Source organism: Monodelphis domestica, chromosome 1 (genome assembly GCF_027887165.1).
Source record: "Monodelphis domestica isolate mMonDom1 chromosome 1, mMonDom1.pri, whole genome shotgun sequence".
Lineage (NCBI taxonomy): Eukaryota > Metazoa > Chordata > Mammalia > Didelphimorphia > Didelphidae > Monodelphis > Monodelphis domestica.
Genome location: NC_077227.1, coordinates 364,826,539 through 364,970,717, shown reverse-complemented (window position 1 = coordinate 364,970,717; position 144,179 = coordinate 364,826,539). Strand labels below are relative to the sequence as shown.

Below are 144,179 nucleotides of genomic sequence, written 5' to 3'. Positions count from 1 at the left end.
TTGAGTCTCATGTAGAGTGTCTCCTGGAGATAGTCTTCAAGGGAACTTCACTGGAGACTGCAGAGTAGATCATGACTTCAACTTTGACTCCTGGACTACTTGGTTGGGTGAATAAAAAGGCTGACTCCCTTCCTTGTTTCCTAAAAGGCTAACTTCCATCTTGGAGGAGGCCATGTGATTACTCACTCCTGACCATCCTGGCTGAGGACTAGTAGAGGTATTTTCTCTAACCTCTTTCACATTTCTCTGCTTTGTTGTTTCCCCTGTATTTTGGTAAATAAACTTGACTTGACATATGATAATTTCAGCGATCATGTTATTTCATATAATTTAAATCCAACCATTAAATTTAACATATACAGTATGTGAACCTTAATCTCATCGGAATTGGCAAATGAGAGAAGAACATAGAAAAATCAATTTAGTACAGAAATCTATCTTACCCTATAGGAAAGGAGGAAGGGAAGGGGATGAGAGAAGAGAGATGGGTACTAGCTCTATATCTGAGATTAAAAAAATGGGAAATGATGCTTGTATAAAAATACTTATAGCTATGCTTTTTGTGGTGGCAAAGGATTGGAAGCTAAAGAGATGTCCCTCAGTTGGGGAATGAATGAATAATTTGTGATTTATGATGGTGATGGAATACTATTGTTCTATAAAGAAGGATGAACAGGATGATTCCAGAAAGAACTGAAAAGAACTACCTGAACTGATGCAGAGTGAGATAAGCAGAACTGGGAGGACATTGTACAGCAACAGGAATACTGTAAAATGAATAACTGTGGATAACAGCTATTCTCATCAATATACAATGATCCAAAACTATCCCAAAGGACTCATGATAAAAAAAAAATCATGATCTACTTCCAGAGAAAGAGAACTGAGTTTGAATCTACACCAAAACAAACTTTTTTTTCACTTTCTTAACTTTTTATTTTAATTTCCTTCCAAAAAGTATTAATATGAAAAAATGTTTTGTATGATTGTACATGTAAAATCTATATGAGATTGTTTACCGCCTCAAGAGTGGAAGAGGGAGGGTTCCAGAGCAAGGAGGGAGGAAGAAAATCCAAGACTAAATATTCTTTGAAAAATGTTAGAAACTGTTTTTACATATAATTGGGAGAAATAAAATAAAGTTTCATACCTTTAAAAAAGAAAGATGAAGTGACATGCCTAATATTAAGTGGCAGAGTGATCTCTGCAATCTTTTCTGGCACAGTAGATGCTTAATAAATGCTGTTTTGTTGACTGACTGATTGACATTCTATGACTAAAGCCCTTCCCTGTGTGAAAGGGAATTTCTTTATCTTAACTTAATCTACTACTTTGGAGTGCCCCATGCTTTTAAGTCAATCAGCCAGGAACTTGTGAATTCCTTTGATAAGAGTTCACAACCTTAGAAACCCAATGAGTCAAGAACTTGTGAATTGCTTTGATAAGATTTCACACCTTCAGACACACAATCAGTCAGGAACTTGTGAATCCATTTGATAAGAGTTCACACCCTCAGAAACCTAATCAGTCAAGAACTTGTGAATTCCTTTGATCAGAGTTCACACCTTCAGACACACAATCATTCAGGAACTTGTGAATCTATTTGATAAGAGTTCACACCCTCAGAGGACAGGTGTTGGATCCCACAGCATTTTGGAAGCTGTGATTGGTTCCTCTGAAGTGGGAGACAGGAAGTGACATGGAAAAGGGACTATAAAAGGTGAAACCAAGGAGAAGAGTCGTTCCTTCCTTCCTTGCCTCTTCCAAAAGGAGACTCTCCTGGGTGAGGAAGATTCTGCATGATTCTCTGCTGGAGGCTTTCTGGGTGGATGCCTGGAACTGAAGGAAGAGGCTTACACTGGTGAGACTCATACTGAAGAGGTAATCACACTTCTACTTGGACATTGGGACCTGAGGGAGCTTTTGTCCAAGTTGAGTTGAATTTCTTTGGATCTGCAATTATAGAGTAATTAGTTAGGGAATCATTTCTACTTCCCTCTCACATTTCTCTTTTTTTGCTGAATTTATATTATATTAAATTATTAAGAGCTACTAACAGATTTTTTGACTCAGGAAGTTAATTGTTTTTATAAACAGAAACAGCAACTCTTTAAGATTCTTATAGTTTTTCTAACCTAATTTTAAATATTACATTTGAATATTTCATTCAAAATATGGTGTAATAGAGTGTTGGACCTGGAATTTGGAAGTGTGGGCCTGAAACATAGCCATGACACAAAGCAACTGCGTGAACATAGCAAGTTAGATTGTCTCTCAGAGCCTCAGTTTTGTCACATGTGAAATGGGGATTATAATACTTTTACTATCCACTTCATGAGATTGTGAGAAATGTTCTGAAAACCTTAAGGGCCTACAAAAACATGAGTTGTTAATCCTAGAGATTCCGTGAAACATTTACTGAAGCAATTACTAGCCAGCACAGTAGTAGGATGAATGAGAGAAAAGGGTTTCTAACCCATTCACCTATAAGATAATCGTCAAAAGACATGAGCAGGAAGTTCTCAAAAGAATAAAACAACCTATCAACAACAGGTAATCAGGATATCTTTGAAAGTTACAGGTTGAGGGGGCACCTGGGTGGCTCAGTGGATAGAGAGCCAGGGTTAGAGACAGGAGGCCCTGGGTTCAAATCTGGCCTCAGACATTTCCTACCTGAGTGACCCTGGGCAACTCACTAAACTCCCCATGCCTATCCCTTACCACTCTTCTGCCTTGGAACCATAAATAAAAGATGTTAGGTAAGGGTTTAAAAAAAAAAGAAAGTTATAGGTTGAGCAGACTATAAAATTTGAAAGAAAAGTAAGATGTACAGAATGGTTAGCGGTAATCTCATTTATAATTCTTTTTTGTTCCATTACGTATATGGGAATATCCATTTAGTTTATTTATTTATTCAATACTGTGTGTTGGTTCCAAGGTAGAAGAACAGTAAGGGCTAGACAGTGGGGATTAAGTGACTTGCCCAGGGTCACACAGAAGTGGCTGAGGTCAGATCTGAACCCCAGAACATCCCATCTCTAGGCCTGGTTCTCAATCCACTGAGCCTCCCAGCTGTTCCCTAGGTGTTTATTTGTTGGAAAAGGATTCGGGACTCTTAGATTTGATTTTGAATTGGTCATTTGTTGGAAAACTTCAATGGACCCTCATTAGTTTAGTGATCCTATACAGAGACTCTTTGGAGACAAAGACAGAATCAGGGAATGAAGTGAACAACACGTATTTGACCCCTGCTATGTGCTAGACATCTTAGATATGTCTGTTTGATCGTCACAACAACCTTGAGATGTAGGTGCTATTACTCTCCCCACTTTACAGATGAGAAAACTGAGGCAAAGAGTAGTGAAAAGACTTATCCAGGGTCATATAGCTATGGAGTATTTGAAACTGGACTGGGAATCAGTTCCTTCTGACTCTGGGTCCAATGGTATGTCCAGGGTGCTGCCTGGCTGCTTCTGTGAGATCACAGAACAGGGAGATTGGAAGGGGGCTCAGTGGCTCTCTGGTGAAACCTAAACCCAAAAGGAATCTTTCCTTTCTTAGCACAAAGGAAACATGCCCCGCAAGTGGTAGTTTAGCCCTGAAATGAATTTCCAATTCCTCCAAGAATGAAGGGCTTGAGGGATCAGAGCAGGGAGAGATGCTAGGGGTTATGAGGTCTGACCCTCTTCATTTCATTTTTAGCTGTGCCCTCTCGTTGCTGGGTCATTTTGAGCTTGTGGTCTTCTAAAACCTTCAGATCCTTTTTAAACAAACTGGTATCTAATCAAGAAACTGCCTCCCCCGTGTTGTACTTATATGGTGGTTGTTTGTTTGGGCAAGCATAAGACTTTACATTTGTTCCTACTTAAAATGATCTCATTTGGACTTTAGACTGCCATTTGGGGACCTTTCTGGACTCCAACTTGGTGGCTTTCCTTTCAGTTCTGAGTCAGGCACAGATCTGCAAAGTGTGTCCATTGAGGCCTCTTTCCCAGACAGTAATCAAAAATGTTCATTAGCCAGGGCTCAAACAGATCCCTGTGGCACTCTATTGTAAACCTCTTTTCAGATTGCTTTGGAGCATCTCACTAACTGCTACTCTGCTTTTAGAAATCTAAGATTGTTGATAATTCTTCTAATTATATTATTTAGTCATGGTTGAAGAGTCAGCTTTACCACCTCTGACCCTCACTGTCATTGGCTCTCAGGTTTCCTGCCCTGCCCCCAGTGCTGCAGAGGCAGCTCATTTGCTGGACTAGACTATTGAGTTTTGATGCCACCTTCTGGGAAGTAGTGAGCCCTGCAGAAGAACCTGCTCAGGAAGAGACAGAGAGAGAGAGAGAGAGAGAGAGAGAGAGAGAGAGAGAGAGAGAGAGAGAGAGAGAGAGAGAGGGAGAGAGAGAGAGAGAGCTCAATTTTGGACGGTGCTGCTGGGGTAAGTACCATTCCAGGCCCTATTAAGTGGGACTGAATTGGGAAGTTGGGGCGGGGGAGGACTGTATTGTGGGAGGGCTCTGAAAACCCCCCAGATTCCTTTTCTGATTTTTGCTTTGCCTTCTTGTTTTTGAATTAGATTCCAGATCTTCCAGATCGAGAGCTGCAGACAGCTGGGTAGAGTCTTCCCAAGCAGGAAGTCGCAGCTACTGGCAATGGAGGGCGGACAGATCCCACTTCAGGCTTGGGTACCAGTCCAGAATAAGAGGCAGAAAAAGAGAGTCAAGGGCAACCCTCAGGCTCAGGCCCAGAATGAGCAAGAGAAACCTGTGCAGAACCCCAGGAAAGTGCAGCAGGGCATGATCCAGGATCCCAAGGCCCTAGTATGGAAGAGCAAACATCAGAAAGCTCAGCCCTATGTAAAAAGGACTCCCACCATAGAAGTCAGCACCCCTGAAGAAGTGGAAAGCATACCCAAGAGCCTCAGTGGAAATGAAGACAAAAAGCTGGCCAGAGCTGTAGCAGATAAGCCCCCAAAAGCACAGGCCCTAAATAATCCCAAGACATCAGGAGATACACTCAACCAAGTCAAAGCCAAGCCTTTTGGCTCTCCTGCTAATGGCCAGGAGGACAGAGAGGCAGATAAGCATGACAGTGACTGGGACAGCAGCTATTCAGGGCATAAACAACAGAAGCCCAGATTCAGTCTCCCCAATGTTGGGGAGAATTTCCACTTAACAAAGGCCAGCATGAAGTCCCAAGAGCCCAGGTGCCCCGTGTCACAGCAGAGGCCTGACAACCTTAAGCTCACTGGCAGTAACCACAGGGGCATCAGAGTAGGTACCCCGAGGCCTCCAGTTTGCAACCCTAGGAGCACTGGGGCAAGCCCAGGCCACAGAAATAACCAGAAGCCCTTGCCCACCAAACCTGATCTGAGCAGCCCAAATCTGGACACATGGTCCCAAAGCAAGCCCACGCCCCCCACTGTCCCTAAAGAGGAGAACCAGGGCCTTTGCAAACAGCCAGCTATTTTTCCAGGGAGCAACTATACTGTCCCTGAAGTCAGTTATGCCAGCAAGGTTAAACAAAACCTATGCAAGGTCCCCAAATCCTTCATTTCCTCAGGGTTGGCTTCAGAACCATTACTGTTTCAGCCTCAGACATCTGCCTTGGTGGAGTCTCCCATCCTACCACCTGGCTAAAGGCTGAGCCAAGTCCCTGGGTCTCCCCTGGGGCCAGTTAATCCACTGGGCTCTCTTAACAGGCCTGAACAGAACATGCCTATGGATGCTTGCCTAATGAAGTGTCCCATGCCTAACCTTAAGTCCAAAGTGAGTCCAAGGTGCCCAGGCATAGAACAGAGCTTCACCTGCCCCTCCATGCTGATAACCACAACCAAGGACCTGATGCCAAACTGTAGGTCCTCCCAGATAGAAGCCCAAATGCTGAGGGACATCGTCAAAAACAAATGGGGTTTATCATTTATTAGTGAGATCGACATCGAACCTGAGACTGCGCAAGAGATGGCATCAGAGGCTCAAGTCAAACAGCCTACACTGCCACACAAGTGTCCCACCCCCAGCCCCCTGGCTGCCCAGGAGACTGCAGGAAACCCCACTGGGGCTGAGCACCTAAAGCACTCCCCCCACGTTTGTGATGTGAACAAATGGCTTAACCCACAAGGATCAGAGGGCATCATCAAACTAGCCATTCTGAAGAGCAAGAGTGATGAAGCCTTCATTCCGGTGCCCAGTATTAGAGATGACCTGCAGGAGGCAGACCAGAGGAGCACAGGGTCATTCATGCTCCTCTGTAATGAAAACCAGCTGGACTCTTCTGAGCCCTTTACCTTGAGTCTTGACCCCATCTTGAAAGAAGCAGAAAAGAAAGATGAATGGAAACCATTTGATTTCAGGGCCGCTGTGGAATACCACATGGCTGAAATGAAATCTGTCTGGGATTTGCAGAAGAAAGACCCCCTAAAAGTGATCATTTATGATGAGTCTTTGGACTTATAAAGAAAGCACTAGAGAGGCCCCTACATATATTTCTTGATCAGACTCTGTTTGCAGCATTCATAGATTTTGGAGGATTCAGAGACAAGTTTTTTCAACTTAGTTGCTCCAAGAAAAAGAACCTGTGAAAACAATTGGGCTTTAATCAATAAATTCATTTCAAAAACGACAGCCTCAGAGTTTTGCCTCCAATACAGAGAAGTTTTTTGGTTTTTTAAGAGGGGGAAGTTTGCTTGGTTTTCTTTTTTGTTGTTGTTTTTGTTTTCCCTTGCATTTTGTCCACAGGTGGAGGCTTTTTGACTTTCTGTTTTTCAACTTGCACATCATATTTTGGTTTTACCAATGATTTGCCAAAATGAACTTGAGTCCTTAGTGACTGCTCTGAAGGTACTGCTATGAACAATTTGGACCCTAACTTCTTCTCCAAGCTGACCCTATGGGAAGAGTCTTGTTAAGCCCAGAGTGTTTGGACATTTTTCTTTTCCAATTACCCTCTCAATTCCTACAAGGTTTTTCTTTGTTTTTTTTCCTCTTCCCTTCCCTTTTCTTCCCTTCTCTTCCCTTCCCTTCTCTTCCCTTCCCTTCTCTTCCCTTCCCTTCTCTTCTCTTCTTTTTTTCTTGAGAACCCCTGTCACTCTCCCAAGCCCTCTTCCCCCACCAACTGTCATCGTTTTCAATGTCTTCACTCCAACATTCCAACTGCTGTCTTTCCCCCCTCAGTGGCAGAAAGGCCCAAAGCTTGATTCCACTTTCCTTTCCACGTGCCCAAAGGGCTTTAAAAGAATGCCCTTTGATCTTGTCATATAAGTTTGTATCCCATAGCGATAATAAGAAAAAATACTTATTCAAACATATTTATAACCTTGCTCTTTGTGGTGGTGAAACATTGGAAAAATGAGGGGATATCCATCAATTGGGGAATAGCTTAACAAATTATGGTATCTGATGGTGATGGAATATTACTGTGCTGAAAGGAATAGTGAAATGGAGGAATTTCATGTGAACTGGTAAAATCGCTAAGAATTGATGCAGAGTGATATGAGCAGAGCCAGGAGAACACTATATGAAAAAACTGAAACAGTTTGGCACAATCAAATGTAACAGACTTTGCTACTAGTAGCAATACAATGATCTAGAACAAATTCAAGGACCCCATGAGAAAGAAAGCTATCTACATCCAGAGAAAAAACTGTGGGAATAGAAATGCAAAAGAAAAGCATATTATCAATCACATGGTTTCATCAGGATATGATTAGGTTTTTGGTATTAAAAGATAAGTCTTTTACAAATATGAATAATAGGTAAATAGATTTTGAACAATGATATATGTATAATCCAGTGGAATTGCTTGTCAGCTCAAAAGAAAGGTGGGAAAACCATGAGCCATGTAACCAGGGAGAAATAATCTAAATAAATAAATAAATGGGAAAAAAGTCTTAAAGTTTAACAATGGAGACCTGTATACAAATATATATATAATTTATATTCATATATTATATATAACATAGACACTATAGATGTAATATTGTAATAGGGAAAAAAAGGATGAAGAAAAATGCTTGACCAATGCACATTCCTCTCAATTTAAAATATTAGAAGGGGTGGAGCCAAGAGAGTGGAGTAGCAGCACAGAAAACTAGAATCACTCTGATAATCCTCTGAAACAAAGTGGAAAACACTGTCTCAAAATGAATAGTGGAGTCATAAAACCAACATGAGCATGGAGTGAAGTAACTCTCATGTAAAAAGGAACATGAAAGGTGGTTGGAAAGGTTCTATTTGATAGGTGAGAGGAGAATAGGAAATACAAATTTGAAGAGAGGATTACTCACATCCCTCCTAATGCATCAGGTAATGAACCTGGACTGAAGCCAACATCAAGAGCACAGGACCCTGCCTAAGCCAACAACAGAGTAGCTCAAAACCGTACTTTAAACTCCCAAGGCAAAAACTTTCAGTGAGACCCCAAGTCCTTGGTGCTTGACCCATTCAAGCCTGTGGTAAAACTCCTAGGCCCAAGGCAAAGTAGCTCTGCAAACCATAAGCACCCCCTAGAAGAGACTGAATCAGCAGTGGGAGGTGGCTTCTAGAGCTCTCAAACCTCAGGTCCTCATATCAGGATGGAAGAACTGAAAGTTATAAAAAACAAGAACCAGAATTGAGTGTAGAAGTAAGGAAAAATTGACATTTAAGGGAGTGCACTCTCTGCTCTGGAAACAATCCATATTTAAGATATATTTTTTTCAAAATGGCTGGGAAAATGAGCAAACAGAAGAAGAAATACCTAACCATAGAGAAATTTTGTGGACACTATAATGGGGAAAATGGGTTAACTTATAAAAAAGGTTGAACTGGATTATTTAAGAATAGGGTCACCAAGAATTTAGTTTACTCCAAAGAGATTTATTTACAATTTATTTACAAAATATAGAAAGAATGAAGTAGGAAATCAGAGAGAGGATAGGGTAAGATATCTAGCTAAGCACCATGGAAGAGAGAAATACTGAAGGAAATGCAAGGACTGGATTTGCAGTGTTATCTCATGAAAAAAAGGAGATAGAACTCTAGCTGCCAATGGGGGAATGGGGATGGAACATCCAGGTAAGAAAAGCAGGAGAGGAGCCCTTGAGGATTCAGCTTCTTCCCTTTTGAACTTAAAAGAAGAAGGAGCTATTTCCACTGACCATATCTAGTTACCAATCCCTCATTTCAACAGGAAAGATTCAGATTAACCATCTGTCTCATAATGATTGGATAGAGACTTTTTTTTCCCTTTTGGAAGGAAATAGCCAATCCTTCAGAAGACTCCTTCAAAGCTATATATATATATATATATATATATATATATATATATATATATATATATATATATATATATATATCTGTGACAAGAAATACAATCATCTTGAACCTAAAAAGATACTAAGATCATCTGGGACTTAGTCCCTAGTCTTGAGCTTCAAACCCCTGAACAAACTATAGGAGGAAAATAGTTCAGGGAACTTCATGCCCTCTCTTTCCTAACTTAGTATACCAAACCCCTTATCTAATAATTAGATATTTCAACTTACTGAGAACTCAGACATCTTCAATGTACTAAAAGGGGATCATAGATACAACCAGATAAAGAAATAAATAGGAACAGAGACTGAAGGGGAATTTCTCTTACCCTTCAGTTCTGGTCAGATCCAACTCCATTTTTCTAGACAGGTCTGTCTGGGATGGGGATAAGTGGTTTTCTTCTTTATCTGTTCCCTCCATCTCAGTTACATATTTCCTGATGCCCTGCTAATACAGCACTAAGTAATTTACTCCCAGCCTCTGGCTAAACCCAGGAAGGGAGAATTAGTCCTTAGGTGAAGAGGCCTAAGCAAAGCAGAGGGATTTCTTTCTCTAGAGGTAGCTCTCTCCTAAGTCTAGTCTCTTCAGAAAATCCAAGAAAGGAGTTCCTCACCATGTGTCAATTCACTCATCACGTGTCAATCCAGGGGAGAGAGATTCAATGACAGTCTTACCATATACAGAGTCTGAGGTCCAGTCAGCCGATTCTTCACCAACCTCCAACTCTGTATAATTGAAAAACTGTTACCCTAAAAAAGAACTAGGGGCAGCTGGGTAGCTCAGTGGATTGATAACCAGGCCTAGAGATGGGAGGTCTTAGGTTCAAATCTGGCCTCAGACATTTTGCAGCTGTGTGATCCTGGACAAGTCACTTGACCCCCATTGCCTAGCCATTACCACTCTTCTGCCTTTGAGCCAATACACAATATTGACTCCAAGACAGAAGGTAAGGGTTTTAAAAAAAAACAAACAAACTATATTTCCTTGGAGTCCACTGAATTCCTGTCATTATGAACTTCCTATAGACAGAGGATATTTGGAGGGGAAATGGAAGATCCTGCCTTCTTTTTGACTTGCAGCACTGAGTGACTGCTGATCCAAATCCAAGTGACTGAAAGATGATCCCCTGTGTGTCTCTGTTTCCACTATTTAAAGACCTTTTCCTCTTGTGTCACCTCCCCTACGTTTTATGTCTACCAATCACAGCATACACTTTTCTCAAGGACTTCCCACTCTTTCACATGTGGGTCACAGACCTCCCATTCAATGTGTGAAATGGGAGTTCACTCCTTTTGTGATTAGTTCACACCTTTTTGTAGTTCATACATTTTTGTGATTGTTTTATACCTTTTTGTGGTTAAAATTGGTAGAACTACTTTAAATACTGGATTTACAATATTGGGATTAAAATCTAAAAATAGAAAGAGGATCATAATTTAATCTTCACATTAAGGGAAGAGCCAAGTACATTCATTGTTAAAATCAGAGGAGAGTCAAATCCAACCTTCACATATTGCAAGCCTTGTGATTCGTTTGTGTGGATGCTGCCAAATGTTGTGTAATACTGACTGGGGCTCCTTGCTATATGTATTATCATTTTTTGGCTGCTTGTGATATTTCCTCCTTAGTTGGGAAGCTCTTGAATTTGGTAATTACCTTCCTGAGGGCAGTATTTTAAGGATTCAGTGTAGAGGTTGGTCTATTTCAATATTTATTTTGCCCTCTTGTTCATGGATATCAGGGCAGTTTTCTTGGCTAATTTATTGTAATAGGATGTCAAGGCTTTTATTTTGTTCCAGGCTTTCAGGGAGACATATGATTCTCAAATTGTCTTTCCCAGATCATTTTTTCCATGTCAGTTGACTTTTCAGTGAAATATTTAATCTTTCAGTCTATTTTTTAAAACATTATTTTATTTGGTCATTTCCAAACATTATTCACTGGAAACAAAGATGATATTCTTCCCCCCCCCCCCCACCACCTTTCCCTCTCTCATAGATGACACACGATTCAACTGGTTATCACATGTGTTCCTGTTTCTAACCCATTTCCATGTTTTTGGTATTTGCATTAGAGTGTTCATTTAGAGTCTCTCCTGAGCACTATCACCTCCACTCCTGTAGTCAGGCAGTTGCTTTATCTCATTGTTTTTACTCCCACAGTTTGTCCTCTGCTTGTGGATAGTATTTTTTATATCCCTGCAGATTTTTCAGGGACATTGCATTGACACTAATGGAGAAGTCCATTACCTTCGATTGTACCACAGTGTATCAGTCTCTGTGTACAATGATTTCCTGGTTCTGCTCCTTTCTCTCTGCATCACTTCTTGGAGGTTGTTCCAGTCTCCATGGAATTCCTCCACTTTATTATTCCCGTTAGACCAATATTATTCCATCACCAACATATACCACAATTTCTTCAGCCATTCCCCAATTGATGGGCATCCCCTCGTTTTCCAATTTTTGGCCACCACAAAGAGTGCAGCTATGAATATTCTTGTACAAGTCTTTTTCCTTATTATCTCTTTGGGGTACAAACCCAGCAGTGCTATGGCTGGATCAAAGGGCAGACAGTCTTTTATAACTCTTTGGGCATAGTTCCAAATTGCCCTCCAGAATGGTTGGATCAATTCACAACTCCACCAGCAATGAATTAATGTCCCTACTTTGCCACATCTCCTCCACTATTCATTACTTTCCTTTACTATCTTGTTAGCCAATCTGCTAGGTGTGAGGTGATACCTCAGAGTTGTTTTGATTTGCATCTCTCTGATTATAAGAGATGTAGAACACTTTTTCATGTGCTTATTAATAGTTTTGATTTCTTTGGCTGAGAACTGCCTGTTCATATCCCTTGCCCATTTATCAATTGGAGAATGGCTTGATTTTTTGTACAATTGATTTAGCTCTTTGTAAATTTGAATGCAGAAAATGCATTCTCAAATGCAGAAAAGCAGTAAAAATAAATGCAGCATTTTCAGATCAGAAGGCAATAAAAATATTGATCAGTAAGGGTACATGTAGAGTCAAATCAAAAATTAATTGGAAATTAAATAATATGATACTCCAAAATCTGTTTGTTAGAGATGAAATCATAGAAACAATTAATGATTCCATTGAGGAAAATGACAACAGTGAGACAGCCTTTCAAACCTCATGGGATGCAGCCAAGGCAGTACTTAGAGGAAAATTCCTATCCCTAAGTGCATATGTTAACAAATTAGGGAGGACAGAGATCAAGGATTTGGAAATGCAAATCAAAAAACTTGAGAATGAACCAATTAAAAACCCCCAGAAGCAAACCATACTAGAGATCCTAAAAATTAAGGGAGAAATTAATAAAATCAAAAGTGACAAAACTATTGAACAAGACTAGAAGCTGGTACTTTGAAAAAAACAGAAAAATAGACAAAGTACTGGTCAATCTAATTAATAAAAGGAAAGAAGAATGGCAAATTAACAGCATCAAGGATAAAAAGAGGGATCTCACCTCCAACGAAGAGCAAATTAAGGCAATCATTAAAATCTACTTTGTCCAACTATATGGCAATAAAAATACCAACCTAGGTGATATGGATGAATATTTACAAAAACATAAATTGCCTAGACTAACAGAAGAAGAAATAGATTTCTTAAATAATCCCATATCAGAAAAAGAAATCCAACAGGCCAGCAAAGAACTTCCTAAGAAAAAATCCACATGGCCTGACAGATCCACCAGTGAATTCTATCAAACATTCAAAGAACAGCTAACTCAAATACTATACAAACTATTTGACATAAAAAGCAAAGAGGGAATTCTACCAAACTCCTTTTATGACACAAATATGGTACTGATTCCACCACCAGGCAGGTCAAAAACAGAGAACGAAAATTATAGACCCATCTCCCTAATGAATATAGATGCAAAAATCTTAAATAGGATACAAGCAAAAAGAGTCCAGCAAGTGATCAGAAGGGTCATCTACCATGATCAAGTAGGATTTATACCAGGGATGCAGGGCTGGTTCAATATTAAGAAAACTATCCACATAATTGACGACATCAACAAGCAAACCAACAAGAACCACATGATTATCTCAATAGATGCAGACAAAGCCTTTGATAAAATACAACACCCATTCCTACTAAAAACACTAGAAAGCATAGGAATAGAAGGGTCGTTCCTAAAAATAATAAACAGTATATATCTAAAGCCATCAACTAATATCATCTGCAATGGGGATAAACTAAATCCATTCCCATTAAGATCAGGAGTGAAACAAGGATGCCCATTATCACCTCTATTATTTAACATTGTATTAGAAACACTAGCAGTAGCAATTAGAAAAGAAAATGAAATTGAAGGCATTAAAATAGGCAAGGAGGAGGCCAAATTACTGCTCTTTGCAAATGACATTATGGTCTACTTAAAGAATCCTAGAGATTCAACCAAAAAGCTAATCAAAATAATCAACAACTTTAGCAAAGTTGCAGGATACAAAATGAACCCACATAAGTCATCAGCTTTTCTATATATCTCCAACACAGCTCAGCAGCAAGAACTAGAAAGAGAAATCCCAATCAAAATTACCTTAGAGAAAATAAAATACTTAGGAATCTATCTCCCGAGACAAACACAGGAACTATATGAACACAACTACAAAACACTTTCCACACAACTAAAACTAGACTTGAACAATTGGAAGAACATTAACTGCTCATGGGTAGGACGAGCCAATATAATAAAAATGACCATCCTACCCAAACTCATCTATCTATTTAGTGCCATACCAATGGAACTTCCAAATTTTTTTTTTTACTGATTTAGAAAAAAACATAACAAAGTTCATTTGGAAGAACAAAAGATCAAGGATATCCAGGGAAATAATGAAAAAAATACAAAGGAAGGGGGCCTTGCAGTTCCAGATCTCAGACTATATTATAAAGCAGCAGTCATCAAAACAATTTGGTCCTGGCTAAGAGACAGAAAGGAGGATCAGTGGAATAGACTGGGGGCAAGTGACCTCAGCAAGACAGTATATCATAAACCCAAAGATCCAAGCTTCTGGGACAAAAATCCACTATTTCATAAATAACTGCTGGGAAAAATTAGAGAACAGTGTCGGAAAGATTAGGTTTAGACCAACATCTTACACCCTACACCAAGATAAATTCAAAATGGGTGAATGACTTGAACATAAAGAAGGAAAATATAAGAAAATTAGGCGAACACAGAATAGTATACATGTCAGACTTTTGGGAAGGGAAAGACTTCAAAACCAAGCAAGAATTAGAAAGAGTTAAAAATGCAAAATAAATAATCTGGAATACATCAAATTAAAAGGTTTTGTACAAACAAATCCAATGTAACCAAAATCAGAAGGGAAGCAACAAATTGGGAAACAATCTTCATAAAAACCTCTGACAAAGTTTAATTACTCAAATTTACAAAGAACTAAATCAATTGTACAAAAAAATCAAGCCATTCTCCAATTGATAATTGGGCAAGGGACATGAACAGGCAGTTCTCAGCCAAAGAAATCAAAACTATTAATAAGCACATGAAAGTGCTCTACATCCCTTATAATCAGAGATATACCAATCAAAACAACTCTGAGGTATCACCTCACACCTAGCAGATTGGCTAACATGACAGCTATGGAAATTAATGAATGCTGGAAGGGATGTGGGGACACTAATTAATTGCTGGTGGAGTTGTGAATTGATCCAACCATTCTGGAGGGCAATTTGGAACTATGCCCAAAGGGGGGTCATAAAAGAATGTCTGCCCTTTGATCCAGCCATAGCACTGCTGGGATTTCACCCGGCAACCAAATAACTCAAAATCTTTAAGTCACAACCCTAAATTTATCTTTTTTTTTTAATTTTTAAAAATTATTTTATTTGGTCGTTTCCATACATTATTCACTTGAAACAAAGATAATTTTCTTTTCCTCCTCTCCCCCTCACCCACCTTTCCCTCTCCCATAGTGACGCACGATTCCACTGGTTCTCACATGTGTTTTTGACTCGAACCCATTTCCCTGGTGTTGTAATTTGCACTATAGTGTTCATTTAGAGTCTCTCCTCAGTCTTATCCCCTCCAACCCTGTAGTCAAGCAGTTGCTTTTCATTGGTGTTTTTACTCCCAGTGTTTATCCTCTGCTTATGGGTAGTATTTTTTTTAGATCCCTGAAGATTGTTCAGGAAAATTGCATTGATACTAATGGAGAAGTCCATCACCTTCGATTGTACCACAATGTATCAGTCTCTGTGTACAATGTTTTTTTTTGGTTCTGCTCCTTTCTCTCTGCATCACTTCTTGGAGGTTGTTCAAGTCTCCATGGAATTCCTCCACTTTATTATTCCTGTTAGACCAATATTATTCCATCACCAACATATACCACAATTTCTTCAGCCATTCCCCAATTGATGGGCATCCCCGCGTTTTCCAATTTTTGGCCACCACAAAGAGTGCAGCTATGAATATTCTTGTACAAGTCTTTTTCCTTATTATCTCTTTGGGGTACAAACCCAGCAGTGCTATAGCTGGATCAAAGGGCAGACAGTCTTTTATAACTCTTTGGGCATAGTTCCAAATTGCCCTCCAGAATGGTTGGATCAATTCACAACTCCACCAGCAATGAATTAATGTCCCAACTTTGCCACATCCCCTCCAGCATTCATTACTTTCCATAGCTGTCATGTTAGCCAATCTGCTAGGTGTGAGGTGACACCTCAGAGTTGTTTTGATTTGCATCTCTCTGATTATAAGAGATGTAGAACACTTTTTCATGAGCTTATTAATAGTTTCGATTTCTTTGGCTGCGAACTGCATGTTCATGTCCCTTGCCCATTTGTCAGTTGGAGAATGGCTTGATTTTTTGTACAATTGATTTAGTTCTTTATAAATTTGAGTAATAAACCTTTGTCAGAGGTTTTTATGAAGATTGTTTCCCAATTTGTTGCTACTCTTCTGATTTTGGTTACATTGGTTTTGTTTATACAAAAACTTTTTAATTTGATGTATTCCAGATTATTTATTTTGCATTTTTAACTCTTTCTAATTCATGCTTGGTTTTGAAGTCTTTCCCTTCACAAAGGTCTGACATGTATACTATTCTGTGTTCGCCTAATTTTCTTATATTTTCCTTCTTTATGTTCAAGTCATTCACCCATTTTGAATTTATCTTGGTGTAGGGTGTGAGGTGGTGATCTGCACCTAATTTTTCCCACACTGTCCTCCAATTTTCCCAGCAGTTTTTATGAAATAATGGATTTTTGTCCCAGAAGCTGGGATCTTTGGGTTTGTCTTATGCTGTCTTGCTGAGGTTGCTTGCCCCCAGTCTATTCCACTGATCCTCCTTTCTGTCTCTTAGACAGTACCAAATTGTTTTGATGACTGCTGCTTTATAATATAACCTGAGATCTGGGACTTCAAGACCCCCTTCCTTTGTATTTTTTTTTTCATTATTTCCCTGGATATCCTTGATCTTTTGTTCTTCCAAATGAACTTTGATATGGTTTTTTCTAAATCAGTAAAAAAAAATTTTGGAAGTTCCATGGGTATGCACTAAATAGATAGATGAGTTTGGGTAGGATGGTCATTTTTATTATATTGGCTCGTCCTACCCATGAGCAGTTAATGTTCTTCCAATTGTTCAAGTCTAGTTTTAGTTGTGTGGAAAGTGTTTTGTAGTTGTGTTCATATAGATCCTGTGTTTATATCGGGAGATACATTCCTAAGTATTTTATTTTGTCTAAGGTAATTTTGAATGGGATTTCTCTTTCTAGTTCTTGCTGCTGAGCTGTGTTGGAATTATATAGAAATGCTGATGACTTATGTGGGTTTATTTTGTATCCTGCAACTTTGCTAAAGTTGTTGATTATTTTGATTAGCTTTTTGGTTGAATCTCTGGGATTCTTTATGTAGACCATCATGTCATCTGCAAAGAGTGATAATTTGGTCTCCTCCTTGCATATTTTAATGCCTTCAATTTCTTTTTCTTTTCTAATTGCTACTGCTAGTGTTTCTAATACAATGTTAAATAATAGAGGTGATAATGGGCATCCTTGTTTCACTCCTGATCTTAATGGGAATGGATTTAGTTTATCCCCATAGCAGATGATATTAGTTGATGGTTTTAGATATATACTGTTTATTATTTTTAGAAATAACCCTTCTATTCCTATGCTTTCTAGTGTTTTTAGTAGGAATGGGTGTTGTATTTTATCAAAGGCTTTGTCTGCATCTATTGAGATAATCATGTGGTTCTTGTTGGTTTGTTTGTTGATGTGGTCAATTATGTGGATGATTTTCCTAATATTGAACCAGCCCTGCATCCCTGGTATAAATCCTACTTGATCATGGTGGATGACCCTTCTGATCACTTGCTGGAGTCTTTTTGCTTGTATCCTATTTAAGATTTTTGCATCTATATTCATTAGGGAGATGGGTCTATAATTTTCGTTCTCTGTTTTTGGCCTGCCTGGCTTTGGGATTAGTACCATGTTTGTGTCATAAAAGGAGTTTGATAGAACTCCCTCTTTGCTTATTATGTCAAATAGTTTGTATAGTATTCGGATTAACTGTTCCCTGAATGTTTGATAGAATTCACTGGTGAATCCATCAGGCCCTGGGGATTTTTTCTTAGGAAGTTCTTTGATGGCCTGTTAGATTTCTTTATCTGATATGGGCTTATTTAAGAAAACTATTTCTTCTTCTTTTAGTCTAGGTAATTTATATTTTTGTAAATATTCATCCAGATCACATAGGTTGGTATATTTATTGCTATATAGTTGGGCAAAGTAGTTTTTAATGATTGCCTTAATTTCCTCTTCATTGGAGGTGAGATCCCCCTTTTCATTCTTGATGCTATTAATTTGCCTTTCTTCTTTCCTTTTTTTAATTAGATTAACCAGTACTTTGTCTATTTTGTCTGTTTTTTCAAGGTACCAGCTTCTAGTCTTGTTTATTAGCTCAATAGTTTTGTCACTTTTGATTTTATTAATTTCTCCCTTAATGTTTAGGATCTCGAATATGGTTTTCTTCTGGGGGTTTTTAATTTTTTTGTTCTCAAGTTTTTTGATTTGCATTTCCAATTCCTTGATCTCTGTCCTCCCTAATTTGTTAATATATGCATTCAGGGATATGAATTTTCCTCTAAGTACTGCCTTGGCTGCATTCCATAAGGTTTGAAAGGATATTTTGCCATTGTCATTTTCTTCAACGAAATTATTAATTGTTTCTATGATTTCTTCTCTAACTATCCGATTTTGGAGTATCATGTTATTTAATTTCCAATTAATTTTTGATTTGGCTCTCCATGTACCCTTGCTGATCAATATTTTTATTGCCTTCTGATCTGAAAATACTGCAGTTATTATTTCTGCTTTTCTGCATTTGAGTGCCATATTTCTATGACCTAGTGTATGATCTATTTTTGTGAATGTGCCATGTGGTGCTGAAAAGAAGGTGTATTCTTTTTTGTCCCTATTTATTTTTCTCCATATGTCTATTAACTCTAATTTTTCTAAGATTTCATTCACTTCTTTTACCTCTTTCTTGTTTATTTTTTGGTTTGATTTATCTAAATTTGATAGTGGTTGGTTCAAGTCTCCCACTAATATGGTTTTACTGTCTATTTCCTCCTTCAATTCTCCTAGTTTCTCTATTAAAAATTTGGATGCTATACCATTTGGTGCATACATGTTGATTAGTTATATTTCCTCATTGTCTATACTCCCTTTTAGCAGAATATATTTACCTTCCCTATCACTTTTGATCAGGTGTATTTGTGCTTTGGCTTTGTGAGATATCATGATTGCAACTCCTGCCTTCTTTCTATCAGTTGAGGCACAAAAGGTCTTACTCCAACCTTTAATTCTAACCTTGTGAGTGTCAACCTGTCTCATATGTGTTTCTTGAAGACAACATATGTTAGGGTTTTGGGTTCTAATCCACTCTACTATTTGTCTACGTTTTATGAGTGAGTTCATCCCATTCACGTTCAAAGTTATGATTGTCATTTGTGGATTCACTGGCATTTTGATCTTCCCCTAGTTCTGACCTTTCTTCTTTAGCTATCTCCTTTTGAACCAGTGATTTACTTTAGGTCAGTCCCCCTAGTCCCCTCCCTTGAGATGCTTCCCTTTCTAGCCCCTCCCTTTTTATGCTCCCTTCCCCTCCCCCCTCTCCTTCCCTCCCTTTTTATACTCCCTCCCCCAACCCCTCCTTAATTTTCCTTTCTTTCTTGCCCTAATGGTTAACATAGAATTCAGGATCCCACTACATCTAGATATTCTTCCCTCTCATATTTGATTTCACTGAGAGTAAGGTTTAAGTAATTCCACTTCATGCTCTCTTCCTCTCCTTCTCATATGAGAGTTCTTCACCTCCCCTTCCCATGTGAATCTTTATATGGGAAAGATTATTCTATTGAGTCCCCCCCTATTTCTTCAAGTTAAACTTAGTATTATCGATGGTTCCCCACTCCCTTTTCCTTTCTTTGTCCCAACTTTCCCCAAATCTTCTTAATGCCCCAATCTTTCCCTATGAATGTTTCTTCTAACTACTCTTATCATGCTACAATTTATGAGAGTTACACAAAGCATTTTCCCCACATATTAATATATATATAATTTGATATAAATGTAGTCCTTATAGAAGAGAGTTTGACTTAAAAAAGATAAGATTTATCTCCTTTTCCCTTTCTTTCATATTTACCTATTCATGTTTCTCTTGCTTTCTGTGCTTGGATATCGAACTTTCCACAGATATCTGGTCTTTTCTTAGCAAATGTTTGGAAATCTTCTATTTTGTTGAATGCCCATACTTTCCCCTGGAAGTATATAGTCAGTTTTGCTGGGTAGTTGATTCTTGGTTGGAGACCCAGATCTCTTACCCTTCTAAATATTGTGTTCCATGCTTTGCTGTCTCTTAGTGTTTTAGCCGCTAAGTCGTGTGTGATCCCTATGGGAGCCCCCTTATATCTGAAGCTCCTCTTTTTGGCTTCTTGTAGGATTTTCTCCTTTTCTTGGAAGCTCTTAAATTTGGCAATTACATTTCTAGGGGTTTTCTTTTGGGGATTTAGTATAGAAGGTGTTCTATGAATCCTTTCTATTTCTATTTTGCCCCCTTGCTCCAGAACGTGGGGGCAATTTTCTTTTATAATCTCCTGTAGAATAATATCGAGGTTATTTTTTATCTCTGGTTTTTCTGGGAGACTGATAATTCAGAGGTTTTCTCTTCTCCCTCCATTTTCGAGATTGGTGACCTTCTCAGTGAGATATTTTGTGTTTTCTTCTAATTCATTAATTTTTGGGGTTTGCTTTATTGATTCTTGGTGTTTTTTTCATTTGGCTTTCTTCGAGTTGCTTGATTCTGGTCGTTAGGGACTGGTTTTGCTTTTCAGCTTTGTCTGCCCTTCTATTGGATGCTTCGAGTTCTTTTTTCCAATTGAGCAGTCTTACTGTCAGACTGATGATCTCTTTCTCCCATTTTTCTTTCCAGGTTTCCATCTTTTGGATAAGTTCCAGTTTGAGATCTCCCAGAGCTTGTTGATAGTTTCCATTTTGGGAGGCATGTTCTGATATTTTTCGGATTTCCTCCTCATTCTCCTCTTTTCCTTTGGTACTTCCACCATAAAAGTTTTCAATAGTCACTTCTTTCCCTTTCTTCCTGGAGGCTTGATTTTGGGCCATGTGAGCCATCCCTTTGGTGGTTTTATTCCCCTTTCCTTTTTGGTCTGGGGTCTCGGTTATATGGGCAGGTTTTCTGTGAATTTAGGTTTCCTCATACTAGTTCTTCCCAGTCACCGAGGTTTCATAGAGCACTGGGTCCCTGATCACAGCCACACTGCCCAGGTGTTCAGCTCCGCCCAGATAATCAGTGCGTGATCTGCCCCTGGTGTTTAGCTCTGCGGAGATGTTCAGAGCAGCTGCCCCAAGTACAGCCCTTAATCAGAGCTGGGTTCTCCAGTGAAACTGCCCTAGACGTTTTTTCCTGGCAGTCCCCAGATCCCAAGGACCCTGGAGTGCCCCCCTCCCGACAGAGACGTTCCCCTCTCACTCGCTGTCCCGGTGAACGCTCAGATAGCTCACTCTGGTTTGGTGGGGGAGGTTTGGTGGGGGAAGGGCGGCTCAGTTCACTTTTCTGTGCAAGCTTTACCTCCTTCTTATTATAGTGTGGAAATATTCAAGCCCCACATACCTTCGCCTCTGTGGAGTACTGGGAGTCCTTGGGTGTCCTTCTGTTCCTCCAAAGGTAATATTTATGCTCCTTTGATGTAGTCTATTTAGTTTGGTGCCGGGGAGAGGAAGCGTGTGGCGTCTAGATTGCAGCCATGAATACCCGGAAGTCCTAAAAATTATCTTTACAGTTGTAATAATCAGTTTTCAGATAAATGAATCAAAGCTATCAGTAATCAAATGAAATAATGTTCTAAATCACTATTGATTATAGAAATTCAAATTAAAACAATGCTGAAGTATTACCTCACACTTTTCAGATTGGCCAACATAGCAGCAAAGTAAAGTGGTGAATGTAGATGGGATGTGGCAAAATTGAAACATTAATGTATTGCTGGTGTGGTGGTGAACTGATTCAAAAATTCTGTAGGGTAATTTGTAACTATGCCCAAAGGATTATAAAACTGTGCATTCCTTTTGATCTGGTAATATTACTACTAGGTCTATATCCCCAAAAAATAAAATATGAAAAGAAGACCTACTTGGTCAAAAATACTTACAAAAGCTCTTTTTATAGTTCAAATATTTTGGAAATTGAAAGGATAGCCATTATTTGGGGGATGGCTGAACTAATTGTGGTACATGTGGTTATGGGATATAATTATGCTATAAGAAATGATAAGTAAGATGATTTCAGGGGGGGAAAGGAGGATCAAAAGAGTAGAAGAAAATCATTTTTTAAACAATTGAATTGGGCAAATAGAAGCTAATAATTTCATAAAATATAAAAAATGAAAATAATATTTAAAAATGAAGAAAATGTGAAACATCTCATTAAAAAACAATAGCCCTGGAAAATAGATTCCTGAGAGACAATTTATGAACTACCTGAAAGTCATGGTGAAAAAAAGATAATGTTAGACATCATATTAGAGGACATTATCAAAGAAAAGTGCTGTAATATTTCTGAAAAGTGGATAATAAAGAAATTGAAAGAATCCACCAATTATCTCCTTCAATAAAACCCCAAATGACAACTTACAAGAATATTATAACCAAAATAAAGATATACCAGGTAATGAAGAAAATACTTCAATAAGACAGAAGGAAGTAGTTCAATTATCATTGAATGAAAGACAAGATTATACATGATTTGGTAGCTTAGAATATAATATTCTGAAAGGCAAGGGAACTTGGTTTACAACCAAGAATCGCCTACCTATCAAAACTAACTATGCTATTTTAGTGGGGAAAATGGTGATTTAATAAAAATTTGTTTCCATGCATTCCTCATGAGCAGACTGTAAGGACAGGTTGCAAAAGGAAAGATGGAACTTTGACTTAATAAGTGACTGACAGCAAAGACGGTTGAGAGCAGAGGATGCTGGGAGAGAAGAGGGTACTTAGCAAAGCTCCATGAAGAACTCTGGAGGCTTTTGAGGGGAGACATCAAACAGGAAATAAGCATTTCCTTGCTGAGAACCTTTGCTAAGAACCATAAAAGAATTCATCTGTAAATAGCCCAGAAATTACTCCCACAAAGTTATTTCATCAATTTGATGCCTCAAGAAACATCATAACTGAGTGTCAAAACTCTTCAGATTCTGGAGGGTTGTGGACTCTCTGCTACAGAGCCCAGTTCTCTCCCTTTGCCCTGTGTACCTGATCTCAATTTTCCTTAGCCCAATAGTGTTATAGATAGGTTTGAAAGAATTAGTGGGTAAGGGTTGGTGAAACTCAGTTTGGCTGGATGGCAACCTGAGTGAAGGACCAATTAGAGTCCCTGACTTCCTCATTCCAATTCTGCAATTTCCTTACAGTTATTGTCCATAAAAACCTTACACACAGTCAGATTTATTTCTTGTGGCTTATTGCTTGTAGCTAAAGGAAGGGTACCAGTTGTGGCTAGATTTGCTATGACAGAGAGCTAACAAAGACCCCTCCCCTGTTGAGTGAAAGACACAAGGAGGCTTGTCTCTGTAACATCCTCATTCCAGGGAAATCTGGGGAACCAATTATATCACCTGAGAGGGGAGACCTTCCTTCATCTTCCTGTCACCCTCACATGACAGGGCAACCCCAATTTCCCAAGCAGCACCTCTCAACAGCATTATCCATAAGGAGTGAATGAGAGAAAGTAGGGGTAATCTTATCTAGGCTCCTACATTTCAGCACTCTTACTTTGTCCATCATCAACCAGACTTTAAGGAACACCAGGATTAAGATCACTTACAATTATTACAGGACCAACTCTAAACAGAAAATTTGATGTTTAAATATAAATTCAAGTGAAATATAAAAGGTTACATAAGAAAGAGAAAATTTAAGGGACTTAATAAGGTTGAATTGTATATATTCCTACATGGAAAATAAATTTTAACTCTTAAAATTTTTATCACAATCATAGTAGTTAGAATAAATATACTTTGACAGAGGGTGTGGGAATAAGCTGTTTAAGATGGCATGAAGAAAAGTATTCTGGAGTGAAAATGAGTATGATATTGAGAGAAAAGGAAGAGAGATGCAAAATAGGGACAATTGTATTACCTTAAGAGTTGTGGAAAAAAATAAAATGGAGTCAGGCAATGCTTAAAACTTATTCTGATCAGAACTGGCTCATAAAGTGAATAATGGCCAGTCTCATTTGAGTATAGAATCCTATCTTACCCTACAAACAAGTAGAAGGGAAATAAGAAGAAATTTGGTGGTAAGGAAAAGAATAATATGAGGAAGAAGGAATTGTAGGGGATGAATAAAACAAATTCTTGTGAGGAGGGAAAGGGTTAAAGCTGAAAGTGGAGGATTAAAAGAAAAAAATAAGATGGAGTGGAATATACAGATAATAATCATACTTGTGGGTGTAAATGGAATGAACTCAGCCTTAAAATGAATGGATTAAAAGTCAGAATCCTGTGATGTATTATTTACAAGAAAAACATTTAAGGTAAGTGAACACATATGGAATAAAAATAGGGGGATGGAGCAGAATCTTTTGGACTTCAACTGAGATAAAAAAAACAGGAGTAGTAATTATGATCTCAGAAAAAGGCAAAAATTGATATAATTAAAAGAGTTAAGGAAGGTTATTTTATCTTGAAATACCCCCACATCACCTTCTGCATAAAAGATAAAGAGAGGGCTGGGGTAAGTTCTCAGGGGCTGTCTGAGAGTCCCACAGTATTAACACTGAGGACAGTGCAAGACCTTGGCAGTGAGACTCGAGGTTGAAGAGCACAGAGTTGGGAAGCAGAGTTCAGTGCTTGGGCAGAAACAAGGCTTGGACACAGTCAAGTCAGCAGGGGTGGAAATATAGCCTCAGGGCAAGATGCTTTAAAGCATGTACTACACAAAGAACATCACATATCTACATGTCCTCACTCAGGCTTCTGACAGGGAAGGAAAGATACTACAAAAGCAAAGCTCTTCAACACAGAAGTTAAGAAAGCAACAGCCACCAACATGTAGGAACCCCAATCCAATAGTGGCAAAAGAAATAAGCAAAAGCAAGACAAACAAACAAAAATTTTGACCTTGGAAAATTTCTATGGAGAAAAAGATCAAAATACAGAAACAATAGCAGAGAGTGACAAACAGCAAATTCATCCAAAGTTTCCAAAAACAATGGAAATTCATCATAAGTTTTCTAGGAACTCAAAAAGAAGTTCAAGAACCTTGACTATAGACTGAAAGAGAATTTAACCACTTTTTGTATATTTTAAGTTAACCAATCAAGAACTTGGAGCTGCAGGAGAGACTACTTCCTGTGAGAGAGACTGACTTTCTGAATCTTCATAAAGTTAGATCCTGCCTCTTTATGATTCCTCATTTTCATTCATTTTATTTACATTAAGAGATTTATCCACTGGAGATCATCTATTCCTGACAGCTGTGTTCCTGATTGTTGAAGTCCTAAATATATCAAATTTATTGAGAAGAGCTAATCTGAGAAGCTAAGATCTATCTATTGTCAGCCTGCAGCCTCTTGTCTGGACACTGTGGAAAACTTTTCCAGTTCCTCCTTATTATCTGAGTTACCTGAACTATATATTTCCTTTACAAAATATTATTTTGGTAGGGGGCAATAGACAGGTTAGCTAGGTAGATTTTGGGGTTCAGAGATAGAATAGTTCAAGAAACATCAAGTGCCAGAAGAGAACCCTGTGAAGGGCCATAGTTTTGGGGGACATATATAGCTAAGAGAAATTTCCTTTGACCCTCCTTCCCTTTACCTCTTTCAATCTTTATAAATAAAACTTTTGTTCATATGAAAAAACAGTCAGACTGTGCTTTATCTCAGAGTTAGGTCTGAGGCATTCCAGTCTGACTTTCCAGCCTTGTCCAGACTGGGAACTTTAGATTACTCCATCCTACTTAGTCTAACAAAATCAGGAATGTCTACACCCAAACTTAAGGATTAAGTATCTAGGAGGATAGCCTATGACAGACATGTGCTACCAAATGACAAATCAGAAACAAGTGACAGACCCTGGGCTTTCCTAAGTCAAACCTAAGATATTATTGGTACATGTGAGACACAGGAAAGTGATGTAAAACCATCTATATATTTCATGTCACTTCTTCTCTCCAGCTTCTTTGATGGCAGAAAGGTGGCTGGCAGCAGCTTGCTGAGCGAGTCAACATCTTGACGTGGTGGCTGCTATTGTCTAGGTTTAGGGGTGAGTTTTTCTTTATACAGTACTGGAGGAAGTCTAACAACCTAGTTCGGTGAGGCATCTTCTCTGAGATCTCTGGGAGTTTTAATCTGATTTCTTTCTCTTTTACCTTCCCAACAGTATCCACTTAGAAGCCTCTAATCTTCTTCAGAAACCTTATGGCAGAGGATTTTGAACTCCCCCTGGCACAGGTCAGGCGGGAAAAATCCTATACCTTCTCCCTCTCTCTTCTCCTTGATTTCTTCCCTATATATCGATTAAACCACCATATATTTCCAAATTGACTTGGGTATTTTTATTTGGGATATCCCCTTGTGACCAAAAATTAAATTTAGATTAGGTCATGACCCTAAATTATTCTTACAAGGCAGAGACACTAGAGTTATCAAATTAAGATATTAAAAAGTGGTACAACTAGAGGCAGAGTCAAGATGGTGGCTTAGAGGGAGAAAAAGTTCAGACCTCCACAAACCCTTTCTCATTTATAAAAACACAATGCTTCGAGGGTACTGAAAACCAAATCTAACAATAGGACACAGCCTGGGAACTCTCCTGCTAGATACAACTTAAAAGGTACACCCCCCCCCAAAAAAAAAAACCCTGAATTCAATAACACGAGTTTAAGGGGAGGGAAGAAGGAAGGTTCCAGGACACCTTTCCCACCTACACTGCTGAGCCTTCAGTGGTGGGTAAAATCTCTGTGTGGGCATGGGCACTAGTCTGGAGGGAGTATCTTGCTGGCACAGCTGTGCCAAGCTTGGACTATTGAACACAGATAGTGAGGAGGCAAGTGTAGGAGAAGCATAGAGAAGGCCTTCTAGTTGCAACCATGACAATTCATCTTACCCACCATCCCTTCCTTCTTGAGGTTTTGGCCTCAGGACACATCCAGCTTTGCATATCAACTCCTCTCTGGCTCAATCTTATCAATACAGCAGATAAGTATTCAGAGGACAGGCAAGCTCAAGCTCCAAGATCCATCCCACACAGACTGCTCTGAAAGCCTTGCTGACTAAGCTCCAAGGCCAAAGACTATTACTTTGATAACATGGTGGGAAGCCAGCTCCTTTTCTGCTTCTGTTGACATCTGGGGGAGATCTGACATCAGTTTTCAACCTGACCAATTAGTAGATCAGAGAAGAAGCCCCTGCAGGACAGAATAGCTCAAATGCAGAGATAAGCACATAATCAAAGGAGCAAGATTATAGACAATTGCAGTGGGAAAGAAGGGAAAAATATGAGTAAACCAGAGAAAAAGAAGAAAAAATTACAATCAACAGCTTCTATTCAGGCAATGAACAAAGATTAAATGGAACTGAGGAAGACCAAGGAACACAAAACAAAAACACAGAAAATCCAGTGAATTTGACACAGACTTTGGAAGAACTCAAAATACAATTTAAAACACAATTAAGAGAGGCTGAAGACAACTGGGAAAAGAAATCAAAAAGCAAAATAAATCATCTGGAAACAGAAAATAGTATCTTGAAAGCCAAAATAAATAAGTTGGAAAATGAGGCAAAAAATATTACCAACAAGTGCAAAAGAGCAGAAATAATAAATGAAAAGTTTTCAAATCATAATGCAATAAAAATAATAATTAGTATGGGTACATGAAGAGATAGAGCAAAAATTAATTTGAAATTAAAGAATATGATTTTCCAAAATTAGTTAAAGAACAAACCATAGAAACAATAATTTCATTGAAGAAAATGATAATGATGAAACATCCTTTCAAAACCTATGGGATAGAGCCAAAGCAATACTTAGGGGAAAATTTATTATTCTTGAGTTCATTTATTAACAAATTTGGGAGGGCAGAGGTTAATGAATTGGGCATGCAAATTAAAAAACTAGAAAGAGAAAAAAATTAAAAATCCTCAGATGAAAACTAAATTTGAGATACTAAAAATTAAAGGAGAAATTAATAAAATTGAAAGTCAGGGAACTGTTGATGATTTAATAAATAAGACAAGAAGCTGGTACTTAAAAAAAAAACAAATAAAATAGACAAAATACTGGTCAATCTGATTTAAAAAAAAATAAGAAAACCAAATTGACAGTATCCAAGATGAAAAGGGAGACCTCTCCTCTAATGAAGAAGAAATTAAGGCAATAATTAAAAACTATTATACCCAATTATTTGGCAATAAATATGACAATCTAGGTGATATAGATGAATATTTACAAAAATATAAATTGGTTAGATTAACAGAAGAAGAAATAGAATACCTAAATAATCCCATATCAGAAAAAGAAATTGAACAAGCCATCAAAGAACTCCCTGAGAAAAAATCCCCAGGACCAGATGGATTCACAAATGAATTCTATCAAACATTATGACACAAGTATGGTGCCAGGGGCAAAGTCCACCCCAGGGTTTCCCAACAGGTGGTTAATGATTAGTCAAAATAAATAACAAATGAAAGAAAGCTTAATCATTATGGCCATGGGACTGCTTTGCATATGAAATTTTCTCCACCATCCCCAGGTTTGGTTTTTATTTTTATACCCATTTTCTTGGCACACAAACACATTACCCAACACACATGTTTAAAGAGAGATAATTGGAAAAGTGATACATTAACTTTTAACAAATCACTTGATTAACATTCTATATTATTATATTGTGGTTACAGACAGCATACAAGATAAATGATTTTGTCACAGGTGGCTTAATTGTCTCATTGCCCTGTGAGAAGTTTTGAGCTTACAAACAATCAAGGAAAATTACTTATTACTTTTATTAAAATGGAACAATTAATCAATTGTTCTTAAAAGAATTCAACAAGCATATCATTGAGGTTGAGGGGTACTTGGAACACAATTCAAATTTAGTATTAGACTGGTCATTTCTCAGGTTTTCTACTAGGGAGTTTCTGAGTTACTGATTTGTGTAATCAAGTCACTGAGGCATATTGAAGCTTTATGTACTTGTACTTATTGTATGGGCCTCTATGATTGATTTATGTGTTAATTTCATGAGAATAAATTTCTGTAAGTGAGAAAGTTTTGGGCTTGGCTTGTAGCTAAGGATTCACTAGCAATTAATTACCAAAGTAAAAGTTAACCCATGATAGTCCTTTGGGATAGGGTTTGAGGGTCTGATCTTTTGGAGATCTTTTATAGAATTAGGGTACAGGTATTTTGCTCTTGCATTATTCCTTTTGAAACTAGAAGGAATAGTAATCATGTCAATTCATAGGTAAGGGGTATTGATGAGAAAAGACATGTAAGGGGGATTGAGTGGGCAAATACATCTTGCCAAGGACCACTCTGTGGCCTCCTTAGCTACCACACATGACTCTGTCAAGGTGTCATGGCCTGATGGCTCCTAGAAGTATGGTATTAATTCTAAAGCAAAACAGGTCAAAAACAAAGAAAGGAAATTACAGACCATTCTCCTTATGAACATAAATGCAAAAATAGAAAGAACAACTAATCCCATTATTATATAAACTATTTGACAGAATAAGCAAAGAAGGAGTTCTACCAAATTCCTTTAATTACACAAGTATGGTACTGACTCTAAAGCCAAGCAGGTCAAAAACAGAGAAAGAAAACTATAGACTAATCTCCCTAATGAACATAGATGCAAAAATCTTAAATAGAATACTAGCAAAAAGACTACAGCAAGTGATCATGTAGGTTATTCATTATGACCAGGTGACATTTATACCAGGAATGCAAAGATGGTTCAATATTGAGAAAACCATCCATATGACTGACCACAATAACAAGTAGACCAACAGAAATTATATGATGGTCTCAATAGATGCAGAAAAAGCCTTTGACAAAATACAACTCTCATTCCTATTGAGAACACTAGAAAGTATAGGAAAAGAAGTGTCTTTCCTAAAAATAATAGACAGTATAATTTAAAACCATCAGCAAACATCATCTGCAATGGGGATAAACTAGAAACATTCCCAATAATATCAGGAATGAAACAAGAATGCCCATTATCACCTATATTATTTAACATGGTACTAGAAACACTGGCAGTAGCAATTAGAGAAGAAAAAGAAATTGAGAATATGAAAATAGGCAATGAGGAGACTAACCTATCACTCTTTGCAGATGTTTTGGTGGTCTACTTAAATAATTCTAGAGAATCAACTAAAAAACTAGTGGAAATAACAACATCACCAAATTTTCAGGATACAAAATAAATTCACATAAGTTATCAGCATTTCTATTTATTTCCAACACACCTCATCAGCAAGAATCAGAAAGTGAAATTCCATTTAAAATCACCCTGGACAGTAAAATACTTAGGAATCTATCTGCCCATACAAACACTGGAACTCTATGAACACAACTACAAAACACTTTCCACACAACTAAAAATAATAATTGAAAAAACTTAGCTGATTTCTGAAACCTAGCTTGACTCAATCAAGACAGTCTCTGATAAATACTCAAATCCCCTCTTTTGGGACAAAAATCCACTATTTGACAAAAACTGCTGGGGAAATTGGAAAACAGTATGGGAGAGATTGGGTTTAGAACTATATCTCTCACCCTACACCAAGATATACTCAGAATGGGTAAATGACTTGAATATAAAGAAAACTATAAGTAAATTAGGTGAGCACAGAATAGTATACTTGGCAGATCTTTGGGAAAGGAAAGATTTCAAGACCAAGAAGAGTTAGAAAAAATTAAAAATGTAAAATAAATAATTTTGACTATATTAAATTGAAAAGTTTTTATGCAAACAAAACCAATGCAACCAAAATTAGAAGGGAAGCAACAAGTTGGGGAAAAAACTTCATAACAAAAAACTCTGACAAAGGTCTAATTATTCAAATATATAAGGAGCTAAATCAATTATGCAAAAAATCAAACCATTCCCCAGTTGAAAAATGTGCAAGGGACAGGAATAGGCAATTTTCAGATAAAGAAATCAAAATTATCAATAAGCACATGAAAAAGTGTTCTAAACCTCTTATAATTAGAGAAATGAAAATCAAAACAACTCTGAGGTATCTCCTCACATCTAGCAGATTGACTAATATAACAGTAAAGAAAAGTAATAAATGTTGGAAGGAATGTGGCAAAATTGGGACATTAATGTATTGTAGGTGGAGTTGTGAATTGATCCAACTATTCTGGATGACAATTTTGAACTAAGTCCAAAGGATGCTAAAAGACTGTCTGCCCTTTGACCCAGACATAACACTTCTGGGTTTGTACACCAAAGAGATAATAAGAAAAAAGACATGTACAAGAATATTCATAACTATGCTCTTTGTGGTGGCAACAAATTGGAAAATGAGGCGATGCCCTTCATTTGGGGAATAGCTGAACAAATTTTGGTATCTTTTGGGGATGGAATACTATTGTACTCAAAGTAATAATTAACTGGAGGAATTCCATGTGAACTGGAATGAACTCCAGGAATTGATGCAGAATGAAAGGAGCAGAACAAGGAGAACATAGTACACAGAGACTGATATACTGTGGTATAATTGAATGTAATGAACATCTTTACTAGCAACAATGCAATGATCTAGGACAATACTAAGTGACTCATGGAAAGAACACTATCCACATTCAGAGGAAGAACTGTGGGAGTAGAAATACAGAAGAAAAACAACTGCTTCATCACATGGGTTGATGGGGATATGATTGGGAATATACACTGTAAACAATCACTCTAGTGCAAATATCAATAATATGGAAATAGATATTGATCAATGACACATGTAAGACCCAGCAGAATTGTGTGTCTGCTATGGGAGGGGGTTGGGAGAAATGAGGGAAAGAACAAGTATCTTGTAACCATAGAAACATATTTTAAATTAATTAATTAAATAAAAATTTTCAAATATAAATAAAAACAGAAATGAAAAGGAAAATAACTTCCTAAGAAAGAGTATCAAATTAAATTAAAAATCAACTTCCAAATGGAAAAAGTAAATATAAAAAGTAGTTTCAATGACTGAAATGAACATAAAAACATATTCAAAGTCTGTCCACTGCAATTTTATCTCTTTATTTTTTACTTCTACTTCTTCTTTATTAAATAAAATGCCAAAACAATCTTTAATCATCCCAAATGACATTTTTTGTTAATTATGCAAAAAAAGGTTTTTTTGAATAAGACAGTGCTATATTCAAATAAGAACTTTATGTTGATCTAAATGTCAGAATAGAGAGAGTCCTGAAACTGGAGTCAACTTTCATATGTCTCAGTTGGTTCATATATAAAATAGGAATTATAGTAACAACTCCTCTCAAGGTTACTGTGAAGATAAAAATGGACAATATATGTAAAACACTTTTCAAACCTTGAAGTACTATATAAGTTCTAGTTGTTATTATCATTGTTGTTCTTTCTGCTTATTAGTTCTAAGACTATTTTTTTATTTTCAATGATGTATTCAAATAGCAATCACCTTTATATATTCTAGAGGCATTTAAAATTAAAATATATCATTTCATTAAGCATTTGTTTCTCAGGATTTTGAGAGGAAATGTCACTTTAGAAGTTATCTCCAAATGGGATATTTTGAAAGACAACTTCATTTTCTATATTTCATTATATCTATATATCTAGTGTGAAATAAGTAGATGTATTTGACAGCTTCAAAATAGCTTTATTCAATTCGATTTAGAATGTAATTATAAACTACCTGCTATATGTTAATATCTCTGCTAGGCACCTAGGAAAATAAGACAAACCAAATCATTCCTTTCCCTCAAAAAGCTTACTATATTCTGGTTCATATAGATCAGCAAAAGACAGGGCTAATAAGTACAGAGATGAGAGTTGAACTACGACTCTAAGACTCACAATCCAAGCATTCTTAACCTGGAAATCCCCTAATGTTTCCTGTGCATTCCACTTTCACATATAATAAGGTTAGAAAAGTTGTGATATGAGATTCAGATTTTAAGGTTTTTAAAAGGCATACAGAAGAATGTATATATTATCCTAGATTCAAGACAGGATTAATTAGTGCTTCAATTCCTGAATAGACTGGTTAGTTTCTCATATTAAAAAATTTGTTCTAATATTATGTATTGCATTGGAGATAATTTTCAGTGAATCATTTCCCAAATGTACTCAAGGAAGGTTGTACAGAGTCATTGTCACTATAGAGAAGGAAAAAACCTGAAAACCTTTTATGTTGAGAGTAAGTACAATATGTCAAAGAAAATGCATTTGAATATAGTATCATTTTATATCTCATCTCATCACATCTCACCATACCATATTATATCACATCAATCACACCATATTTCACCAAATCATGCTATGTTGTATATCAAATGATGACTTATCACAGCATGTCATATGATGCAATGTACTATCAGATTATATTATCATATACTACATGTTAACATGCTATCATATTGTACATTATTCTATTCTTCCCTGCATTTATCATACTCTGTCTTATCTATCTTATCTTATTATATAATGTTATATACTTATTGTACCTTGCTGCATAGGATTATTTTGTTTTGCATTAGACCATGTTGTACTAAATTATACTATGCCATACTATGCCCTATGATATTATATGTCATATTATTTTTTGCTGAATTATCCTATGCCATATTGGATTATATTGAATTATGTTATATATATATATATATATATATATATATATATATATATACTATGTTATGATAAAATTATGGCATATTATAATATTCTATTCTATGCTACCCAATACAATACCTGATTATTTCATGACATTTTATTGTACTAAATTACATTTTATTTTATATTACATTTTATAATATGTTAAATTTTATTCTACTTCACTCTCTTTTCTACTCTTTTCTTAAAGATCTTCTTTCTATGCATGCAAAAGATTTAATTTGATAAATCATTAAATCATCTTTCTTTATTATATTCATTTACTGAGAGGCAGAGTAGAATTGTAACTAGAAACATACATATAGAATCAGGATAAGTGGAGATTAAAGTCTACCCCTGGATTATCTGATGAACATGGAAAAGTTATATAAATTCTCACATGCAACTTCCTGTTCTATAAAATGAATGTGATGATATTTGATATTGCCTTACTTCATTGGGTATATGTGAGCACCAAATGAAAATGAGAGAACACACACATACATACACATACACACTGTGGGTATGCACACATATACATAGAGATTTTGCACGTGTAAAAAGTGATTTTGGATGGGTATTGAATATGATGATTAAATGCATCAATCATGAACAATTTCTAAAAGTTATCAAGTGATGTTTTGATTGGATACAGAATCACTAATTTTGGAGATCATCAAAAATTTTTGTAATCTTGTACTATAATGCCAAAATTATAATTTTAAAAATTTGACTTAATTTTTTTCCTTGTTTGATACATTAGAAAATAAATTGACTTGGTAGCCAAAGTAGTTCTAATTTTGGCTCTGTGACTTATAACATACATCACAATCTCTTAGACACTCTTAAATTCCTTATAGCCATACCAAGGGAACTGAATTTGGTGACTTTAAAAGTCCTCTCTTCATATAATCTTATAATCCTGTGAACTTATGTACTTTTGTGATTTTAATTATTGCAGGATTGAAACATATGCTTTCTAAGGACAGCAGTCTCTTGATTTTCTCTTTGAATTCCCAAACCTATAATATAATATCCCTTTAATAAATATTTGTTGAACTATGATGAGTCACATCAATTTTTATTGTCCATTCCCTAAAGTCATTGCTTTTATTCATATTTGGTAGTTGTGTCACAAGCTAGTTATGAAATAACATTACCAAAAGAAAGCAGAAGTTCTAAATGTACCAAAGAGACATACATCTACATGTTAAAAATTGCCTACTAATAAATTAATTAAAAATTTCCTACTAATAAAAAATAAATATACTTGATTTATTGCTACATAAATATGGCACAATTGGACTTACTTTTGATTTTTTAATTAAGAATATTATTTTATGTAATTTAGAGACAATCTGGTTTAGAGAATTTAATGGACCAATAAAGGAATATATTGTCTTTATATGTCTAATGCTAAAAAGATGACCCCTATTTAGTACCATTTCCTCATTTAGATTCCATCTTATTTTTCTTCACAATATATCCCTAATTCAAAGCTCTTAAAGTAGACAGTGTGGTGTAATTGGTAGAGAAATAGATTTGGAGTTAGAAAGAACCTATGACCTACTTTTGACACATTCTGACTGTGTGACCTTAGGCAAGTCATGTAATTTCTTAAATCTCCATATTTTCTGAGACTATAAATTCCATAGGAAATATTATTTTTCACTTAGGGAGTTTATTCACTTTCATAATAAAGACAAACAATAGGTTCATCCCTTCCCTTCTCCTATGCATACACAGGCATGCAAATACACACAAATACATACATACATACATACTTTTTTTTCAGAAGTATTAGGATTTCATTTCTAATTTTTGATGGTAACTTAGAGAAATTGTGTTGATGATGTGAGTTGTTATAAACAATGACTCTGTGGCAATGCCCTATGTACCTAGTATTCTAAAAGTTACTTGAAACATCCAGTCTTTACAAAAACTGGGGATACTCTAATAGAAAGAAATTAGAATCTTGTCAACACTACAGAGTAGGAAGTGACCAAAAAATAAACAAAATAAACAATTTATTTTGTTATTGAATAGTTTCAGCTTTATTATTATAATAGAATTACAGCCTGACATAAAATAAAGAGCTTTTGCTAAACTTTGTAAAGCAGTGCATGCGTCTGCCATAAACAACCTCTTTTAGTTTTAGGTTTTATTGCCACATCACTGCACTGAAGTGCAATAAACATTCAATGTCATTTTTAAAATTATCCCAGGAGTAAACAGAAACTGTCCTCTATAAGAGTGTACCATTATTTTCAAGGAAGACTTACTAGTATTACATGGTTGATTTAGCAAAGCACTGTAGAAAAACTACATAGAGTATCTGGTCTTTGATAAACTGTGCAATCAATTCATACAATAAACTACTATCCACATATACTAACAAAATAAGAGGTCATATAATGCCATCATTGCATAGCAAAAGCAGACTACTTAAGTAATAACCATTTCTATTTTGCAAAATGCAGACCAAAAGTAAGCTATGAGTAACTTGGAGCATAAAACGCTCTAAATGAACACACTGGTTTTTAACACTAAAAAAAGAGAACAAGATAAACAGGTACAGAGAAGTTAAAGAGCCATATTTTATTGTTTTCTTGTTTTTTATACATATATCTACACATGACAGCAGAAGGTGAGACATCCTTAGGTCAACTTCAGATATACCCATCAAGTTTAGGCAGTACCAAATATGCATGTTTGAGTTTCTGTGTATGGTAGTAATTTGTTTTTTATTATTGACCAAATGTTGCTCTTTATTTATGACAGAAATTTAATTGTCTCACTGAACAATGCTGCTGAAGTTCCATGTGGTGGTGTTTTAAATGCCTTCAGAACATGGCCCATGGGTTCTGGATTACTGAATTTAAATATCTTCAAAACTCTTTTCAATCAAAGCACTGCAAAAATACCCTCTACTTAAATGTTTATCTCTAAAACTTGTCAGCAGTAATGAAACAGACTACAATTACTTCCTAGGGAATAATAAATAGTTTACCTGCAAAATGGACATTGTATATTTAAAGCCCTTACATAGTGTTCCTACAAAGATATTGCTACAGTAAAAATGAAATGTAGTAAGTTTAATCAATAAAATCTATTTTCTGTACATTCTTTTGCGTATGATGTTTGTTTCATAATGAATGCTACATATCTTACATCACTTATTTTAACAGTTATGTATCAGCAAATATAGCAGTAATATACAGATGATTTTCTAGCTGGAACAATTAAAAAAAAGTATTTTCACTACCACACAGTAGCCTAAATTTGAATATTTCTTTATTACTGGAACAGAGAGTAATTTACTTACTGCTCCATATCAGATATTTTTTTTAATTGCCAGCTTTACTTCCAATCTGTATAATTCCAACCAATATCTTTGTATTTTATGCTCTTAAAGTTTCCTATAGTTTTTTATGCAGACTCTAAATATGTTTCCACAGCATATAACAACATATTGATACCTAACAGAGGTGAGCCCTGAACAGTATTTTAAGAACACAACTTTTAAAAAAGTAAAAAAAAAATGTACAATCTCATGCCATTTATTTACATATATTAAATATTCTATTTTTGTCTGCTATTCATAAATTTCAATCTAAAGCTTTTAATGTAGTGTTATAGAAAATAATACATTCAACATATCTAGAGCTTGAAAAATACTTTTTTGCCCCTTCTTAGAACATTTTCAAGACAAGAACCAACCTCTTTTAGGACTTAGGTTCTATTGGGATTAGCTTTTTTTCACTGGGGAAGATTTTTTTTTTTATTCTATTGAGTATGGTATTCAAATGATGTCTCATCTAGACAGTTCATTAAAAACAACAATGACAATAAATGACAGATTGAAGCATTCATCAATGCACCTTAAAATATGAAATTTCCATAGATTTTTAAAATAGCATTTACCTCTATAACAATAAGCCTGGGGATTTAAAAATAGAATTAGCATAAATGTTATCCAGAACTTGTAACACTCAAAAATCAAATCCGTACATTATTTTAATTAACAGAAGAATAAATATATAATCTACACAACAACGAAGTAAGATTTATTTTTACTGTTAAACAAGTTATATTTCTCTTAAATATTTTGCATAAAAATATTTTCATATATATTATCTTTGTTAGGGAATTTGACAATATGATATCTATACAAAATTTGGTGATATTATTGAGTATTTTTAATACTCTTCTCATTTTTCCTACCTCTTTTGTTCTCTCTCTCTCTCTCTCTCTCTTTCTCTCTCTCTCTCTCTCTTTCTCTCTCTCTCTCTCTCTCTCTCTTTCTCCCCCTCCCTCCTTCTTCTTTTCCATGATCTTGTTTTTTTTTCTCATTTCCTCTCTTAAATCCAGTTTCCCAAGTATATTTACCATAGAACCTTGGATTTACCATATAGGGTTTCTTGTCCTAATATATTTTATTTTTAAATTAAGGAAACCTTCAGTTTCTTTAAGACGGAGGCAATGAAGTAAACGGGAATTACTGGGTTGAATACAGAAAGCAATTCCCGGCGTGGAAAGACTGAACAAGACTATGAAAGTTAAAGTGACTATTGATGTGGGTTTGGGGCTTTAAGCTGAGGCTCTCTGTTTAAATATGTGGCCCAGTAAACTAGGTTAAAGATTCCAAAAAGCAATGGGAACGCTATTCTTGAAAGTCGGTCAATTTTGCTGACACTATTAAAAGTTTTCTTGGGCTCTGGTGGTTTTGTTTCAGGTTTGACTTCTTTGGGTTCAATTGTTGCACTTTTAGCAATGGTGGCTAACCCAGGATCCCCCCGAGCGATGTTAGGGGTGTAGCTTGTTGCTGTGGCAGCATAGGTATTGTTTTTCTTAATGAGTGGATCCTTTACTTTCTTTGGCTAGAGAAAAGAGAAAAACAATAAATGTGTTTATTGACTTTTTTTGGTTGCAAAAATATTTAAAGTAGGCCAACAATATAATCCTCTTCCTGGAATTTATTAACCATTTCAGAAAAAAATGTTCCAAATTTATTTTAGGAAAACATTCATATATGACCTCTTAATTTCCTCTATTAAGCAACTGTCCAATGCCTACATGACACTTGTTATCTGGACATGAGATTGTCTCCAGCCACAGTCTAGGCATGTCTATAGACTTCTGACTTCTGTATTTCATACACATAAAATACAGTCAGATTCTTGGCTCAGGATGGTAACTTAATTATTTTTTATTTCTTTCTTTCACCAAGGCTGTTGTTAGAGCAAATGAAATAATATTTATAAAATGGCTATCACAGTTCATGGCACATAGTAAATACTTAAATAATTTTAATTCTCTTTCCTCAAGATTTTAGAATTCATATATGCTGAATGCAAATCCTAATTTGAATAGAGTTTTTTGCTATTAATTGCAAAACAATTATTCTATTAACAAAATGTCATCTCTTCAATAAAATGTAACTAACTGTTCAAAGTGGAATCAATGAAGAATAGATTTTAGAGATTCTTTAAACTTTTATAAGCAGTATCAAGTGGTCAATTTATTTTTTCCTGAAAATGTTTTTATTTAAAGCATTTTAAAAAGTAATAAAAGGAAATAATATGAACCTCTGATAAATGATGTAACCTATTTACATTGCAGATTATGTTAGATAAGATTGTAAACCATCTCTCACAAAACTCACTGAGACAAGTTGGCATCAGACCTAAGAAGCCTATGGGCAAGTTCAAACAGGGGCTGGATGAATCATCTCTCAAGTATATTGTAGGCATAACCCTTCATGAAAACCTCAAGATAGATTCTAAAGTTTTAAAAATCCCAAACATTATAGAACCTATGCTCACTCACATTCAATATTTGAAAGAGGTGGATTTTTCTTGGTCTTAAAGTAAAATGTTGGTCATATTACTTGAACTCAGAAGAGAAGGAAGGGAAATCAATTCTTGACTTAGGACAATACAATGAAGGAAGTTGGGATTTTGTTTGAAATGACATATCTGTGTAAAAGAGGAATATTACCTACTTAACTATTTAAAAAAAATATTATGGGGAGCAGCTGGGAAGCTTAGTGGATTGAGAACCAGTCCCAGAGACATAAGGTCCTGGTTTCAAATCTGATACATCCTAGCTGTGTGATCCTGGGCAAGTGACTTAACCCCCATTACCTAGCCCTTACCAGTCTTCTGCCTTAGAACCAAAATGCAGCATTGATTCCAAGATAAAAGGTAAGGGTTTTATATATATATATACATATTATGGAAGCTTTTAAGACATCTAAACATTATAAAACTTAAAACATTTTAGCATAATTGAACTCAGTATACAAATAAGTTATACGTTAATTCATTCATTAGTAATGTGAGGACTTTTACACAATGCTCTGATATTCAACATTATGTCCAGCACAAATATTTGCTCAGTGGACTTTGTTTTTCTCTTAAAATCTCAGTAGTTCTCTATTATCTAAGAGTATAATGGCAGAAATCATTCCAATATTTTTTTCTGACCCTTGAAATTCTACTGAATCTTTAACATCAAGGTCTATGTAACTTCCTCCCTGAAGCCATCTCTGATTTACAATTCTTTCTTCCCGAAGACAATTTCTCTCTATCTTCTGAACTCACACCCCTATTATGTACTTTTCCAATTCTAAGTTATATTACCCATATTTAACAGAATCATGTAATTCATACAAGTCTCAGAAGTTTACATTTAGGAATTATTTTGTGAATTTCCTATAAATTGTACCAATCTCTTCTTCTGAAAACTCATTTTGGTCGGTATGAATCCCACTCTTGGATTGGGTGTGCATACACACTATGGGAAGACCCCAAAGGCCTTGTGGCTTCCCACCTTGAAGAAACCTGCCTCTTGTCCCAAGTTATTCCTGTTACTGAGATCAAGTCTGTCTATCTAGAGAGACCCAGAAGTAATTATATCACTAGGGGTTTTAAGAGAGGGACTGGAGGAAGGAGAGTGCTCAGTCTGGATACTTTTTCAGGTACGTGGGCTTTTGGCTAGCTAGTGGAGACAAGTGCAAAAAACTCATATTAGTTAGGCATGGCCAGGTATGTGATTGTCTTTCACTCCAATCTTTACTACCTAATAAATAATTATTAATTAATATACACTCTCCAGAGAATTTTAAACATAATAATATTTTAATGGCCTTCCAATGTAACAAATACAATCTATAATGTTGTATCCCCATTTTAACATACTGTGTATGTGGTTATGCAATCTTTACTTGAAGGGGCCTGAGAAGTAGGATAGCCTACTCCCTTTTAGAGACAATTCATTTTATGTTTTGACAGCTCTCATTTTTAAGGCTTTTTTTTACTGATATCAAGCCTGAATTTAATTCTTTATAACTAAACTCCTAATTTTGACTTCCTGATTTTGTTCCTGATTTTGACTTCTGAGACAAAGACAATGTAAAAAAAAGTTGAATTCCTCTTCAATATAATTACCTTTAAAATATTTGATAATATTTATGTCCTCCCCCACCCTTCTCCAGGCTAAATATCAGTTGAAGTTCTTTCAATTGATCTTCAGATGAAATATTTTACATGTGCCATATATTATTTTATATATTATATCTTACCTATGGTATTCATAGAATCCTAGATTTAGAACAGCAAGATATTTAAAAGATCATCTATTACAAATTACCTGTTTTACAAATGAAAAATCTGTGACTCATTAAATTAAGACTTTCCTAGGGACAAATAAAGACTGTAAAGTCCTAAAAGAGACAATACAAATTATTTTGGTATCTTACTTTAGTACCTTATTAAATTTTTGTAGTCCACTGCATCTAATACAGTATCTATACATAATAGATATAGTAAAATGTATTGATTAAATGAATGAATCTACCTGGCCAGTACCTACCATAAAGCTAGCACATATAATGTATTTAAATAAATGCCTCTTTACCTGACTAATTGACTTGGTCACTTCAATAAGGCTAAAGATATTATCATTCGATTTGTTAAAATTCCTTCTGACTAACTTTCAGAGACTCAAATAAATTAAATGCTTAATAGTAACTGTTAAAGATTTTACCTTTTCTGGAACAACACTTTTGCCATCCCAAGCATAACCCCTTTTTGTGAAATAATTTACGGTGGCAAATTCAATCAATGCTGAAAATACAAAGGCATAACACACTGCAATAAACCAATCCATGGCTGTGGCATAGGCCACTTTGGGAAGAGAATTTCTGGCGCTGATACTCAGGGTGGTCATAGTAAGGACAGTTGTCACCCCTAGGAAAAAAAAAGAAAACATACACAAAAATACAAAAAAATTAGAAAAGTAATCTATCAGCAAAGGGAGATGATATAGGATTAAAAAGTGAGAATGTGGTTTCTCACTGATCCTATTTTGGGGAAGATAAATTTCAGTCTGGGTGAAGATTTATCTAATCCTGTTCACACATCTGTAATAAGAACAACTACATTTATATCCTAGATCAGATATTTAGTTTCTGTGCAATTTCAAATAAATCACTTATCTTCTTTGGCCTCAAAATCATCATGGAAAACTCTAGATATACAGAGAGAAATATTTAATACAGACTATGATTTTAAAATGTTTGATCACAATTCTTTTACAGTTATATTGAAAAAATCATTCTAATGTTAATTTTCAAAATATTTTGAGGTCCAGGTTCTCTCCTTGTATCCTGCCCTTCCCTCACCCCTTCAGAAGGAAAGCAATGCAATAGAAATTATATATGTGAAGTTATGCAAAACATTTTGGTTTAGTCTATTGCAAACGAAAACATTAAAAAAACTTTAAGAAAAATAAAGAAAATGCATGCATGTATATGTACTTTAAAAAGTATGTTTCAATCTATACTGAGTTCATTATTTTTTTCCTCTGAAGATAGATAGCAATTTTCATTGTGGGTCCTTTGAAATTATCTTAGATCACTGTCTTGATTAGAATATCTAAATCTTTCACAAGTGATTACAATATTATGAAAACTAAGTTTAAAAATATATCCAAATTTAAGATTTTTTTTCTTCCTCACAATTTTAAACTCTCTATAACCCTTCAGGCAGGGCACAGTTTAAAATAATATACTGAATTCAAGGTAAAAATATCAAAAACATATTTGCTAAGTAAATGTTAAAGGCATACATGTCTCAGAAAGAAAAAAATATATATATAGGGGAATCTGGTGAAGGTAAAACATTTGAAAAAGTGCATGTTGATGTTCAGAAAATCTTGACCACAGCTGTGTTTGTTATGTAGTTATAATGATCAAAAGGACAATTATTAGTCAGAGAAACAAGCCTTTGGAAAGCATTATGTCCAATATTCCTTACTTGTGAAACACTGAAAAGCTGAAGGGAAATCTCTCCAAAGGGAAAAAAAAAATCTTTGCAGGCATTTTCCCTCAACTTGCCTTTGCAATTTCACTCTTTTAAAAAAGAAAATACTTAGTAATTTGTTTCCATTTACATGTAGAAACAATTTTTGACAAATGTTTACCAATATTTTAGGATTCAGATTTTTAGTTTCATTCTTTAAACACAGACACAGTCATGCGTACACACACTGAGTAAATGTGCTTGATGTTTTGGCTTTTGAAATAATTAATGAGCCAATGTTCCAATTTGATATACCTTTTAGGGGTTTTTCTTCAACTCTGATATATATCAAAAATGCTAGTTATGTAACAGAAGGTAATAAAGACTATGGGTTGAAAGAATCGCTTAAAGAGTTGAGTAACAAACATATCAATAATAACACCTAGCATTTATTTATAAGGTTTGCATAGTTTTTAGAAAATATTTTATCCTTGCTCCAACCCTTGAGGTATATGCTCTTATTATTTCCCTTTTTCAAATGAGGAAATGGAGAAATATAGAAGTTGGTGACTTGCTGAGAGTCACAAAGCTAGTAAATGTGAAATTGTGTTAGAACACAGGTCGTTTTGATTTCAGTTCCATTGCTTTGTCCATTGTATTTGTTATTATTAGGGTACAGATTCTTCATAACAAAGAGAAACTGGCACTATAAACAGCAATGATGGGATCCTAAAAAGGAAATATTTTCTTCTGATTAAAATTTATGATATTGTAGAGGAGTCATGCATATCTTAACAGGCTTCCAATTTCTATGGCATATGAATGTAAACATTTGAAATGGAATGTTTTGGCTTTTGTCTACATTTTTGAAATTTGAAACAATCTTGTGTTTTCATTTAGATTTGTACTAAGGCCATTATTCTAGATGATCACCTGGATTCAAATTTTCTGGACCCTCAAACACAATTTCAGTGTCTTTGGACAGCTTGTGGGGTCAAATTCCTGTTTTTTTCATACTTTTTTTTTAACTAAAGGGATTAGCATATACTCTTTAAATAAAATCCTTATCATCCATCTTAGAATCAATACTATGTATTAGTTCCAAGGCAGAAGAATGGCAAAGTGTAGGGAATGGGGGTTAAGTGACTTGCCCAGGGTCAGATAGCTACAAAATGTTTGAGACCAGATTTGTTTCCAGGCATGGTTCTCTATCCACTGAACCACCTACCTGCCCCCTTGCATATACTCCCCCATGCATAGGTATTTGTGAATGAGATTTAGATACTTATCTTGCACTTACCAAAGACAGTTCTTGCTGGCACAGACTCTCTGTTGAGCCAAAAAGAAACTTGGGAGAGGATAACAGTCATTATACAGGGTAAGTATGTTTGAATAACAAAGTAGCCAATTTTTCTCTTCAAGTGGAAATGGGTGGTCATGACAACATATTCCCCTAGAAACCAATAAAAAAGGAAATGATGAGATATGACTTACCCTTGGATTCATTTTTTTTTTTGAGAATCACCAATAGTAGATATGATAGTATTAACACACTATAAAAAAACCTTGGTCACCATGGAAGAAAGCCTCTTTTGTGGGACAGAACAAGATTTCTAATGCCAATACACCAAGATGTATGATATAAATAATGCCATGAAATTCTCTCACATTGCTTTATTCAACCCAAGAACCACTGTTTTTGAGTTTTGTTTTGTTTTTAATGACATCCTACCATGTATTTGGATTTAGAGCTGGGAGAGATATTGTCCCTTGTTTAAAATGAGGTAACTAAGTTCTAGAACTGATAGACTGATTTGCTGTAGGTCAGAAGGTAAAAATATCAGAAGCAAGATTTAATCTATTTTCTATAATTCCAGATCCAGTGCTCTACCCACTATAGCATTTTTGGCAAGGGGTTATATGTAATCACCAAAATTCTTTCAGAGGTTTAAAATTCATCATTCAATAGCTCCTATAAGTTGACAAATCTACTGGTTTGTATTGTAGTGTTGACTGCTCTTTTAGATAAAATTTTCACTTTTGCTTACAAAAAAAATTAATTTTGTCACCTAAAGTATATTTTATCTTCTGTGTTAAAGTGAATTTAATTAAATAAGCACTTACCACATGTCAGCAACTCTCAAAGTTGCTGGGGCTACAAATAAAGGGGAAAAAATCAAGATGGCCCCTGCCCACAAGAATCTTGCATTCTACAAAAGTAGCACAATACACATAATACTACTAAAAATAAACTACAGGTATTAAAAAAAAATTTTTAGTTTTCTATATTTGATTTAATGCCTAAAGGCTAGTTGTTTAATTAAGTAGTACTTTATCAGGATGCTGTTAGGCCAATCTACTTAATATCTGCTTTATTTTGTATATTTGGTATGACATGTGAACTCAAGGAATTTAAATATATTTGAGAAATATTTACAATCTTATTTATTTATTACTTCTTTGGTGAAGGGGACCTTCAATGAAAGAAGAATCTTTGCCTAACAAAAGTTCAGCACTTTTTTAGGAAGTTTAAATCAGGCTAGGACAAGCATTGGCCTGAGAAGGACAAAGTCTGCCTTCATCAGTAGTTAATTTTTTTTTTACCATGAAGAATCAATGTAAACTCTCTGAGTCTCACTGCCCATATTTGCATGAGATATTTTGGCTAAATAATCTCTGTAATTACTTTCAGCACTAACTAATATTTGTTTCTAATTAAGTTTCTAATTTTGTTTGTCTAATCTGTTTGTTTGCCTGATGAATATATTACATAGGAGATACCTATTCAATGTCTAATGACTAGAGTTGATAAATATGATGCAGCTTTAGATAAAAATTCAAGAAATCCCATCCTTCAATTCTTGTCCTTTGCCATATATGGCATAGGTCATAGTTCCACCTATTTATAATTTCACAGTTAGATAAATGATATTACATATACATATGTGTATTATGTATATATAAACATATACATATATTAAGAGAGAAAGAAAGAGATGCAATTATAGATCAAATATAGATAACATAAAAGTATAGATATAGCTACAGATATATTGCTAAATATTTCCTTGACTGCTGCCTGGAAAATGCCACTATCCTGAAGAATAAATCACATGCTTCATACAATGTTAGAAATCTGCATAGCCTCTATTTTCATCCTTTGGTGTTGTAAGTGTGACATTTTAGGAAATATTTCCAAAGAATATGGCTTTTGAAAGATCTGAGAATTCATTATTTGGCATTATGCCCTCCTTACAAATGATTGCCTGTCAAACAGAAGTTGTTTGGAAGAAGGAACAGGAAGCTACACAACATTTCAGAGTCATCAGGCTGAATTATAGATGATTCAGGGAGTTTTAGGAGCATTTAGAAAAATAAAGGAATGTAACAACACATATCACACACACACACAAACGAACACATGTACATACACACAAAATCCTAAATTGAAGTGTTGAAAAGTGTCTTGACATTAAGTGCTTATACAAGTATAGCAAATGTTCTTTCCTCTAATTCAATATTTAAGACAAAATTTTCATCAAATATATAATACCAATCCATGAGGAAATTTATAAACAAGTGATGATATAGTTGATGTTACAATAAGTAGTCAAAGATAGTTACTGAGAAAAAGTGGGAGCAAAATTTTATTGAAAAATAGTCATTGAGGATAGAGTTCTAATGTTCACTGTAGAAGTAACTATTAATGTGATCTTAACATGATCCTCCCTTAGTTTCTACATCAATCAATCATGGATAGTAGTCCCAGAAGAAGCAGAAAAGAAGCAGAAAAGAAGAAGAAGAAGAAGAAGAAGAAGAAGAAGAAGAAGAAGAAGAAGAAGAAGAAGAAGAAGAAGAAGAAGAAGAAGAAGCAGAAGCAGAAAAGAAGAAGAAGAAGAAGAAGAAGAAGAAGAAGAAGAAGAAGAAGAAGAAGAAGAAGAAGAAGAAGAAGAAGAAGAAGAAGAAGAAGAAGAAGAAGAAGAAGAAGAAGAAGAAGAAGAAGAAGAAGAAGAAGAAGAAGAAGAAGAAGAAGAAGAAGAAGAAGAAGAAGAAGAAGAAGAAGAAGAAGAAGAAGAAGAAGAAGAAGAAGAAGAAGAAGAAGAAGAAGAAGAAGAAGAAGAAGAAGAAGAAGAAGAAGAAGAAGAAGAAGAAGAAGAAGAACTCAGCAGCAATGCAGTGCCTATCATGAATGCTTACTACAGTGTGTAGTACAGTGGTCAGAAAAGAAGAGCCCCAAAGATAAGAATTCTGTGGAACTTAGAATGAGGTACACAAATCATAAATACACATTTGAGCATACACAAAATAAATTTTTCTTTTTGTTCCCCATATAGTATATGTAATTATGTGGCATAACTGCAAATCATGGAACATTACAATCTCTAAAGAAATTAATTTGAAAATGAAAATCAGATAATATGCTCAAGAAGGCTACAAAATATTCCAAATAAGGAATGTATAGGAGTTGATCACAAATCTGTAAAGTATGAAAAAAGATGGGCTCTATTATTTGGAGAATAGTTAAACATTGAAGTATATGACTAAAATATAAGTAGGAGGTTATATGTGTCAAGTGAAACAAAATGAAGACAGTAGGTCATGGAAAACAATACACATAGTGGCTACAAAAATGTAAAAGTAAACAGCAACAATAAGAAAACAAATGTAAAATCTCTGAAATCGAATACTGAATGTGGCTCCGAAAGAAGAACTATGGGAAGGCATCATCTTCTTTATAGAAAAGGATAAAACAAGTATGCAATGATGACTATTTCTGACATTTTTCAATAATGATTAATTTTTTTGAACTGCTCCACCTGCTAACTTCATTATTGTTTTTTCTCAATTATAAGGAAGAACAATCTGGGTGTATTGAGGAAAGAATACAATGGAAAATAAAAGTGATATAAAAACTGACTAAAGCAATAAATGTATTTTGAATATTCATTTACATTTTGCGTGGGAAAACAGATGAATTTATAAGAGAGTGCAGGGAATAACTGCTGGACAGTCTGTGTGCTTCACTGGTATGTGTGCAATGTTAAAAGGATGCCAAGAAAACATACAGAATATTCAATGAACATCTGTTAATCTCATGGAAGGATGTGAACAAAGGTTTCTCAAGAAGTAAAGGCATAAATGACTTGTTTACCTTTGGTAGAAGGACCCACATTACTGAGATCATATTTCCATTGGATAATTTTATTGATACACTTCCCCAGGTCAATCCATAGTATTTGGCACAAAGTAGACAGGTGATAAATTCTTGTAGAATAGAATCAGGTTGTGTGTTAGTTTTTTAAAGCCTTAGGAAGAACTTTCCCCTTAAAGTTTTATTTATTTATGGCTTAAAAAAAACAAGAACCTTAGTCAGAAGTATTTAAGCAACCTGAATAGTAGTTAATAATATAAATCAACATGGAAGAATTTTTTACTCAAAAAGTCTGGGGTATATGAAAAAGCATGACTATTTTAACAGAATTAATCTCAAAAGGACTTCCAGGAAATCATGGCTGCAATCTATATGCCACACACTTCCTCTCCCTGGCACCGAATGAAATAGACTACATCAAAGGAGCATAAAAATCAACTGTGGAGGAACAGAAGGACTCCACAGTACTCACCAGTACCCCACAGAGGCGAAGGTACATGGGGTTTGAACATTTCCACACTATAATAAGAAGGAGGTAAAGTTTGCACAGAAAAGAGAACTGAGCCTCCTTCCCCCCCCTCCCCCACCAAACCAGGGTGAGCTACCGGAGCACTCACTGGGATGGCGAGTGAGTGGGGAACGTCTCTGTCTGAGGGGGGCACTCTGGGGTCCTTGGGATCTGGGGACTGCCAGGAAGAAGCGTCTCAGGGCTGTTTCATGGGAGAGTCCTGCTCTGAGTACAGGGGTACCAGGGAGCCATACTCGGGGCGGTTGAGGTGAGCATCTGGGCAGAGCTAAAAACCTAGGCAGTTTGGTTGTGATCAGGGGTCCAGTGCACTAAGAAACATTGGAGGCTGGGAAGAACTAGTCTGAGGCAACTTAAATTCACAGAAAACCCACCCATATCACCCAGACCCCAGACCAAAAAGGAAAGGGGAATAAAACCACTAAAGGGATTGCTCACATGGCCCAAAATCAAGCCTCCAGGAAGAAAGGGAAAAAGATGACTATTGAAAATTTTTATGGTGGAAGTACCCAAGGAAAAGAAAAGAATGAGGAGGAAACCCCCCCAAAAAAATCAGAATATGCCTCCCAAAATGGAAACTATCAACAAGCACTGGAAGATCTCAAACTGGAACTTATCGAAAAGATGGAAACCTGGAAAGAAACATGGGAGAAAGAGATCAGCAGTCTGACAAATAAGACTGCACAATTGGAGAAAGGGCTGGAAGAATCCAATAGAAGGGCAGACAAATCTGAAAAGCAAAACCAGGCCCTAATGACCAGAATTAAGCAACTCGAAGAAAGTGAGATGATAAAACAGCAAGAATCAATAAAGCAAACCCAAAAAATTAAGGAATTAGAAGAAAACATAAAATATCTCACTGAAAAGGTCACAGACTTGGAAAACAGAGGAAGAAGAGACAACCCCCGAATTATAGGTCTCCCAGAAAAACCAGGGATAAACAATAAACTCAATGTTATTCTACAGGAGATTATAGAAGAAAATTGCCCAAATGTTCTGGAGCAAGGGGGTAAAATTGAAATAAAAAGGGTTCCTAGAACACCCTCTATACTAAATCCCCAAAAGAAAACACCCAGAAATGTAATTGCCAAATTCAAGAGCTTCCAAGAAAAGGAGAAAAACCTACAAGAAGCCAAGAAGAGGAGCTTCAGATATGGGGGGGGGGGGCTTCCATAAGGATCACACTTAGTGGCTAACACACTAAGAGACCACAAAGCTTGGAACACAATATTTAGTAAGGCAAGAGAGCTGGGACTCCAACCAAGAATCAACTACCCAGCAAACCTGACTATATACTTCCAGGGGAAAGTATGGGCATTCAACAAAATAGAAGATTTCCAAGCATTTGCTAAGAAAAGACCAGAGCTCTGTGGAACGTTCGATATCCAAGCACAGAAAGCAAGAGAAACATGAAGAGGTAAATATAAAAGAAAGGGAAAAGGAGATAAATCTTATCTTTTTCTTTAAGTCACACTCTCTTCTATAAGGACTATATGTACATTAAATTATATATATATATTAGTAAGTGGGGAAAATGTTTTGTGTAACTCTCAAAAATTGTAGCATCATAAGAGTAGTTAGAAGAAACATGCATAGAGAAAGTTTGGGGCATTAAGAAGATTTGGGGAAAGTGGGGGCAAAGAAAGGAAAAGGGAGGGGGGAATCATCGATAACACTAAGATTTACTTCAAGAAATGTGGGGGAGGGCTCTTAATAGAATAATCTTACCCATATAAAGATACACATAGGAAGGGGAGGGGAAGAACTCTTATATGAGAAGGAGAGGAAGAGAGCGTGAAGTGGAATTACTTAAACCTTACTCTCAGTGAAATCAACTCTGAGAGGAAAGAACATCTAGATCGAGTGGGATAATGAATTCTATCTTATACATTAGGGCAAGAAAGAAAGGAAAATTAAGGAGGGAGAGGGGAGGGGGAGTATCAAAAGGCATGGAAGGAGAGGGGGAGGGGATGGGAGCATAAAAATGGAGAGGCTAGAAAGGGAAGCATCTCAAGGGAGGGCAATAGGGGGATTGACCTAAAGTAAAACACTGGTTAAAAAGGAGATAGCTAAAGAAGAAAAGTCAGAAATAGGGGAAGATATCAAAATGGCAGCGAATCCACAAATAACAATCATAACTTTGAACATGAATGGGATATACTCACCCATAAAATGGAGAGAAATAGCAGATTGGATTAGAACCCCAAACCCTAACATTTGTTGTGTTCATGAAACACATATGAGGTGGGTTGACATTCTTAAGGTTAGAATTAAAGGTTGGAGTAAGACCTTTTGGGCCTCAACTGATAGAAAGAAGGCAGGAGTTGCAATCATGATATCTGACAAAGCCAAAGCAAAAGTAGACCTGATCAAAAGGGATAGGGAAGGTAAATATATTCTGTTAAAAGAGAGTATAGACAATGAGGAAATATCACTAATCAACATGTATGCACCAAATGGTATAGTATCCAGATTTTTAATAGAGAAACTAGGAGAATTGAAGGAGGAAATAGATAGTAAAACCATATTAGTGGGAGACTTGAACCAAACACTATCAAATTTAGATAAATCAGACCAAAAAATAAACAAGAAAGAGGTAAAAGAGGTGAATGAAATCTTAGAAAAATTAGAGTTAATAGACATTTGGAGAAAAATAAATAGGGACAAAAAAATACACCTTCTTTTTAGCACCACATGGCACATTCACAAAACTAGATCATACACTATGCCACAGAAACATGGCAGTCAAATGCAGAAAAGCAGAAATAATAAATGCAGTCTTTTCAGATCACAAGGCAATGAAAATATTGATTGGTTAAGGGTACATGGAGAGCCAAATAAAAATTAATTGGAAATTAAATAATATAATACTCCAAAATCAGTTAGTTAGAGAAGAAATCATAGAACCAATTAATAATTTCATTGAGGAAAATGACAAATGTGAGACATCCTTTCTAACATTATGAGATGAAGCCAAGTTAGTGCTTAGAGGAAAATTCATATCCCTGAGTGCATATATTAACAAATTAAGGAGGACAGAGGTCATGGAAATGGAAATGCAAATCAAAAAACTTGAGAACGAACAAATTAAAAACTCCCAGAAGAAAAACAAACTAGAGATCCTAAAAATTAAGGGAGAAATTAATAAAATCGAAAGTGACAGAACTATTGAGCTAATAAACAAGACTAGTAGATGGTACTTTGAAAAAACAGACAAAATAGACAAAGTATCGGTCAATCTAATTTAAAAAAAAGAAAGAAGAAAGGCAAATTAACAGCATCAAGGAGGAAAAGGGGGATCTCACCTCTAATGAAGAGGAAATTAAGGCAATCATTAAAAACTACTTTGCCCAACTATACGGCAATAAATATACCAACATAGGTGATATGGATGAATATTTACAAAAATATAAATTGCACAGACTAACAGGAGAAGAAATAGATTTCTTAAATAATCCCATATCAGAAAAAGGAATCCAACAGGCCAGCAAAGAACTTCCTAAGAAAAATCCCCAGGGCCTGATGGATTCACCAGTGAATTCTATCAAACATTCAAAGAACAGCTAACTCCAATACTATACAAACTATTTGACATAAAAAGCAAAGAGGGAGTTCTTCCAAACTCCTTTTATGACACAAACATGTTACTAATTCCAAAGCCAGGCAGGCCAAAAACAGAGAAAGAAAATTATAGACCCATCTCCCTAATGAATATAGATGCAAAAATCTTAAATAGGATACAAGCAAAAAGAGTCCAGCAAGTGATCAGAAGGGTCATCCACCATGATCAAGTAGGATTTATACCAGGGATGCAGGGCTGGTTCAACATTAGAAAAACTATCCACATAATTGACCACATCAACAAGCAAACCAAAAAGAACCACATGATTATCTCAATAGATGCAGACAAAGCCTTTGATAAAATACAACACCCATTCCTACTAAAAACACTAGAAAGCATAGGAATAGAAGGGTCATTCCTAAAAATAATAAACAGAATATATATAAAACCATCAACTAATATCATCTGCAATGGGGATACTTCCCATTAAGATCAGGAGTGAAACAAGGATGCCCGTTATCACCTCTATTATTTGACATTTTATTAGAAACACTAGCAGTAGCAATTAGAGAAGAAAAAGAAATTGAAGGCATCAAAATAGGCAAGGAGGAGACCAAATTATCACTCTTTGCAGATGACATGATGGTCTAATTAAAGAATCCTAGAGATTCAACCAAAAAACTAATCAAAATAATCAACAACTTTAGCAAAGTTGCAGGATACAAAATAAACCCACACAAGTCTTCAGCATTTCTATATATCTCCAACACAGCTCAGCAGCAAAAACTAGAAAGAGAAATCCCATTCAAAATCACCTTAGACAAAATAAAATACCTAGGAAACTATCTCCCAAGACAAACACAGGATCTATATGAACACAACTACAAAACACTTTCCACACAACTAAAACTAGACTTGAACAACTGGAAGAACATTAACTGCTCATGGGTAGGATGAGCCAATATAATAAAAATGACCATCCTACCCAAACTCATCTATATATTTAGTGCCATACCCATGGAACTTCCAAAAATTTTTTTTTACTGATTTAGAAAAAACCATAACAAAGTTCATTTGGAAGAACAAAAGATCAAGGATATCCAGGGGAATAATGAAAAAAAAAACCCACAAATAATGGGGGCCTTGCAGTCCCAGACCTTAAACTATATTACAAAGCAGCATTCATCAAAACAATTTGGTACTGGCTAAGAGAGAGAAAGGAGGATCATTGTAATAGACTGGGGGCAAGCAATCTCAGCAAGACAGTATATGACAAACCCAAAGATCCCAGCTTTTGGGACAAAAATCCACTATTTCATAAACACTGCTGGGAAAATTGGAGGACAGTGTGGGAAAGATTAAGTTTAGATCAACACCTCACACCCTATACCAAGATAAATTCAAAATGGGTGAATGACTTGAACATAAAGAAGGAAAATATAAGAAAATTAGGCGAACATAGAATAACATACTTGTCAGACCTCTGGGAAGGGAAAGACTTCAAAAACAAACAAGAATTAGAAAGAGTTACAAAATGCCAAATAAATAATCTGGAATACATCAATTTAAAAAGTTTTTGTACAAACAAAACCAATGTAACCAAAATCAGAAGGGTAGCAACAAATTGGGAAACAATCTTCATAAAAACTTCTGACAAAGGTTTAATTACTCAAATTTACAAAGAACTAAATCAATTGTACAAAAAATCAAGCCATTCTCCGATTGATAAATGGGCAAGGGACATGAACAGGCAGTACTCAGCCAAAAAAATCAAAACTATTAATAAGCACATGAAAAAGTGCTCTACATCTCTTATATTCAGAGAGATGCAAATCAAAAGAACTCTGAGTTATCACTTCACACCTAGCAGATTGGCTAACATGACAGCTATGGAAAGTAATGAATGCTGGAGGGTATGTGGCAAAGTGGGGACACTAATTAATTGCTGGTGGAGTTGTGAATTGATCCAGCCATTCTGGAGGGCAATTTGGAACTATGCCCAAAGGGTGATAAAACACTGTCTGCCCTTTGATTCAGCTATAGCACTGCTGGGTTTGTACCCCAAAGAGATAATAAGAAAAAGACTTGTACAAGAATATTCATAGCTGCACTCTTTGTGGTGGCCAAAAATTGGAAAACTAGGGGATGCCCATTAATTGGGGAATGGCTGAACAATTTGTGGTATATGTTGGTGATTGAATACTATTGTGGTAAATGGAATAATAAAGTGGAGGAATTCCACGGAGACTGGAACAACCTCCAAGAAGTGATGCAGAGCAAAAGGAGCAGAACCAGGAAAACATTTTACACAGATATTGATATATTGTGGTACAATCGAAGGTGATGGACTCCTCCATTAGTGTCAATGCAATGTCCTTGAACAATATACAGGGATCTAAAAAACACTATCCACAAGCAGAGGATAAACTGTGGGAGTAAAAACACCGATGAAAAGCAACTGCTTGACTACAGGGAGGAAAGGGATACGACTGAGGAGAGACTCTAAATGAACACTCTAATGCAAATACCAACAACAGGGAAATGGGTTCGAGTCAAGAACACATGTGATAACCAGTGGAATTGTGAGTTGGCTATGGGAGAGGGAAAGGTGGTTGGAGGGGTAGCGGGGAGGAAATGAAAATCATCTTTGTTTCCAGTGAATAATTTTTGGAATTGACCAAATAAAATAATGTTTAAAATTAAAAAAAAAGAATTAATCTCAAAAGGAGTAGTGGAATGTAGAGAACCTAGATTCTAGACCAGATTTTCACTAACACATAAATAGCTAAATCTTTAAGTTCCTTCTTTTCCTCATCAACAAAACGAATACACTAAGCTGGAGTATGTTTCTTTCCCAGAAAGAGGAGTCTTTAACTATGAATAACTCATAAATGTATGAATAGAGAATGGAATTAGTTACATGATAGTTACATGATAGTTCTTTTTGGCTACTAAAATTAGCCATAGATTTTCAGTGTGAGAAACAGGAAAGAGAATTCAATGCCTGCCTTTATCTTTCAACTTTCTGTTCTCCTTCAAATATATATATATATATATATATATATATATATATATATATATATATATATATACATTTATATATATATATATATATTAGCCTTTATTCATCTTTTATTTAATGACAATGTCCACATTAATTTTCTGAATTTATATAATCCAAATTGTCTCCTTCCTCCCTTCTTCACTCCACCTTCCTGCAGATTACAAGCAATTCCGTCTATATTATACATGTTTTCTTATTATTCTTTTTTGTAAGTGAATAATCTTGTAAAAACAAAACCCAAATAAATAAACAATAAATCATATGCTTCCATCTGCACTCTTACTCTAACTTTTCTGTCTTTGGAGGTGTATAGCATTCTTTTTCATAAGTGCCTCAGAATTGTTCTGGATCATTGTATTGCTGTTAGTAGCAAAGTATATCACATTAGGATTTCCTAAAATATTTCTGTTACTCTGTACAATGTTTCCCTGGTTCTGTTTAATTCATTCTGCAACAGTTTATATAATTCTTTAAAACTTTTTTTCTGAAATCATCCTCTTTATAATTCCTTAAAGCACAATAGTATTCCATCACCACCAGGTACCAAAATTTGTTCAATCATTTCCCAATTGAGGGACATTCTTTTAGTTTCCAATTTGTTGCCATCACAAAAAGAGTAGATAAAATATTTTTGTACAAATAGGTTTTTTCCTATTTTTTATTTCTTTGGAATACATACCTAAGAGTTGTATTACTGATTCAAAAGGTATACATTCTGCTGAATCCCTTATGACATAATTCCTAATTGTCCACCAGAATGGTTGGATCAGTTCACCATTTTACCAGCAATGCATTAGGGTCCCAATTTTGCCATATCCTCTCCAACTTTTATCATTTTCCTTTACTATCATATTGCCCAATCTGATAAGTGTGAGGTAATACCTCAGATTTGTTTTAATTTACATTTCTCTAAACAAAAGGCATTTAGAACTTTTTTTCATATGATTATTGATAGTGTTGAATTCTTCATCTGAAAACTTCTTATTGATATCCTTTGACCGTTTTCAATTGGGGAGTGCCTTGAATTCTTATAAATTTGCTAGACCACCATCCTTCACATTTTTTCATTAGTTTTCTTGATATTCTTTTTTTTTCCCAGATGAATTTTACTACTTTAATAGTATATAATATTATAATTATATTTATATATAATTATAATATAATAATAATAATAATAATAATATAATAGTATATAATAATAATAATAAAAAAATCTAATAGAATTTTTTGGTAGTTTGATTAGCATGACACAGAATACATAAATTTAGGTAGGATTGTAATTTTTATTATATCAGCTCGGTCTACCCATGAACAATGAATGTTTTTCCAATTATTTATATCTAACTTTATTTGTGTTTAAAGTGTTTTGTAACTGTATTCATATAATTCATTCATTTATCTTGGCAAATAGATTCTCAGTTATTTTATATTGTCACAGTGATTTTAAAAGAAGTTACTCTTTCTAACTTTCGTTACTGAACTTTGTTGAGAATATCTAGAAATGTTAATGAACTATGTGGGTTTATTTTGTGTCCTGAAACTGCAAAAGTTATGAATTATTTTGACTAGTTTTTCAGTTGATTTTCTTGGATTTTCTAAGTATACCTTCATATCATATACAAAGTGTGATCGTTTAGTTTCTTTATTGCCTACTTTAAACCTTTTGATTTCTTTTTCTTCTTTAATTGCTAAAGCTAGCAATCCTAGTACAATATTAAATAATAATGATGATAATGGACATCCTCGCTTCAATCCTGATCTTTTTGGGAAAGTATCTAACTTTATTCCCATTGCAGAGTATTCTTGCTAATGGTTTCGAATAAATACTGCTCATTTTTATTCCTATGCTTTCTAGTGTTTTTTTTAATAAGAATGGGTTTTGCATTTTGTCAAAGGCTTTGTTCTGCATATTGAGATCATCTTGTGATTTCTATTAGTTTGATAATTGATATGGTCAATTATGAAAATGGCTTTCCTAATATCAAAGCAGATTTGCATTTCTGTAAATCCCACCTGTTCATAATGAAAAGTCCTTGTAATAATTTCCTGTTATTTCTTTGCTATTCTTCAAATAATTTTATTGCTATAATAATATTGCCATTATCTTACATAGTCCTTTGACATTTTAAATGTGTTTTAGTACATTTTTTCATTTGATCTTGACTATATTATTTAAGTTAGATGCTATTATTATGCCCATTTTGTAGCTGAATGATTGAGAATCAGAGAGACAAAAGGAGACATTGATAGATATCAAGGTATGTGTCTCTCTACATATATCATGGGACATTTCAAGACCTTAAAATCTACATTAAAAGTATATTCATCTACTTTGTTAGATTAGAGATAATATGCCATTGTGGATAAATTTTTTTGGAACCAGAGCTAGGAAAACTTGGTTTTAAATACCGTCTTACTCAATTCCAGCCATGTGTCATTGGATATGTCATTTAACCACTAAGCTTAGGTTAATGTGACTGGAAATAATAATAATAGCAACAACATGGAATGGTTATTGTAAGGATCTAATGAGGTAATATAAGTGTTGTGGTTGGCAAACCTTATCTAAGTATAATATGAGTTATCATTGTCATCATCAATGTTGTCTCCATTATTATCATTAAACAGGGTACAAAACTTCATATTTTACTGCTGGTTAATTATTATGACTTCTGAGACCCACAATGCTTTGGTTGTAGATCATGAATGTAAAAATTCTGAAAGATAAAATTTTAAAACAGTAATTCTTGGAGTCTCACCATATTATACAACTGTCTGCAGGGATATCTGGTACTCATTTGTGCAATTGTGCTAATTGTAAATATAAATATGACTTCAGAGTTTGAAAATTGTGATTAACTCTGATGCATTCCTCATAGTTCAGAATAGGACTTAAACAACCTTTGAAAGAGAACCAGTTTTTTTCAAAAGATAATCAATAAGATCCCATATTTGCTATATTAAATAACTCTATGAACTGTGTAACTTTAGTCAGTTCCCTTTCCTATATTTTAATGTATTGGCAAAATTGGGACACTAATACACTGCTGGTGGAGTTGTGAATTGTTCCAAACATTCTGGAGGGCAATTTGGAACTATTCCCAAAGGGCTTTAAAAGAATGCTTACTCTTTGACCCAGCCATACCCTGCTGGGTTTGCCCCCCAAAGAGATAATAAGGAAAAAGACTTGTATGAGAATATTCATAGCTGTTCTCTTTGTGCTGACAAAAAATTGGGAAATGAAGGGGTGTCCATTGGTTGGGGAATGACTGAATAAATTGTGGTATATGTTGGTAATGGAGCACTATTGTGCTCAAAGGAATAATGAACTAGAGGAATTACATGTGAACTGGAAAGACCTCTAGCAACTGATAGAGTTAAAGGAGCAGAGCCAGGAGAATATCATGTATGGAAACTGATACATTATGGAACAATCTAATGTAATAGACTTTTCTACTAGCAGCAATGCAGTAAACCAGGACAACCCAGAGGATATTATGAAAAAGAACACTATCCACATCCGGAGAAAGAACTGTGGGAATAGAAACAGAAGAAAACATATGATTGATCACATAGTTTGATAGGGATATGATTGGGGTTTTGATGTTGAAAGATCACTGTATGGAAAATATGAATGATATGGAAATGGGTTTTTAACAATGATACATGTATAACCCAGTGCAACTGCTTATCAGCTTTGGGAGGGGGGGAGTAAAGAGTGTGTGTGTGTGTGTGTGTGTGTGTGTGTGTGTGTGTGAAAGAGAGAGAGAGAGAGAGAGAGAGAGAGAGAGAGAGAGAGAGAAAGAGAGAGAGAGAGAGAGAGAGAGAGAGAGAGAGAGAGAGAGAGAGAGAGAGAGAGAGAGAGATCATGAATCATGTAACCATGGATAAATAATCTTAATAAAAATATTTTTAAAAAGAACATAGAGCACCTGTTTGCCAATATACTTTAATCAGGTCATGAGATATTACAGAGGTATGGATCTTCAGAGATTATTTAATCTAACCCTTTTTTGTTCCTGATGAGGGAACTTAGGGCCCAGAGAGAGGATATGGCTTTCCTAATATCACATCTGAGTTTACACTCCCACTTTACCCTTTCTCATTTTTCTACAATTAATACTGTTTTAGAAGCTAGACTACTCAATCTTGTCTTCTCTGTGCTGAATGATCCTGTGGCTTTTCATCCCTTCTTCTAGATCTTATTTTCCAGCTCTATAAATCATCTCTGGCACATACCCACAATCTAAAGGCTTTGATTGGGAAATAGACAAAGATCTGGCATGTGATAGATAGAAAGCCATTGTAATGGAGTAAAAAGGGCACTGGATTGGGAGAAGAAATACTCAGTTTCTAGTAATAGTCCTACTACTTACCATATGCATGTTCCTTGTCAAGTTACTTCCCCTGTGAACCCCAGCTTCCTCATCTGAAAACCAGGGAGTTGGAAAAAAGATATTCTAAAAAGCTTTCAGTTTTTGCATTCTTTGTAATATGGTAAGGATTGTGTTTTCATTTTTACTTTGGCTCTTGATAATGTGAATGTGTTTTACATATTAGATGGTTTAAGCCAAGTATTATTTTTATCAGAATCCAAAGATGATCTATCAGCTTTTGTATAAATCACAAATCCCTTTATTTCAAGTCAGTGAGGAAGGTCATGCCAAGTACAGGTAGATGTTTCACTTGAAAATATAATAATTCATAAAGTTGGTTTTTTATAACTTTTCTTGAAATTTCTTTATTCTAAATCTTCTTCATTTACTCACATGTCCTTAGAGATGGTACAATCCATATAATCATACTGAATAAACTGTTGCTTCTACAGCACCAAAAGCACTGAAGACATGAAAATTGGTTTGGGATATATACATTGTATTTATTTATTGAGTTAAGTACATATACTATTTCCACTGAAAAAGAAAAGTGCCAAAGATGGTATTCATTGTGCTTTATAGGTAAAGTCAAATTAGCTATGTTTGTGCATTGGGATTATGTTTACAATTACAATTCCAGTTAAATAATTTAGTTATTGTCTATAACACTATGATAATATTTTATCACAAAAGGGAACCAGCAGGCCATAGCACAGACCTGAGGATCTTGAGAAAAACGACTCTTTTCCTATCTTATGCCAGTTGTATGGCTTTAGAAAAGTCATTTCTCTAATTTGTTTTTCAGTTTTCTTTGTAAAAAGATTGGATTAGACTAGATGATTTCTGCAGTCTAACTCTAATAATCTATTGTTTTATAAGCCAAGAGTGCTGAATGTTTAAAGAAGTCTCTGTTATTTGTTTGTCAAGTCTTGAATTTACAGCTACTGCATGAAAATGAAGCACCCTTTGGCTCTAAGGAACTCAAATTCTTCATGCACAAAGTAGGAACCATATCTTTCAGTTGTCCCATGTTGTTCCATGGGATGGAAATTAGACCATTTTCTTCAGCCATAGCTTTTTGCACTTCAATATCTGCACTGGATAACTGGCCAGGAATAAATCCTATTTAGAAAAATGTCCTCTCAGCGGATGCACTCAGAATGTAGCAACAAAATATATCATTTATTGAGCACAAAGACAGCTGATTTTTAAGGCAAGACAATACTTTGCAAGTGGCAGATGATTTCCATCTAAATGCAACTTTGAGTTTTTCAAGTATTCATTTGTCTTCAATAAGGGTGCTACAGCAAATGTGATCTTTAAAAATTGTAAACTATTTTAAGTTCAACATTTTGTCACCCTCTTTTCCATTAACTCAGAAAATGTTGGAAGAGTTTTAAATAAAAATTAACTGGGACTTGAAAGTGAAAATGGCCTTTTCTTCTTCATCTGGCAATTTTCCTCTATTACATCATTATTAATAATTTTCATCATTTTTAAGGAGAATGAATGGAAAACACCTTTTATTTGCTATTATGCAATTTACTATTATCCAGGAATTATGTGAAGTTCTGAGAAAATTAATACACATATGTTTCTGCCCTCAAGCAACTTACATGGAAAAGGAAACTGATACATTTTAAATAAACAAATTGATTTTTTTTACTTTTTCCCTGTACTGAATAGTCATTTAGTCAATGAGCTTTTGTATTTTTGATGAGAGATATAATAATCTTTAGCAAGTATTGCAGTGATTCCTTAATTATTTTTAATGGCCACAATTTTTAAATATTTATTGTTTTAAATCTTATACTCTTTGGTGGAAAAGAACAATGTAGCATTTCAAGATATGATAATAACAATGACTACTACTACTACTACTACTTCTACTACTACTAAATGAAGTAGGAGTAGTAATAATGACTACTGTTTATATAGGACTTTAAAATTTGCAGAGTACTGGATTTTTTATGCTTTTGGCCCTTACAACTCTGTGAGTTAGGAACTATTATTTCTTTTTTACACTTAACAAAAAAGCTGAAGCTGAGAGATAAAATTATTTTCTACCTGTGATAAACATAGTAAATGTTTGAAGTAATTCACTTCTTCCTGACTCCAAGTTCAGGACTCTACTCAGTATGCCACATTTTTCTGTTTTGGAATAAGGAATGTTAACAGTCTGCATAAAGAATCAATCATATTTCCCCTTTGTATTACACAAACATAGCTCTGTTTAAATACTGTAGATAGTTATTCAATTTTAAAGATCCATTGTTTTTTTTTCACCTCTCTAACTCAGTTTTCTAATCTTTATAATGTGTTGCTGTTTCATGTGCTTTTCATCCCCTTTAACATAGATTTCTCTCCCTGTATGCTTGACTCATTGTGAGTAAAAAATTCATTTATTTATGAAATTATTAGTAATGACCCTTTTTTAATTTAGTAAGTTGGCCAACAGATGACACACCTAGAGTGCCCCTGAATGTGGTAATCAAAGCCTTTATAATATGATGCAATTTGCTACAACTTTTGATGCTTAGGCATATGTTACACAAATGAAATACCACTATGTTCAAGAATCTAGACATCCCCATATCTATCCATAAACTACTGGATTTCTGCCCTCCTTTTTCATACACTATTCCATATTCTCACCAAACCCTCAAATCCTTAGATGGTTCAGTTTTTTTCCAGACCATCTCCCCTACATTAGTCACATTCTCCTCCTTTCCCTATCTTGACCACTTGATAAATCAGTTCAATGTACCACTACCTATTTTTCTTGAGTCCCTGCCTCCCTTGTCATTTCACATATTATTCCCTACCAAGAATCAGCCTTGAATGATTTACTTACCCCCTCTGTTATCTTCACTCCTATATACATACTACTGAACACCGAGAAAGAAAATCCTGCAACTATTTGGGCTGACCTACTACAAATTTATGTTAAGTAACCTTAACTGTGACTTCCCATCTTACTACAGTTCTCTTATCAACTCACAATACCATTCTCTATATCAGACTTTCCAAACCTTTATTTATTTCTTCAAACCTGTCATGATCTCTTTTTCATTATGCTCTTAGTTGAGAACCTTGACTCATATTTCGTAGAAAAAATGAGTCCATTCACCAGGAACTCCTATCTTTTTTATATCATATCTCTCAGATGATCTTCTGCCACTATCTTCTCCTCCACTCATATCTCATCAGATGAGGTGACCCTGATTGTGACCAAGACTAACTCCTCCACTCTAATGATCCCATTCCATCTTGTTTCCTACAAGAGATTGGCCCTTTCTTCATTCCCACTCTATCATTTGTCTTCAAGTCTCTGCCTATCTAAGGACTGCTTCCTTACTCCCTACACACAAGTCCATATCTCCCCCAACCTCAAAAATCTCTTATTATAGGGACTCCATTCTCATAATTTGAGGGGATCCATTCCTTCTATGCCCATTATTTATCCTATATCTCTCCAGCCCATTGACAAACTCTTCAAAATGGCTGTCTACAATAGGTACCTCCACTTTCTTCTCATTCACTTTTTAACCCCTAATAATCTAGTTTCAATCTTATTATTCTCAAAAACTTGTTCTCTCCAAAATTATAAATGAACCCTTGACAAATTGATATTTTTGCAATTCTCATTTTCCTTAATGTTTCTGTCTCCTTTGCCACTTCTGATCCAACTTTTCTCCTTGATACTTCCTTTTCTTGATGCTTTCAGAACACCCCTCTCTTCTAGATCTCCTCAAACCAATATAATCCCCCTTTATTCTTTTGCTGGATCTACAGTAAGCCCATAATATGTCCTCACCCTTCTTTTTTTCCCTTAGTCTTTTTCACTTCACTTAGTGATCTCAACAGCAACCATGAATTTAATTATCATCTGTATGCTGCTGATATTTTCCTAACCTTTCTGCTGACCTCCAATATAAAAACTTCAACTGTCATTCATATGTTTCAAATTCAATGTTGAGTAGACTTTTTAAACTCAAGATGCCCAAATTGAACTTATTAGTTTTCCCCATAAACCATTTACACTCTTAACTTTCCCTCTTACTGTAAAGGATAATCCTATTCTCCTAGCTCCTCAAGTTGGAAATGTAGGAGTCATCCTCAACTCCTCACTATTTCTCATCTTCCCCAGTCAATCTGTTGCCAAGACCTGACAATTTCATCTTAGCAATAGCTCTTGAATATGGCCTGTTTTTTTTTCTCTGATACTGCCACTACCCAATTTCATGTCCTTATCAGCTCACATTTAGATTACTGCAATAGCCTGTTAGTGGGTCTGACTGCCTCAAAATTCTTCTCTCTCCAATCTATCCTTCAATCAGCCATTGACTGATATAGTAATTTTCCAAAGCCATAAAGTAATTTTCCAAAAGCATTCGTCTAACCATGGCATTCTCCCTCCCTCACACACATACACACACACAAATACAAAAAAATTAAGGCCATATATCACCTCCAAGAGAAATCATAAGTTATACTCCCCTAAATACAACTTTCTCATTTTCTTTTCCCTTACAACCCACCACAAACTCTTTGATTCAGTGACATTGACTTCCTTTCTGTTCCACAAACAGGGAACTCTATATTTCAGCTCCTGAAATTTCTCTGGCTGTCTTCCATTTCTAGAATGTTCTCTCTTCTCATCTCTACCTTTAGAATCCACTGCTGTCCCTCAAATACTAACTATAATCCCATCCTTTTTAGGAAGCATTGAAGCAATTCCCAATACCTCTTGATTCTAGTGCCTTTTCTCTATTAAATATTTCCTAATTTTCTTGTAAATACCTTGTTTGTATATATTTTGCTTAATATGTCCTTGATTGGATTATAAACTCTTCAAGATTAAGGACTGACTTTTGCATTTTTTGAATTCCCAGAATTTAGCACAGTATATATCTAAGACATAGTAGGCATTTTATAAATGTTTGCTGTTTTCCTTCCTGACTAATGGGAACTTGTGGTAATTTCCAAATTATGTTGAAACGTATGGATAGACATTGGAAAAAAATTTATCTCATGAACATAAATATATATATATATGCATATATATATATAAAGTATTTTTCATTGATTTGCCATTGTCAGGAAATGATTGGTTCTTCATTAGTAAATTTTCCATATAAACACATACCTTTAAAATGTCATTAAACACAAAATATATTTGATAAAAATATTTCTAAACTTGATTATTCCCACAAATACCCAAACACAGGTAAGTTTTTTTGATGCACATATTATATTTATTATACTATATTTTCTACTTATAAACTGTTCTATACTATACTTGTTAAAATTGTTTCTGGGGTGAAAAGAAGGAAGGAGTAAAGATGGAAATAAACTTATATATATATGTATATATATATATATACATACATACATAGTACTTACCAAATAATGTTCTAAGGATTGATTAATAAGTAATATTTCATATAATGCTCACAACATTCCTGAGAGGGTCTTACCATTATGGTATATATTTTATAATTGAGTAAATCAAGGTAAACAAGTTTAGGGAGTTACTCAGGTTCACACAACTCTTAATTGTCTGAGATTGAATTTTAATTTGGGTCTTCTTAACTCCAGATCTAGTCTAACTGCTATGTCACTAACTTCTTCTAGAATAAGATCTGAATGAAAATCTTTCCCAAGATGTAAATGTAGAAGGAACAGAGTTTGTTCCCTTTGGAAATAGAAAGAACAATAAAATATTTTAGCAGACTTGGGTTTATTTGTGTTATGATGGTATGATAGTACCATATTATATTATGATATTTATTTCAAAGGCCAAAACAGTTTTGATGTTCATGGCCATCTGCATGTTAGGTAGTGCTGATAGATAATTGACTCCTGAAAAAGTAAGTCATCACATTTCTTAGCTTATACTTGGAATGGGGTTTTGAGAAAGTGTATAAACAAACCAATACTGTGGACTGGCAAGTCTATATAACAAAATTCCTCAGGATATTATGAGTTATTTAAGGATGAAAGTGAGTGCAAACACTCTGGTTTTATCTCATAATATATGCTTCTGTTTTTATTCTATTGTATTCATTCATCATACATGATTTTTTTCCACCAGAATGAGAAGTGATATATATATATATAGAAATATACATGTATATATATATATATGTATATATATATATATATACATATATATATATATATATATATAAATGCTCTCTACTTTATCTTCTTGGCTACTGATCCAAAAGAATAACATGTATGTCATCAATATGTATTTGATCTAAAAATTATAATCTATTGTTAGGCCTCATTTTCTCTTCTTTTCCTAATGTCACCAAAGGGCCCTAGCAAGGAAATCTGCATTTTCATTAGAGTAATGTTTGAACAAAAAGTTGTGACACAGTCTTCTCTTTTAAGATAATAATCACATTGATTTTATTTCCAGGGAAAGCTCAATAGTGACCAAAGACATTCTTTCAGTTCTCTTATTATTCTTACTGTGTATGTTACATAAGTATACAATCTGGCATCTTATCTGGCCCTCTGGCAGAAGAGCTAGGTGATGATGCTTCACACAATACTTTTAAAGCTATACAATGAGATGTAAAATATTTAATCAGCTTAGAAACATTAGTCAGACATTTTGTTCCTTCATGTTGAACATACAGAGATTTTCTTAATGGATGGCAAAAGTAGCAACCAAGAAAGTTCATATTCTTTTTGGTATTCCTCCATGTAATTTATTAGATGAATCAATTTCCCTTTCCAAACATGATAATTCACTAATTTCTGCCACTGCTATACTATTTCATAAAACATTGCTATATTTTCTATGTTATACTTAATAATATGAATCATCAAAAGGGACATATTCAGTTCATTACCACTTCCATTATCTTATATTTCTTAAAACAGCCTAGAATTAATATCAGTGTCAATCAGAATACTCATAGCGGAGTGGAACAGAAAAAGAACTTTGAAGTTATCTAGTATAATCCTTTGGTTTTTATTAAATGAGGATGCTGAAATGCATTAAGGTAAAGTAGTCATAGTGTTAATGAATATTATACATTTAAGTCTGCAAAAGACTTAGTAAATAATCAGTTTCCACCTATCTCATTTCACTATTGTACCCTGACTTCATATTCATACGACAGAGCCACACATTATAGCTCAAATAGAGGCAACATTAAAAAGAAGTTCTTTTGGCTCTGGTTCTAGTAGTCTTTCCACCTCTTTATCATTTGATGTGGTTGGAACCAAATATATTCATGTCATAACAAGCATTTATTAATAAATATATAAGTGCCAGACACTAGCTTTACTTGAATTGACACACTTTTTGTAAATATGAATGAACCAATTTTCCTTATAAAACAAAATAAAATATTCCAAAAATTTTATCTCTAATGAGAAAAAATTAATTACTGTACATTTTAAAATACAGTTCTATAGAGGGAAGTGCTAATTTGGAGTTACCTGATAAGCAGGAAAAAGGAATTCATGGGACCCTTATTGAATATTTAAATTGTTTAAATTACAAAAAATAAAATATGGGATATTGTGTTGTTTTGTTTTGTGATTGTTGTGCTGCTAAATTGTTTTTATTTGAGAGCTTATGTCTCCTGAGAAAAGGGCAAAGGAACTCCATTAAAGGGGTTGTATTTTGCTGAAGCCTTTCAAAGTTATCAACAACTAAACTCTTTCTTTTGCAGTTGGATTCCAGAGTCATGGCTGTCATTTGGTACACTTCCCAAAGAACTGGAATCCAAATGTGACTTTTGGGTGTTGAGCTGATGTTCCTATTTCACTTAGACACATAAAATGGATGCTTAAATGACTAAGCACTGATTTGATTACCCCTCAATGGAATCTGATTGCCTAGATTTGAAAATTGGGTCCCAACAGTTTAATAACATCTGATCCAGATCTTAAACAGTCAGCACTATCATTATCATATCAATTACACCACAACAAAAGACTGCCACCACACCTAAACATATCCAATCACCCTTAAGATCAGCAACAAATCTTTTTTCAAACAGTGAACAGAAAATCTGTTCTTTCACTTAGATTTCAATTAGGAAAACTTCTTAGTTAAAGGGACTTCTTCTAATAATATACTTCCTTTTTAATGTTGCAGGTAGGGAACTAGTCATCATAAACTCCCTAGAATCTTAGAGCAGAGACAGAGCATAAAAACTAGCTTTGCTTTCTTATTTAACAGATGAAAAAGCAGAGGCCCAAAGAAGAGAAGTGGATTGATAAAATCATGAAAAAAGTTGATGTCAGATCTGGGACTTAAAACATTTTCTCTTGACTTTGACCATAGTACTTTTACCTCTTCACTATACTCTTTTATTTTATGTAACACTTATATTTTTTTTATGTTAAAAGGTGTGAAATTGTAACTGTTTTAAACTTCTCATTAATGTTCCTCTCTCTGGGTCAGCTAAATTTAGAATTTATAATGATCACTCACCTGTACTAGACTGGACAATTCCAGAATCCACAGTTTGTCCAAGGAGATCATATTGATTTAGTCGGGACCCATCTTCTGCTACAACCACTGATCTTGCTGGTTCTCGTGTCCACTCATATACAACTTCTGCTCTTGTGTAAGCATCTAATTTGAAAGGAAAAATAACAATGTCACAGAAGATGCAGAACTTTAGTTTTGGAAGAGACTCAGTGAATATTTAATCAAACCCATACCTTCATAAAGATAAGTTATTATCATCCTCATTTTATGAATAAAGCAAATCAGCCCCAGAAATCTTGTGACTTACTAATGGTTACAAATCTGATAAGTGCCTAAGGGAGAACTAGAATTCAAAAATGAATCAGGGAACTTTTACACTCAAAACAAGAGCCATGAACCAGAGCTAGCATAAAAACAAAGAAACAAACAAACAAAACCTTTATTTGGGAGAGGTTACAACCATAGATTTTGTCAAGATACTTGGACACAAGTAGCAGTTCATTGTGACAGCAGTGGGTATACATAGAGATAGCATCTTATTTTCATTAATTATACTAGCTAAGGATTAAGCTCTGTTACTACTATATTGCTGAAGGACAACAACTACCATAGGCACTCTATAAATTCACTACCTGATACAAATCCTCAGTCACCACACCGTAGTTACTATTCTAAAGAACTTTAAGTCTCTTTGTTCTTGGTACAATAATTCTTTTACTAAATCTCATGACCTATTCAGATTATGCTAAAATTTTATAATTTATTGGAATATAAATTTCCATATGCATTTGTATTAAGAATGATAGATTAAGAAACCAGAAGTCATCTTAACTCTTAACATGCAATTAATATACATATATTTATTTAGAAAATAAGATTTGATTATTCATGTTTAAAGAATTTTTTTTCTTTCCAGAAAATTCTAATACTACTACTACTAATGAGGATATTACCATTTCTTATTCATATTGTTTTATATATTTCTTTCATTTACATCATTAAAAATAACAAGATAGGTTTTATTATCCCTGATTAAAAAAAGATTATGCTTCCTTGGGACTTTTAAAAATGTATGATATTATGAATCCTCTGCGATTTTCAGATATTTTTCTCTTTTTTGCAAGCTTTCCCAGAGAGACCTTGTTATCATGAGATGGGAAATGCTTTTGAATGTTACTCATATTATTTAATTATCCATCATAAGAAAATTTGATTTTTTCATCCTAATTCCTTCCTTTCTAGGTCACCAGTAAGGAATCAGCTTTTATTTTGCTTTGTTTTATTTTTGGACATACACTCAACAGGTGTTTGAAAAAGTGTTGTCTATGAATAATTGTAGTGGCTAGTGATTTTTTTGTGACATGTAATAATGTCAAAGGGACACTTTGGGGATTTGATCTCGTTGATTTTTAAGTCAGTGATATATTTAGCATGTGGTACACTTAGCATGCTCCTAAGTAATGTTATTTCCACAAAGGAGAAAGAATGTAAATCTACCTGGGAAATAGATATAGTACCTTCAAATTGTAGTCTCCACTTCAATAAGGATTTCTCTGGTCGGTAATAAGCAATTCTTGTGCCGAATTTTTCTTAACATGAATTGTTATCTATTTATTATTGATAATATTAAATCTCTTTTTCCAGTCTGTATGCCATGGATCTGCCTTATTTTTTATAGTTTTCCCAAAGGTTACATAGCTAACGTAGGGAACTCTTAGATACAGTCATATTAGAAAGGTCAACTACACATTAAGTCAATGAAAAAGTCATCAATTATCAAGGACTTTCTATAAGGCAGGAGCCCTTAAAGAAAAAAAATAAAAAAAACATGCAATATATTAGAGATTTTGGACTTCCAGTCAAGATGGCGGCTTAGAGAAAGCTAAAGTTCAGACCTCTGGAAACCCTTCCCTACCTATCTCAAACTACAGGCTCCTAGGTTGCTGAAATTCAAAACAATCAACAGCATAGACCCTGGTAATCCTCCTCCTGAACCTGGACCTGGATCAAAAGGTATGGCCCCCCGTCAAAAGCCAGAACCCAAGATCACTCGAACCTAAGGGGTAGGAGCCCCGAGTCCAAGGCTACAGAGGGAAACATAGAGCCGAGAATGTAACCCCCTGGCTGGATTCTTCCATTCGAGTCCCAGTGAAAGTCACTGCCCTCGGAGCTCAGAGAAGCCACGGCCCCTCCCCCCTCAGAGAGCAGGGTCATCTGAAACAACAGTAACCCTCAGGGCCGACAAGACAGCGTCACAGCCAGCTATTCTGAAGGCAACTTCCGGAAAGCAACCCGACCCAGTTGAGGGGGCACCTTAACAGCAGGGAAACAGAGAGAGCTGGGGGAGAGTGTAACCCCCTGGCCGGATCCTTCCATTCCGGTTCCAGTGAAAGTCACTGCCTAAAGGCATACCCAGTTCAACCCAGGGAAAGCTCATAGAACAGACAATCTGCCCAGGACTAAAATCTCTGAACACCAGACAGAGATAAGAAAAGCTAATCCTCCCCATTCAGAGATGGCAAACTCCACAGAAGCACAGAAGCCCCAAAATCCCAAGAAGAATAAGAAGAAAGGGGAGACTTTGGACACATTCTATGGAACCAAAATACAAAATACAGAGGAGATAGAAGACAATACACAAGAAAATGCTCCGAAACCTTCCAAAGGAAATGGAAACTCTCCACAAACACATGAAGAATTTGAATCAGAAATGACCAAAAAGATGGAAGCCTTCTGGGAGGAAAAGTGGGAAATAATGCAAAAGAAATTCACGCATCTACAAAACCGGTGTGATGAAACTGAAAAGGAAAACCAGGCTTTAAAGGCCAGAATCAGGCAGCTGGAAGACAACGATCATGTAAAAGAGCAAGAATTAATAAAGCAAAGCCAAAATACCAAGAAATTAGAAGAGAACATAAAATATCTCACCGACAAGGTGACAGATCTGGAAAATAGAGGGAGAAGAGGTAATTTAAGAATAATTGGACTTCCAGAAAAGCCAGAAATAAACACCAAACTCTACATCGTGATACAAGATATAATCAAAGAAAATTGCAAGAGATTCTAGAACATGGGGGTAATACAGCCACTGACAGAGCTCACAGAACACCTTCTACAATAAACCCCCAAAAGACAACTCCCAGGAATGTAATTGCCAAATTCCAAAGCTATCAAACAAAAGAAAAAATCCTACAGAAAGCCAGAAAAAGACAATTTAGATATAAAGGAATGCCAATCAGGGTCACACAAGACCTTGCAAGTTCTACTCTGAATGATCGTAAGGCATAGAACATGATCTTCAGAAAGGCAATAGATCTGGGTCTTCAACCAAGAATCTGCTACCCACCAAAACTGACTATATACTTCCAAGGGAAAGTATGGGCAATCAAAAAAATAGAAGATTTCAAACTTTTTGCAAAGAAAATACCAGAGACCTGTGAAAAGTTTGTCACCGAAAAACAAAGAGCAAGGAATACCTGAAAAGGTAAATATTAAGGAAAGGGGAAAGGAGAAAAATGTTATCTTCTTCTTTTATTCAAACTCTCTTCTATAAGAATTACATTTATATCAATATATGTATAGTAACATGTGGGGAAATGTAATGTAAAAATAGGGGGTAAAGAAAGACGAAATAGAATAATCTTTCTCACACAAAGATTCACATGGGAAGGGGAGGGGAAGAAAACTCCTATAAGAAGGAGAGGAAGAGAGGGTTTTTTACTTAAACCTTAATCTCAGGGAAATCAACTCTGATAGGGAAAAACATCCAGATCCATTGAGATCTTGAATTCTATCTTACCCAACAAGGGAAGGGAGAAGGGAAAACCAAGGGGGGGAGGGAGAGAGGGAAAACAAAAAGGGAGGGAAAAAGAGGGGGAAGGGGAAGGAGGAAAAAAGGAGGGATTAAAAGGGAAACATCAAGGGAGGGGACAAGGGGGACTGATTCAAAGTAAATCACTGGACTAAAAGGTAGAGCCAAAGAAGAAAATGTTAGAATTAGGGAAGGATATCAAAATGCCAGGGAGTCCACAAATGACAATCATAACTTTGAACATGAATGGAATGAACTCACCCATAAAACGTAGACGAATAGCAGAATGGATTAGAATCCAAAACCCTACCATATGTTGTCTTCAAGAAACACACATGAGGAGGGTTGAAACCCAAAAGGTCAGAATTAAAGGATGGAGTAAGACTTTCTGGGCCTCAACTGACAGAAAGAAGGCAGGAGTGGTAATCATGATATCTGATAAAGCCAAAGCAAAAATAGACCTGATCAAAAGGGACAGGGAAGGTAATTATATTTTGTTAAAAGGGACTTTAGACAGTGAGGAAATATCATTAATCAACATGTATGTACCAAATAATATAGCACCCAAATTTCTAATGGAGAAACTAGGAGAATTGAAGGAAGAAGTAGACAGTAAAACCATATTAGTGGGAGACTTAAACCAACCATTATCAAATTTAGATAAATTAAATAAAAAAATAAATAAGAAAGAGGTAAAAGAAGTGAATGGAATCTTAGAAAAATTAGGATTAATAGACATATGGAGAAAAATAAATAGGGATAAAAAGGAATACACCTTTTTTTCAGCACCACATGGCACATTCACAAAAACTGACCATATATTAGGTCACAGAAACATAGCACACAAATGCAGAAAAGCAGAAATAATGAATGCAGTCTTCTCAGATCACAAGGCAATAAAAATAATGGTCAGTAATGGTACATGGAAAAACAAATCAAAAACTAATTGGAAATTAAACAATATGATACTCCAAAATCATTTAGTTAAAGAAGAAATCATAGAAACAATTAAGAATTTCATCGAGTAAAATGACAATGGCGAGACATCCTCTCAAACCTTTTGGGATACAGCCAAAGTGGTAATCCAAGGTAAATTCATATCCCTGAATGCTTATATTAACACACATGGGAGAGGAGAGATTAATCAATTGGAAATGGAAATGAAAAAACTCAAAAGAGATCAAATTAAAAACCCACAGCAGAAAACCAAACTAGAAATCCTAAAAATTAAGGGAGAAATTAATAATATTGAAAGTGATAGAACTATTGATTTAATAAATAAGACAAAAAGCTGGTACTTTGAAAAAACAAACAAAATAGACAAAATACTGGTCAATCTAATTTAAAAAGGAAGGAAGAAAAGCAAATTAACAGCATCAAAGATGAAAAAGGGGACAGCAGCTCCGATGAAGAGGAAATTAAGGCAATCATTAAAAATTACTTTGCCCAATTATATGGCAATAAATATACCAATTTAGGTGATATGGATGAATATATACAAAAATACAAACTGCCTAGACTAGCAGAAGAAGAAATAGAATTTTTAAATAATCCCATATCAGAAAATGAAATCCAACAAGCCATCATAGAACTTCCTAAGAAAAAAGCCCCAGGGCCTGATGGATTCACCAGTGAATTCTATCAAACATTCAGAGAACAGTTAATCCCAATACTATACAAACTATTTGACATAATAAGCAAAGAGGGAGTTCTACCAAACTCCTTTTATGACACAAGCATGGTACTGATTCCAAAACCAGGCAGGTCACAAACAGAGAAAGAAAACTATAGATCAATCTCCCTAATGAATATAGATGCAAAAATCTTAAACAGGATACTAGCAAAAAGACTCCAGCAAGTGATCAGAAGGATCATCCACCATGATCAAATAGGATTTATACCAGGGATGCAGGGCTGGTTCAATATTAGGAAAATCATCCACATAATTGACCACATCAACAAGCAAACCAACAAGAACCACATGATTAACTCAATAGAAGCAGAAAAAGCCTTTGATAAAATACAACACCCATTCCTATTAAAAACACTAGGAAGCATAGGAATAGAAGGGTCATTCCTAAAAAATAATAAACAGTATATATCTAAAACCATCAGCTAATATCATCTACAATGAGTATAAACTAGATGCATTCCCAATAAGATCAGGAGTGAAACTAGGATGCCCATTATCACCTCTACTATTTGACATTGTACTAGGAACACTAGCAGTAGCAATTAGAGAAGAAAAAGAAATTGAAGGCATCAAAATAGGCAAGGAGGAGACCAAGTTATCACTCTTTGCAGATGACATGATGGTCTACTTAAAGAATCCTAGAGATTCAACCAAAAAGCTAATTGAAATAATCAACAACTTTAGGAAAGTTGCAGGATACAAAATAAACCCACATAAATCATCAGCTTTTCTATATATTTCCAACACAGCTCAGCAGCAAGAACTAGAAAGAGAAATTCCATTCAAAATCACCTTAGACAAAATAAAATACCTAGGAATCTACATCCCGAGACAAACACAGGAACTATATGAACACAACTACAAAACACTTTCCACACAATTAAAACTAGACTTGAGCATTTGGAAAAACATTAACTGCTCATGGGTAGGATGAGCCAATATAATAAAAATGACCATCCTACCCAAATTTATTTATCTATTTAGTGCCATTCCCATTGAACTACCAAAAAACTTCTTCTCTGATTTACAAAAAAAACATAACAAAATTCATTTGGAACAACAAATGATCAAGGATATCCAGAGAAATAATGAAAAAAAAAACACATATGATGGGGGCCTTGCAGTCCCTGACCTTAAACTATATTACAAAGCAGCATTCATCAAAACAATTTGGTACTGGCTAAGAAACAGAAAGGAAGATCAGTGGAGTAGACTGGGGGAAAGCGAACTCAGCAAGACAGTATACAATAAGCCCAAAGATCCCAGCTTTTGGGACAAAAATCCACTATTCGATAAAAACTGTTGGGAAAATTGGAAGACAGTGTGGGAGAGACTAGGAATAGATCAACACCTCACACCCTACACCAAGATAAATTCAAAATGGGTGAGTGACTTAAACATAAAGAAGGAAACCATAAGTAAATTGGGTAAACACAGAATAGTATACATGTCAGACCTCTGGGAGGGGAAAGACTTTATAACCAAGCAAGACATAGAAAGAATCACAAAATTTAAAATAAATAATTTTGACTACATCAAATTAAAAAGCTTTTGCAGAAAGAAAACCAATGTAACTAAAATCAGAAGGGAAAGAACAAACTGGGGAAAAAAATCTTCATAAAAACCTCTGACAAAGGTTTAATTACTCAAATTTATAAAGAGCTAAATCAATTTTACAAAAAATCAAGCCATTCTCCAATTGATAAATGGGCAAGGGACATGGATAGGCAGTTCTCAGATAAAGAAATCAAAACTATTAATAAGCACATGACTAAGTGTTCTAAATCTCTTATAATCAGAGAGATACAAATGAAAACAACTCTGAAGTATCACCTCACACCAAGCAGATTAGCTAACATGATAGCAAAGGAAAGTAATGAATGCTGGAGGGGATGTGGCGAAGTAGGGACATTTATTCATTGCTGGTGGAGTTGTGAACTGATCCAACCATTCTAGAGGGCAATTTGGAACTATGCCCAAAGGGTGACAAAAGAATATCTACCCTTTGATCCAGCCATAGCCCTGCTGTGTTTGTACCCCAAAGAGATAATGGACAAAATGACTTGTACAAAAATATTCATAGCTGCGCTCTTTGTGGTGGCCAAAAACTGGAAAATGAGGGGATGCCCATCAATTGGGGAATGGCTGAGCAAATTGTGGTATATGTTGGTGATGGAATACTATTGTGCTAAACGAATAATAAAGTGGAGGAGTTCCATGGATACTGGAACACCCTCCAGGTAGTGATGCAGAGCGAGAGGAGCAGAACCATGAGAACATTGTACACAGAGACTAATACACTGTGGTATAATCGAATGTAATGGACTTCTCCATTAGTGGTGGTGTAATGTCCCTAACAATTTGCAGGGATCTAGGAGAAAAAAACACCATTAATAAGCAGAGGATAAACTGTGGGAGTAGAAACACTGAGGAAAAGCAACTGCCTGAATACAGCGGTTGAGGGGACATGACAGAGGAGAGACTCTAAATGAACACTCTAATGCAAATATTATCAACATATCAATAGGTTCAAATCAAGAAAACATGTAATGCCCAGTGGATTTACGTGTCGGCTATGGGGGGTGTGGGCGAGGAAAAGAGAATGATCTATGTCTTTAATGAATAATGCTTGGAAATGATCAAATAAAATATTAATATATATATATATATTATTTTTTCCCCTTTTTTAGGTTAAGTAGATCTTTAAGTCAATTTTTAGTATATTTTAGATGGGAAGATCTCAAAATTGATTAGTTTATTCCATCTTCACAAGTAGGAACAGGATCAGTGGAAGTCAAGTTAAGATTCCTTGCTTTACACTGGCCTATAAGCCATTTGAATAGCTGAGTAAAAAAAAAAATGTGGATACATGATGTCCAATTTGACAGAAACCATGTAAACATAGTATCTCATTTCCCAGTAACTTGATGATAAACTTATTTTTTTTAAACCCTTACCTTCCCTCTTGGAGTCAATACTGCATATTGGCTCTAAGGCAGAAGAGTGGTAAGGGTTAGGCAATGGGGGTCAAGCGACTTGCCCAGGGTCACTCAGCTGGGAAGTGTCTGAGGTCAGGTTTGAACCTAGGACCTCCCGTCTCTAGGCCTGCTTCTCAATCCACTGAGCTACCCAGCTGCCCCTGGTAATCTTATTGACTATGATAATCCTCAATGTTAGCCTGACTAGTTTATTTCTTGGGTGGCTTGCAGGAGTAGTGGATAGAGTGCTAGGCCTGCAGTCAGGAAGACTCCTATCTATGAGTTCATAACAAACCTTTGCACACATGATGGCTATGTGACACATCTCTTTTTGCCTCAGTTCCCTATCTGAAAATTAGATGTAGAAGGAAATGGTATAAGAGTATATTTGCCAAGAAAACCTCGTGAATCATGAAGAGTCAAGCACGACTAAAATGACTGAATAAAAATAATATTTTTCATTCTTGTTTTTTGCCCTAGCTTAAAGATTAAAATAATAATAATGACATTCTTGTGTCTAGTTATATATATATTCAGTCCTTTTAATATCATATCTATAATATATATATATATATACATATATATATATATATATATATTTCTACAGGCATCACACCTAGTTAGTAGTAAGCTATGCTGTTTTCTTTGAACTAATTTCAAGGGATCATGTGATCATAGGTCAAATGGAACAGATAATTAATCTAATACAAAATTAATTTTATATTTAAGTGACTTGAGGTCCACTCACTTGGCTAATATCAAATAAGCAACAAGCGGAGACTTCCGGGTAAGTATGGTGGCAGATTAGACGTGGCTCACTTTCCCTCCTCAGAACCAATGATACAGATGACCTCAAAAGACACCCAAAAAACCATCTTCAAAAGAATGGAGGGAATCCACAGCAGGGAGCAGCACTGAAGGTACATGGGATATGGGCATTTCAACACTATAAGGGAATGAGAAAGCTCCCACCCAAACGTGAGCAGACCTACCCTCCCCCACCACATCTATGGAACCAGAGTTAAAGTCAGAGCATGCCAGAACTAGCAAGTGAGGGAGGGATTCACCAGTAGTGAGCAATGGGCAGCTCCAGTTCTGGGGAGCTATTAAGACCACCAAGGACTTACCCCTGAGAGCAGTAACACCCAAAACTCTGGCAGGTGGGCAAGGGGAACTCAGACCTTGGGCGCACAGAACCAGTGCACCATAATCAAAGAATGTGAGAAGTGCACCGCCGAAGTGAGCAAGGGGCACCTATAGGTCTTTGGGAGTTAACTAAGACCACCAAGGACTCACCCCTGAGAGCAGTAACAACCAAAAAGCTGGCAGGCAGGGTAGGGCATACCTTGGGCTCCCCTGGGTAGATAGCCCAGCTGCGGAGAATTGAAAGTTGGCCCGAGGCAAAAAGCTTTGAGCATTAGATCCATACGCAGAGAGCTAGCCCTTCTTACTCAGATTCCTGATTGGAAAGGGAAGGGAAAACCATAGAGATGGCAAACAGTGCCCAGGAACAACTTTCAAATACCAAGAAAAGCAAGAAGAAGGGGTTGACTTTAGATAGGCTTTATGGAGGAAAAATACAGAATACAGAGGAAATAGCAGAAGAAGAAACCAAATAAATGCTCCAAAACCTTCCAAAAGAAATGGAAATTGTCCACAAACAGTGGAAGAACTTAAATTGGAGGTTATCAAAAAGATGTAAGCCTTCTGGCAGGAAAAAAAAGGGAAATAATGCAATAAGAATTTAACAATCTTTGGGACAAGAACTCCCAATTGGAGAAACACCTGGAAGCCTCATAAAGCAGGACAGACCAAACTGAAAAGGAAAACCAATCTTTAAAGACCAGAATTAGGCAACTGAAAGGCAATGATCTTGAAAAACAGCAAGAATTAATAAAGCAAAGTCAAAAAATTAACAAATTAGAAGAAGAAAATAAAATATCTCACTGACAAGGTGACAGATCAGGAAAAGAAGAGGAGAGACAATCTGAGAATCATTGGTCTACCTGAAAAGACAGAAATAAACAAGAATCTTGACATCATAATACAAGATATCATCCAAGAAAAATGGCCTGAGATTCAAGAACAAGGGGACAAAATAGACATTGAAAAAGTTCATAGAACACCCTCTACACTAAACCCCCAAAAGACAACCCCTAGGAATGTAATTGCTAAATTCCAAAGCTTTCAAGCTAAGGAAAGAATCTTACAAGAAGCCAGAAGGAAACAATTCAGATACCAAGGAGCTCCAATCAGAATCACACAATACCTGGCAACTTGCACACTGAATGGCCGCAAGGCCTGGAACATTATATTCAGCAAGGCAAGAGAGCTGGGTCTTCAAACAAGAATGCTATCCATCAAAACTGACTATATACTTCCAGGGGAAAGTATGGGCATTCAACAAAATAGAACATATCCAAATATTTGTAAAGAAAAGTACAGAACTCAGTGGAAAGTTTGATATCCAAACACAAAGAACAAGAGAAGCATGAAAAGGTAAATATGAAAGAAAGGGAAAAGGAGAAAAATGATTTTTTTCTTTTATTCAAACTCTCTTCTATGAGGTCTACATTTAGATCAAATTATACATATTAATATGTGGGGAAAATGTTATGTGTAATTCTCAAAAATTGAATGCATTATTAGAGTATTTAGAAGAATCACTCATAGGGAAAGATCAATGCATAAAGATGATATGGAGAAAGGGGGGGGAAAGAAAGAAAAAGGGAGGGGGGAATTGATAATGGTATCAAGACATACTTGAAGAAATAGAAATAAATTCAATATAATAATCCTTGTCGTCACACAAAGATACACATGGGAAGAGAAGGGGAAGAATTCTCTTATAAAAAGGAGAGGAAGAGAGTGATAATTGGTACTACTTAAACCTTACTCTCAGTGAAATCAAATCTGAGAGGGTAGAGCATCTAGATCCATTGGGATCTTGAATTCTATCTTACCAACAGGGTAAGGGAGAAGGGAAAATTAAGGGGGTAGGGGGAAGGGAGTACAAAAAGGTAGGGAAGGAATGGGGGGAGGAAATTAACAGAAACTAAAAATTTAAATAAAAATTAAAAAAAAAGAAAAAGAAGGGAACAAAAATGGAGGGGCAAGAAAGGGAAGCATATCAAGGGAGGGCATTAGGGGGACTGATTTAAAGTAAACCACCCATTTAAAAGGTTATAGTAAAAGAAGAAAGGTCAGAATTAGGGGAGGATATTAAAATGCCAGGGAAGTCACAAGTGACAATCATAACTTTGAACTTGAATGGGATAAACTCGCACATAAAATGTAGATGAATAGCAGAGTGGATTCTAATCCAAAACCCTTCCATATGTTGTCTTCAAGAAACACACATGTCATGAGTAGATACTCACAAGGTCAGAATTAAAGGTTGGAATGAGATTTATTAGGCCTCAACTGATAGAAAGACAAAGAGGAAATATCACTAATCAAGATGCATGCACCAAATGGTATAGCACCCAAATTTCTAATGGAGCAATTAGGAGAATTGAAGGAGGACATAGATGGCAAAAATATATTAGTGGGAGACCTGAACCATTCACTATGAAAATTTAGATGAATCAAACAAAAAAATAAATAAGAAAGAGGTAAAAGATGTGTATGAAATCTTGAAAAAAATTAGAGTTAATAGATATATGGAGAAAAATAAATAGGGACAAAAAGGAATACACCTTCTTTTCAGCAGCATATGGCAAATTCACAAAGATTGACTATGTACTAGATCATAAAAACATGACAAACAAATGCAGAAATAATAAATGCAACCTTTTCACATCATAAGGCAATAAAAATAATGATCACTAAGGGTACATAGAGAGCCAAATTAAAAATCAATTGGAAATTAAATAATATGATGCTCCAAAATCAGTTAGTTAGAGAACAAATCAAAAAAGCAATGAATAATTTCATTGGAGAAAGTTACAATGGTGAGACATCCTTTCAAACCTTATGGGATGCAGCCAAAGCAGTACTCAGAGGAAAATTCATACCCCTGAGTGCTTATATAAACAAATTAAGGAAGGCCGAGATCAATGAATTGGACATAAAAATAAAATAAAATAAAAACTTGAATGCGAACAAATTAAAACCCCCCAGAAGAAAACCAAGTTAGATGATAAAAATTAAGGGAGAAATTAATAAAATTGAAAGTGATAGAACTATTGAACCAATAAATAAGAGTAGAAGGTGGTACTTTGAAAAAAGAAACAAAATAGACAAAGTACTGGTCAATCTAATTTAAAAAAGGACAGAAGAAAAGCAAATTAACAGTATCACAGATGAAAAAGGGGACCTTACCTCCAATGAAGAGGAAATTAAGGCAATCGTTAAAAATTTCTTTGCCCAATTATATGGCAATAAGTATGCCAATCTAGGCAATATGGATGAATATTTACAAAATTATGAATTGCCTAGAAAAACAAAAGAAGAAATAGAATTCTTAAATAATCCCATAATAGAAATAGAAGTTCAACACACCATCATAGAAATCCCTAAGAAAAAATCCCCAGGTCCATATGGGTTCACAAGTGAATTCTATCAAACATTCAAAGAACAGCTAATCCCAATACATTACAAATGATTTGACATAATAAGCAAAGAGGGAGTGTTACCAAATTGCTTCTATGACACAAATATGGTACTGATTCCAAAGCCAGGCAGGTCAAAAATGGAGAAAGAAAACTATAGACCAATATCCCTAATGAACATAGATGCAAAAATCTTAAATAGGATAATAGCAAAAAGATCCAGCAAATGATGAGGAGGGTCATTCACTATGATCAAGTAGGATTCATACCAGGAATGCAAGGATGGTTCAATATTAGGAAAATGATCCATATAATTGACCATATTAACAAGCAAACCAACAAGAACCACATGATTATCTCAATAGACGCAGGAAAAGACTTTGATAAAATACAACACCCATTCCTATTAAAAACACCTGAAAGCATAGGAATAGAAGGGTCTTTCCTAAAAATAATAAACAGTATATATCTAAAAGCATCAGCTAACATCATCTGCAATGGGAATAAACTAGATGCATTCCCAATAAAATCAGGAGTGAAATAAGGATTCCCATTATCACCTCTATTATTCAATATTATACTAGAAACACTAGCAATAGAAATTAGAGAAGAAAAAGAAATTGAAGATATTAAAATTTGCAACAAGGAGACCAAGCTGTCACTCTTTGCGGATGACATGATGGTCTACGTAAAGAATCAAATAGAATCAACCAAAAAGCTAGTGGAAATAATCAACAACTTTAGCAAAGTTGCAGGATACAAAATAAACCCTCATAAGTCTTCAGCATTTATATATATATATATATATATATATATATATATATATATATATCCAACACATCTCAGCATCAAGAACTAGAGAAACACCATTCAAAATTACCTTAGACAAAAAAAAATACTTAGGAATCTATCTCCCGAGACAAAAACAGGAGTTATATGAACACAACTACAAAACACTTTCCACACAACTAAAACTAGACTTGAACAATTGGAAGAACATTAACTGCTAATGGGTAGGAAGAGCCAATATAATAAAAATGACAATCCTACCCAAACTTATCTATCTCTTTTGTGTCATACCCATTGAACATACAAAAAACTTTTTTACTGAATTTGAAAAAATGATAACAAAGTCCATTGGGAAGAACAAAGGAGCAAGAATATGCAGGGAAATAATGAAAAAAAAACAGAAAGAAGGTGGCCTGTCAGTCCTAGATATCAAACAATATTATAAAACAGTGGTCTTCAAAACAATTTGGTACTGGCTAAGATACGGAAAGGAGGATCAGTGGAATAGACTTGGGGTAAATGACCTCAGCAAGACAGTTTATGACAAACTGAAAGACCCCAGCTTTTGGGACAAAAATCCAATATTTGATAAAAAATGCTGGGAAATGGACTTCCGGGTAATCAAGGCTTCAATCTAGATGCCACACGCCTCCTCTCCCCGTCACCGAATGAAATAGACTACATCAAAGTAGCATAAAAATCACCTTTGGAGGAACAGAAGGACCCCCCAGTACTCCCCAGTATCCCACAGAGGCGAAGGTACGTGGGGTTTGAACATTTCCACACTATAATAAGAAGGAAGAAAAGCTTGCACAGAAACATGAACTGAGCTGCCCTTCCCCCCCGCCACACACCTTTCCTACCAAACAAGAGCGAGATACTGGAGCTCTCACTGGAACACTGAGTGAGTGGGGAACGTCTTTGTCTGGGGGGGCACTCCAGGGTCCTTGAGATGTGGGGACTGCCAGGAAACAACTTCTCAGAGCGGTTTCACAGGAGAACAAGGCACAGAGCACAGCCTGGGGAGCCTTACTAGGGAAGGTTGCGCTGAGCATCTGGGCAGAGCTAAAAACCAGGGCAGGACCACACACTGATTATCTGGGTGGAGCTGAACGCCTGGGCAGTTTGGATGTGATCAGGGGCCCAGCTCTATAAGAAACCTTGGAGGCTGGGAAGAACTAGTCTGAGAATACATAAATTCTCAGAAAAACTGCCCATATCACACAGACCCCAGACCAAAAACAAAAGGGGAATAAAACCACCAAAGAGATGGCTCACATGGCCCAAAATCAAACCTCCAGGAAGAAAGGGAAAAAGGTGACTATTGAAAACTTTTATGGTGGAAAAATTCAAGGAAAAGAAGAGAATGAAGAGGAAATTTAAAAAAAAATCAGAACATGCCTCCAAAAATGGAAACTATCAACAAGCTCTGGAAGATCTCAAACTGGAAATTATCCAAAAGATGAAAACCTGGAAAGAAAAATGGGAGAACGAGATCAGCAGTCTGACAGATAAGACTGCTCAATTGGAAAAAGAGCTCGAAGCATCCAATAGAAGGGCACACAAAACTGAAAAGAAAAACCAGTCCCTAACGACCAGAATTAAGCAACTTGAAGAAAGGGAGATCATAAAACAGCAAGAATCAATTAAGCAAACCCCAAAAATTAATGAATTAGAAGAAAACATAAAATATCTCACTGAGAAGGTCACAGATTTGGAAAACAGAGTGAGAAGAGACAATCTCCGAATTATCGGTCTCCCAGAAAAACCAGAGATAAATAATAAACTCGATATTATTCTACAGGAAATTATAAAAGAAAATTGCCCCCACGATCTGGAGCAAGGGGGCAAAATAGAAATAGAAAGGGTTCATAGAACACCTTCTATATTAAATCCCCAAAGGACAACCCCTAGGAATTTAATTGCCAAATTCAAGAGCTTCCAAGAAAAGGAGAAAATCCTACAAGAAGCCAAGAAGAGGAGCTTCAGATATAAGGGGGCTCCCATGAGGATCACACACAACCTAGTGGCTAACACACTAAGAGACCACAAAGCATGGAACACAATATTTAGAAAGGCAAGAGAGCTGGTTCTCCAACCAAGAATCAACTACCCAGCAAAACTGACTATATACTTCCAGGGGAAAGTATGGGCATTCAACAAAATAGAAGACTTCCAAGCATTTGCTAAGAAAAGACCAAAACTTAGTGGAAAATTTGATATCCAAGCACAGAAAGCAAAAGAAACATGAAAAGGTAAATATGAAAGAAAGGGAAAAGGAGATGAATCTTATCTTTTTCTTTAAGTCAAACATTCTTCTAGAAGAACTACATTTACATCAAATTATATATATATATATATATATATATATATATATATATATATTAATATATGGGGGAAATGTTTTGTGTAACTCTCAAAAATTGTATGCATCATAAGAGTAGTTAGAAGAAACATGCATAGGGAAAGATTGGGGCATTAAAAAGATTTGGGGAAGGTGGGGCCAAAGAAAGGAAAAGGGAGGGGGGGAACCATCGATAACACTAAGATTTACTTCATGAAATGGGGGGGGGGGCTTAATGGAATAATCTTTCCCATATAAAGCTACACATGGAAAGGGGAGGTGAAGAACTCTCATATGAGAAGGAGAGGAAGAGAGCATGAAGTGGAATTACTTAAACCTTACTCTCAGTGAAATGAAATCTGAGAAAGAAGAACATCTAGATCCAGTGGGATCCTGATTTCTATCTTCTCAATTAGGGCAAGATAGAAAGGAAAATTAAGGAGGGGGGAGGGATTATAAAAATGGAGGGGCTAGAAAGGGAAGCATCTCAAGAGAGGGGACTAGGGGGACTGACCTAAAGTAAATCACTGTTTCAAAAGGAGATAGCTAAAGAAGAAAGGTCAGAAGGAGGAGAAGATATCAAAATGCCAGGGAATCCACAAATGACAATCATGACTTTGAACATGAATGGGATGAACTCACCCATAAAACATAGACAATTAGCAGAGTGGATTAAAACCCCAAACCCAACCATTTGTTGTCTTCCAGAAACACATATGAGGCGGGTTGACACTCACAAGGTTAGAATTAAAGGTTGGAGTAAGAACTTTTGGGCCTCAACTGATAGAAAGAAGGCAGGAGTTGCAGTCATGATATCTGACAAAGCCAAAGCAAAAATAGACTTGATCAATAGGGATGGGGAATGTAAATATATTCTGTAAAAAGGGAGTATAGACAATGAGTAAATATCACTAATCAACATGTATGAACCAAATGGTATAGCATTCAAATTTTTAATAGAGAAATTAGGAGAATTGAAGGAGGAAATAGACAGTAAAACCATATTATTTGGAGACTTCAAGCAACCACTATCGAATTTAGATATATCAGACCAAAATAATAAACAAGAAAGAGGTAAAATAGGTTAATGAAATCTTAGAAAAATTAGAGTAAATAGACATATGGAGAAAATCAAATAGGGACAAAAAGGAATACACCTTCTTTTCAGCACCACATGGCACATTCACAAAAATAGATCATACACTAGGTCACAGAAACATCGCACTCAAATGCAGAAAAGAAGAAATAAAAAATGCAGCCATTTCAGAATACAAGGCAATAAAAATATTGATTGGTAAGAGTACATGGAGAGCCAAATCAAATATTAATTGGAAATTAAATAATATGATACTCCAAAATCTGATAGAGAAGAAATCATAGAAACAATTAATAATTTTGTTGAAGAAAATGTCAATGGCGATACATCCTTTCAAACCTTATGGGATGCATTCAAGGCAGTACTTATAGAAAAATTCCTATCCCTGAGTACATATATTAACAAATTACGGAGGACAGAGATCAAGGAATTGGAAATGCAAATTAAAAAACTTGAGAATGATCAAATTAAAAACCCCCAGAAGATAACCAAACTAGAGATCCTAAAAATTAAGGGAGAAATTAATAAAATCGAAACTGACAGAACTATTGAGCTAATAAACGAGACTAGAAGCGGGTAGTTTGAAAAAAAACAGACAAAATAGACAAAGTACTTGTCAATCTAATTAAAAAAAGGAAAGAAGAAAGGCAAATTAACAGCATCAAGGATGAAAAGGGAGATCTCACCTGCAATGAAGAGGAAATTAAAGCAATCATTAAAAACTACTTCACCCAAATAAATGGCAATAAATATACCAACCTAGGTGATATGGATGAATATTTACAAAAATATAAATTGCCTAGCCTAACAGAAGAAGAAATGGATTTCTAAAATAATCCCATATCAGAAAAAGGAATCCAACAGTCCATCAAAGAACTTCCTAAGAAAAAATCCCCAGTGCCTGACGGATTCACCAGTGAATTCTATCAAACATTCAAAGAACAGCTAACTCCAATACTATACAAACTATTTGACATAAAAAGCAAATAGGGAGTTCTTCCAAACTCCTTTTATGACACAAATATGTTACTAATTCCAAAGCCAGGCAGGCCAAAAGCAGAGAAAGAAAATTATAGAACAATCTCCCTAATGAATATAGATGCAAAAATCTTAAATATGATACAAGTAAAAAGTCTCCAGCAAGTGATCAGAAGGGTCATCCACCATGACCAAGAAGGATTTATACCAAGGATGCAGACCTGGTTCAATATTAGGAAAACTATCCCCATAATTGACCACATCAACAAGCAAACCAAGAAGAACTCTATGATTATCTCAATACATGCAGAAAAAGCCTTTCACAAAATACAACACCCATTCTTACTAAAAACACTAGAAAGCATAGGAATAGAAGGGTCATTCCTAAAAATAATAAACAGTATATATCTAAAATCATCAACTAATATCATCTTCAATGGGGATAAACTAAATCCATTCCCATTAAGATCAGGAGTGAAACAAGGATGCCCATTATCACCTCTATTATTTGACATTTTATTAGAAACACTAGCAGTAGCAGTTAGAGAAGAAAAAAATTGAAGGCATTAAAATAGGCAAGGAGGAGACCAAATCATCGCTCTTTGCAGATGACATGATGGTCTACTTAAAAAATCCTAGAGATTCAACCAAAAAGCTAATTGAAATAATCCACAACTTTAGCAAAGTTGCAGGATACAAAATAAACCCACATAAGTCATCATCATTTCTATATAATTCCAACACAGCTCAGCAGCAAGAACTAGAAAGAGAAATCCCATTCAAAATCACCTTAGAGAAAATAAAATATTTAGGAATCTATCTCCTGAGACAAACACAGGAGCTATATGAACACAACTACAAAATACTTTCCACACAACTAAAACTAGCCTTGAACAATTGGAAGAACATTAACTGCTCATGGGTAGGGTGAGCCAATATAATAAAAATGACCATCCTACCCAAAATCATCTATCTATTTAGTGCCATACCCATGGAACTTCCAAAATTTTTTTTACTGATTAAGAAAAAACCATAACAAAGTTCATTTGAAAGAACAAAAGATCAAGGATATCCAGGGAAAGAATGAAAAAAAAATACAAAGGAAAGGGGTCTTGCAGTCCCAGATCGCAGACTAGATTATAAAGCAGTGGTCATCAAAACAATTTGGTACTGGCTACCAGACAGAAAGGAGGATAAGTGGAATAGACTGGGGGCAAGCAACCTCAGAAAGACAGTATATGACAAACCCAAAGATCCTACCATTTGGGGAAAAAATCCACTATTTTATAAAAACTGCTGGGAAAATTGGAGGACAGTGTGGGAAAGATTAGGTTTATATCAACACCTCACACCCTACACCAAGATAAATTCAAAATGGGTGAATGACTTGAACATAAAGAAGAAAACTATTAGAAAATTAGGCTAACACAGAATAGCATACATGTCAGACCTTTGGGAAAGGAAAGACTTCAAAACCAAGCAAGACTTAGAAAGAGTTACAAAATGCAAAATAAATAATCTGGAATACATCAAATTAAAAAGTTTTTGTACAAACAAAACCAATGTAACCAAAATCAGAAGGGTAAGAACTGATTGGGAAACAATCTTCATAAAAACCTCTGACAAAGGTTTAATTACTAAATTTACAAAGAACTAAATCAATTGTACAAAAAATCAAGCCATTCTCCAATTGATAAATGGGCAAGGTACATGAACAGGCAGTTCTCAGCAAAAGAAATCAAAACTATTAATAAACACATGGAAAAGTGCTCTATATCTCTTATAATCAGAGAGATGCAAATCAAAACCACTCTGAGGTATCACCTCACACCTAGCAGATTGGCTAACATGACAGCATGAAATGTAAAAATGCTGGAGGGGATTTTGCAAAGTGGGGACACAAATTCATTGCTGGTGGAGTTGTGAATTGATCCAGCCATTCTGGAGGGCAATTTGGAACTATGCCCAAAGGGGGATAAAAGACTGTCTGACCTTTAATCCAGCTATAGCACTGCTGGGTTTGTACCCGAAAGTGATAATAATGAAAAAGTCTTGTACAAGAATATTCATAGCTGCGCTCTTTGTGGTGGCCAATAATTGGAAAACAAGGGGATGCCCATCAATTGGGGAATGGCTGAAGAAATCGTGGTATATGTTGGTGATGGAATACTATTGTGCTAAAAGGAATAATAAAGTAGAGGAATTCCATGGAGACTGGAAAAACCTCCCGGAAGTGATGCAGAGCGAAAGGAGCAGAACCAGGAAAACATTGTACACAGAGACTGATACATTGTGGTGCAATCGAAGATGATGAACTTCTCCATTAGTGTCAATGCAATGTCCCTGAACAATCTGCAGGGATCTAAAAAATACTATCCACAAGCAGAGGATAAACTGAGTAAAAACACTGATGAAAACAACTGCTTGACTACAGGGGTTGAGGGGATCGGACTGAGGAGAGACTCTAAATGAACACTCTAATGCAAATACCAACAACCAGGAAATGGGTTCGAGTCAAGTATACATGTGATAACCAGTGGAATCATTCGTCGGCTATGGGAGAGGGAAAGGTGGTGGGAGGGGGGGAAGGTAGGAAAAGAAAATGATCTTTGTTTCAGTGAATAATGTTTGGAAATGACCAAATAAAATAATGTTTAAAATTAAAATAAATAAATACATAAATTGACAGTTTGGAACATTAAAAAATGCTGGGAAAATTGGAAAATAGTGTGGGAGAGAATAGGTCTGGATCAACATCTACACCAAGAGAAACTCAGAATGTAAATATAATATAAAGAAGGAAACTATAAGTAAATTAGGTGAACACAGAATAGTATACATGTCAGACCTTTGAGAACTGAAAAATTTTAAAACCAACCAAGACTTAGAAATTGTCACAAAATTTAAAATAAATAATTATGATTTCATCAAATTAAAATGGTTTTGTACAAACAAAACCAATGTAACCAAAATCAGAAGGGAAGCAACAAATTGGGAAACAATCTTCATAAAAACCTCTGAAAAAGGTCTAATTACTCAAATTTACAAAGAGCTAAATCAATTGTACAAAAAATCAGCCATTCTCCAATTGATAAATGGGCAAGTGACATGAATAGGGCGTTCTCAGCCAACGAAATCAAAAGTATTAATAAGCACATTAAAAAGTGTTATCAATCTCTTAGAATCAGAGAAATGCAAATCAAAACAACTCTGATGTATCACCTCACACCTAGCAGATTGGCTAACATGACAGTTATGGAAAGTAATGAATGCTGGAGGGGTTTTGGCAAAGTGGGGACATTAATTCATTGCTGGTGGAGTTGTGAATTGATCCAACCAGTATGGAGGGCAATTTGGAACTATGCCCAAAGGGTGATAAGAGACTCTCTGCCCTTTGATCCAGCCGTAGAACTGCTGGGTTTGTACTCCAAAGATATAATAAGGAAAAAGACTTGTACAAGAATATTCATAGCTGCACTCTTTGTGGTGGCCTAAAATTGGAAAATTAGGGGATGCCCTTCGACTGGGGCATGGTTTAACAAATTGTGGTATATATTGGTAACGGAATACTATTGTGCTAAAAGGAATAATAAAGTGGAGGAATTCCATGAAGACTTGAACAACCTCCAGGAAATTATGCAGGGCAAAAGGAGCAGAACCAGGAGAACATTGTACACAGAGACTGATACACTGTGGTTCAATTGAACGTAATGTATTTCTCCATTAGTATCAATGCAATATCCCTGAATAATTTGCAGGGATCTAGGAGAAAAAACACTACTCACAAGGAGAGGAGAAATGGTGGGAGTAAAAATAATAAGGAAAGGCAACTGCTTCACTACAGGGGTTAAGGGGATATGATTGAGGAGAGACTCTAAATGAACAGCCTAATGCCAATACCAACAACATGGAAATAGTTTCAGATCAAGGACACATGTGATACCCAGAAGAATCACTTGCTGGCTATTGGAGGGGGGGAGGAAAATGATCTTTGCTTCCAAAGAATAATGTTTGAAAATGACCTAAAAACATAATATTTAAAATGAAAAAAAAGTAATAAATGGTAGAGCTAGGATCTGAACCAATATGATCTGATTTAAAATCTAGTAATTTTTGCATTGTAACAGAATCTTATTTCTGAACCTGAAATGTTGGTGCTCTAGATAAAATCCTAAAGGAATCAAGATTATTCACTCTGGAAGAAATAAAAGATAAAGGAGGGAATTCATACTTCAAGAAGAAGGATATAAATGAGGAAGATAAGTAATTAGCTATCTAAGTCATTAATGATTCATAGAAGAGGAAATAAGGCTTTAATTCAAACAGAAATGATCATAGAATTTCAGGAATTAGAGCTCTAGAAATGTAAGAGATATCAGATACTATATGGTTCAACCCCCTCATCTTACATTTGAGGAAAATGAATAAAAGAGAAGCTAATGACTTGCCCAAATTAACACCAGAAATATCAGAGATGGGATCTGACATAGATATTTTGCCTCCAATGATACTGTTTCTAGAGTTAGAAAACAATAGTATGGATTACAGAAAGAAGTTATCGAGTCTCTATCCCTAGTGTTTTTTGAGGAATTGGTCAGAGTTCTATCATGAATAACCACACATGTATCAATCAACCAACCATATATGAAAAATGAGGTGAAAAAATTTTAAGCATCTAATCATGTGTTTAAGCATCTAATCATCAAAGAGATCTTTCCAGGTCAAGTTATAAATTCAAAAATTCTTTTTAAAATAAATTCACCACTTACCTTATGCCAGTATGATTTTATCTGAAGAAATTACCTGTTTTATGAGTATTCAATAGTATGCCCTAACCCCACCCTTCCCATTGCCTTAACTGATACACATGTACCTATCATTTTAATTTTCTAAGAAGCAGAAAATATAAGTAAGCAATGACAACCATATTTTATTGGATAATGATAAGGAAAACATCTGCCTTCTCTTTTTTTGCATGCAACATATGGCTTTTGTTGTTCCAAAAACCTTATAATTATTTTTACATGATGTTTAAGTAAATTGTAACCATGTCCTATTTAATCTATAATTTGACTAGAAGCTTCCTATTGCAATTAAGTTGTGGCATTTTTTTAATGATTTGAGTGAAGTCCATAGTATTTCCAAAACAATCTCTTAATAAGAAATCTTCCCCTTTTCATTTTGGTCCCCAGTAGACCAGGATCAGTCCACCCCATATAGGTCACAAAAGTATCCTCCTTGAAGTCCAGCAGTTGTTGGGTGAGTCCAAGGGTGGTTTGTTTGCTCTGTCATAACCTATGAGAGTTGAAATACTGACAGCCTACCAAGAAAATCCAGTAAATTTCTTAGCTCTCAGGGAATTGTAAATTACAAAATGAAATATTGGCATAGCATTTTTCATGCTACTGATAACCATATTCATTTAGAGATCTGAGAAATCAATAAACCAAAAATAAAGTATTGGAGCTAGAAAAAAATTTTAAAATCATGCAGTCAAAATTTTATTATATATGTGCAATGATAAGGTGAATTTGCTTGCCTAAAGCCAGAGCTCTGGACCAAGATTTCATTTCACTATTCACTAAAACATATTCCTGACAATTATTTTGAATTTTTCTATGGAATTCTTTAGGTCCTCCTCTGCTCTATAGTTTATATGTGTCACTTTGTGAATGGGGAGAGGGAATTCAGAAATCTAAATAAAATTAACTCTCATCTCAAGTAAACATTTGTATTGTTATGTTTAAAATAAAATGGGAGGGGGAGCCACCATCACCTTTCCTTACATATTAAATTTGTTTATTGTATCCCAGGCATTTGAGTTTCTGAGAATGTGTACACCTCCTACCATGTTGTCTGACAGTGTGTTGTAGCCAGTGATTTTCTATGAGAGCCAAAAGAAAGTTTCCAAACCAGTTCTTTTGTTTTTGACCTTAGAAAAGTTGTATTATCTCTCTGAACTTTCATTCCTCTTTATAAAATAACAAAGTTGGCTAATACAGTTTCTATTAATTTCTGAGTGAACTTCAAAAGATAAGGAACTTTGGTTAAGCACTGAACATCATTCAAAAGTATTTATAATGAAGTCAATTCCTTTGTATATCCAAATGGGTCTTTGCCTCTCTTATGGACAATATTGATCTAAAATCCTTTTTTTTCTCCTTGCAATGTCTATTAAGTTTATGCCATTCTTTTACTGGAAGATTTTTTACTAATTATAAATTCAACATGATGTATAGTCTATAAGTTTTTTGTGTTGATGAACATCAGATGAGTTTGGGAGTAAATGATGTATGGGTAATTTTGAAATTTAAATATATATTTAAAATATCACTCCCTCAAACCCTACTTAATGTCTGTATAAATAATCAATAAAATGAAATATCTAAATTCGAAATGATTTGTCCAGTTCTCTATTCCATTTTCTAATTAATGCCTTAATCTTTCAAAAGTACATAGAAAAGGCATTAGTATAGGTAAAATGTTTTTAAAATCCTAAAAATACTCTACAAGTGTACTCATTATCAACAAGTCTGGTTTGAGGTTTCTAGATCTCAAAAACATAGACAATTTAAATTAAAGTAACTCACAGCTTCCAAATTTCAGTGGACAGGCATGGGCATCCATTGGGAAGTCTTCAAGGTGCATTGGGCATTCAGCTCGCACAGTCAATCTAGTCAGTTGAGAAATGAGGAAAAAGAGCACTATAGATTAGACTTCCCACCACCAACACTTCTCCATCCAAAAGCAGTTAAGAGATAGTAATTACAAATCAAACTGAAAGCTGGGTAAATGGATAAGAAAAACAATTCATTGATTATTCATTCACTATAGTGTAAAATTTTAAGCATCAATATTTTCTTTGGTGAAGTCATTCCCTCTTCTGAAGAATATCTCAACTCTTCTTTTCCCTCTTATATAGACTTCAAGATTTGTTATGTCTGAAAAAAAAAACCCAAAGCACTTGGTGATCAACCTTCTGAAAATTAGCTTCTTCACAATTAGCTAGGTTTACTCATAGCCAATAGACATGTATCTCATCACTGAGCCAGTAGACAGCTTTTCCAGTATTATGATCAGTTAGCTAGTAAATATGCACTTATTAGTCACTGCATCTGTCCAAAACATCAAAATAAGTGTTGCCTTTTATTTTGGATTTGTGTGTATATATATGTGTGTCCTTCATTTTTGAAGATGACCAATGGACTCATGGATGATGTATTGATTTGCATGTGAATTGCATTTAAGTGAGGAAGAGTTATACAAAGTAATCAGTCTCACTCTTTCTTCCAGTCATTGAAGTCCAGTGGTAAGACAACTATCAAAATGACTCTCAGTTATATGGAATGTCTCTGACTCTGGCATCTTTAATGTCTGATCAAGCTCTGAATGTCCCACAGTGACTGCTTCCACAGTATTCATGGCTGGTGAAAGAAATTTTTCTCACATACTAATTCTGCTGGTGGACTGCTTCACATGTTTGGGGTAGACATCCTCCTGACTTATCCTTATTGATTACCTTTGGCCTGAGTTAGCTATCTGCTAAGACAGTTTTACTGGGCTGTGTCTGCTGGACCTGTTATAGTTCCTTGAAGATACAAATGAAAATTGGTAGAAAGGTGGACATCAAAAGTGACTGAACAGTCCTGAAAAGACTAAGCAGGTCCTAATACTAGAGGTTCTGGTCATCTCAGAATATCCCATATAATAGCTAGATAGCTAGATAGATTAGATTTAGATAGATATGTATTCATGTATGCACATGTGTGTGTTTATGTCACAGCAAGTCATGAAATCCATATAACAGAGAATAGAGGGGTTGATATAAATCTATCTCTATCAAGCTATCGATATCTATCTATCTATCTGTGTATATATATATATATATATATATATATATATATATAGTGAGAGAGAGAGAGAGAGAGAAAGGATTATCAGGTAATCACAAAAGGGAAGGGTTTGGTGGGTTTGGTTGCAGAAGAGACTGAGAAAATCCTTCTATAGAAAACTGAATATGAATTGAGCCTTAAAGAGATGATCAAAGCTTGTACTTCATCTGGCATAGTCTTACTAAATCTAGTAGAAGATGATTATCATGGAGGCTGTTCCATATGTCTATATCTATATATCAATCTATACACTAGACATAAAATATATTATAAATGAGAGGGCATCTGGGTGGCTCAGTGAATTGAGAGCCAGACCTAGAGATGGAAGATCCTAGGTTCATATCGGACCTTAGATACTTCCCAGCTGTGTGGCCCTGGGTAAATCACTTAACCCCCATTGCCTAGCCCTCAATCCTCTTCTGCCTTGGAACCAATACCCAGTATTGATTCCAAGATAGAAGGTAAGGGTTTTAAAAAATAAAATAAAATACAAAAGATTATAAATGAAGACAATCCCTTAAGCAGAAACTCCTTCTATCAGACTGGAGTATATATACAATTATATTTGCATATATGTATGTAAATTTAACAAAATTAAAAAGAAAATTTAAATTTTAAAAATTGTCTTTTGTTTCTAAAATCTTAATAGTAAAAACATCCAGATCTTCTCATGTGTTCTTTACAAAGTATGATTGGAGACCACTTCTCACTACAGCTTAGAAAAGCAAGTAGCAATATGTATGTATTTGTGACACAATAATAGTATTAACAGAAGGGAGAATTGAATCCTTTATAGCTCTTTTGATTTTCCTATAGATATCTTTCAATTTCATTCAATATTAAGACATAATATCCTTGCCCCATCTCTGATCACAGAAATTTTCTTTAACTCCAAGTATAGATAGACAGATAGATAGATGGTTAGATAGATAGATACAGTAATATGCTGGATTGAATAAAGGAATGCTGATCATGACACTTCAGTGAATCGGAATAGCCATACTTCACATTTGCTTGTTCATTACTTGATTCATGAAAAAATAAACAGAAACTAGTGTTCTTTTGAATCATGACCTTTTTCATATGGTGATACATTTCCAAGCAATTTCTTAATCTGTATTTTTCACTAAAAACAATAACAATATATAATGGCCAACCAAAGAAGTTTCCTACAATATGTTTTTACTACACTCAGCCTATGCATAATTATTAAATGAAATCATATTTATTTCCCCAAAACTACTTTGCATATTGATATTTGGACACAGATTATTTGACAAATTTGAGGGAATAATTATGGATTTTAGTACCATGAGACCATTATAGTTCAGTAAAAGGAATAAATTATTGTGCTACCAATCACTTAGTTTTCAAGATTACTTTCAAACTCTCAAAGATATCATATTGGTAATAAGACTTATTGTGTCCTTTAGCAATCAAGTACCACCCATTAGCAAAAGAACATTAGAAAATTCGCAAATGGAAGGGACACAGTTATTTTTTGTAATGAGAAAATCACATATATTAATAGTCATTCATCTTTTTAAAAAAAAAGGTAAAAGATAGAAAAATCTCAAACCAGCAAATCGACAGCTGGGCAGTGAAAAGATTAGCATTGGATTTGGTTAACCAGTCACAAAGCTTTAAGGCCAGCAGTTTGAACATAAACAGATCATGCCTGGAATATTTGGCAAGGTCTCCACACACATGGCCAATTGTTTCTTTATTTCTTTCTTTCTGGTGTGTGTTTTTTAACATTGGAACCCACACACACCAATTCAAGCCAGCTGGGACCAATAACGAAGGCAGCTTTTCAAATATATTTGAATCTCAGTGAATGAAAATCTAGGATTGGCAGTACTCAAAAGGCAAAATATAATTCTACCTTCATGAAAAAAAATCCAAATGATTCCAGAATTAGTTTTTACTACCTTTTGTATAACAAGGGAGAAATTATATCACTACTTGATGAATTTGGAGCTAATTCACAAATAGAAAACCCTTTTCAGGCTATTAGCAAATGGAATCATTGCTTTATTTATAAGTAACAGTTTTCTAGGATTTAAAATTTTCAACTGCTTATTTTCTCTTTTAAAAATATAGATTATATGAATAATATTTATGTATGTACATGTACAATGGAAAGGAGCCGATAGTTTTCAGCTCATATATTTTGTCAATTGACAGCCTTCAGAAATGCCTCAAAAGGATCTAAAAAGTTAAAGGAGACTTTTCATTTCTAACAACCTATAAACGTGACATTTCTTGTTATCTATTTCATTTATTTCACAGATTTTTTTCTTTTTGTTTTGGTACTTTTTTATGAACGGAAACACTTTCATTTAGACAACTATTTTACTTGTATACCAACACTCAATCTATAATTAATGAAATCCAAGATATAACAAGGGAAAGGGGAAAACCAAAGTAAACAGAAAACATTTTAAATTGAAAGAGGTTGGCTTCAGTAGGAGATATAATAATAAAGATAGTGGGAGAAGTATGTTCACTGGTGGATACACAGGGTGGTGCCTCTTACCTCATAGTGTACAGCAAAGTGCCATCCTCTGTAATGCGAAGCAGCTTGTTTGGCATAGTCATATTGTGGGCCACAGATTTCTTTCCATTATGAAAGAAGGTATCAGGAGTCCAAATTTTACTTGCCATTAGATTATTTAACCGAAGAACTGTCATGGGCCCTTTAAATTTTAGTCTCTCATCCTTCCAGCTTTGACGAAAAAATACATCAATTGTATATTCCTAAATATATTTGGAAAATATTGAAAAGTTTGATGAGCTGTTTTTGTAATGCAAATAAATCTTATGATTGTTTTTTTATAAAAATCATCAAGCCTAAAGATATAATTATATTATGTATTATATTGATTATAGTTTTCCAGAGAAAGTGTTCATTTTAATGTCAAGTTAGTTTACTGGTCAAACTTTACATCATTAGAGTACAAGAAAAAGGAGGAGGAGGAGAAAATGCATATAAGCAATAAAATGGTATGTGCACATATTGCTATAGACTTTAGCATCTATTAAGCAATATATTTGTATTCATTGATATTTGAAAAAAATGTGAAGTATGTGCTCGAATTTCCCCATTTCCCAGAAGAATAAACTGTGGTTCCAGTCTTAAGTAAATCTCTATTGATTAGAGAAATACAAGTTAAAACAACTTTGCTGTACCATCTCGAAAATGTCAGATTGGCTAACATAATCAAAAAGGGAAATGATAAATGATGGAGAGGACATGAGAAAATTGGGATATTAATGCACGGTAGGTAGAGTTGTGAATTGGTACATTCATTCTTTAAGGCAATATGGAGCCAGGCTCAAAGGGTCACAGAACTGTGGATGTGCTTTTTACCCAGCAATACTATTACTTGGTCTGTATCCAAAAAAAGATCAGAGATAAGAGAAAATGAACTGCCTGAACCAAAATATTTTTAGCATTTCATTTTGTATTGGCAAAGAATTGGAGATTGAGAGATGTCCATCACTTGGGGGATGGGTAAACAAACTGTGGTTTATAGTTAGGTTGGAAAACTTTTGTACCATAAGAAATAAACATGATAAGTTTGGAAAAACCTATAAAAACTTATATGAACTGATGCAAAGTGAAGTGAGCAGAATCAGAAGAAAGATGTACAAAGTAACATAAATATATTATTGTCAACTGTGAAGGACTACACTAATATTACCAAAACATATTTCCAGAAAACCACACGGGGTTAATGGTGAAAATGCTATCCACATCCAAAGAAGGCACTCAGAGTCTGAGTGTAGATCAAAGCATGGTATATTATATTATATTTCCTCCATGAGATTTTTATGTGTCATGTGTCTTCTAACATGACATGAGCAATATGGAAATATGTATTAAATGAAAGTATTGTTATAATCTTTTTCAGACAATTTACTGCCTCAGGTATGGTGTGAGAGGGTAGGGAGGGAGAAAGTCTAAATTCTTAAGTGTTCGAAAATGATTGTCTAAAATTGTTTCTATATGAAACTAGAAAAATAAAAAAGAGGTTAAGTTTTCCAGAGTTGTATAGCACATTAAAGTCTGAGGTTAAGATTCAAGCCTTATAATATGCTCTGGCACTATTATACCAAGCCAAAATCTCTTTGCTATAATTCTACTTTTGTTCCTTCTCAGTATTTACTCAGGGGAAAAATACATGCTACCCACCCACCATGCAACCAGTACCTAATGTGGAGGTTATATGAGGACTTTGGAAAAGTGGAGAAAGACCTTTAGCCATTTGTGTTTTTAAATAAACAAAAGTTCTCTCTGTGCTTGAGAATATGTCATAAGAGAAATGTGAGAAGCTTATTATCATTCTCTACCATATGAGGCCACCTTGGAATATATTTATTTGAACAAACATGGCATTTTACTTGACAGCAGCTAGAATCAAACATCTATTAATCCTCAAACAAGCAACAGGACTTACCAGCTCTTGAAATTGAAAAGGTTAATGTCTCCTTACAGTACTTGCTATCCTGATGCTGAATTTAGAACTAAAGGTCTTGCCATTAAATATCCTTTATGAACACCAATATTAGCATTTCTCAAAGTAGAATGTGGGCAACCCAGGAAAATCCATGCTACTATCAATGAATTGTCTACTTTTTCATTAGAGAACCAAATATAAAGGAAGCTACTATGAGTTTTCATATCTTTGGATAGAAAATAAAGCAATACCAATCCTCAACTATCTTAAGGTGCCTTTATGAAGGATTTTTCAGCCTACAAGATGAAAGAGAACAAAGAAAAGGCTGTATCATCACCATGAGATAGAAACAACTGTATAAAAGTAAGAGTTTGGGACTTGAAGTCAGGAGAGACATGAGTTTGAACCTTGCCTCAGATATTTATTAAACCAAATGGTCACAGATAAATCACTGAACATTATGTTGAAAAGAAATAAAAGTTTCCAATCTCACTCTAAAAATAGAGAATGGGTAAAGAGAGAAAGGATGTATTACTTAGTGCCAACCAACATGTATTACTTGAAAACAAAGAAGATAAAATACTCCCAGGACACATAATATATTCAAATCCCCTTATTCATTATTATATTGTTTGCAAATTTAAAGTTGTAGGCATATCCTAGAGTTTTATTTATTAATGTAGATAAACAACTTCTCTGTATCTTAGTTAATGTGACAGTCATCATATAATTTTTAGGCACTTACTAAGTATGAGACATGGTCAAAATTTTGAAGATACAAAGGCAAAAATTAGCCCCTGTTCTCAAGGGATTCACAATCCAATACAAGAGATGGAATGCAGATAACTAACTCACTATACATAATCAATAAGTGTTTATATCTTATTCTATGCATTTAAACTATATAGCTAGATATATGGGAATGAATCTCAGAGAGAAAGCAATAAAATTGAGGACTGGGAAAGGCTTCTTGAAAAAGGTGATTTCTTCATCTGAAACAAGAAAAAAAATCAGAGAAACAAGGAAGCAGAGGTGAGGAGGGAGACCATTTAAGCATGTGGAATAAATAAATAGCCAGTGAAAATGATCAGAGGCAGGATATGCTGTGCCTTGTGTGAAAGCAGTGAGGAGGCTATTACTATTGCACTACAGTGTACATTGAGGGGAGTAAAGTTTAAGAAAACTGGGAAAAATTTAGAATGTTGCTTGGGGCATTGGGAGGTTAAATTTCTTGTCCTGGGTCATACAGATAATATATATAAAAGGCAGGTTCTGAAATCTGGACTTCTTTGTTCAGTCTAGTTATCAATATATTATATACATTATCTATACATTATATTATTCAGAGTCTAGTTATCTATAAATTGTCATATAATATATTAAATTTCTTGACAATAGTAGCATTAATAGTCATAGTCAAAGCAATAGTAGCAGCAATTAGGCATTCTAGGCAATGTGAATGAACTTAATACTCACTTAATTGACTTTTGAGTTTCCATAAGCAATATATTTTCTCTGTAGTATCTGTCACTGGTGATCTAAGAACTCTAACACAGTTAGAAATGATTGATATCAGAACTGGCCATGGAGTTAAACTCATCATTTTGCAGATGACGCTCAGAAAGTGGAGGTGTCTAGTTCTAGTTGTTTGGCAGCACTTAAAGGAGCAATTGATTAGACTGCCTCCCCCCATTCATTTTCATATGTCAATATTCTTTCATATTTTTCAGAGCTAAATAAATATATTGAGATTCTGTAACTGAATTACATTCTTCATATTCCCATGTTGATAATTTAACAAACTTATTTTTCAATTTAATCCTCACAACTTTATATTCATACATATGCACACATGCATATTCATATGTACAAATATATGTATATATGAGAAAGTATAGCAGGTTTAAAAAATGTTGAGTAGAAAAAATTCATTTTGTTTAGAGGAATAAAATAAAGTTGCTGGCAGGAAAAAGGGTGATGAGGAGGAGAGGTAGTGATAACAGGAAGGGTAGGCAAGAGAAGTACAGACAAAGATAGAAAGCCAAGAAACCCACAATATGCTTCACAGTTTCAGCCCACATAACCTGGATGCAATTTCTCACCAACAAATCCTGTTCTATAGAATGTATCTTAGAAGAATATTACCTTTCTTTGTAGACATAGAGTAAAATATTTTACAGTTCTAAATAAATACTTTAATTATTTCAGCACTCCAACATTCAACTTCTATTACCATCTGCATTCTTCTACATAATACATTTTAAACACTATGGAAAACATGGCTCCATTTGATGGAGCTCTCTGAATATTTATGTCAGAGACCTGGGAATTGGCTGCCTGATTACCACTTAGTGGCTTTTAAAATACTTTCAAGGAGCTGTCCTAATTTTTTTTTTGGTCTCAAATGAAAGCATGCTGATTTGGACTTATGACTTTTTTATCAGCTTCTTAGGGAAAGAATGAAGAATTTTTTTCTTAGTGAAAAATAGTTTCATTTGGGCTATGACATTCTGTCTTGATTGGAATTCCAGAATATTGCCATTATTCTGAGGTTTGTTCTTTATCATTGAATGAATGTATTGGCTAGATGTTTCATGATGTCATGTCAATGATGTTCAAATGAATTCAGAGTACATTTTACTATATATTCGCCACTAACTACATATGGCAAATTGATCACAAACCTATGGCTAATTGCTCACCTTTCAGGAGAGGAATATTAGTCATTTTCTGGCTCTAAATGTAGAAATCAAATTTCCCTTTACTTGGCCCACTTGCTTCACTACTTCTGATGTTTAGCAATAGTGAATGAGGTTAATGGGGCAATTGAAAATGGTCCAAGGTTGTAGAGCATCAAAATCCACGATATGCTACCATAATTCTAAAGAGAAAAAACTTTTTTCACCCTTAAGATCACCATTATTCTAAATTCAAAAGAAAAAAAAACACATACATGTATACTGAACCTTCTTTATGCACATGCAAAAAAAAAAATCCCACACTGTTTTCTATGATGTTGTATACAAAGAATGGTAATAGGCTGTAAGTAACAGTGCAACTCATCTTCATTCCTAAAAATCAGTCTCAAAATCCATGTCTCTCATAATTTGGACAATTAAAAAGCCATTTAAAATAATTATTGTGTTAATAATAGCTAGAATTTTACTAGTACTTTAAGATTTGTAGAGCTCTTTAAAAAAACACATTTCATCTTAGAATCAGTGCTATATTTTGGTTCCAAGGCAGAAGAGTGGTAATGGCTAGGCAGCAGAGGTTAGATGGTTAGCCTAAGGGCAGAGAGCTAGGAAACATCTGAGGCTAGATTTGAATCTAGGATCTTCCATCTCTTGTCCTGGCTCTCAATCCACTGAACCACCTAGCTGCCCCTATGCAGAGTTCTTTACAAAAGTTATCTCATTTTATCCTTACAATAAACCTTGTATATAGGTACTATTATGATCCTCATTTATAGAATATTGAACTGAATCACACAGAGATTATGTGACATGTCCAAGTCATAGAGATAGTAAGTGACTGAGACTGTATTTAAACTGAGGTCTTCCTCATTCTAGGACCACGTGCAATGTACTAGAGATATCAAAATTGCAAGTCATAAGTAAGCTACCAGAAAAACTTCAGATTGTTGTTCAAATCAGATTAAAATGTAATTTGAGTTATTTTTTAAATACTCAAAATATACTATTATAGATAATGTTGATTTGTAGTTTTCTAAGTCAATATGTAGCCAGTAGGAATATATTTCTTTGTTTTAAACCATTAACTTCTGTATTAGAATCAGTTGATTCCAAGGCGGAAGAGTAGTAAAGCTAGCAGGGATCTATTTCTACTTGGCATTGAGACCATTTCAATGCAAATACCTGACTAGTAAAGCTAAAATTCACATTAAAGGTTAATATTTGCTGGAGATTTTGAGGTATGATAGGAGAAAATATAGGACTTCACACCTAAGTCTCCAAACAAATGAATTTCTAGGAAATGGAATGTCTTAAAGAGGCAAGATATAATAAGAATCTGATTACTGTCATCTAATATAGCCAAGGAAATATGATAGCAATTTGAAATTACTCAAGGAAAAAATAGAATTAGATTATGTATTATGTACTCAGAATTCACATCTGAATTTGGGCTGTCTAGGACTAATTCATGAAGGAAGAGTAGTTTGGATAGATGAGGAAGGTTAAAAAGGAGCCTGACATAGATGGGGGGCTGGAATGGGCAATAGGACATGCATTACAATAAGCATGATTTTGGTATGGGACACCGAGGACAGTAGGAACTGGATTTTAAAAGGTTACTGTTGGGTTTATGGAGAAAAGTAGGTAGGTAAAGTTGAGAAGATGGATAGGTAAGATGAAAGTAAGTGGGAAGTCTTGAATTTCAAGGAGTTCAGAATGGATCTATTAAAAAGTTGGGTATAATTGTAGTTTCTTAGAGGCAGGATATGATGGAAATAGTATTTTAAGAAGACTGAAATGATTATATGGGCAAAAATTTTAATACAGCTCCCTTATATAATGACAATTTTGTAAGAAAATAATTTTATCTATCCAATAAAATGGACTAATGATTGACCACAATTATAATGAATTATTCAGGAAGTGAATGTTGTTGTAAAACAAACATTTTGTGAGTCATTCCTATATACATTGTTTTGCTGATCACTTTTAAAAGGTAACTTTTTTTACTGGTTTTATTTAATTTTTTATTAAATTAATTCAGAATATTTTTTCATGGTTACATAATTCATGTTCTTTCCTTCCCCTCCACCCTCCTCCCTCTTGGAGCTGACAAGCTATTCAATTGGGTTATATATATATATATATATATATATATATATATCATTGTTCAAAACCTATTTCCATATTATTAATATTTGCAGTAGAGTAATCATTTAAAGTCAAACCCCCAGTCATATACCCATCAAACCATGTGATCAATTACATGTTTTTCAACTGTGTTTCTACTCCCACTGTTCTTTCTCTGGATGTGAATAGTATTCTTTCTCATAAGTCCTTCAGGACTGTCCTGTATCATTGCATTGCTGCTAGTAAAGAAGTCCATTACAATCAATTGTGTTACAGTGTATCCATCTCTGTGTACAGTGTTCTCCTGATTCTGCTCATTTCTCTCTGCACCAATTTCTGGAGGTCTTTCCAGTTCATATGGAAATCCTTCAGTTCATCATTCCTTTCAGCACATCACCATCAGATACCACAATTTGTTCAGTCATTTCCCAATCGATGGACACCTCCTCACATTCCAATTTTTTGCCACAATGAAGAATAAATAATTTTGTACAAGTATTTTTTCTTATTATCTTTTGGGGGAACAAGTCTAACAGTGGTATGGTTGAATCAAAGGGCAGACAGTCTTTTGGGCATAGTTTCAAATTGCCTTCCAGAATGGGTGGATTAATTCACAGCTCCACCAGTAATGCATTGGTTTCCCAATTTTGCCACAACCCCTCCAACATTAATTATTTTCCTTTACTGTCATATTGGCCAATCTGCTAGGTGTGAGGTGGTACCTCAGAGTTGTTTTTATTTGCATTTATCTATGAAAAAGTAACTTTTAAATGTTAGACTTATAAATAAATGTATCATTAAGAAAAGACCATAATATTTCCTCCAATTTCTATTAATCATCTAGTTGAGGCATTTGCTGGAAATATTTTATGTACTGTGTCAAGATACCAACAAATAGACATTTTAGAAACCAGATTTTAGATTTAGATCAGAGATTCTGGTTAACAATTAGTCTCATTAGGAGCTTTCAGAGACCCTATAGGAATCTGATTTATCCTGTGCCTTGATCATATAATGAATTTTATTGCCAAACCAAGAAATTTGAGTGTACACTCTAATTCCAGATGTAAGAGTAATCAGTCTATTGACAATTGAAAACTGGGTCTGATTTAACTTAGCTTGCTAATATATTGGTGTCTTTTTCATTCTCTAAAGTTTTCATACACTTTGATTCCGAAGATTCACAACTAAATAAAAAAAAAACTTTACCCTAAAAGAAGACAACTGTTCTTTGGGTCTTGTGTTGAAGCTACTTTCCAGGTAGAATTTCCCAAATAAGTTTTCAAGGTCCTTTTTTATGTTTTTAGCTATATATACTTTGCTTAACAAATAATTCCAACTTCTACTTGCATGAAGAGCATATATAATTAGCCTAAGGAGGTAGGGGTTACAAAAAGCATATATGACTCAATTTTCTTCTCATTCATGAATTTATTCTAAATAGTTTTTGTCATAGTTGAATCATGAGTTTTCCCTTGGTACAAATACTTGTACTGATTTCTACCTTCTCTTTTATTCAGTGTTCACTGGTAACATTTTTTTTCTGTCCACAGCAGTTTCAGTAACTTCACTTCTGATTCTATCTGATTACTATCTGATTACTATCTAATCTAGAGGCATCAGAATTCATCATCCTTGAATCAACATGGTCTTCTTTACCAAAACTAAAGTTAACAACTTATTCATTGGCTAACAATTCATTAAACAGGACCAGGTTGTAATTTGAAAATGAGCTCTGTAATATTCTCAAGGATTAAGTGGTTGTCATTCTTCAGTATGACACAGTACAACATATATTCCTGTAATCAATTATTAAAATCACAGAGGCCAATAATTACAATATCCTTGAATGCAGCCATTGGTAGAAACAATCAAAATACATACAGCCCAACATTTTGCGTGGGGAAAAATAGTTTAAAAATAGTTACTTGGATCGATAGTTGCTTAGACGGGTCCTCATGCTCTAAGTTCTCCCAACCCAGTATGTAAAGAAATTTTAAAGATATATGCCATATCAATAAATGCAGAGCTGCAGTGTCACTCACCATATCATGGTCTGAAACGGGTCCGAAGCTAGTGACGAAGATATCAGTCTTCACTTCAGTTACACGCTCTGATGAAGCAGGAAATTGGGACAGTGAGTGTTTATCAACAATTCTTATTAGATCTCCCACCACAAGCTCACACCCAAATGGAAAATTTAGTGGCTTTGATTAGCTATTTCTAAAATTGGTCTGCAATGTAGTCTAGATAATTTACTGCTTACACAGGAAATTTCACAGTTAATATTTTCAGAAGGGAAGAAAGTTGAAATATGCCACTTTGAGAGACAGTATAATATTTTGCTAAATGCACAGAGATTCTTGGTGAGGACTTCATTGATTTCCATTACTGTATAATCAACCATTTATTAATGGAAACATATATGTTTTACTAATGATAAAAACTACTTTATATTATAGTCAAAATAAATCATAATATGTCTGCATTTTTTATTTTGTTTCAATTTGTATTGCTACCAACTGGTAATCAATTTTATTCTAAATTTATCCTTCCCCACTACCATAGTAAAGAATCATCCCTAATAGTAAAGAATGAAAAAAGAGAGGAACCAAAAAGTTCAGGAAAATAAGCCAAGGCATCATTTAAGCTGGATATGTACATGGAGGGTTTCATCTCTTGGTACCTCATCTCTTCAAGACAGAGGGAGAGGCACTTTTATAGTTTTTAACTTGGGCTATTCTTAATCAGTATAATTGCAGTGTGTTCATTTCTGCTTTGATGATTCTTTCTGTTAAAGATATATATATATATATATATATATATATATATATATAAACTTAATATTCAACTTCTAAAATGTTAATTCTCACATTCTTTGACTAATACTCTAGAGGCACATTCTAATATCTGGGAACTTATTCTTTTTAACCCAATGTTGCAATTTATTAATGCTAACTTAATGTACACCATTGTATCCAAATGATCCAAAGTCTTCCTTGAGAAAATCTACCTTAACTTCTACTGAAATATTCAAAGTTGTTAAGAAATACACATTATGGCATACAAGCTGTTCATTTAATAGAAAACATTTTAACTTCTACTTGATTTTATTTTATTGGGCTTTGGTGACATATATATCTACCAATAAACTAAACTTTATTGCAATGTTGAAACTCTTCTTAACATAAAAAGTGATGTTACCTAAGAAATAGAGTAACAGCATAGAAAATGGAATAGTGTTGTTTATATAAAAGAAAAAATGTCAAAGTATATGAAAATGATCTGCCTGTACTTGTGTGAATTTTGTAATAGATTACATAATATTCATGCTTTAGTTATAAGTGAAAACAATTTGATAGGTCAGTTTACTAAAATGACTATACATCTGACATGGAATAAAAAAGATGGAATGCTAATATTAAAATTATCATTGTCTTTAACCAGTCATTTAAAATAGAATATAATACTATATAGAATGATAATATATTACATATATAATTACTATTATTTTATTTATTTTTACTAGAGCATGCTTGGCAATCATATAGGGGAAAATTTCCTAATGGAATCATGTAATTAAGTTAAATTTGATGGAATTCTAGAAATGTTTTTTTAATATCAGTGTATAAACCACTACTCTAGGCAATGAGGATTTACAGACAAAAATAAATCAGTCACTTCTCTCAAAACTTCTGAGTATAATGAGTATAAACAAGTACAGAACCCAGAAAATTGAGAGGGGGAGAGAACAAAAACAATTGGAGAGTTTATGGAAAACTTAATTGAGAAAGGGCCAACCTGACATCTCACAGGAAAAAAAAAGAAATCTGAAAGACAGTGGTATAGGAATCTGATGCAGGCTTATAATTTGTGCACATGCACAGAGGCAAGAAAATATTGAACTCAGGGGATGTTAAGACATTTCTATTTGGCTGTCTAACAAAGTCTCTGAAGGAAAGTTGTATACAGTTAAGCTGGAAAGATAGGTTAGACACATTTAGGAATTTTAAATCCCACAATAAGTATTGTGTATTGTAGTCTAAATGCAGTTATGATTCAATGAGCAAGAAAGCAAGAGAGAATATGGTCATAAGATGTAGCTTAGAATGATATTTTTGGAAAGGGATGTTTTAGATTGTAAATGGAAAAAATAAGGGACAACAAATATAAGGTTATAAAAGGTGTCTAAAAAAGAGGTGATTAGAGTGCGATTTAGGCTGATGTCTGTGTGAGTGGACGAAACAGAGGAGATTTGAAAGATCTTGTGCTGGTAGAATCAAAGAGTTGTCAATTGACTTGACTTCAGAGAAAAAGGAATAGAATCTAGGAGCAGAACAAGAAATGTGTTGTAGATATATTCACTATATTGATTTATTTTGTGTAAGTATTCTTTCTTACAAGGCAAGGCTTCATGGGAAGGTAATAGAGGCCATTGGAAAGTGACAACAAAAATAAATAAAAATATATGTAAAATGTTTTAAAAAAGAATCAATGATATCTTCAAGGCTAACTGCCATAGATACCTGAAAGGATATAAACAAATTTTAATGGCCAAAAGTATTTGATTTTGGAAATAATTCATGAGAAATAAATAAATAGGTAACCTGCACAGTATATATGTAACCTCTTACAGACTGCCTAATATAATTCGTTTCAAGAAGATTCAAATTTCCCTTGCATAACATCTGTCTCAGAGTTGCTTCTGAAGAACATAAACATGGGGCAGCCAAAGAAAATGAGATTTTTACTTGAACACTATATACTATCTCCTCCTCCTTACAGATAATGATTTGGAAGTCAGACTTGTGATCACATTCACTATTCCTAACCATCTATGATGTGTTCTGGTTTTAGCATTCTCCCTATCTAAAGCCAGTATTATCCTAAAATTTTGATTAGCTGAACTATATTATTGTTTCCTAAAACCACAGTAGACTTACACAAAAACATAGCCTGTACTAGAACAATTTCAAAAGAAATTCAGTCTTGGAAGATACCTTGAAGAGCAAATACTTTTACTGTCTTTCATAAAAACAATGGTACAAGCAGTGAAAGCATCATCCATCATGTCTTTAACATAATGGATATGTATTTATAGTTGTGAAACTATCAGTCTCTGATGGTACATACAGTAACAACAGACTTTAAAATATTAGCCATTGAAAATTTTTAGTCATCTAATAGTTAGAATTCTTAATTAGAAAGTACTGGAAATGATTAATATCTTCATTATTTTTCTAGATAAACAAACATCAAAGCACCATATGTGTGCTGACATTACTATAAGAAAAATGGTTTTACATTATTACAGGCATCATTTGACTATGTGATTCAACTCTACTTTGTTTCTAAGTCTGAAAGTTAGTACTATTCTCAATATTATATGCATCGATTGGGATGAAGTATGCTTATGAACTGTAGATGATGGAAAAATATTGATTCACATGTATTTTTTATGGACCAGAGTTGACTTATTGATCTCTGTCTATATAGCTACATATACCAGACAACTTGAGGTAGCTGCATTAGAAGGGTCAACTGCTACTATTTACATTTTTTTCCATAGGTAAGTTTGATGTCTGTACTTCATGGTGACCCCCAAAGTTTATTTGGGAAGTAAATAGTTTCATTATACATTCATTCCCCCAAAGTCTGAGAACTTGAGATTTATTAACCTCCATCAAAATTATTGCTCAAAGGAAGCAAGGAAGCTACTGTTCCAAATTACATATGTACATGAAAAAGTGCTAACCAAAAAAGTCAGGATGACATCATCAAGAACAGTTCAGATTAAGTAAAATTTATTTTATTTACAGATGGTGTTCCTAGATAGTTGGTAAGGGAATATTGGAAATACAGTTTACCTAAATTGTATTGAAAATTTCGAAGTCTGTTCTTAGGGACAAGTTGCAGTGAATAAGGCAAAAAAAAATCTATAGTTGAACTTAAAGTTAACTGAATGGACAAAGATTAATTGTCAATATTTCAATGACAACTTAAATTTTTGTTCAATTTTCCCATATCGGGTTGAAACTGAATATACTATTAGAAGTGTATCCCACTGAGTTAGTTTCTCTGTGTGTCTATATATTATTATGTAAAGGATGTAAGTAACAGAAATTTGACCTCAAACTCAGGAAGCCTTATATTCAAGTCCTATGTTTGACATGCTTATTGTTTGTGTGTACCTGGGCAAAAAATCTTTGTAAGAAAATAGGTATAATATGAATATTAGGGAGCTTCCATTCTCCCAAATTATAATGTTTTCCTTTTCAATGAGCAGGGGAATGGAGGAGTGAGGGAGTAAATTTGGAAATCAAAATTTTCAAAAAAATATAATGTGCATGTACATATAGATACTAGGGAAAGCACTGATTTATATTGGTCTAGGAAATTTTCTTTTTTGGGAGTTCAATATATAAATGGAATGTGAACTGCTACCTTTGCAAAAATTGTTTCTAAGATGATTAAAATCACATATATGACTAAAGATGATGAGGTTCATGTCTTTCTGGACATATATCTGCTATAAAATGTGTATAATATACCATAGCCTAATAGTATATATAAAAGTGAGTATGTGTATATTGCAAACATACATATGTGTGTGCATGTGTATATAAAATATAATATGGGTCTGGAAATTTTCTGTGGGGAATAGAGGATGTAATAGCCCCCATGCTAGAGGTAGTAGTTACAGCATCTCTGTCCTCAAGATATGAGTCTTAAGTTGGCATGACTGTGGATGGGTTTGATTTTAGAAAGGAAAGAGGAAAGGAGCAAAGCTGAATACTTATACCATTTCCCTTTGTAAGTTAGCTTATTATAAGCAACCTAAAATTAGGAAGGCATTAGGACTTAATGACAGAATTTAAAAGTGAAGGTCTCCAACTTGATTTTTTTCCTTTTCTTATCATTTAACTCAATCTAATAATTTTACATTTAGAAATAAAGAGTTAAAACACTGAAGCAAATGAATTGTAATCAAAATATAAATCAATTTCATATTATTTGATGCTTTGAATGACTTCTCTTTGAGCAGATCAAATGAGTGGAAAATTCTGGGGTTTGAAATACTGGGCAGAAATGTCAAAGAACATAGGCATAGATGAAGAAAAGGATGAGAATAATTAGAAGAAAACAGGTTTGTGTTTGCCTTGGACATATATTTATCAAGATCTTGACTCACACAAATGAAAATCTTCTACCTTTTACTTTCTGTTGTTTTTTTTTCCAATGGACATATTCTTTTTTAATGCCTCACTAAGGATGTCATGGTCCCATAATTCCTTTTTAATAAGTAGATAGTTTTGCCTATGTGTATGGGGGAGGGGTCAGTATAAGGAAAGGGGAGACATTACAACCTACAGTCTATTGTGAGGAAACGGAGGTCATTGAGCTTCCAATTAATAATAGTTCCTTGGAAATAACATTGAAATTTTATGAAAGAAGGAATAAAATGATATCATGGTCAATGCTTATTTTTTCAAGGCTAAGAGATCAAGTTTTCTAAACTTGGCTTGCAAGCATAGTCAGAGTGTGGCAATCTTTCCCAAAGGAAAGTTGTCTGGTTTAGTTGCTCCTCTAGTGGGAAGTGAATATACAGAATGGTTATGGAAAACTGACCCCATGTGAAAAGGTCAAATGGGTGACTATGAATAATATTCATAGCAGCTGTTTCACATTGCACAAGCCCTAATTTTTAATTTTTCTGACATTGTATCAATAGCTCTTGGAAGCTCTCTGAAATTGGTCAGACAGATGGCTTAAAATAGAGTTTTAAAAATTTTAATGATAAGGGCAGAAGGTTTTCTTAATGGACTAGGGAATTCCTTATAACTATAAAAAAATAGAATGGATTACATTTTGAGGTAGAGAGTTTTGCCTAATTGGCGGTATTTGAACTGAAGTTAAATGCTACCTTTTAAATTATATTGCAGGAACTGTTATAATAAACAGAAAGGAAAGAATTGGTAATCCCCAAGTTTCCACCCATCAGTCATGTGCCTTAAACCTGAGACAATAAGTTAGAACTGGTAAATTTTATATTTGCCTATGTTCCACTACAATCCCATGAAATAGAAAGTTCATAATATATTTAAAGAAGTTTGCAGGATCAACAGTCTCAGGAATCATTTTAATATTTAAAAAATATCTTTTTAAGAACACAATAAATTCCAATTTATTTAAACTATGTTTTTGCTTTTCAGAGATAATCCTAATAAATATGAGACCGGAATTTGGGAATAGAAGTAAATGATAAACCAAGATTTTACTGTTTTTAAAAATCAGGGTATCTTGATTTAAGTACAAATTCAGTGCAATATCCTTCATCTCTGCATCTACAAAACATTGTTAATAATTGATTTATTAGATAATGACTTTGAGACACCCCAAACTATTAATCCTTGAATAGTGCTTATAAGGCAAAGAGGAAACTTGGATACTGTCAAAATATATTTAGTAATAAATATTCAAATGAAAAACAGAGTGTTAAGTTACTATTCAGAAAATTCAGTTCACTCCCAAAGACCCCATCTTTTAATGATCCTTTTTTTCTCTACAGATTCTAAGTATATACAGGATATGAGAAACAAATTGCCATCCTGGGTGATAGGAGCTGCATTTAAGTCACATTGTAACTTTTTTTTACTTAAGTAGAAAAATCCTTTGCCTCTAAGGCAGCTAAGACCTTTTCATTCAATCACAGAATATATTAGAACTGGCTTCATAGTAAGTCCCTGAAGGAATTGAAGTTCTTCATCAATTGCCCTAAGATCTTTTCTCCCTCAGTTTTCCATGACATAGGAAGGACTAGATTCTAAATCATTGCTCTAAATATTATGGTAGCATAAACAGTGAAGAGAAATAAGAGTAGTGATTTGTAACTTTAAGTGGTAGAAGGTAACCTATAGCATAGATGATTCATAAGCAAAAATAGCTCCTAAATGCAAAAACTAGAACATACTATAATAGGAAGTTGTGGGTTCTACTGTCCACTAAAAGATTTCAAAGACTGCATGATAACTTATTGAATATGTCAAAGAGATGCTTGACTAAATATAGTTCATATTCATTGGCTAAGACTCCTTCCAAACCAAACTTCCTATGCTTCTGAGAATTCTCACTGATTACTCCTCTTCTCATTATTTGAGGTCCATTTTATTCTTTTCCTTTCTCCGTTACCTTCTTCCCAATTTTTAATCTTCTATGCTTTCCATTCTCTTTTCTTTTTTCTCATTTCCCTTTTTTCCCATTCTTTCTTAAAATTTTCATATCTTCTTATTCTTTATTTCTTATTGTTTCCTCCCCTCTTGCATAATCTCTTTCTACATTGACTATGCTCTAAATAAGGGGCACACACGGTGGTTCAGTTTCAATGTCATTTATAGGTTGTGTTTATTAATTCCATAATATAAACATATACATAGGGACAGATTAATTAATGACATTGCAATAAAAATTTGACATTTAATTTTCATTTTTATTTGCAAGTTTTTAATAGTTGCTTATTTCTTTGCAAACTAAATAGTTTGTCTCTGCTTCTCTTTTTGTAGCCAAATATTGATACAAGTAGTCAATGTTTTGCTCTTATTTTTTCTCTTGAATAAAATGAATTAAACTTCTAAAATCTCGAATTCTTTTTTAAAAGAAGCAGTTCACTTTTCAAGTGTTATACAAAGAATAATGCTGATAAAGTCAAAATAATACATGTTTCTATATACATATATATGAGAGATGTATGTAGATGAGATATATAACATCTACAATTCTACAATAAAACCAGCACAATTAGCAACCTAGACACTCCACTTTCCTTAATTAGTAAGTTTATTATAATAAATCTTATTATAATAAATCATGTCTTTTTTTATTGGTGAGTATTTGCCCTGGGGTATGTTGACATTAATTTTATAATATTTTTAAATGACTGGCCTCACCTTGTTTACTAGAAATCAAAACAAATATATGATTAAGTGTACTAGATAGTAAACTTATTAAATAAATTTCAAGTGTCACAGTGATAAAACATTTTCACTGACTCTATGTTTCTTTATCTTGTATGGAGCTGCCACTATACTCCCCAAGGTTATGCCAGTATTATACAAGTTCCAGCCAGGTTCATTCAAAGCTAGAAAGGCTTTGGCTATAAGTATGACAAATGCTTCTCTCTTACCTGAAGACTAATCTAGTTAGTTTCTCACTGAAAACCTTATCCCCAAAATATGGCCTTCAAGTCATATGTATGGTTATTGCATAGAAATCAGTGTGGTATAGTACTTCTGGAATTGTGAAAACTGTGCTGCAAACTTGCATCTGACACTTCATGGGCATCACTTAACCTCCTTGACCTTCAGTCTAATCATATACAAAATAAGTAGTTTGAGTTAGATAGCCTTTGAGATCTTTCATGCTATGGCTCCTACTTAGGCAGAGTGAGATGGTAATTGGCCAGTGAAGATAATTCCTAAATGAAGGAAATCAATAATATCTTTTAAGTGGTAATGGTAACGTATTGAATTAAATATCTAAGTTTACTATTTCAAGGTATGATATTATTATATTGGGAATTTTCAAAAATTATATCCCTCAGAAACGAATGACTTTAAATATCTGTATCTACGTGAGTGTGTGTGTAATGAATATCTCACTGTCCCAAACACAAATGTCATTTATGGTAAACATTGTTTGAAACATAAAATTAAGTCAGTCAATACTAAAATTTTTTCTATAACTCAAATTTGTTCATTTTAGAGCAATTCCTCCCTTGTGTGACATATTTTAAGTGGAAAAGTGAGTAAGAATTTGAATTCTGCTTTTTACTGAGTTTTCTCACAAATATCCTTATATAATGCTTTCCCTAAAATAAGGCATTTGAAGTTATGCTTAATAACGAAGAAAGGATCAATTGTTATTTTTTTAGCAAGCCCTTACTTTTTACCATCTTCCACCTGTCTTATCCATAAAAGAAAAATAAAGGATTTGTCTGTTTTTGATAAATTATTCCTTCATCTTTTTGAGAGTCTGTCCCAATTTTCTTTACTCAATTTAAACTGTTTAGCTAAAAAGTACGACCACTCTTGGGTTAGGCACAATAAAGTCATTTTTTGGAAGTATCTCCTGTTTTTCTGAATATATTGAAAATAAATTACCTAGATCATTCTTTTACCTCTACAACCCCCAAATCAGGTTCCTTCCATGGAGAACTGTGCATTTCACAGCTTATAACAGCATCTACTAATATAATAGATTTTAATTAAAAGAAACTTAAAAACATGATATTTATAAATTATCAACAGTATTCATTATTTTGGCAATTTAATGATAATATGGCTGCTTTTGCAAATAATAAAGCATATATAATAATTATATAAACAATTTATGATTTTCAAAATTTATCAGTTATTCAGAGTTTCAGGAAAACAAAAACTTCTAAACACCTGTTTTTTTTAAAGAAACTATTCTATATTTAAAAATTTCAGGGGAAAATATACATAAATCTCACAAATTATACAAAGGGGATAACTTGTAAAAATCCTAGAAGGGAATTATTTTATTTTTCAAGGGTCAGGAGAGCTTCCACTGATTTCAATTCCTTATACATTTCAAATTTTGATTATAGGTAAAGAATGAATCATATATTAGAAAAGGAGATTAATGAAGGAATCTCAGTGACTTATCATGTTTAAAATGTGCTTTATATATTAAGGTAGCATATTGATCACTTATTCTTATAACTACACTTTATCCTATCTACAATATTTGACTCATGCATTATAAGAGCTGATTGTATAGTACATGTTCATTGAAATATATATTAATGAAAACCAAGTGACTAGTTTTGAACCAATCCAAATGTTTACATGGAATCAGACAAAATTTTGATATAGATATCTATGTATACACACACACACCACACACACACATATATGGAGAGAGAGACAGAGAGACAAAGAGAGAGACAGAGAGAGAGAGGGGGGAGAAAGAGAAAGAGAGACTCTCTTTTCCCTCATTCTTTTGTATTTGGATTCGTATTTTAATTAGCAATTATTTTTATTACAAATTAAAGAAGGACACTCATGTAAAATCTAAAAGAAGTGTAGCAATTCAAATGTGAAAGGTGTATTTCAGAGAAAAGGAGAAGGAATATTTGAATCTGATAGGAAAAGACAACTAATGAGATATTTGACATATTCTTGACTTCGGCTTTTGACAAGTTAGTCCCCTTAGGCCTTCTGAAATTATAATGGCAGTTGGCAGCCATCACAACAGTCCCTTAATACTCTCAAGTGACTTACCTCCTCCAAAAGAGAAGGAAACTTCAGGTGACTAGAACAAGTTCAGCATTAAAATAAAAATAAAATCCTTAAACATATGAAACAAAGGAGAAGTGAGCCACCCATGTTTTGCCATCTTTCCTTCAGTCTTTAATAAGTTTGTTATTTTATAGAATAATGTAAGAACTTGAAGCATATATTTGAATCCTGAATGTTATAATGACTTCTTTTGTAATGAACATATACACCAATATTTGAAGTATTCCTAATCAATATCTGTTTAAAAAAACATTTTTCCATTTATCCAGAAGTCAAACTTTCTATGCTTTAATGAATTATCTTTGTGAATTGCTTTACTTTAAGATCTGTATCAGCAGGTGTTCTGAATTTTGTTGCTGAAACATCCCATATTTAGCTATGTTTTTCTTCAAATAATAATTATATGATCACTAGGCCTAACCTCAATGACTCTTTAGTCTATACACACCACTAGACCTAAACAATGCTGGCTTTGAACACTCTATTTGCATAAACCAACCTATTTTGCTTTTTGGATCATCTTTTGTTTTGACTTAAACATTAAATTATTATAAAACTTCATGTTAATTTTCTCATAATTTGTGGAATGATGTTCATAATAGGAATTTAACATTAGAGCTACAATGTACTTCAAAAGACATTTAGTCCTATATATCCATTTTAAAATGAGAAAACTTAATCCAAGAGAGAGTAACTGACTTGCTCAAGGTCAAACAGGTGAGAAGTGTTAGGATTGAGATTTGAACTAAGGGCCTCTGGCTCCAAATCTATCACCAATCCCAACATGAACATAAACAATTCAATTCTCCCACCACATACCTACCATTAAAAGGAAAATCTAAATATACTCTAACATTTCCAAAGTGATTAAACGGAAAATGTCCAATATTTTTTTCAAAGACTGTTTTCACTGTTCTATTCTCTTTGAGAAAACGAAGTACGAAGCAATAGATCAATATAAGTAATTTCAAAACACATCTGTGAATACATAGATTTATATATTTTTTCCTCAAGTTCAATATCACCATGCCTGATAAATTACTGATAGTCTTAATTAGAGTCTTATCCAGCATGATATGAACTTGATTTTAACTTTGTCCTACTCAAAATAAGGGAAGCCAAGTCTCTAAATGAAAAAAGAAAAATGCTTTTCACATATGGTTAAAATTCTTAAATATTTTATGGTTTCTCCCATTTTAATGAAATGTTTTTATCCATAGGTCCATCATAAAATACATCTCACATTACAATGTTTGGAAAAATTCAAAAAAATGGTTTATCAATATAAATGACACTTTTTATAATTTAAAAGTCTATAGATATAAATTATTTAAATTAAAGGTTTCATAATATTTTATGGAACAATGATACAATAATATTACAAACCTCCCAATCCTGGTCTCAGGCGGTTATCATACCCATCTAGGAGGCGATCCAAAATCCTTGTAAATACAGTGGTATTGTCTTTAATTTCATCTTGTAGTGAAGTTTGTCCAAAGCTGGAAATAAAAAATAATAACATATACACATTCTCCCCAAAGAAATATTCAGACATTATTTTAAATCAAGCAGTCCCTAAATCAACTAACTCATTTTTTCCTACTGAATCTCATGCTAGATCCAACGATATCCAAATTTAATTTTTGTCTTATTTATTGCTTTTTAAAAAATTACTTCCATGAAGTCTAAAGTCAATGCTTGTATGTATTCAAAAGAAAATAATGTCATTTAAAGTGTCTATCATAATTTGGTCATTATTGCAAGGATCAGGCCAGTTTTCCTGACTATTTGGCAATCTCTGTTTTTTTTTTTTTGTCTTTTTGCTTCAGTTTTATCACAGAATGAGAATGTTTGTTAGAGGTCATTTTGCAGAACCCACCTTTTTATAGATAAGGAAACTGAGTCATATGGAGATAAATTTCTTGATGTATTATAGCCAGTTGTTAGCTTAACCAAGACTCTTCTTCAGTCCCATTATCCTTCCATTGCATTATACTAGGATAGTGTGTATAATCAGAATCTACTGGTTGCACACATATTTCTCCTCAGGTTAATATCAGTATTTTGAACCTCAACTTCCTTGCCTTCTGTATTCTCAATAAAAACAATTTATTTGAACTAATCATATATAGTATTTATTAATTCTATCAGATATATTGATAAATATCATTTAAAAATAATATATTACAAATGAATTTTCCTCTTAGATGAAATTTAAACACCACTAAGAAGTAGAATTACCTCTTTATTATAACTAGTTTGAACAACAATAAATACAGCAATTTAATGAAAATGTTAATAATAGTTCATTGATATGATCTTCTTAGAATATGCTGGGCCTTACTTTTCTGTGCTTCCATTGCTTTTAAAGGATTCTAAAAAAAACAAATCATTAAAACTACATATTCAGTGTTTTTTTTAGATATACTATAATAATGTCATCAAAGTGTAATTTCAGAAGAAAACACTGATAAATAGGAATTTAATTCTTTGGTAGTGCAAAGTCCAAATTATAAAGTATCATCTCCATTTGTTCCAAATAAAAAAAAACTTTCAACAATTTTACAGTATTAAATATTTCCATAACCAAAATGATTTATAATACAGATTTACCTAAAATTAAAAATATATTGTTTAATTTTACATTTTGTTTGTACTCCAAATTTATTTTAAACTTTCTAAACAATTTTTATGAGGATTCCTCAATTTTCCTGACCTCAACTTGATGATGGCAGAAATGCTGAAGTGGTTCCCTGATGAAATTCCTTATAAAACTCAATGTCACTAAACCGAATGCTATGCATTCATCATACCAAGGTTATTAGAAGGTCACAAGGAGAAAACAGAAAGTAAAATGACAGTGCACCTTAGAATATGTGAAACATATGAATAAAAATGAAAAAAAAAGTAGGTGGAAATGAATATGGGAAGACCCTGAGTTTAGATAGTAAGGCAAACCACAATTCTGAAATTAATGTCATCCCTGGGACACATTTATTTACCAGTACCTGCATTTTTCTCTAGTTTTATAGCTGTCTCCAAATATAAGCTATATTACTATAACTTGCATAGATTACAAGGACTTACCATTTTTATCCTAATACGCTTTGTCCAGCATAGTAGGATATGCATATCAATACCAGACTTGCTACCTTTGACTAAACAGGACAAGCTCTGTTAGCCTAGTAGAAATAGAGAGCTTTTTTTCAAAGTAATTTGTTAATTTCACCATCTATCCCTATCATTCCTATTTTCATTATAACACTGAAACAACTGTCCAGAGCACAGAACAATGAAAAAGAGCAAAAACATTTATTTAGTTTTAACTGAAAGTGTATATTTTGTAAAGAAATGTCAGTTACTGTATGTGACTGTGGTTTCATACTAAACCATATAATAAAACACTGTACACTAACTCCATCTACAGGTCATTACAATAGTGACACCACATAATTTTTCAAAAAGAAATGAAATACATGTAAAATTTTCAATTAGTTTTATCTTATTGTAAATTATATCCCAACTTATCATTTAAATATCCTGCATCATGAATAATAGCATGATAGAAAGATGAAATCTTTAGTTATCTTTTTAAATTCTCCTATAAAGAATGTGTCTGGAAATCGTATTTGCCTCAAATCTTAGAACAATTTGAAGGGACATTTTTAAGTTTTTATCTTTTGTAAAATACTTTGGATTATATGTTATACCTAATCTGTAATTGTAAATAGAAATGGTGAGTTAGGTATGCCTGATTGATTTTTAAATAAAAAATAGCTTAAAAATATTTTGTTCATGAAGTGTTACCAGAAATATGTCGATATTATTAAAAGTTTAGATTTTATTATTTATGGATTTTTATTTTTGTTTTGAATACAAATACTTGTATTAATATTTTCTTCCAACCAACTATATTCAATATCCTCCACTCATTAATTCAGAAGTCATAGTTTATTGATGTTTAAATATTTATAAATGATAATCAAAAGAATACTAATAAATCATTCTACATATATTTATCAAACCAAAATATAACATTAATATATAGACTACATAGTCATTTTTTATAAAATCAAGAGCTCAAACTTGAATTATTACTTTAGGACACATTGTGTACAACTAATTTTAATATACAGATAGATTATTTGACGGAACATAGTAGATATGAATGAATTTAGGATGATTTTTTGGTTCTCTATAAATTAGGAAATACTATTTCATAAGCAGATCGTATTTGGCATTGAAAAGTTCAATTTTAAAAGATAATGCTAGATTCCCATATTCTTTGTTGAAGGCTGTTAGGCATAATCTAATTAGCATGTCATGCTAAGAAGTGGTATTATTCTTTCAGGCTACACTTCTTTAGACTTAGCTGGGATTTGACTCCAATTAACTTTCCTGAATTCCCTTAGTAATTCTTCCATTCAGGCACAATTTACTTCTCCCTGTTTGAATAAATGAAAAGTTATAGAAATATTCATGCAGTTTTAAAATAGTCTCCCACCTTTTTCCAGACAGTGCATTCAGAAGGAGTGCCCAGGCCCAAAAATATTTAGAAAAACCAAGTCTTCTTTTCATCTTGGATTTTCCTAGTGAAAAGTAAAACAAGTAGATATCAACATTCCTTTCAGGGAAAGTGGAGTTATAGCCAGTGAGGCTGAGGCCATTGAGATGAATTCTTTCATGTCAGGAAATGACCTCACAGTGATATGACACCTCATTGGAACAATACAAACATGGCCTCATCCATTTTCTACTCCCCATTTCATTACTCCATTGAGAAATAAATCTGCATCTTTACTTTTCTTGGAAAAGCATAAGCATTTAAACACTTTCTGATGGGACTTGCTCAACTTGAGAACTATCTTGGGAACTGACTTTGCAACCTTTCTAATATGAAGAAAATCATCCTTTCCCAATTTGCTTATTTATAAACTAAAAACTTGATTACCTCAAAATTTTGTTTCCAAGAATTCACTATCCAATAACATTTTAACTATTTGTCATATCCTGGAGAGTATATTTAGTAGTAACCAAAAGAGCTTTTTTTATGGCTATATTTCACCTTTGTGTTCAGGATCTACCTTTATCTCAGAGCTGACTTTTCTTATCTTCCTTTATCTTATGAAACCTACTTGGCTGTACATAAGAATAATGTTTGACATTTTCCCTTTATGACTTCCTACTCAGTATGCACACTAACACTTTCATAAGGCTAATGCACATACTTTACAAACAAACCATGTGCTGATTACATATACATGCAAACACACAAACTCTTCATAGCCTCTTTTTTTTTTTTTAGTTTTACTCTGCTGCCTTCTCAGAAATAATTTCTTATGAACAGGGTATTTTCAGATGTGAGCTAGCATTAGAGTGGATTTTTGTGATTTTTTAAGAATATTTCTCTTTTAAATGAAATGCAACTATTGCTAATTTTTGGTGTTTGATGTAGATTTAGATTGTTAGAGGGAGGAATGGTTGGAAGGTTTCAGTAATGTAAACTTTGAATCTCTTCATAGCTTCAGTTTTCAAAAGTCAATGCAATATTCCAGTAATGAGCAGATTTCTATATTTTGAATGCATTTTAATTAAAACATTCAGAAGTGTAAATGCAAATGTGCATCTTTTAGTAGTTGAGAATATTAATGAATTATAATACATTAAATTATCTTATAAATTTAAGTACTCTTCAGTTTAACATTGTGCCTCTAAAATAAATCCACACCAATTCATTCCTCTCTCCCAGGAACTATTTAAATCAGTTTTTAAAAAGCAGTTATGATCAGACATTTGAACAACAGAACGCAATATATTTTGAGTAAAATGATCTGGAGATAAGAAATACTAAGTCATCCATATATCTGAATTGATTTTATGTTTGGCTTTGACAAAAATGAGTTAAATATGCCAGGAAAAATTAAAATCTATTTAATAAGATATTTCATTCAAGCCACACAAATATCATGTACCTTCTAATAAGACAGCAACATCTGAATAAAATAAAATAGCTTCTCTTACTAGACTCAACTAACTTTTAAAAATACATTTTCTTTTGATTTTTGTCTAAACCTCCCAAATAATTACCAAACATTGAACTCTAGGTATTTGCCCTGATCTAATATTTTTTAAGAGAAAAACAATCCCAAGAAGATACTACAGTTGTTGAAGAAGTAAAGTTTCTTGCAGAATGAAAAGACAAATGCAAGCGTTACAATGTACAAAGGAACCCCAGGATACCCTCTTCACTACCTGCCACCACCCTTTCCCAACACACACACACACACACACACACACACACACACACACACACACACACACACACCAATCCAAAGACAGTTAAATATCCTTGAGTTTATCAAATGCAAAATAAGAGAGACTTCTACACGCAAGAACATTTCAGCAGTATCCACTGGAAAAGGGGAAAGATGAATTTTGGTGTCAGATTTAGAGTACCTTCACCCAAACCTACACTAAAACATGTTTTGCTTCACATTATTGCAAGTTTGGACGATATCCCTCTCACCCCCACCTTTGCAAAATAGACCAAAACAACTCTTATATTCCCCTCCTCTTCCAGGAATAAATTTCAAATTCAAATCTGTCCAAAGCCAGGGGAGAAGGCGAGTGGAGATTAAGGGGTGACCCAGCGAATGCTGAGGTTTTCATCCTTTTTTTTTTCCCCAGTCCTTTCTACCTGCTGTGGAAACGGACTCTTCGCATTCTCCCTTTCCCTCTCTCTTCCCCCTGTAGCTACCTGATCTCTCAGGCTTGAAAAACCCACGTTCAAAGGTCTGCTTGCGATCCTGAAGCAGCACTTACCTCCGGCCCCCTCCAGGCACTGGATCTCTGAAGAAGCGGGCGGGGGGCAGGGGGGATTGGGAAGGGAGGATGGAAAGTCTGCCAGAGAAAATCGCCAAGAAATCTGAGCTGGTGAGAGTATGGGATGGCTCAGGGACTGGAGCCGAATGTTGTCCCTGGCTCTGTCTCTCACTCATACAGTCTGAAGCATCATGGAATCTTCTGTACTTCAATGTTGAAGATTTCACACCCAAATTTCTTCCCAATATTCGGTCTGCAGATATACAACAAAAGATCTCTCTTTACCAAGACAGTAGTAATACGTCCCAGGGTAAACCGGATGTGAAATAGGCAGTGACTTCATGCCAGAGAGATTTTATTTTAGAAAGGAAGGTGGTACCAGTCTCTCCATCTAGAGACCAATCCGCCCATTTTTTTATATGCAGCACAATTTAACTTAAACTGCTCTCTCCCTAATCCCCCTCGCTCTAGCTGCAGACTCAAATCCTTCTACAATCTGCAGCAAGCTTTTTATTGAGGGGGAGGGGACAGGGGAATTTAAGAGATTACATTTGAAATCATTCGACACTTGCAATTTACTAACAGACTATTTTAAGGCTTTCCTATTAAAAATAAAGCTGTTCTACATTAGTATTCCACCTTTGATGAAATATTTAGCAACTGCATAAATATGAATGATCAAGAGTTCTGAAATGCAGAGATACAATGTTATAAATGAAGGATACACACACTTCCCTCCTCTTTCGTTCTCTCTTCTATATATGTGCAGGTTTTCGTGTATTATATGGCGTGGAGATGGGCCAAGAATTCAGCAGTGTTTATGAGATGCCCGAACCCTTACACTCACGGAACGGGACAGGGACAGGACTGAGAAAACTCCTTTCTTCAACTGTCTTTTGCTGCTTTTTTCAAGGGCGTAAACGAGCGCATGTAAAGGACTGGGTTTTATCTGTGCAAACCAACTCTGTGGTTGTAGAAAACACGCAAGCATATTTGACTCCTTGCTTTGGATAATTTCAAGTATTTAAATTGAATAAATCATGCTGGTGATCTGAGGGATCAAGAAAACAACAAGTGCCTCCATATTCCGGATCTCTCTGTCTTGTCCCAAACTCCGTATGTTGGGGCAGGGGTGTTGGTAGTGTTGAAGAAATGATAGGTGAGAAAAACAAGAAAAATTAGAGATCTTCAAGAAGGGGTTGGAGTGGAAAGTTTCACTGTTCTCTAACCTTCACTCTTCTCCCCTCCTTCTGCCCTACAATCTTCACCTCGATTGCTCTTCCCTCCTCCTCTTACTCCCTGTCATCTTACACACTAAATATTGGTAGGGTGGGTGGTGGGTGTTCACAAGAGTCAGTCTAAGTACATTCCCATGTAAGCAGAGATGACGATGGTTCTCTCAGATTTTGTGAATGAGTGTGCGTTAAAAAAGAATGTATGGGCGATGATTTCAGAAATCTTTGCTGGAGCTCTGGCTGAGATGGCCCACAGCGTGGGGAGCTGTCCTTTCAGCACCACCACCCCAGAGCTGTAGGTGGTGCTGAATAGTAGGGGTAGTATGTTCAGGACAGACCCCAAAAGGAAAAGACTGAGGAGAGACAGTATTACTCAACTTCTTGTCTTTTTTATTTCAGAAGGATCTCTAAGCGTGAAGGTTGTCAGAGGGAGGATGATATAGGTAGAGTTGGTCATATGACACAACTGTCAAACTGCCTCCCCAAAATATATCTTTGATTTCTGATATAGCTGAACATTTTCATTTAAGGGTAATCTGAGTATTCGAATACAACAGGTAAATAATTGTAGAAATGAGAAATAAAAGATGAAAATTATATTGACTAATTTTTTTTTTACATTTTGGGGGTTTCATGGAATAACGTTAGGTTTATAAATTAGGTAGGAATTCAGCAATGCCATTTGATTCAATCTTATTTCCCCAGCATAATTATATTATTCTAATTTAAACTAAATTATTTCTTAATTTATTATTGAAGGCTTCCACTGTAATACAAGAAAGCCATTTTTTCTCTGAGTAACATTCAGATTAAAACATTTAAGTTATCTCTAAGGAATCATATTATTAAAATGATACTTGAATTTTCCTGGTTTTCTGGTTGATGGATAACAAATTCTCATCTCTTCTTTCTTATATTTGAAAACAATCAGAACTTCATCCTTTGGCATTCTTATCAGGTTAAATTATTCCAATTACTGTCACTTTTATCCACCTACTGAACGAACTGTCTTTCATTTTGTTCATTTGTGTCATAAAAAACACATTTCTAAAATTGGCCATTCATAGAATGTGTTTTTGCAAATGATAGGCCAGAATTTTTATATTTGAACACTAGTCTGCAGAGCAAGGCAGATACAATTCATCCTATAGGAGTGTAACATAAATATATATTGTATAGTTTTAGAAAGCCTATGAATATTTAAAATCAAGTAATTTCAAAAAAAACTTAGAATTCAGTTTGAAACTATAGAAAATATTCAAAGTATTTGTAATAGAATTTATACTTCTACTTGCTCTTGAAAGTGAGGCACGTTTTTTTCTTTGTGTGAAATTATCTTTTATAATTGATGATTTTTTTTTGTTTTTTTGTCATTTGCACTGATTATAAAAAATCTGTATTTTAAAGTCTGCTAAGATTTTCATCCAAACCGTAAAATATATTATAATTTAATAATTTAATGTTTTGTGGGGTTTCTTGAATATATGGACTATGAATAAAAAACATACATAAAATATTCATTTCCCAATTGTTCACTTACATTCTTAATATAGTTATTGTCATCTTTTGCTTGTGCACTAATACCATCTTTTTAGCAAAGTGCCCTTAATCACTTTGAGGGGAAATTACTCTGTGAAAGAATAATGAATTTGTTAAGTTACCAAAAACTAAAGTTACTTGTCTGAGGTCACAGGAGCAATTAGATTAGGTCAAGGACAGTTTCATTCAATCTTTATCTAGTCTATCATCATCACCAGTAAAATATTTATTGCACAAATGAGCTATAATACTAATTTCTTTAACATTAGAGATAGTCATTTAAATTCTTGTTTCAAAGTATCAAAAAGTCTTTGGTGTTTCAGAAGCAGAAACTGCCCTATACATTCTAACAAGTACAGTGGCCAGAACACTTATAGTAATGAACAATAGTAAGGAGTAACCTTGTACTTCACAAAGGCTAAGGAGATTGCAAAGAACTGAATTGTCTTTCTAATGGAATATTTTAGTATACAACAAACATTTATTAAACACCTACTAGGCCAAGAGCAATGCATTATGAAGTACAAACAGACTTTTTTTTTCTTTCTCAATTTCTAGTGTCAAAAAACTTTGACAATATTAAGAAAATTATACTAAATGTATTAAGCAAGAAGAGGTTTCTAACTTTATATTTTATTATATTATTAAGCAGAAATAAAGGAAATAACCTTTTAATTATCACATGCCATTTCATTTCATTTAAGAAAATAAGGTAAAATAAATATGTGTAGAAGAAGTAATTTTAAATGTTTAACTAATAAATAAGCTTTATTTGAAACCTGAGTCAATAGGACTTTTGTTTTATGGCCAAGATATACTAGTGGCTATGAATTTTTTTTAATGTTAAGAAAAAATGATTTCTGCCTCCAAATCCTAACAATAAATATGATAGTTGTCATTACCATGGAGCTCCTTAAATTTATTTGTATGAGAATGGATATTTACATGAAATATTTATTTTACTTTTATTTTCTAAACTGATTCCATTTTGCAGGTCCCCATATATGTGGCATTGATCATTTTGTTAAATAAGAAATACCACATCCATGGGGAATAACAACTCTCTTCCCCCCGCCCCCAATATTTAGAACAGAAATGGAAATGATTGTTAAGAGAGGAAAAGAAGATGTGGCTTAGGAGCTAAAGTAGCCACTGCAACTAGTGGATGCTAATCAGCTAACTAAAGCCATAACAACAGATACTCTGGCTAAGTAGGGAAGAATAAAATCTGTCAGTCCATCTTGCAATAACCTATAACTAATTAATAGGATTAACATGGTAACAATAGTAAAACATATTTCAAAAATATATGCATTGCTTATTGTGAGTATTCTTTTCACAAATAACGGTTAAAAGCCTTTCTTCTCTTATTAGCTGATTTTGTCAATTTCTCTGGTCAAGAATTCATCTCTTTAAAGTTGATCATATCAATAACACATGTTAAACCCAGCGGAATTGTGTGTCAGATATGGGAGAAGGGTGGGGAGAAAAGGAGGGAAAGAACGTGAATCTTGTAACCATGGAAAAATATTCTAAATCATCTAATTAAATATAATTTTCAAAAAAAATAAAAAAAACAAACAAAATAAAGTTGATCATATGCTGATAAAGCTTTCAACTGCATTTGATCTTGGGATATCAGGATGTCAATTACCTGTTCCTGAGACCTTTGTAATTTAATAGAATCAGCCAAAGAACTACATTCTGCATATATAGTTCCTCAGAATCCAGCATTGTTTCTCTGTCATATTATGGCATCTGAGTAGAAATTAAGTGAAAGGATAGGAATAAGAATTTGTTTTTGTATAATGACTTTGTGCTTTTCCAAGTTATTGCCATCTATCTAACTTAGTCTTCATAACAAACCTAATATATATTTAAGGAAAGTGTTTTAACTATTTCTTATTTAAAGAAATGGATATAGAAAGATTAAATGATTTACCCAAAGTAATATAGGAAATCAACACTTGATCTCAGGTCTCCTTACTCATAAGCTAGGGTCCTGTCTTTAGAATCCTGCAAGGAGTGCATGGAAATCTTGCCAAAAGTACATAAGATGAAGATTCTGTACATTCATTGAATTTTGTAGTCTCTAATGAAGGTATGAACAAGTGAAAGGTCAGTTGTTACACACTTCTCTGCCTCCTTTCAATACATATGCACATAAACAGATCTTTCATTTGCTTTACATTTTTCCAGGAGACATATCACAATGATGCTAAATTATTTTTGATAGGTTCAAAAAATAACCTGATTGATGTCCATTGGAGGGGGGAGTAGAATTCAGGAATAGAACTCTCCTTATTTAACAGTTGTGTAAGTAGGGCACTATCCACTTTTCCTCTGTGGCTGAGATTTTAGCTCATCAGCAACTCACGTGTAACCCAGATTTGCCCATTTTCTTTCAAAGCCTTTTATTTCCACAGATGTCACACAAATCACCAGAAATAAGGACAGAAAAATATGGATTTATTCACAGTAAGGGAGTATGATAATAATAAGTTGATCCTTTGAAAGACATCATTTATTTTTCCAAATCAAAGGAAACTTTTATGGTTTTCCAGACTGTGAAAATGTAGTCTGCAATAAGAATACATGTAGTTTTATTTTGTTTTCAATAAGCACTAATTTTAAGAGGTGAAAAGATAAACAAAATTTCCTAGAATGTAATAATAGCATTAAAATGTATACATTTTAAAATATCATATTTAAGAAAAATCGAATGAATCTACATTGTTGCATTTTAGAAATATTGTTAAAGCTTTACACAAAGAATCAGTGTTAGAAGTAAAACAAACTTTAGAGATATGAAAGTCCAATTCCCTCAATTCACAAATTATTAGTCTGAGACCAATAGTGGTGAAGCAACTTCCCAAGATTAAAAAGTAACTTTTAGACAAGTAATGAATAAAATGATGTTTCCCAACTTACTTTTCACTGCCAGAGAGAGAATATTTACCCTTATCTCCCCCAATCTTCAAAGGCATTACTTTGGTCATGTGCTTTCATATTGTCTCTAGAAAAAGTTTAGTTGACCACTAAATTAATAAATAAATATTATTTGCTTACTCATTTAGTACAGACTTCTTAAGTAGCTAGTATGAACAAATATCTAACTGTCCAATGAAGTCACAGGAACTAGGGAACTGAAGCCTATTTTGAATGATTATCCATAAGACATTTTTACAGTAATACTGAAACATAGGCACTAAATGATATTTATGTAGACACTTAAATTTTTATATTCAAATGCATATTTGAAGATTTTAATGAAGTAGTTTTTTCATTGAAAACTGGATTTATAAATGTGACTGGAGCACATAATGTAGAAAAGACAAAACCTCTCAATAAGTGGCTTCTATTCTTCCTTATTTCCCAAATAGCCAAAAGATTTTAGTAAAGGAATTAAAATCTAATGATTTAATAGAATGAAGACCAAAAATTACAAGACTAATGCCCTATCTGTTCCATAGTTCCTGCAATTTTCTTTCAAAATTACTTGTGTTATTGAATGGAAATATTTCATAAATATGACATTTTCACTTATCACTTTAAATATATACATATACATAAATATGTTCATACCCATACACATGTACACAAATATACACATAGGATATCTAAGTTCAGATATATTTAATTAAATGTATTTATTTAAAAGCTTCTCACCCAATTCATTACAATTTCAAATGGAAGAAAGTCATTTTGAATTTAAAATATATTACTGTTATTCCTAAATGGCACACATATTTTAACATTTCTTTGCAAATATGACAAAAAAATAGAAGTAAAATGAATACTTACAGTTTCTGTTACTTGTGATAAATTTCCGAATGGTTCTACTTCAAAAGGGGAAAAAGTTATTGCTGCTTTTTTAACACATTCTGTAACTATCAAAATTAAAAAAAAAAGCTTTTTATTTTTTAAAAGTACCTGATCGGGACCACACTGTATTTGAAAATGATATAGAATCCCAAAATTGTAGTCTTATTTTTCTCTGATGAGAGGAAATAATTATGTTTCCTTATGTATTGTTTAGGTTTATTATCTTCTTTTTTCTTTTCAATTGCTTAGTTTTGGTTTTTATTTGACATGGCCATAGTCATGTATGTTATTCTTTTGATTATGGTAATTTCATTTTGCATCAGTTAATGCAAATTATCAAATGTTTCTCTAAATTCCTCATATTTTCAATATGTTACTATAAAATAATATTGAAACAGAATAATATGGAATTTAAATAATTGCTAAATCAATGAACATTCATTATGCTTTTGGATTGGCCCCCAAATTTATCTTTCAGATTCTCAAGTAAGACACATAGCATTTTATCTCCCTTTTCATTTTTCTAAATCCTTCAAAGAATAGAAAAAATTGTGAGTAGAATTTAATGATAATGATTAATAATATTAAAAAATCTATCACTAAAATATAAAATAAATGTCTCATTGTGTATTAATCATGACCCTACATTTATAAAGTCTGTGACAAAGGGGAAGAACCTCTGCATGGTTCTATCAAGATGTAAAGTAGATGGGCCTAGAGACTGGGTACCTATCTCTCTTTCAAGAACCAGATCACTTAGTGTCAGAAATGCCTATCAAGTGACTTATTAAATTATAGGTTACAAAAGTACCAAAAGCACTAAAGAATTGTAGCCAGGAGGAGTCAAGATGACGGCTTAGAGGGATCAAAAATTCAGACCTCCACAAATATTTCCTCATGGATCAAAAACAGAGTGCTTCCAGGGGAATGAAAATCATATCTAACAAGAGGATAGAGCTAAGGAACACTCCTCCTGGACCCAACTGAAAAGGTACGAACCATAAAAAAAGCCTGTACTCTAGAATACACAGGTTTAAGGGGAAGGAAGAAGGAAGGTAGCAGGACCACAACCCCACCTACAGTGCTGAGCCTCTAGCAGTGGCTGGAATCTCTGGGCATGCAAGGGTGCTAGTTTGGAAGGAGAACCTTGCCTGCAAAGGTGTTCCAAGCTCAGGACATAGAACACAGGTGGCATAGAAGCAGCTGGAGGAGAAACCCAGAGCAGACAGCCCAGGCTTAGCAGAAATGCTTCATCTTGCCCCCCAAAACATGTTTCTGGAGGTTTTGGCCTCAGGGCACAGCAGACATTGCAGATCAATTCCACCCTGGCTCAATCTCATCAAAAAGGGCAGAGAAGAAGCTTTCAGAGAGAAGAGAAGCTCAGTATCCAGCACCCATCCCCCACAGACTGATCTAAGAGCCTTGCTAACTGAGCTCCAAGGGGTAAAGCCTGCAACAAACTACAGGCAAAAACCAATAACAACAGGGTAGAAGGACCAGCTCCTTCTCAGCTTCATCTGTCAGCTGGGGAAGATCAGACTACCTGACCAAACAGCAGAACAGAGAGGAAACCCCTTTAGGAAAAAAAAATAGCACAAACTCACAGATCCAGCACAAAATGAGAGTTGCAAGACTATAGGCAACTACAGTGGGGAAAGAAGGGGGAAATATGAGGGGAAAAAAACAGAAAAAGAAAAAAGAAATTACAATCAACAGCTTCTATCCAAGCAATTAACAAAGAGCAAATGAAACAGAGGACGATCAAGAAACAGTAAGCAAAAACACAGAAACTCCAGCAAATTGGACACAGGCTTTGGAAGAACTAGAAATACAATTCAAAAAACAATTAAGAGAGGCTGAAGACAACTGGGGAAAAAAAAAACTTAAAAAGCAAAATAAGTCATCTGGAAACAGAAAATAGTGTCATGAAAGTCAAAATAAATCAGCTTGGAAATGAGGCAAAGAAGATGAAGGATGAGCCAAAGAAAATGAGAGATGAGGCAAAGAAGATGAAAGATGACCTCCAGAGAAAATCAGACCAGAAGGAGAAGGATGACCAAAAAGCCAGGAATTAAATTTAGTCTTTAAAAACTAGAATACAAGAACTAGAAGCAAATGACTTCACAAGGCAACAGGAAACTATAAAACAAAATAAAAAAAGATGAATAAATTGAGGAAAATATGAAAAACCTCAACCACAAAACAGAAGATTTTGAAAATAGGGCCAGGAGAGAAAACTTAAGAATCATTGGTCTACTAGAAGGTCATGAAAAAAGAAAAAGCCTGGACATCATTTTAAAGGAAATGATTCAAGAAAATGATCCAAGAAAACTGCCTGGACATTCTAGAGCAAGAGGGAAAAGTGGAGATTGAAAGAATCCACAAATTCCCTCCTGTACTTAATCCTGAACTGACAACAACCAGGGATATTATAGCCAAATGAAAGAGCTACAAGATCAAGGAAAAATATTACAAGCTGCTAAGAAGTCATTCAGATAAAATGGAACTATAAAGAGGATGACACAGGATCTGGCTGCATCTACATTGAAGGACCAAAAGGTACGGATATGATATTCCAGAAAGCAAGGGAAGTAGATCTATAACCAAGAATCAAGTACCCAGCAAAACTGACTAGATTCTTACAGTGGAAAGTATGGTCATTTAATAAAATAGAAGAAAAGAAAAGATCAGACTTGAAGAGAAAATTTGATGCCCAAACACAGAACTGAAGAGAATAACCAAAAGGTAATTAAGAAAGGAGAAAAAACAAAACAAACAACTTTTTAAGCGACCCATAAGTTAAAATGATATGTGTCCCTACAAGAAAAGAGGATATGGATAACTCTTTTTTTAATTTAAATTAATTTATTTAATCATTTTAGGACATTATTCCTTGTTTAAAAGAATCATACTTTTTCCCTCTCCCCCTCACCCCAGCTTCCCGTAAATGACTAGCAATTTCACTGGGTATTACATGTGTCCTTGATCAAAATCTATTTCCATGTTGATGTTTGCACTATGATGTACATTTAGAGTCTAAATCCCCAAACATATCCTTTCTACCCATGTATTCAAGCAGTTGTTTTTTTCTTCTGTGTTTCTACTCCCACAGTTTTTCTTCTGAATGTGGATAGTCTTTTTCTCATAGATCTCATAGATCCCTCCAAGGTGTTAAGGAAAACTGCATTGACAATAATGGAGAAGTCCATTACATTCGATTATACCACAGTTTATCAGTCTCTGACAATGATGTCCTGGTTCTGCTCCTTTTACTGTGCATCAATTCCTGGAGGTTGTTCCAGTTATCATGCAATTCCTCCACTTTTTATTCCTTTGAGCTCAATAGTATTCCATTACCAGCATATACCATATTTTGTTCAGCCATTCCCCAATTGAAGGGCATCCCATCATTTTCCAATTTTTGGCCACCACAAAGAATGCAGTTATGAATATTCTTGTACAAGTCTTTTTTCTTATTATCTCTTTGGGGTACAAACCCAGCAGTGGTATGGCTGGATCAAAGGGCAGAAAGTCTTTTATCACCCTTTGGGCATAGTTCCAAATAGCCCTACAGTGTAGTTGCATTAATTCACAACTCCACCAGCAATGCATTAATGTCCCAACTTTGCGACATACCCTCCAGCATTCATTACTTTCCTTTGCTGCCATGTTAGCCAGTCTGCTAGGTGTGAGGTTATACCGCAGAGTTGTTTAATTTACACCTCTCTGATTATAAGAGATTTAGGATAGTTTTTCATGTGCTTATTTTTGTTATTTATTTATTTAGTTTTGATTTTGTTAACTGAAAATTGCCTATTCATATCCCTTGCCCATTTGTCAATTGGAGAATGGCTTGATTTTTTGTACAATTGGTTTAGCTCTTTGTAAATTTGAGTAATTAGATCTTTGTCAGAGGTTCTTTTTATGAAAATTGTTTCCCAATTTGTTCCTTCCCTTCTAATTTTGGGTGCATTGGTTTTGTTTTTACAAAAACTATTTAATTTTATATAATCAAAACTTTGATTTTACATTTTGTGATTTTTTTCTAGCTCTTGATTGATTTTAAAGCCTTTCCTTTCCCAAAGATCTGATATGTATACTATTCTGTGTTCACATAATTTTCTTATAGTTTCCTTCTTTATATTGAAGTCATTCACCCAATCTGAGTTTATCTTGGTGTAGGGTGTGAGATGTTAATCCAAACCTAATCTCTCCCATATGGTCTTCCAATTTTCCCAGCACTTTTTATCAAATAGTGAATTTTGGTCCTCAAAACTGGGATGTTTGGGCTTTTCAGAGACTGTCTTAATGAGGTCGCTTACCCCCAGTCTGTTACACTGATCCTCCTACCTGTCTCTTAGACAGTACCAAATTGTTTTGATAACCACTGCTTTATAGAATACTTTGAGATCTGAGAGTACAAGGCCTCCTTCCTTCGCATTTTATTTCATGATTTCCCTTGATATCCTTGAACTTTTGTTCTTACAAATGTGAATCTTAAAACTACTCAGACTGTACTTTAGAATATTTGGTTAAGCTATTCCCCTATTGTAACAATGGAGATACTTAATCCAGAATGTATGTGGAACTTTTAAAATTACTCCACCCTACTCAGACAGTGCCTTAGGGGAAGATAAAGTTGTAATCTCCTGATTGAACAATGAAAGTCCCCAACTCATACCTTATAGTAAAGCTAGAAACTTAAGCTAGGTCTAGTTTTAGATATAACACAAAAAAGTGTTAAGTACCGGTAAAGGTTAAATCAGTACCTAAAAAGGTCAAGTAACTTACAAAAGGCAAGCTTAACAAAGAGGTGTGAAATACTCAGAAGATTTAATCTAACCAGAGAAGGTGAAAACCAAAGAAGGCGAAAACTAATAATAGTAAGTCCTGGGGAAAAGCTTCTTTGGTGATTGGTAGACAAGAAAATTTAAGGAAGGTGACAAAAGAGAAAAATCTCTTTAAAAGGAGGCAAAGGGACAGTTCAGAAACAATTGAATTCAGTTACTATTGAATTCAATTTGGGGAGTAATTTCAATTCAGAGTGGAAAAACCCAGCTTGGAGGCGATCTTGTGGTGAGTGATAAAGACTGACTTGCTCTCCCTTAGGCTCAGGCCTAGGCCATTTGGGCTGGATGTGTCTTGAAGCCAAACCCTCCTGGAAGTGGGGAAGCTATATGGAGGGTCTCTGCTGCTGCAACTTGGATGCCCGCACTACACTCCTCTTACAGCTTCCCCACTGTCTGTGTTTGATACTCTGAGATTGCCACAGATTTTCCTGCAAGGTACTCCCTCCAGACCAGTGCCTTTCCCCACCCAGTTTCCAGTTGCTGATGGAGTTTTAATTCTCTAGGTGGGGGAGGTGTCCTGGGATGTTCCTTCTTCCTTCCCTTAAACTAAAGTGTTCTCAAATTCAGGCATTTGGGGGGGGGGGGCAGCATACCTTTTAAGTTGAGTCCATCAGGAGTGTTCCTTGGCTCTGTCTTCTTGTTACATTTGATTTTCAGTCCCCTAGGAGCATTTAGTTTGTAATTGGTAAGGAAGGGTTTTCAGAGGTCTGAACTTTCGTTGTCTCTATGCTGCTAGCTGGACTTCACCTCTCTATTGACAACTCTTAAAAATTTTTACTAACACCTGGGTACTAGGAGAATGATGCTTAAAGGAATAGTGAAAACTGTATAGGATGAAATGTTAAGGCATAAATATTTATATTTATATATAGATATATGTATGCATATATACATATATTTATATATAAAACTTGAGGTAAAAAAGAGGTTAATACAAAGAGAAATGGGGAAAGAAACAAAATGGGGTAAATTTATATGTCATAAAGATGTGCATGGCGGGAGCGGGGAAGAACACCAATACACTGGAAGGGTAAAGAGGTTGGAGAAAGGAAATACTCAATTCTTAAGTGCATTTAAATTGACTCAAAGAGGGAAGAACAATCAAATCCCTTGGGGAAGAGAAATTATTTGTACCCTATAGAGAAGTAGAAAGGTAAGAAATGGACTGGTAGGGAGGGAAATAATATGAGAGTGGGTGGGTTTAATTTAAAAAACCATAAAGAAAATAAGAGGGGAATAAGAAGGGAGGGGGGTAGAAAGGGAAGTACAATGAGGGTGGGAATTAGGGGGAGTGATTAAAAACAAAACACTGGTGGAGAAGGAAATAGTGAAATATGAAAGGGCTAGACTGGGAGTGGAAATCAAAATGTTCAGAAATACATAGCTGGTAATCATAGCTCTGAATGTTAATGGAATGAACTCACCAATAAAACACAAGCAAATAGCAGAGTGGATTAGAAAGCAAAGTATGCTGTCTACAAGAGACACAACTGAAGCAGGTATATACACATAGTATAAAGGTAAGCAGAAGGAGCCAAATCTTTTGGGCATCTACTGAGAGAAAGAAGGCAGGAGTCATAATCATGATATCTGACAAAACTAAAGTAAAAATAGATCTAGTCAAAAGAGATAGGGAAGCTAATTACATCCTGATAAAAGGCAGTATAGATAATGAAGAAATATTTGTACTCAAAATGTATGCACTAAATGGTATAGCATCTGAATTCCTTTTTTTTAATTTTAAACATTATTTTATTTGATCATTTCCAAACATTATTCACTGGAAACAAAGTGTTTTCAGAGGTCTGAACTTTTGTTGTCTCTATGTTGCTAGCTGGAATTCACATCTCTATTGACAACTCTTAAAATTGTTACTAACACCTGCATACTAGGAGAATGATGCTTAAAGGAACAGTGAAAAACTGTTGATTTTTCAAAGTACCAGCTTCTTGTCTTATTTATTAAATCAATAGTTCTATCACTTTCGATTTTATTAATTTCTCCCTTAATTTTTAGGATTTCTAATTTGGTTTTCTGCTGGGAGTTTTTAATTTGATCGCTTTCGAGTTTTTTCAATTGCATTTCCAATTGATTGATCTCTGCTCTCCCTTGTTTGTTAATATAAGCATTCAGGGATATGAATTTACCTCTGATTACCGCTTTGGCTGCATCCCAAAAGGTTTGAAAGGATGTTTCGCCATTGTCATTTTCCTCGATGAAATTATTAATTGTTTCTATGATTTCTTCTTTAACTAAACGGTTTTGGAGTATCATATTGTTTAATTTCCAATTGGTTTTAGATTTGGTTTTCCATGTACCATTACTAATCATTATTTTTATTGCCTTGTGATCTGAGAAGGCTGCATTCATTATTTCTGCTTTTTTGCATTTGTGTGCTATGTTTCTATGACCTAATGTATGGTCAATTTTTGTGAATGTGCCATGTGGTGCTGAGAAGAAGGTGTATTCCTTTTTATCCCTATTTATTTTTCTCCATATGTCTATTAATTCTAATTTTTCTAAGATTTCATTCACTTCTTTTACCTCTTTCTTATTTGTTTTTTGATTTGATTTATCTAAATTTGATAATGGTTGGTTTAAGTCTCCCACTAGTATGGTTTTATTGTCTATTTCTTCCTTCAATTCTCCTAGTTTCTCAATTAGAAATTTGGGTGCTATATTATTTGGTGCATACATGTTGATTAATGATATTTCCTCATTGTCTAGAGTCCCTTTTAACAAAATATAATTACCTTCCCTATCACTTTTGATCAGGTCTATTTTTGCATTGGCTTTATCAGATATCATGATTACCACTCCTGCCTTCTTTCTATCAGTTGAGGCCCAGAAGGTCTTACTCCATCCCTTAATTCTGACCTTGTGGGTGTCAACCTGCCTCATGTGTGTTTCTTGAAGACAACATATGGTAGGGTTTTGGATTCTAATCCATTCTGCTCTTCGTCTACGTTTTATGGGTGAGTTCATCCCATTCACGTTCAAAGTTATGATTGTCATTTGTGGACTCCCTGGCATTTTGATTGCCTTCCCTAATTCTAACCTTTTCTTCTTCAGCTCTACCTTTTAGTCCAGTGATTTACTTTGAATCAGTCCCCCTTGTCCCCTCCCTTGATGTTTCCCTTTTTAGTCCCTCCCTTTTTCTTCCCTCCCCCTCCCCCCTCTCTTTCCCTCCTTTTTTGTTCTCCCTCTCCCCCTCCCCCCCTTGGTTTTCCCTTCTCCTTACCCTTGTTGGGTAAGATAGAATTCAAGATCCCAATGGATCTGGATGTTTTTCCCTCTCAGAGATGATTTCCCTGAGATTGAGGTTTAAGTAAACCCCCCCCCTCTCTTCCTCTCCTTCTTATAGGAGTTTTCTTCCCCTCCCCTTCCCATGTGAATCTTTGTGTGAGAACGCTTATTCTATTTGGTCTTTCTTTACCCCCTATTTATACATTACATTTTCCCCACATATTAGTATACATAGATTGATATAAATGTAGTCCTTATAGAAGAGAGTTTGAGTAAAAGAAGAAGATAACATTTTTCCCCTTTCCTTAATATTTACCTTTTCAGGTATTCCTTGCTCTTTGATTTTTGGTATCAAACTTTCCACAGAGCTCTGGTCTTTTCTTTGCAAAAAGTTGGAAGTCTTCTATTTTGTTGAATGCCCATACTTTCCCTAGGAAGTATATAGTCAGTTTTGCTGGGTAGCTGATTCTTGGTTGGAGACCGAGCTCTCTTGCCTTTCTGAAGATCATGTTCCATGCCTTACGATCATTCAGAGTAGAACTTGCAAGGTCTTGTGTGACCCTGATTGGCATTCCTTTATATCTAAATTGTCTTTTTCTGGCTTCCTGTAGGATTTTTTCTTTTGTTTGATAACTTTGGAATTTGGCAATTACATTCCTGGGAGTTGTCTTTTGGGGGTTTAGTGTAGAAGGTGTTCTGTGAGCTCTGTCAGTGGCTGTATTGCCCCCTTGTTCTAGAATCTCTGGGCAATTTTCTTTGATTATATCTTGTATCACCATGTCCAGTTTGGTGTTTATTTCTGGCTTTTCTGGGAGTCCAATTATTCTTAAATTATCCCTTCTCCCTCTATTTTCCAGATCTATCAACTTGTCGGTGAGATATTTTATGTTCTCTTCTAATTTCTTGGTGTTTTGGCTTTGCTATATTAGTTCTTGCTTTAAAGCCTGGTTTTCTTTTACAATTTGGTCAAACTAGTTTTGTAGATGCGTGAATTTCTTTTGCATTATTTCCCACTTTTCCTCCCAGAAGGCTTCCATCTTTTTGTTTATTTCTGATTCAAATTCTTCATGGGTTTGTGGAGAGTTTCCATTTCCTTTGGAAGATTTTGGAACATTTTCTGGTATATCTTCTTCTATCTGCTCTGTATTTTGTTTTTGGCTCCATAGAATGTGTCCAAAGTTGCCCCTTTCTTCTTATTTTTCTTGGTATTTTGGGGCTTCTGTGCTTCTGTGGAGTTTGCCATCTCTGAATGTGGAGGATTAACTTTTCTTATCTCTGTCTGGTGATCAGAGGCTTTAGTCCTGGGCAGATTGTGGGTTCTATGAGCTTTCCCTGGGTTAAACTGAATATGCCTCACTGGAACTGGAATGGAAGGGTCTGACCACGTTGCTTTCCGGAAGTTGCCTTCAGAATAGCAGGCCGTGAGGCTGTTTCGTCGGCCTGCGGGGGATGGGCTACAGCTTCCCCAAGCTCCGAGGGCAGGGACTTTCACTGAGACTATGGGAGTGGAAACACCGAGAAAAAGCAACTGCCTGAATACAGAGGTTGAGGGGACATGACAGAGGATAGACTCTAAATGAAAACTCTAATGCAAATACTATCAACAAAGCAATGGGTTCAAATCAAGAAAACATCTAATGCCCAGTAGACTTACGCGTCGGCTATGGGGGGTGGGGGGGAGGAAAAGAAAATGATTTATGTCTTTAACGAATAATGCTTGGAAATGATCAAATAAAATATATTAAAAAAAAACTGTTGAAAAAGATCAATTTCTTTTCCTTCCCTCCCTCCCTCCCACTACCTTTCCCTCTCCCATAGCAGATGCACGATTCCACTGGTAATCACATTTGTTCTTGACTCGAACCCATTTCCCTGTTGTTGGTATTTGCATTAGAGTGTTCATTTAGAGTCTCTCCTCAGTCCTATCCCCTCAACCCCTGTAGTCAAGCAGTTGCTTTTCAGCGGTGTTTTTACTCCCACAGTTTATCCTCTGCTTGTGGATAGTATTTTTTAGATCCCTGCAGATTGTTCAGGGACATTGCATTGACACTAATGGAGAAGTCCTTCACCTTCGATTGTACCACAATATATCAATCTCTGTGTATAATGTTTTCCTGGTTCTGCTCCTTTCACTCTGCATCAATTCCTGGAGGTTGTTCCAGTCTCCATGGAATTCCTCTACTTTATTATTCCTTTTAGCACAATAGTATTCCATCACCAACGTATACCACAATTTGTTCAGCAATTCCCCAATTGATGGGCATCCCCTCATTTTCCAATTTTTGGCCACCACAAAAAGTGCAGCTATGAATATGCTTGTACAAGTATTTTTTCTTATTATCTCTTTGGGGTACAAACCCAGCAGTGGTATGGCTGGATCAAAGGGCAGACAGTCTTATATCCCCCTTTGGGCATAGTTCCAAATTGCCCTCCAGAATGGCTGGATCAATTCACAACTCCACCAGCAATGAATTAATGTCCCCACTTTGCCACATCCTCTCCAGCATTCATGATTTCCATAGCTGTCATGTAACCAATCTGCTAGGTGTGAGGTGATACCTCAGAGTTGTTTTGATTTGCATCTCTCTGATTATAAGAGATGTAGAGCACTATTTTATGTGCTTATTAATAGTTTTGATTTCATTGACTGAGTACTGCCTGTTCATGTCCCTTGCCCATTTATCAATTGGAGAATGGCTTGATTTTTTGTACAATTGATTTAGTTCTTTGTAAATTTGAGTAATTAAACCTTTGTCAGAGGTTTTTATGAAGATTGTTTCCCAATCTGTTCTTACCTTCTGATTTTGGTTATATTGGTTTTGTTTTTACAAAACTTTTTAATTTGATGTGTTCCAGATTATTTATTTTGCATTTTGTAACTCTTTCTAAGTCTTGCTTGGTTGTGAAGTCTTTCCCCTCCCAAATGTCTGACATGCATGCTATTCTGTGTTCACCTAATTTTCTTATAGTTTCCTTCTTTATGTTCAAGACATTCACCCATTTTGAATTTAACTTGCTGTAGAGTGTGAGGTATTGATCTAAACCTGATCTTTCCCACACTGTCCTCCAATTTTCCCAGCAATTTTTATGAAATAGTGGATTTTTGTCCCAAAAGCTGGGATCTTTGGGTTTCTCATATACTGTCTTGCTGAGGTCTCTTGCCCCCAGTCTATTCCACTGATCCTACTTTCTTTCTCTTAGCCAGTAACAGATTGTTTTGGTGACCACTGTTTTTTAATATAGTCCGATATGGGACTGCAAGGCCCCCTTACTTTGTATTTTTTTCATTATTTCCCTGGATATCCTTGATCTTTTGTTCTTCCAAATGAACTTTGTTATGTTTTTTTTCTAAATCATTAAAAAAAATTTTTGGAAGTTCCATGAGTATGGCACTAAATAGTTAGATGAGTTTGGGTAGGATGGTCATTTTTGTTATATTGGCTTGTCCTACCCATGAGCAGTTAATATTCTTACAATTGTTCAAGTCAAGTTTTACTTGTGTGGAAAGTGTTTTGTAGTTTTATTCATATAGATCCTGTGTTTGTCTTGGCAGATAGATTCCTAAGTATTTTATATTGTCTTGGGTGATTTTAAATGGAATTTCTCTCTCTATTTCTTGCTGCTAAGCTGTGTTGGAATTATATAGAAATTGTAAACCTCAAATTTCCTTAGACTTATAAATGTTGGAAATTTCACCATTGGGATATTTCATACTTGGAAAATTTCTTACTGATAGTCTATTGGAATGGGAACCCCATTGGCATGGGAGGTTCTTTCTCTTCCCTTCTTAAGATTACTTTAGGACAGAAACCCTTTGCTGAACAATGGAAAGGACTTTGACCTTTGCTTAAGCATAGAACAGGAATTTCTTTGAGTCTTGATTGATTTTAGAATTGATACAATGGAGATACTCCACCCTATTCAGTCCTAATAGGATTGAGTAAGGGCTGCAGCCTAGATCAAAATTTAATTATTTCTAAATCTCTACCATACTCAAGTTAACAGGATTTAGAAAGGGCTGTAGCAAAGGAGTAAAGATTTAATCATTTGAAAAATATGACCTTCAACAGACATGTGCAAAAGCCAGAAACCTCTGGGCGGTCCTGGGTTAAGCGAGAGCCTCCATTGACAGGGAAATTGATGAAGAGTGATTGGTAGATGTGAGGACTGAGGGGAGGCAACATGGATGGTTTCCTTAAAGATAGGGGGTCTGAAGACTGAGAGGAGGAGGTGGTTGTGGAGGTTTTGGTCGGTGTGGTTCCTGGGCTCTGAGAAGGCTTGCTCTGAAGGAAGCTGAAGGTGGGGGCCCCTGAGACTGTTTCTCCATTTTGGACACGTGAGTAATAGGGACAGGTCTCTTTTCTTTGCTCCATCTATCTAAGGGCTTGGGCCTTTTGGCCCAGCCTAAACAGAAGGGGTATTTAAGCCCTATTCCCTTCTCTCCCTTTTTCTCTCTCTCTATCTCTAATTCCTTTCTTACTCCTATTGTAATTAAACTCCAAAAAAGGCTGACGGCTGACTTGAGTTTTTCATTTAGGAATTACATAGCTGATTCCTTGGCGACCTTAAATTAATATATATCAGTCCTTTAAAGTGATTCCCTTGTTACATTGTGGCTGACCACACGGGAGTCTAAAGAATCCTCTCAATAAAACTTTTCCTTGCCTTTTTGCTATACTGTTTCACCACTTAGTCCTTTTTTTTTAACAAAAAACTTGGCTTAAAGACACAGCTGCTAGAACACGGGAGTATAAAAAACTTTTTCTCTTTTCTCCTTAAGTTAAATTGGAATCAGCAGTTTTTTTATTTTTCTTCCCTTTAATCTTAAGGGACAGCTGGGTAGCTCAGTGAATTGAGAGCCAGGCCTAGAGACAGAAGGTCCTGGGTTCAAATTGGACCTCAAATACTTCCCAGCTGTGTGACTCTGATAGACAGAAAACAGCTTTTTTAAATCTCAGCAACAGAACTCTAAAGTCCTGGCTGGAAGAACTGTTTCTAAATATCCTTTCCCTTAAGGAACAACTTCCTGCATTAAAAAAAAAAACCTGTGGAAAGTTTGTTGCTTTACCCTGCTCCCCACGTGTTTTGTGAAATTACAAAATATATATATAAAAATGAGTACTACATTCTTTGACAATTATATGGCAGCTGAAGAAGTAGGGGCATTGAGGAATGAAGGATACCTCCAAATTTTTATATTAATAGGTACTGTTATTTTTGTACTCCTCAATACTATATTTAGAGATGAAAAAATAGAAAATATTGAGGATAAAATAGAAAATGTTGAGGATAAAATAGAAAAAAATGAGGATAAATAGAAAATATTGAGGATAAAATAGAAAATATTGAGGATAAAATAGAAAAAAATGAGGATACAATAGAAAAAATTGAGGATAGAATAGGAAATATTGAGAATAAAATAGAAAAACTTGAGGATAAAATAGGAAATATTGAGAATAAAATAGGAAATATTGAGGATAAAATGGGAAATATGGAAGATAAAATAGGAAAAATTGAGGATAAAATGCAAGCCCAATTAGAAGATCTAAAAAGTTTCTTACAGGATCAATTGACAAACAACCACTCTACCAGAAACAGACCTGTTTCTGAACCTTTGAATGAGGAAATTTCCCATTAATTAATTAATTAATTTCCCATTCCCTTTGAATGAGGAAATTAGCCCAGTTAACAGACTGCTTCTCTCGTGTAGTGCAAATCTTGTCTGAATTTAATCCCCAAAACCCTTCCCCTGCAATCCCAGCTTCTCATGTTCCTTCTCCTACAGAAAACCAAATTCCAATGCAAGGGAGATCTTGTCCTCCTAGAGAAACCTGTCCTTGTCAAACTGACCCACAGGTGCAAAATCCAACTAGAGGCCTGTTTCCTCTAAGAGAAGTACCTGAAATAGGACGAAATGGGGATGTGGTGACTTTAAGACATAGGATACCGTTTACTCCCCAAGAAATAAATGAATTTACACGAAATATCCCCACATATGAACAAGATCCTTTTCTAGTAACAAAAAAGATGGGAGACATATTTTTTCAATATAATCCGTCTTACAAGGACGTTGAGAGCTTACTACAGGCTTTTTTAAGTGAACGTGAAAAAAATAAAATAATTGCTCATGTCAACAAAACCCGGGGGCGTAATGCAGCACATTGGCCATCTCAGGATCCCGAATGGGACTATAATAATCCTGAGGACTATCTACAACTATACCGTTGTAGAGAGGCCATCCTCACGGCCATGAAGGAATGTGCGAACAGTACAGATAAGTGGATGGAACTGGAAAAAATTAAGCAAAAGGAAAACGAAACACCCTCCAGATTTATGGACAGAATTATCGAGTTTGGGGACAGATACTTAGATTGGGACTTAAATAAAGAGAATAGTTTAAGACAAGTTAGAAGAATCTTTGTAAATAATTCTTGCAAAGTAATTAAAAATTATTTTAAAACACAATGCCCAAGATGGTCAGATATGGACCTTGAAGAATTGCGAAAAACAGCTATATATGTTTTTAAGGGAAACGAAGAAAAGGAGAAAGAGAATAATGATGACATGGAGGAAATGAAGAAAAAAATGAGATGTGTAATAGATAGGATAACTAAATTAGAAAGTGGGCATGATAATGAACCAACGACAATTGCCCCTCTCCAGAAATCCAATTATCAATCCATTACTTGCCACTTCTGTGAGAAGAAGGGCCACAAAATGAAGGAATGTAGAACCTT

General features: G+C 34.6%; 1 protein-coding gene across 2 annotated transcripts; it reads right to left on the bottom strand.

Annotated features, from left to right (window-relative positions):
• Window positions 1-35,756: 35,756 nt before the first annotated feature.
• Window positions 35,757-124,011, bottom strand: GABRA1 (gamma-aminobutyric acid type A receptor subunit alpha1). Of its 2 annotated transcripts, none has more exons than XM_001379986.5 (10): window positions 122,748-124,011; window positions 120,430-120,514; window positions 117,312-117,424; window positions 105,651-105,718; window positions 96,856-97,076; window positions 93,015-93,097; window positions 68,183-68,326; window positions 44,336-44,488; window positions 41,780-41,982; window positions 35,757-38,610 (listed from the first exon to the last, which is right to left on the bottom strand). In XM_001379986.5, exons 2-10 carry the CDS (start codon window positions 120,501-120,503, stop codon window positions 38,299-38,301), a joined length of 1,371 nt encoding a protein of 456 aa, XP_001380023.1. In that variant the 5' UTR covers window positions 120,504-120,514; window positions 122,748-124,011; the 3' UTR covers window positions 35,757-38,298. The 2 variants fall into 2 exon arrangements, with proteins under 2 accessions (XP_001380023.1, XP_056667521.1); XM_056811543.1 differs by having other exon boundaries at window positions 122,683-122,762.
• Between the last annotated feature and the right edge of the window lie 20,168 nt (window positions 124,012-144,179).

Coding starts and splice junctions, on each gene's coding strand:
- GABRA1 (XM_001379986.5), bottom strand. CDS start 120,503: ATGAAAAGAAGACTTGGTTTTTCTAAATATTTTTGGGCCTGGGCACTC. Junction 97,077..105,650: donor CCGTTTCAGACCATGATATG/GTGAGTGACACT, acceptor AAATATATTTAG/GAATATACAATTGATGTATT. Junction 93,098..96,855: donor ACTTTGCTGTACACTATGAG/GTAAGAGGCACC, acceptor TCAACTGACTAG/ATTGACTGTGCGAGCTGAAT.